Here is a 144,179-nt window from a genome sequence, read left to right as displayed (position 1 = left end):
AGAAACTAGTGCTGTCTTCTGTGGCTTTGTGTTGCCATGGAAAACCAGCAGAATGTCTCTTTAATGCCTTATCATTCAGCAGCTGGTGACAGAACCCATTCGGAGGGGGAGAGAGATCCCTTCAGTGCCTCTGTGTGGCTGGGCTGAGCTAAGATGTGTGTGGGAGTGAGCGTGGGTGAGCTGTGAGTGAGTCTTGTGCTTCCTCCTTCCATATCTCAACCATGCTCTTTTCTCATATGGAGAGAAAAGGCAACAGAAAGAGCACCTCAGCCAATGAAACAACACTGACTATGAATGTAACTTTTTTTTCAACTAAGGGAATATCCAGATACACTTTAAAGAACATCGCTGACACAACCTGTCATTTGTTGCTTTGAGATTGTTATGAAAAGCGCTATTATTATAAATTTGTACTATTATTTGTAAGATGATAAGATATTTGACAGCAGTCTAACAGGTGATGCATCTGTTGAAATGTGAGACCCAATGAGAATGTTTTTCAGAGGAAAATCATTATATGTATTATATTCAAAGCTGCAACATGAATAGAAACTGGGGAAAGATGAGATTCTGTTCAACCAACCAAACAATCAAGCAAGTCTCCTACTTGTCATGTGATGTGAGGTATTCCTGGCGTTCCCCTACAGAGAAAGCTTTTCACGGAAGACCAGTTACCATTTGTTTCAGTTTAGTGGTGGGAAGACTTTCCAATTAACAGCTATGCTTGTGCTGCATTACAGTTCAGTGAAAAAATAACAGGTTGAGTGAAAAAAACAACTGTTCTGTCTTGAGATTGCATTCCCTACACTACTTTTGGAATCCGTTTAACTCTTAAAGGGGAAGTTCAGATTACAATTTTTCCTGGACCATAGACTAGTTTCAGGGTGAGTAACCATCTAACATCAAGTTGTAAAACCCGGAACTTTCCCTTTAAAACTAGGGTTGATGCATTCTATGAAACACCATTCAATATCGGGTGATCACGTTCTGTCATAATTTGTTGTCAGCGTGATCATGTTTGTAATCATGTTGACAGAGCTTGAAGACTCTGCTGTTATTATTGATTCATTCCAGAATCCTAGCTCAATAACCTTGGATACAGTCATTTGCGGGTCAAGTGTTAATGACTGTTTCTACATATAAATGACTCATCTTTTTCAAACACCCATCACCATATCCATGAGTGGGTAAGGGTCAGGGTCAAGACTTGTTTTTGTTATGAATTATATATTACTCATGAAATCTATATGGTGCTCTGTACAGCTTAAATTATGTACTACACAAACATTTGATATGGATTTATTGATTTACAACTGTTATTCCTTTACAATTACTTAATTCAATCTGTTCATGAAGCATGATGATAATCAGGGGTTGGAAGCGGTTCAGGGAACAGAACCGAAAACCAGAAAATAACAAAAAAAATTGAGGAACAGGATCAGAACTGTGAACGAAAGTGATCTATACCGTTCTGGAACAGGACAGTTCATTTAAAAGCATGGTGACCGATTAATAACATTATTTTACATTCCAGGCATTCTTTTCATATTCCAGTGTCTGCCTGCCAGCTGAAAATCTTCACCAGTGTGTCTGCATGTGTAGGCAACCTGCCCCTCTCCCTTCGAAGCTTAGTCTACTGTAGCCTACTGACGTTACAAGCGTGATTCAGAAATTCAGATTTATAATTAGAGAAGAATGAATTAACTTTTTCGATGCTAGTTAGAGATACTATCACGTTTCACAGTGGATTTATTAACTAAAAAAAGGTATGTTTTTTTAAATTCTGGTGCCACTCTGCACACACAAGCTTGTTAGAAAGCTAGCTAGCTAGCTCTGGTCCAACTTTAAGCCAACACTCGGAAGTTCAACGACATTCAAAGTTCCTCCATAGAAACCGCTCCTCTGTAGGAATAATGATGTGGCCCTACTTCAGATAATGCATGTTATAATAATGCCCAGCGCTTCAAGTCAAGCCTCCCCCTCCAGCATTTCTCGCTCTCTCCCCAGCTGCAAAATTTCAGTTGCATCTCATGCCCCTACATGTGACCGTCCATCGTGCATGTTAACAACTGTAGCCCAGTCTAACGGCTGAAACAACCATAGCTTGCCCGCTCCATAGCAAGCTGCTCTAAATGATGGTTCTGTTCAGAACGAAACGATTGGAAAATAATTTTGGTTCCAACCCCTGATAATAATACCACCTGATTTAGGTCAATAGTTTAGCAGAGGATATGACTCTATTTCTCTAAAGATAAAGCTTGACGTGAGTACTACTATCTGCAAATAAACTATAGTACTGCAGGCTTACTGTGTTGGAAGATCTGATTTGGAGAAAATGGTGATGCTGACTAATATGTGAAAGTAATTCCATTATTCATTATTGTGCACAACACTTAAAGTCTACAAATCTAAATAACAATACATTCATTATCAACTTAAATAGTATGCCTTCCAATAACCCATAAGGGTACCTACCACCCTTTTAGCGATATTGTGTACACCAGAAATAATGAAATAGTAATTATACAAGCACCTGAAACAACGCAGAAACAAGCATTCCAGCGGTTGACGTGCATTCATAATGTATAATTGTACACAAACTTTATATTCGACTCAAATCAGCCCTGTTTAGCATGAGAAAAAATTGTTATCAGCCTCGCATATCTTCTTCTAGACTAGCACACTACCAGAAGTTTCACAAGTACATGCAGTGAGAGATGCAAATTTGGGTCAAAGACGCAGGAGTGTTAAAGAGTTCACAAATCAGATGACATCCCAAAATCTGGATAATACACTGCTTTTTTTGTGTTACATAGAAAGTTGCTCCCCTGGAAAAAAAGGTACAGCCACAGCCATGCCTCTTCTTCTTTTTTAAAAATCTTCTTCTTCTTCTCTTCATTGAGGTCAGAGGCTTCACTGTTTCGGCACAGATGTGTCATCTCTCTCTACTCCCTCTGATCCTCCTGATACTAAAACAGACCGAAGAAGAAGCAGAATTTAGCACTGCAGATGGAATGAAGAATTCATTTTGCCATTACTCAGCAAGGCTATAATGACATGAGCAAGATTGAGGTGTCTCACAAAAGGTTGTGATAAGCACAATACTACTAAAAACATATGCCAATGATTCAATTGGTACTACTGATCCTGGTGAAACACTTCCTATGAATACCCTCCTTATAATGCATTATGCATAGCTCACGTGTTATTAATGAGCTTATAATGCATTATAAAGACCGTATTCATCGGATGTGTTACCAATAACCCAAGTGAAAAGCAGAGGCTACTCCAAGAGGGAGCGATTTAGCTGGCCCATGCCTCTACGACAAGGAACATAAATTCTACTGTGTCTCAGAGGTATAAGGCACCTGGTGTTAAAAATAACACTGCTACATAAAGATGCTTGGCAACCAAGAACTGGGTTGGGGGTTGGTGACGCTCAGAGAAGGCTTGAATTGGAAAGTTGTTTGTTGGTCATTTCTCAAGGATGGGGCTAAACCCAATTCAAGTCCTGTAAAGGTGAAACAACTGGACCTGGAATATATTCTAACCGCTGTCCCGTGTTTTCACATACTCAACACAAAAATGAACACCAACAAATAGAACAGACACAAGAAACACTGTAAACGCCACAAAATGTCCTGTCCCATTTCTTTATTGAACAAAGGACGAACCAGTGAAGTGTTGCTGTACGATACAACGAATAAGTCAAATGCATTTTGCATTTGGGATGGGTAACACACTAATATAGTATACTCTGGCCCTGGAATAGGAACATATGAAATAAGCTGAAATGTACACTTTTTGATACCTGGAAGTATTCTCGAGGCTTTAGTCACCCGCCAAAGAACGTACATTTCAGTAGCTGATATGTTTAAACACAAACTGACAAAAAATGTCCTGGAGCTCAACTACGAAAATACTGTGGCAAACCACTTTGTACACTTGTACAGTTTTGCCCTGAATATATTTTCACCACAAAACGTGTTGATTAGATAGGAAGGCATGTCATTCACTTTATAACTGAACACTATCGCAGAACATCTCGATAAGATTTGCCATGGTTCTGGGCACCGACACCCTCTCACACGTCTGAGTTGTGATCGACATTTCTTATTAGAATGCATCCCATCTATTTGACAATATAACTAATGGACTATTCATTAATAATCACCTCATAAAGACGTTCGTTGTAGATTTCAATCATGCACTGCAGCCTTTATGGAGTGTCAAATTACTTACATTGAAATAACTCATTAATGAGCTTTATTTAGACCCCGTTAATTATGCATGGCTTTTAAATTGCTCTCAAGCTGTGTTAAATGGCGGTCCTTCATGTGTCCCTGAATTATGCATACAATGTATGCATTTGATGTTGAAAACGGATCAATAAATGCATTTAATATTGTTACTTTGCTAATAGTGTGCAAATCGGGATGTACAAGATGTAGGGGATGTCAGGGACACAAGCATCAGAACCATCAGAACCATAACCAGTGTCAAAAGTGAAAGTGTACAAGCTGAAATCATTTGTGTATAACTGTTACTGATGACATAGGCCTACACCAGACTAGTCCTGATAGTCCTGAGGGGGATATCAAGGCTAATACCAGTCTAAACCGGTTTGGGTCTACGTGTGTGTGTGTGTGTGTGTCAGGGGACACTAGTGTCACTGACCTGTGTCCCCCTGGTTTCCGTTGAGGGCCTCGCCACTGCTGCTCACTTCCTCATCCTCCCCCTCCCCCTCAGGCTTGTCAGAAGGCTTAATCTTCTTCCTGGTCATGTGACCACGGAAGCCAGCCTGGATCTTGGCAGCTGCCTTGTTGGCCTCGGGGTCATCCAGAGGTATGTCCATGATGTCCTCCTCCTCCTGGGGTTGGCTGCATTCTTCCTATAGGAGGACAAGTATATCTGAGAAGTTAGGTGATTTAGAGGGGGCTTGGTTGGGGTAATGTAGCACGAGTAGGGGCCCCAGATTAACTTCTGCCTAGGAGCCCAAAATGACTAAATCCGCCTGAGGACAACAGTAGTGGAGATCAGCCTGTTTATGGTTGTCAACGATAGTGAAATATCCTCCTCAATTGTATCTTCAGGGTCCTAAATGGTCCAAGGGCTTAAGTCTAGGAGGCCCTTAAATCACACTACTCTACGGACAGAAGCTCTATCTTCTCTGTTGTTTTTCCTCACACCTATTGCCTTAACTTCTGCCTTTGCTAAACTGGAACGGGGTAACTGCTATGTAAACAATGTTCCCAAACTGCTTAACCTGACACTCGAACAGTATGCACAGAACGGAAATACGTTTCTCTGCTTCAAAGTGATCCCCAAGTGTCCATCAAGAGTGAAAGGAACATAAAGGGAATTCAACATTAGATCTCTCAGACTCTCTCTCTCTCACACTCTCATAACACAAAGACAGCCCCATTGTATACCTTGTAGCTTATCATTGGCAGAATACACCAAGCTGGTGAGTGGTGGGTGGGTTGGTGGGTGACATAGAACTGTCCTTATTCACAAGTGGTTACCGAACAGTGACATGGTTGTCAGCAATCATCCACACACGTCCGCTGCACCCCACCAGTTGCTCATCCCCTCATACATTTTTTTTTGGTGCATAGGCAAAACAAAGAAAGCCCACTGCACTGTAAAGAGATGCATTTGAGAGTGTCCTCAGTGAAACCCCTTAGCGTGGGAGTGTGACCACCCACTATTACAGATAGCATTCATTAGTTTCAGGTCTAACGGCTGAGTAGGATGCCAACATTCGCATATCTTACAGCAGCAGAAAGACAGGAGTGTTTTTCGTTCCATCGTGAGGTTTCTCTAACTCTTCAAGGGGTTAATCTACAGTACGCTCTAAATGTGTCGTCTCAATGAGCTCAAATGACAAAGAAACATACTCATACTTTTAACAGCCTATATACTCATTCTGGCTATCAATATCATTCTACCATAGATATTCATAAAGTATTCATTTAAAGCCTTTCAAACAATCCATAAGCAAATAATATAGGACAAATTGGGCAGAAAGTTGCCTTGTGAAGAAAGCTGAAGCAGGTGCAGTGGACACCAGGTAGATCAGAGCTGGAGTTTTCAGGGCTGATGAAACAAGTCAAAAGACCATAACAAGGAAACAAATGATTTTCTGACGGTTCCTAAAATATAAATCTCGTTCAACACATATATAAAATCCATCACCCAATTAGAATGATGTAAAAAAGCTGTAATGCTGTTAAAAAGCTGTAACGAAGGAAGAGTTTTGTATAATTACTTGTTAGATATGGGTTCGGTATATTAAGCAATACAATTCATTTCAAGCATGTACTCACAATGTGGCAGTCCATGATGAGCAATCTGAGAGATGACAGTCTTCGGATGAACTGACCTAAAATGCCTTTTGCCTGTACTTGACCGAGAAAGATGTATCTCGTGCCTCAATAGAGACGTCTCGTTCCCACTAACAGACACTCCCTAGTATTAGCTTGCATAGAGTGTGTGAGAGAGGGTGGGAGAGAGAAAGAGAGAGTGTGAAACAACCCCCTGCAAGCACACAAACCATGTGGTCTATCCTCCCAGTCTCATTAAGGTTGATAACCTGCTCTGCTCCCACAGACCTACTGTACCCCTCACTTCAAAGACTTACCTGACCTCAAAGTACAGTATATGACAAAGTCATCAACGAAGGGTCTCGCACATTGCAAAAATATTTTTAAGTGATAAATGTAAGTTATGTCCACTTTAACACATGGTGTCTGGCCATTTGGCACATGCCACATACTGTACCATTTGGCACATGCCACATACTGTACCATTTGGCACATGCCACATACTGTACCATTTGGCACATGCCACAGACTGTACCATTTGGCACATGCCACATACTGTACCATTTGGCACATGCCACATACTGTACCATTTGGCACATGCCACAGACTGTACCATTTGGCACATGCCACATACTGTACCATTTGGCACATGCCAAGTAAAGTGTAACCGGAAAACCTAAGAGAAACCACGCACACAATGTACAGACATGTACAGTACATGTCGTACTGGTTTTGTTGCTCAGTTGTACACACTTAGAGGGAGAACTAAAAACCCTTTCCATCATTCAGATCCCAGATGCCACCCCCGCCCTCGCTCATTGCCTCTGAGACAGGGAGGAGAGCGGCAAACACATCCATGTGTCCGTGTTCCTCTCTTACATGACTGCCTCCCCCTGTTTCATCCCATTATGTCAATACATTATCTTTCAAAAAAATCCACCTGGTCACGCTTTGCTTCAGCTTTGAGTTAAAAGGTCTGAAACGTACAATCAATATGTTTTCTTACGGTCTGTTCTCCTCACCAGATGTATGTTGGAAATGTACGATTCTGTTTGGTTTGGGTTGTGACATGTGGGTGTGTGTGTGTTTGTGTGATATGCGTGTGTGTGTGTGACATGTGATGTGTATGTGTGAGTCATTAATTGTCACCTTGTTAATCTATCAAAGCCAATTTAAGGATGAGTACAGTACAGTGACTAAACTGCCCTTTGCCTACAGATAGAGATCAGTCATAACGTCCCTGGGAATAAAGAACAGCAAAAAAAAGTGGACAAAGTCACTGGACAAGACATTTGGTATAGGTCAGAGTAGACGGCCTACATTTAAAGGCGAGAAATAGAGAAGGGATGGATATGCTGCAGATACAGGTAAGTTAAGTTGCAAAATACAGTGATCCAATGAATAAAAACTAACCAGTCTCCCTTTTCTCAGTTTATCTTCCACCATCCATATGCACAAATGCTCATTGTCTAGCAAACTATCTACAGGTAGTTCATCATGTGCATCTCCATCTTCCAGACCTGCCGTGATAAGACCAAGAAGGGAAAAGGACGGTGCAAGTTTCCATGGTAACATCCCTCTAAATCCTACTCTCCCTACCTCCCAGCCTAAGACCACCCTTTGGCCCAAATATATCAAATCGGTTATTGGTGACAACCCACTTGGCACACATTGGTGGAATCCACGTTGTTTCCATGTCATTTCAATAAAATTTAATTGAACCAAAGTGGAATAGATGTTGAATTGATGTCTGTGCCAAGTGGGAAGAGTCTAAATCATGCAATTCACATTAGCTCATAAATCTTGTTTTGGGCTCAATGATCATTTAGACTGGAATAACCAAGAACAAACAGAACATGGCACTGAAAATTCAGATCCAATATATTAGGCTATGCACAAACAAACACACGCACTAGGGTTGGACGATGTCAAACCACCGTTGGGCTAGAGACAGAAATCGCATGCTACAACTGGACGAATCATGACAAAAGATGTTGTTGAAAGTCTGGGTTGAGGCTAAGTGCATGCAAATCTTTGCTAATATTCCTTTCTGGTGAAGCTTCAGCAAGGAACAGGTTTTTGTGTGTGTGTCTGTGTGGCGCCCACATGACGGAGCAAAGTGACAGCTGCAACCGATGAGGAACGGGCTGTCTTGCCATTAGGTTATAAATCATGGGCTGCATAGAAGCAAAGTCTACATTCTTCAGAACTGGACGATAATTGTTTTAATTGCCTCATCCTCCTCTCTTAATATTGTTTGTTCAATCTGTCATAAAGCTGTGACTGAGAATAGTCTACGTCTAGGCCTAGAGACTCCGACTTTCACTCCTGTTCTTTCTGAAAGTGGCAACTTCAGGACAACACCTTCTTAGGCTATTATAATATTTGGAAAATAGGCTACTGTTATTCATTTTAACTGTCTTAAAAGCTTTTTTGATAGGCCTAGAGGGATGATATTTTATTGGCAATTTGGTTTTCAACCTTGCATGATGGGATTTATCCACACCGCAAGGATCATTTCTTTCTTAATAAGCTTAAACTTGATTAAACTTGTCAACAATACTTACCACAAAAAAAAATGAAACATGGTAAAGCCCCAAAATTGCCCTCGATGGAGGCCTGTGTTTCAGACATAAGGATGTGGATGGCTGCAAATGTTCTACTTTTAAACTCGGACGAAACAGAGATGCTTGTTCTAGGTCCCAAGAAACAAAGAGATCTTCTGTTGAATCTGACAATTAATCTTGATGGTTGTACAGGATAAAGCACTAAATAAACTTCAGTTAGTGCTAAACACAGCTGCTAGAATCTTGACTAGAATCAAAACTTTTTATCATATTACTCCAGTGCTAGCCTCCCTACACTGGCTTCCTATCAAGGCAAGGGCTGATTTCAAGGTTTTACTGCTAACCTACAAAGCATTACATGGGCTTGCTCCTACCTATCTTTCCGATTTGGTCCTGCCGTACACACCTACACGTACGCTACGGTCACAAGACGCAGGCCTCCTAACTGTCCCTAGAATTTCTAAGCAAACAGCAGGAGGCAGGGCTTTCTCCTAAAGAGCTCCGTTTTTATGGAATGGTTTGCCTACCCATGTGAGAGACACAGACTCGGTCTCAACTTTTAAGTCTTTATTGAAGACTCATCTCTTCAGTAGGTCCTAAGATTGAGTGTAGTCAGGCCCAGGAGTGTGAAGGTGAATGGAAAGGCACAGGAGCAACGAACCGCCCTTGCTGTCTCTGCCTGGCCAGTTCCCCTCTCTCCACTGGGATTCTCTGTCTCTAACCCTATTACAGGGGCTGAGTCACTGGCTTACTGGTGCTCTTCCATGCCGTCCCTAGGAGGGGTGTGTCACTTGAGTGGGTTGAGTCACTAACGTGATCTTCCTGTCTGGGTTGGCGCCCCCCCTTAGGTTGTGCCGTGGCGGAGATCTTTGTGGGCTATACTCAGCCTTGTCTCAGGATGGTAGGTTGGTGGTTGAAGATATCCCTCTAGTGGTGTGGGGGATGTGCTTTGGCAAAGTGGGTGGGGTTATATCCTGCCTGTTTGTCCCTGTCTAGGGGTATCGTCAGATGGGGCCACAGTGTCTCCCGACCCCTCTTGTCTCAGCCTCCAGTATTTATGCTGCAGTAGTTTGTGTTGGGGGGCTAGGGTCAGTCTGTTATATCTGGAGTACTTCTCCTGTCTTATCCGGTGTCCTGTATGCTCTCTCTAATTATTTATTTCTCTCTCTCGGAGGACCTGAGCCCTAGGACCATGCCTCAGGACTACCTGGCCTGATGACTCCTTGCTGTTCCCAGTCCACCTGGCCGTGCTGCTGCTCCAGTTTCAACTGTTCTGCCTGCGGCTATGGAACCCTGACCTGTTCACCGGATGTGCTACCTGTCCCAGACCGGCTGTTTTCGAATCTCTAGAGACAGCAGGAGCGGTAGAGAGACTCTGAATGATCGGCTATGAAAAGCCAACTGACATTTACTCCTGAGGTGCTGACCTGTTGCACCCTCGACAGCCACTGTGATTATTATTATTTGACCCTGCTGGTCATCAATGAACATTTGTGTAACGGTTTTCTTGAGTCGAAGGAGAGGCGGACCAAAATGCAGCGTGGTTTCTATTCATGGTTCTTTAATAAAGACTCTACACATGAACAAACTAACAAAACAAGAACTGTGAAAACCCAAAACGGCCCTATCTGGTGCAAACACAGAGACAGGAACAATTACCCACAAAACCCAACACCAAACAGGCTACCTAAATATGGTTCCCAATCAGAGACAATGACTAACACCTGCCTCTGATTGAGAACCACATCAGGCCAAACATAGAAAGAGACAAACTAGACATGTAACATAGAATGCCCACTCAGACCTGGCCAACCAACCTTTCCCCTAACTGTAACCCTTTTAGAAAACCTTTCCCCTAACCCCTTAACCTACCTCCTAAACTTTTTTTAAATTTTTGTAATTATTTTATTTTTTGAATTTTACCCCTTTTTCTCCCCAATTTCGTGGTATCCAACTGTTGTAGTAGCTACTATCTTGTCTCATCGCTACAACTCCCGTACGGGCTCGGGAGAGACGAAGGTTGAAAGTCATGCGTCCTCCGATACACAACCCAACCAAGCCGCACTGCTTCTTAACACAGCGCACATCCAACCCGGAAGCCAGCCACACCAATGCGCCGGAGGAAACACCGTGCACCTGGCCACCTTGGTTAGCGTACACTGCGCCCAGCCCGCCACAGGAGTCACTGGTGTGCGATGAGACAAGGACACCCCTACCGACCAAGCCCTCCCTAACCCGGGCGACGCTAGGCCAATTGTGCGTCGCCCCACGGACCTCCCGGTCGCGGCCGGTTACGACAGAGCCTGGGCGCGAACCCAGGGACTCTGATGGCACAGCTGGCGCTGCAGTACAGCACCCTTAACCACTGCGCCATCCGGGAGGCCCTCTACCTCCTAAACTTAACATTTAACCCCTAGCCTAGCTAACGTTAGCCATATTGTACGTTTTGCAAATTCGTAACATATAATACGAATTGTAATTCGTAACATATCATAATGGGTGATGGGCATCCTAAATATATAGCAAACGAAATGTAACATATCAAGAGTGTCTCGGATTTATGTACAGAATTAAATGAAATGCTCTGAGACCAGGTTGATGACATAGACTGACCAGGTGAACCCAGGTGATAGCTACTATCACTTGTTAAATCCACTTCAAATCAGTGTAGATGAAGGGGCGGGGGGACAGGATAAAGAAGGATTTTTAAGCCTTGAGACAATTAGGACACGGATTGTGTATGTGTGCAATTCAGGGGGTGAATGGGCAAGACAAAAGATTTAAGTGCCTTTGAACGGGGTATGGTAGTAGGTGCCATGCGCACCGGTTTGAGTATGTCAAGAACTGCAACGCTGCTGGGTTTCTCACACTCAACAGTTTCCTGTGTGTATCAAGAATGGTACACCGCCCAAAGGACATCCAGCCAACTTGACACAACTGTGGGAAGCATTGGAGTCAACATCCGTGTGGAATGCTTTTGACACCTTGTAGAGTCCATGCCCCAACAAATGGAGGTTGTTCTGAGGGCAAAAGGGGGTGCAAAAAAAGACTGCTACTTGAAATGTGTCTGCTTAAGGCGAACGGATGACATTCAAAGTCCCTACATGTCATCATGAGGAAGCGGAACTGTTTTTGGGGCATTTTCAATCACCTCTCACTGGAGACCCCGAGTGGAGAGGTACAGAGCGATGTTGTTGATCAGAGATGTCCTTGAAGGGTTTATTTTTAATACAGCTACTTGGGACAGGAATGGGAGCAGTCTGCAAAGGACATATTTCATTAGAGTTCATTAGAGTGTCTGAACCAGGTGAATAACCTGCATAAGCTGCTACTGCTAGCATACTGCCAATACTGTCTGTTAGGAAAGATGTTTCCATTAAAAGTGTGGTTATACTGCAGACCAAACTTATACGTACACTGTATAACCAAAGTGATATATTTTGCAACAATAAAATGTCTGCTTGCTACATGGATTTTTCCCAATGACAATCGAGCCGTTATGACCAATCCACAATGACCTGTGTCAATATATAAAACCTGCAATGGATAAATGAAATACTGAATGACAGTGAGTAAATGACTTTACTGTGCATAAAAATTCCTCCCAAAAATCAGCAAAACATTTAACTTTAAATGGTCATAAGTCTTGTCCACGCTGTCCTTTATTTGTCCTTCTGGCATGTGCTCTGAGTTGTCATCAGCTTAGTCTGTATCCTATTTGCCAAGTCCTTTTAGTTCAGTTTCCCTGTACTCCACTGCGTCCTCCTGTTGCTCAGTTGTGCCCCCCGTCTCCTTCTCAACGTCCTCTTGCTGGAGCTCTACAGATCTAACCTTGTTCTCCTGACCAGCTTCTCCTTGTATATTTGAAGGATCTTATCAATATGTGTTTAAAATGTATTTTTCATCCATTTCCATGTCATCATCATTGATGTGAGGATCATCATTCTCCTGCTTATTATCTATCTTTGTAGAATCCTGCTGAGATATGTCTTCACAGATTTCCTTCTTATTTAGATCTTTGTTCTCATGATCAGTGTCATCCTCTTGTTTCTGCTTTATTTCAGAGGCCTGCTGATTAGGAGTGCTGATGTTCACCTTACTCAGTTTCTCCTCATCCTCGTTACTTGAATCAGATTTGTAATCTTGTTCCATGTCTATATCAGCAGCCTCCTGCTACATTGCCTTAATCTGAGCTTCAGCCTCAGCAGTGAATGCCTCTGCTTCCTCTTTGATGTCAGTGTTAGATTCAACAGGGTCTTGAGTATCATCTCCAACAAGGCCTCTTCCTCAGCATCCTCAGACACAACATCTGGTCGTTTTGATTCACTTTGTGAAGCCTCGACCGAACCTTCCTCCTCTGACTGTTGGTCATACATTTTGACCTCAAGGGTTTTAGGCAGCTCCTCAGTGCTGATCTGAACAAGACTTTCCTCCTTTTGCTCTTTATCATCACCTAAAACACCTCCATTATCTGACAAGATTCTGGAGGCATCATCAATGGAGGGTGCAACTTCATGCGTTTCCCCAGTATATGTTGTGGAAACAATTAGATTCTCTATTCCTTCCTCTTCTGGAACACCCCCTGAATTGTCAGTTGTTTCCTGTAGGATAGGTTCAGGGGATACAGTTTGGGGTGGTGATAATCGTCCACTGATTTCAACCATGAGCGATATTGAACTCTCCTGAGCATCAGCAAGATCTTTGAAGCCTTCACTGAGGCCATCCTCTGCAGTGCCTTGTTCCTCACACTCTTTTGTCCCTCTCAGTTCTTCAGCACATACAGTGCTTGCTTGCGAAAGTATTCACCGCCCTTGGCATTTTTCCTATTTCGTTGCCTTACAACCTGGAATTAAAATAGATTTTGGGGGGTTTGTATCATTTGATTTACACAAAATGTTGATTTACACAAAATGCCTCCCACTTTAACGATGAAAAATGTTTTTTCTTGTGAAACAAACAAGAAATAAGACAAAAAAACTGCAAACTTCAGCGTGCATAACTATTCACCCCCCTCAAAGTCAATATTTTGTAGAGCCACCTTTTGCAGCAATTACTGCTGCAGGTCTCTTGGGGTATGGCTCTATGAGCTTGGCACATCTAGCCACTAGAATTTTTGGCCATTCTTCAAGGCAAAACTGCTCCTGCTCCTTCAAGATGGATGGGATCCGCTGGCGTACAGCAATCTTTAAGTCATTCCACAGATTCTCATATGATTGAGGTCTGGGCATTGACAAGGACATTCCAAGACATTTAAATGTTTCCCCTTAAACCACTCAAGTGTTGCTTTAGCAGTATGCTTAGGGTCATTGTCCTGCTGGAAGGTGAACCTCCGTCCCAGTCTCAAATCTCTGGAAGACTGAAACAGGTCTCCATCAAGAAGGTCTCCCCCATTCCTTCAATTCTGACCAGTTACCCAGTCCCTGCCGATGAAAAACATCCACAGAGCATGATGCTGCCACCACCATGCTTCACTGTGGGGATGGTGTGCTCGGGGTGATGAGAGGTGTTGGGTTTGCACCAGACATAGCATTTTTTTATGGACAAAATCTCAATTTAGTCTCATCTTACCAGTCTCCCACATACCTTTTGGCGAACACAATGTTTGCACATTTTTCTTTTAAGCAATGGCTTTTTTTCTGGCCACTCTTCCGTAATGCCCAGCTTTGTGGAGTGTACAGCTTAAAGTGGTCCTATGGACAGATACTCCAATCTCCGCTGTGGAGCTTTGCAGCTCCTTCAGGATTATCTTTGGTCTCTTTGTTGCCTCTCTGATTAATGCCCTCCTAGCCTGGTCTGTGAGTTTTGGTGTGTGGCCCTCTCTTGGTTTGTTGTGGTGCCATATTCTGTCAATTTTTTAATAGTGGATTTAATGGTGCTCCGTGGGATGTTCAAAGTTTCTGATATTTTTTTATAACCCAACCTTGATCTGTACTTCTCCACAACTTTGTCCCTGACCTGCTTGGAGAGCTCCTTGGTCTTCATGGTGCCGCTTGCTTGGTGGTGCCCCTTGCTTAGAGGTGTTGCAGACTCTGGGGTCTTTCAGAACAGAGACATCAAGGTTTGAGTTTGTGGGAGATGGAATCCCAACTGGCTCAATATTACCAGTTTCATATTTTGTTTGTGATTCAGTCAGCTCACCATTTTTTTTTTGAGAATTCATAAAAAATTATACAAATTATGGGTACAATAAAATAAGTATTCAAATGTACTGAATGTCAATGTTCTCTCTAATAATCTACATCGCAGATCCATACATCGTGACTCCTTTGACATCTTCTGACTCAGACTGGTCTCTTACTGCGGTTGTGCACATTGTGGCTCCCTTACTCATTTAGTAGAATATCAGGGTGCTTGCCTATTTCATAAAAACCCAGACCTTTTCCAGACTTTTCCCAAAGCTAATGAATGTACCTCAACCTTTCTCATTTGCATCAAATGCTGTGGGGAGGTGACTGATGTAGATTTTGGGAGTGATGATTTAAAGTCAGTCTTTTCCTTTCAGGAATTGAGAGGATTATTTTAGGCCTATAATATTTGTTGTTCCACCAATTTGGTGTACGTTCTGACCTTTATTTCCTTTGTTTTGTATTTATTTAGTATGGTCAGGGCGTGAGTTGGGGTGGGCAGTCTATGTTTGTTTTTCTATGATTTGGGGATTTGTATGTTTCAGCCTAGTATGGTTCTCAATCAGAGGCAGGTGTCATTAGTTGTCTCTGATTGAGAATCATACTTAGGTAGCCTGGGTTTCACTGTTTGTTTGTGGGTGATTGTCTATGTTGATTGCTTGTGTCATCACAGTTCTCATTTAGCTTCACGGACGTTATTTGTTTAAGGTTTTGTATAGTGTGTTTCAGTGTTTTCTTTATTAAATTTCATCATGAACACATACCACGCCGCATTTTGGTCCCCCGATCCTTCTCGTCTCTCCTCTTCAGATGAAGAGGAGGACAACCGTGACATTTGGTGCCTTTTGGAGAAGTGTAATTTGGCCTGTGTGCAACAGGGAGTAGCAATTGAATGCAAGCTTTACAAAAACATTTGACATTTCAAAACATTTCTTGCCTGTCAATCTGTGGGTAATAGGGTTGACGTGTTATGCCCGACCCGCTCAGTTTTCAACCACAAAATGCCCCAAAACAGTAGAACCAGCGCACCTGCTTTTACACTATGATTACACGCATGTTTAATGTTTCTTTAAGAAATATATTTTAGAAGGAATGGTTTCACCATATTAAAACAAGAGTTCAGTTCACATAACAGGGTTGACTTTAAAAGTAGGGACAAATGTAAACGAATCATTAACCACATGAACTAAATAATAATCTTCAGAAATTACTGTCAAAGAAACACTAACAATAACTTGCCATTTACAATGATGGCTAAAACTTCGAGACATTTTGGGATTAAGTGGGTTAAAACTTCCTAGAAGTGACACAGGGTTGACACAGAGTTTTCAAAATGCTGAATTCTGCCTCTTTAGCAAAGAAAAAAAACGGATTTATTGAATTCTCCGCGTGTTAAAGGGAACTTAATGTAATACTGTATAACAGGCGTTTAAAATGAAATATTAGTGCACAATTTCTATTTCTACTTAAAATAGGTACGCAAAAAGCACTATTTTCGTGGACCAACACATTGGTGTCCCGTCAGCCTTTCCTTATCTATATTTTCCACAAGGTTTTTGTATGTCTTTGCTAACCAAAAGCAACATATGTACCTGTTCATTCATCATGAAAAAAAATGTCACTATGGCAAATACCCTTATGGTAAATGGAATAATCATTCATAATCATTCATAATGAGTGTCACGTTCTGACCTTAGTTCTGTTATTATATCTTTGTTTTAGTATGGTCAGGGCGTGAGTTGGGTGGGCAGTCTGTTTGTTTTTCTATGTTGGTTTTTGAGTTCGGCAAAGTATAGTTCTCAATCAGAGGCAGCTGCCAATTTTTGTCCCTGATTGAGAATCATACTTAGGTAGCCTGGGTTTCACTTTTGGGTTGTGGGTGTTTGTCTTCCGTGTCAGTGTTTGTCGCCACACGGGACTGTTTCGTTGATGTACGTTATTTTGTTTTGTTCCAGTGTTCTGTTGTTTTTTATTAAACATTATGGACACTTACCACGCCGCGTTTTGGTCCTCCGATCCTTCTCGTTACTCCTCCTCAGAAGAGGAGGACGAGATCCATTACAATGAGCAATAAAACAACACGGCAATTGAGCCACATTTATTTTCTCCATAAGACTTTTCTTGGTCTCTCTTGTTCTTTTCTTTCAATTAAATATGTGGGAAAAAAGCGGTCTGATGTTGTCCCTCTCCTTGGGTGTAGATAATGTGCTGAGATGAGACTCACTCAGAAATCTTCAGAGATGCATCAGCTGGATTGGTGTTGACTTGATTCGGTGAGTTCTGTCTTGAGCAGAATATAGACAATTTAGCATGATATATTGAAATGGCAAGAAAATATTTAACATTCAAGGCCCGTCAGTATCATATTTCGGTATACTTGCAATGCAAAGAACAACTCTAGATACAGTGCCTTGCGAAAGTATTCGGCCCCCTTGAACTTTGCGACCTTTTGCCACATTTCAGGCTTCAAACATAAAGATATAAAACTGTATTTTTTTGTGAAGAATCAACAACAAGTGGGACACAATCATGAAGTGGAACGACATTTACTGGATATTTCAAACTTTTTTAACAAATCAAAAACTGAAAAATTGGGCGTGCAAAATTATTCAGCCCCCTTAAGTTAATACTTTGTAGCGCCACCTTTTGCTGCGATTACAGCTGTAAGTCGCTTGGGGTATGTCTCCATCAGTTTTGCACATCGAGAGACTGACATTTTTTCCCATTCCTCCTTGCAAAACAGCTCGAGTTCAGTGAGGTTGGATGGAGAGCATTTGTGAACAGCAGTTTTCAGTTCTTTCCACAGATTCTCGATTGGATTCAGGTCTGGACTTTGACTTGGCCATTCTAACACCTGGATATGTTTATTTTTGAACCATTCCATTGTAGATTTTGCTTTATGTTTTGGATCATTGTCTTGTTGGAAGACAAATCTCCGTCCCAGTCTCAAGTCTTTTGCAGACTCCATCAGGTTTTCTTCCAGAATGGTCCTGTATTTGGCTCCATCCATCTTCCCATCAATTTTAACCATCTTCCCTGTCCCTGCTGAAGAAAAGCAGGCCCAAACCATGATGCTGCCACCACCATGTTTGACAGTGGGGATGGTGTGTTCAGCTGTGTTGCTTTTACGCCAAACATAACGTTTTGCATTGTTGCCAAAAAGTTCAATTTTGGTTTCATCTGACCAGAGCACCTTCTTCCACATGTTTGGTGTGTCTCCCAGGTGGCTTGTGGCAAACTTTAAACAACACTTTTTATGGATATCTTTAAGAAATGGCTTTCTTCTTGCCACTCTTCCATAAAAGGCCAGATTTGTGCAATATACGACTGATTGTTGTCCTATGGACAGAGTCTCCCACCTCAGCTGTAGATCTCTGCAGTTCATCCAGAGTGATCATGGGCCTCTTGGCTGCATCTCTGATCAGTCTTCTCCTTGTATGAGCTGAAAGTTTAGAGGGACGGCCAGGTCTTGGTAGATTTGCAGTGGTCTGATACTCCTCCCATTTCAATATTATCGCTTGCACAGTGCTCCTTGGGATGTTTAAAGCTTGGGAAATCTTTTTGTATCCAAATCCGGCTATAAACTTCTTCACAATAGTATCTCGGACCTGCCTGGTGTGTTCCTTGTTCTTCATGATGTTCTTCATGATGCTTTTGACGGACCTCTGAGACTATCACAGTGCAGGTGCATTTATACGGAGACTTGATTACACACAGGTGGATTGTATTTATCATCATTAGTCATTTAGGTCAACATTGGATCATTCAGAGATCCTCACTGAACTTCTGGAGAGAGTTTGCTGCACTGAAAGTAAAGGGGCTGAATAATTTTGCACGCCCAATTTTTAAGTTTTTGATTTGTTAAAAAAGTTTGAAATATCCAATAAATGTCGTTCCACTTCATGATTGTGTCCCACTTGTTGTTGATTCTTCACAAAAAAATACAGTTTTATATCTTTATATTTGAAGCCTGAAATGTGGCAAAAGGTCGCAAAGTTCAAGGGGGCCGAATACTTTCGCAAGGCACTGTATATTACATACTCATATTATTATTTGATTGATTTAGCCTGCTCAAGAGCTTAAACGATTTAAGCTATTAACACAAAACCAACTTCCAAATGTCCAGACTGCCCCAAGTTGGATTGCTTGAGATAATATTTTTGATAGCATTTATACTTTTTGAACTACAACAATATTTAAATGAGCATCCAATGCATTTTAATGGCAAAAAAGTCCCATAGACTTGAATGGTAAAACAATTATAAAAATCTAGACCTGTCTCCTACACCGTTTATGCTCTCAACACCAAACCAATGTTGAGATGTTCAGACTGGCCCAACTTAGATTGCTTGCCAAAGATATTCGACACTATGTAACTTTTGGAACTATAACCTTTAAACTTTGCATAAATTTGAATGAGAACCAGAGGAATACATTGGTTGATATTCACAATGGTTCAGCTCCTATGTTATTTAGTTACAAAACCAACTTTAAAACGTTCAGGCTATCCTAACTTCAAATGATCTAAAATCTTTATTAACTATAAGTACATAAATTGGCATACATTAGCATAAAATGACTCACCAACATAAACTCCTGAACCGTTCAAGCTAGACACCAACCCAACTCTCATGTTCAGGCTATCCTAACCTAAAATTCTTAAAAACATTGATCAACTATGACTATACAAATTAGCATAAGAGCACACCAACAGTAACTCTTGAACCATTCAAGCTAGACACCAACCCAACTCTCATGTTCAGGCTATCCTAACCTAAAATTCTTAAAAACGTTGATCAACTATGACTATACAAATTAGCATAAGAGCACACCAACAGTAACTCTTGAACCATTCAAGCTAGACACCAACCCAACTCTCATGTTCAGGCTATCCTAACCTAAAATTCTTAAAACCGTTGATCAACTATGACTATACAAATTAGCATAAGAGCACACCAACAGTAACTCTTGAACCATTCAAGCTAGACACCAACCCAACTCTCATGTTCAGGCTATCCTAACCTAAAATTCTTAAAACCGTTGATCAACTATGACTATACAAATTAGCATAAGAGCACACCAACAGTAACTCTTGAACCATTCAAGCTAGACACCAACCCAACTCTCATGTTCAGGCTATCCTAACCTAAAATTCTTAAAACCGTTGATCAACTATGACTATACAAATTAGCATAAGAGCACACCAACAGTAACTCTTGAACCATTCAAGCTAGACACCAACCCAACTCTCATGTTCAGGCTATCCTAACCTAAAATTCTTAAAACCGTTGATCAACTATGACTATACAAATTAGCATAAGAGCACACCAACAGTAACTCTTGAACCATTCAAGCTAGACACCAACCCAACTCTCATGTTCAGGCTATCCTAACCTAAAATTCTTAAAAACGTTGATCAACTATGACTATACAAATTAGCATAAGAGCACACCAACAGTAACTCTTGAACCATTCAAGCTAGACACCAACCCAACTCTCATGTTCAGGCTATCCTAACCTAAAATTCTTAAAAACGTTGATCAACTATGACTATACAAATTAGCATAAGAGCACACCAACAGTAACTCTTGAACCATTCAAGCTAGACACCAACCCAACTCTCATGTTCAGGCTATCCTAACCTAAAATTCTTAAAAACGTTGATCAACTATGACTATACAAATTAGCATAAGAGCACACCAACAGTAACTCTTGAACCATTCAAGCTAGACACCAACCCAACTCTCATGTTCAGGCTATCCTAACCTAAAATTCTTAAAACCGTTGATCAACTATGACTATACAAATTAGCATAAGAGCACACCAACAGTAACTCTTGAACCATTCAAGCTAGACACCAACCCAACTCTCATGTTCAGGCTATCCTAACCTAAAATTCTTAAAACCGTTGATCAACTATGACTATACAAATTAGCATAAGAGCACACCAACAGTAACTCTTGAACCATTCAAGCTAGACACCAACCCAACTCTCATGTTCAGGCTATCCTAACCTAAAATTCTTAAAACCGTTGATCAACTATGACTATACAAATTAGCATAAGAGCACACCAACAGTAACTCTTGAACCATTCAAGCTAGACACCAACCCAACTCTCATGTTCAGGCTATCCTAACCTAAAATTCTTAAAACCGTTGATCAACTATGACTATACAAATTAGCATAAGAGCACACCAACAGTAACTCTTGAACCATTCAAGCTAGACACCAACCCAACTCTCATGTTCAGGCTATCCTAACCTAAAATTCTTAAAAACGTTGATCAACTATGACTATACAAATTAGCATAAGAGCACACCAACAGTAACTCTTGAACCATTCAAGCTAGACACCAACCCAACTCTCATGTTCAGGCTATCCTAACCTAAAATTCTTAAAAACGTTGATCAACTATGACTATACAAATTAGCATAAGAGCACACCAACAGTAACTCTTGAACCATTCAAGCTAGACACCAACCCAACTCTCATGTTCAGGCTATCCTAACCTAAAATTCTTAAAAACGTTGATCAACTATGACTATACAAATTAGCATAAGAGCACACCAACAGTAACTCTTGAACCATTCAAGCTAGACACCAACCCAACTCTCATGTTCAGGCTATCCTAACCTAAAATTCTTAAAAACGTTGATCAACTATGACTATACAAATTAGCATAAGAGCACACCAACAGTAACTCTTGAACCATTCAAGCTAGACACCAACCCAACTCTCATGTTCAGGCTATCCTAACCTAAAATTCTTAAAAACATTGATCAACTATGACTATACAAATTAGCATAAGAGCACACCAACAGTAACTCTTGAACCATTCAAGCTAGACACCAACCCAACTCTCATGTTCAGGCTATCCTAACCTAAAATTCTTAAAAACATTGATCAACTATGACTATACAAATTAGCATAAGAGCACACCAACAGTAACTCTTGAACCATTCAAGCTAGACACCAACCCAACTCTCATGTTCAGGCTATCCTAACCTAAAATTCTTAAAAACATTGATCAACTATGACTATACAAATTAGCATAAGAGCACACCAACAGTAACTCTTGAACCATTCAAGCTAGACACCAACCCAACTCTCATGTTCAGGCTATCCTAACCTAAAATTCTTAAAAACATTGATCAACTATGACTATACAAATTAGCATAAGAGCACACCAACAGTAACTCTTGAACCATTCAAGCTAGACACCAACCCAACTCTCATGTTCAGGCTATCCTAACCTAAAATTCTTAAAAACATTGATCAACTATGACTATACAAATTAGCATAAGAGCACACCAACAGTAACTCTTGAACCATTCAAGCTAGACACCAAACCAACTCTCATGTTCAGGCTATCCTAACCTAAAATTCTTAAAAACATTGATCAACTATGACTATACAAATTAGCATAAGAGCACACCAACAGTAACTCTTGAACCATTCAAGCTAGACACCAAACCAACTCTCATGTTCAGGCTATCCTAACCTAAAATTCTTAAAAACATTGATCAACTATGACTATACAAATTAGCATAAGAGCACACCAACAGTAACTCTTGAACCATTCAAGCTAGACACCAAACCAACTCTCATGTTCAGGCTATCCTAACCTAAAATTCTTAAAACCGTTGATCAACTATGACTATACAAATTAGCATAAGAGCACACCAACAGTAACTCTTGAACCATTCAAGCTAGACACCAAACCAACTCTCATGTTCAGGCTATCCTAACCTAAAATTCTTAAAACCGTTGATCAACTATGACTATACAAATTAGCATAAGAGCACACCAACAGTAACTCTTGAACCATTCAAGCTAGACACCAACCCAACTCTCATGTTCAGGCTATCCTAACCTAAAATTCTTAAAAACATTGATCAACTATGACTATACAAATTAGCATAAGAGCACACCAACAGTAACTCTTGAACCATTCAAGCTAGACACCAAACCAACTCTCATGTTCAGGCTATCCTAACCTAAAATTCTTAAAACCGTTGATCAACTATGACTATACAAATTAGCATAAGAGCACACCAACAGTAACTCTTGAACCATTCAAGCTAGACACCAACCCAACTCTCATGTTCAGGCTATCCTAACCTAAAATTCTTAAAACCGTTGATCAACTATGACTATACAAATTAGCATAAGAGCACACCAACAGTAACTCTTGAACCATTCAAGCTAGACACCAACCCAACTCTCATGTTCAGGCTATCCTAACCTAAAATTCTTAAAACCGTTGATCAACTATGACTATACAAATTAGCATAAGAGCACACCAACAGTAACTCTTGAACCATTCAAGCTAGACACCAACCCAACTCTCATGTTCAGGCTATCCTAACCTAAAATTCTTAAAACCGTTGATCAACTATGACTATACAAATTAGCATAAGAGCACACCAACAGTAACTCTTGAACCATTCAAGCTAGAGGTACCAATTCAACTTTTACATGTTTAAGCTATCTTATACAATACATTTATCAATCAGCCAAATAATCTCTTTCTTTTTTTTTACCTAACACTTACTTTTTTCCCCTTCAACTATAAATCAGTCACTGCCACTACTATTACTTATTTCAAAACCACAAATACTTTAAAAAAAGCACAACCACATTTTCTTCAGGAAATGTACTTTTCTAGTTTGATACAGTATGACTATTTATAAAGAAAGTTTACATTGAATGCATGATTGTTGGAGAATCTGTCCTCTAGCCTGGCACACCACTCCAGGCCACTCTCTAAAGAGAAAATGACATAAGTTAACATCAAAGTACAGTTTCATTCTGTCTGTCCATTCATTTTTGGTATAATATATACAAAAATATAGCTACCTTCTCGTTCTTTGAGAAGAGCGGGGAAGTAAAATGCCGCAAACGTGGGGATGACCTCTCGAACCAACCCCTCCAAGATACTGCCAAACCCACGTGGAAGCCGAAGGTGAGTGTTTGAGAAAGGCACACATCTTCCTTGGTCAAACACAGGTCTGCTAACGCGTTACTGGAATTTGGACAGATAAAGAATATCTGCGTTACTTGCTTTGATATTACTTTGAAAATGTATTTATTTGGTCAACTTCATCCCGGTAAATACTAACTAATGTTGTGAGATTAACGTTCGCTAACGTTCTGCAGTGTAAGAATGGATGCAACGCTAGCAGGAGGCTGCTGCATGGAGAAATAAAGATATCTTTGAACGTGAAGTTACCTTTAGCTAATGTTTTTGGCCTCGGAAAATGTTTGTTTTGTATCAGCAATAGTTATTGGGGCGGCAGGGTAGCCTAGTGGTTAGAGCGTTGGACTAGGAACCGGAAGGTTGCATGGCAGTCATTTAAAATAAGAATTTGTTCTTAACTGACTTGCCTGGTTAAATAAAGGTAAAAAAAATATTTAAAAAATGCCAGAGTGTTGATGCTTGTTGCTAGGAAACAAGGCTCTAACTACGGCAACTAAAGAGGTTCAAACTGAGTGAGTGAGATACCAAATGACACATGAAACCACATCATGACACAAAATAAAGACTTTATTGGATGATATTCACAGTTAATTGTTTTCTAAAGTTATAGAAACAACTTGCTACAATTAAAAACATGCAAACAAAACAGCCAAGGATTAATAATACGAGTACAGTGACGGTCATTTCTCACTTGCTCTCTCTTATTCCCTCTTTTACCATCTCCGGCCCCACTGGTTAAGAGTAGGTGATGACAGCGTACTCAGAGTTTGTGCTCATCTTCCTGGAGACCTCTCGGGGCTGGACATGCAGTCTATCAGCTGAGCGGGAGGCCTGCAGGGTGGACCTAGCTTCAGGGCCTGCCTCTTCTCTCCACCTCTGCAGAGGGGGGACATGAAACACACAGGATTCCATTTCAGGTGAGATTCAAATAAAGTCTCAACCTGTGACTGGGGCTGCATTAGCCAATAATAGCCATTACACAACCTCCACTGACATATTATGTTGAATATGGTGAATGTCAGTAATATGGTCACATATGGCGACGTATGGTGGTGTTGATGTAAAATAATGTGGTGTTGTAGAAGTTCTAATAATATTAATAATAATAATAATAATAATAGATGATACATTTTATTTGTAGAGCGCTTTCCATTTCACACAGAACTCACAAAGCAATAGTTTCCAATCCTCACCTCTCTATGGTCCCCCGGTGCCAGGTAGGAGATCTGTGTGAGTTCAGGTGTGCTGGCCCCTCGCATAGTAATCATTATGTCAGCATAAGGAACCTCATGATCACTCTGGCAATCTGGATCAAAACAGGAAATGCAATGTTTTGTACAGTAGATTTTCTTAGTATACACCCAGTTTAGCAACTCAAATGAATGGTACATTCCATTGTCTTACCAGCTGGAGTTATTCTCAGTGCCACCCTCTCACAATTAGTTAAGCATGCACCTATAAGATAAGTAAGTATCTTATATTATATTAAGTCATCTATTAGAATTAGGACATTGTGTGAACTGGTTGTTTCAGAAATTTCGTAATATTAAACAAACATTTACCTGTTGTCGACCTTCCAACACTAGATCCTTCTCTTGATGTTGTGCTGATAAAAGACCAATCAACAAATTCCACATAGGAAGTCCACATAATAATTGCCAATGAAAAGTGTGTTAAAATGCCTTAGCAAACATGCCACATTGCATGAAAAAAAACATACCCTGTACAGATAACAGCAGGTTTTCCTGAAATACACAAGAAATCGCATTAATTAAATATACTGTAATTATTAATTAATAACAACTTTGGAAAATAGGAATCATATTTTACAACATTCAGATTCAGAAACTGGGCGTCCATAATTGAATTTACAACGTGTATACGCACCTTTGCAATATCGATTGCGGCTCATACATAAGTAGACAGCCACAGCTGCCAACACAGCAGCCACAATAACTGTCACTGTTGCCAACACTTTGACAACTGTGAATTCCTCTGTATTGAAGACAGCACAGAGACTAAATTATTATTGAATCTCAGTTTGCAACTCATTCGTCATTGCCTCAAACAGGGGGTCACTTTTGTTGTTTGCAATACATTTAAACATGTTTCACAATGCATTTTTAAGGAGTAGAATAGCAGCATTTTGTATCACCATTATCTATTATTGAGTCTTCGTGGTTACTCAACGCTGTCACCGATACATCTAAAACACAGAAAATAGTAGACATCAGGATCAAGTAAGCTAGTGAAATTGGATGGTTTTATAATATTTTGTGCCTATGTCATTCAACAGCCTCAGAGCAATTAAATTAGACTATTACAGAAAATGAGATTTAGGTTGCGTCTCATTTGGCACCCTATTCCCTATATAGTGAACTTCTTTTGACTTTTGATAAAGTCTCAGTAACAGATTCTCCAGTGAGACTTACCAGTAGTGACCGTTGTGGCCGGGGCACTATGCCGACCTGGCAAAAGAAAAGACAATATAATTTAAAACAATTATCCAGTAATTACCGATGTATAAATGTATTAACGTTTTAACAGGATTAAGATAATTCATTTGAACACAATTTGTTTTTAGAGGTAAAATGCACATGCTGTAAGAACTACAGTGTACAGTAGGTCATTTCAACCAGTTTTTGCCTACCTTGTGCCTGCAGTGATACCAAAACCTCTATCTTGCGTGAGAAATGTTTGCTTTCGTGATCTTCAGAAAAGCAGGTATAGTTGTACCGAAAATCTTCTGTGGACAGATGTGGAAAATACAATGGTAGTCTGCAGAGGTCACCATTCTTTGTGACATTTTTTGTTTCTCTTGGACTAGGACAATGAGGACAGTCTGAGACTTTGACCCAGTGGCCACGCACAAATCCAGATGAGCAGTTGTAGGTGCAGTTCAATACTAGAGGTTCTCCAACTACTGCATAGATGACTTCATGCTGTTTCTCCAGGTCGATACAGGTTACTGAATCTGTAATGAAAAAGGCATAAATTGAGGCAACGATTCTTCAGTCAGTAGGCCTTGGATTTAAATATATAGCTTGAGGACATTTGATTATCATCAAGTAAAAAGTAGAGGAATTTATTTTACCTTGGTTTCCCAAAAGAAGCAGCAATGGCAAATGGGCAAAGATTAGCATTTTGTCCAGATCCCCTATGTTTCAACTATATGATAGGTTAGCGCTCAGAATTTGCTTGATTAAAAAATACACTTATGTCACAGTGGGTTGTGCCATCATATTGCAGTATGCACCAGGTAGAAGGTACAGGAAGTGGTGTTCAACAGGATGCCTGATAAAAGTGTTCTTAACTTTCCATTCAAACATCTGCTTTTGTAGATTTGGGTAATGGAAAGATCCATAGGAAACATGAAACAAGATGACATTTTAATATGCATACTGAAATACAATTGCATTCGTGTAGTGTTTTAGAGTATACCCATGTTTTTTTATTTATTTTAATGGTAATTTGTTGCTAGAGATCTTTTACAACTTTTTCTTTGAGTAAAGTACTTATTAATGTAATGTTAATGTATACATTCCACATTATATCCAATTACAGTTTTGTTTGGATACTTTATGTACTGTATGTAGCTGTCAACACAGATATTTAAATGTAAAGTACATGTACAAAATGGTTAAATATCTAAAGTATTTTTGTGAGCTTTAATACCACCTAAAACATGACAAAACTAGACCATTTAAAAAAATCATTAATGTACCCTTGTAGTACTGTGACTTAACAATGTCTACTTCTTGATACTAACAAACAATAGTAGGCTTTGTGTTAACTCCTGCATTGCACAACTGCAGCTATAGATTTGCACAGCAATTCACCCTCTGCTGAGGAGTGAGAGACAAACAGGAAACATCCTACATTCATTTACCACAAGAAAAAGAAGAATGCTTCATGTAACAAAATGTTGAATAATTATTTTTTGTCAGTCTAACGTTGTTGTCTTCTGACTTAATGTTTGGTACTTTGCACATATTGTAAGTTATACAGGATACTGTAAACCTATGAGTGGTATTTAGGGTTGTTCTGTTGTACGCAAACTCAACTCAAATCACCTATCAAAGGTACACCAGCATTATATCAGAAAGCTCAAACTGAAGCCTACCGTATTTTAACAGTGTTTTATTGAGTGTGTCGGGGACAAAATACAAAAAACTCTAGACACACTACATTTGCTGCAGCATTAGGCTGATAGTAACACTCAAATGTCTATTTAAATTTTCAGCCCACAACTGAATCGATCCTTTCATTTAAGTGGTGCTGTGTAGGTTGTATTTTGGCTGTCTGTTTGTTTGTGCTGTTAGAAAGTAGGGATAGTGAAAACAAGGCTTTTTTTCGAAGTGCCAAAACAAATGACACATTGTGCCCAAGTCGCCCGGCTTGGTGCATCAACTATTGATAAACCTCTTGCAGTTTTGGCACTGCATTTGTTCCAAAGCATGGCGAGGAAGAGGGTGATTGCAAGTCTGAGTCTGACCTGCATTAATAAACAGTCATTCATTACCCACTTTTTCACCTCCCCTTTACACTTAAGCTGTGGTTCATTTTTAGGAACGTCCTGGGCGTGTAGGTTACCGGGGTGTCACGGATGACGTTCCACACTGTGACAGGTGTTGCATAATATCAGAAATAAAACCTGTGCATACAGAACTTAATTTGATTGGTTATTGGCATCAGCTTTCTGGAAACGGCTTTTTAGTTTTCATATACTGTCATCAGGAATCCTTGATTCCCTCCTCAAAGAAGAAACAGTCCAGATCGAAAAAGAGGCCTTGACTGGCATAGCTTTCTAGATGCATTGCATTCACTTTGGACGTGCAAGGTAACAGGAGAGCACATTGAATACCATTAAATGACTGACCAGGAGGCTTCTTGGAATCAGGTTGCATCATGGTTCACATTTCACTTTCAATGACTGAGGTCTCAGTTTCATCCTTTGGTTCAAACGACCTCATTCCGATTGACTACACTGGGCAAACAGAGATACAGGTTAACGGGACAATGTGGAATTTATTTGACATTTTCTAAGAATGTATAAGTGGTACAGTGTTGGGTCTCTTCTGTTGGGTCTCTCAGCATTATGGATCAATCCTCTACTGAAACAACCTGCCCTTGCTTCAGGTATTTTCTCAAATTGTTTTATATATTGTAGTACTTGACATGTAATACTTGTGTTCACTAAAACGCTCCCTCACTTGACATACATTTATCACTATAATAATACAGTAACATAACTTTGTAAAGAGACAAACGTATGAGGGAATTATGTTTGACCTCTTTTTGTCCCTGACATTCATTCATGTAGGTCTCGTGGAAGTGAATCCTGATCTGGCCCTCAGTGTTGAGCAACACCGTAGCCCATGTCCTGAGGGAACCTACTTTTTAGCAGAACTCTGTGTGGAGTGTCCCTCAGGATATTTGTGAGTACCAGACAATATTTATTCTTTCAGTAACTCAATGTGTCAGCTTCCATTGTACTGTTCTGTTCATAAGACATAAGCAGATACTTAATATTTTAGTGTCAAAAAAGTCAATGAGTTAATTAAATCATTAGAAAATGCTATATGATTTTCGTTATAGCTGTCTTGGAAATGTGTCTGCACCAAGGAGATGCCCGGCAGGACAGTACAACCACTACACAGGAAGAGGTAGCATTGAAGACTGCAAGGTATTATATGAATTTATGCTATTCATCCATCCTATGTAATATGCACTGTACATATACTCATACTATATCTATGATATGTCTCTGTCTGCTGTAGCCCTGTTTGCTAGGATTAGTTAGCACAGAGGACAGAGTAGACTGCAGACTTTGTCCTGCCGGGTTCCGTTGTGATCCAGCCATTGGGACGCTAGAACCATGCCCGCCAGGACAGCACTCTCCAGAGGGACTCCTTCAGTGCCTGCCCTGTCCCTTTGGGTCTGTCTGCCCCAATGGATACCCTCAACAGGTATAGGTTGTGGTATTTTGTTTTTCACTGCAATTGAGAATCTAACCATCACTTACAGTATATATGTGTGTGTGTGTTTTCAAAATAGTTTATATATGTTATACATGAAGATATTCATAGGTTGATCAGTGTTATGCAATCTTTAATGCACAAGGATGAGTAGGGTAAAGAGAAATCTGTTTTCTTACCACTTTAGTGTGGACCTGGAGAGGAGCCCAACCCGAGCCAGACGGAATGCACATACTGCCCAGCAGGATTCTTCTCCACTCTGTGCAGTGCCCAGTGTCATCCGTGTCCAGCAGGCAAGTCACCAAGACTGTCCGTTATGGAAAAATAATTCAGTTATAAGTAGAAGCACAGAGTTTTCCCTGGTCAGTTCAGGAAAAACTCCTGGCCCTGTTCAAAAGTGTATACGGGTGCAATCCTCTGCCTTTCCCTCGATGAAACTGTTTTGTCACAACTTCCACCGAAGTCTGCTCCTCTCTGTTTTCAGGTGGCGTTTGGCGGTCGACGTCACCGGCCTTTCTAGCCATCGCCGCTCCATTTTTCATTTTCCATTTGTTTTGTCTTGTTCCCTGCACACCTGGTTTTCATTCCCCAGTCACACTACATGTATTTATTCCTCTGTTCCCCCTCATGTCTATGTGTGTGATTGTTTCGTGTTACGTGTCATTTTTGATGCGCTCTTTCTGGTGTGCGTTTATTCCGTGTTTTATATCACGAGGTATGTTTATTTGTTTGTACTTTACTATTGTGACTGTTTGCGCGTTTTTGCACTTTGGCATATTGGATGGAGGTTTCGACGCAGAAGCGCCCGTCTGTTGGTTTCTCCTGCCTAAATAAAGTGTGCGCCTGTTCACAACTCTCTGCTCTCCTGCACCTGACTCCGCTCCCAGTACGCACACCATTGACAGGTTTCAATACAGACACCAGATTAGAGATCCAGTTATTACCTTCTGGGCTAAGTTTTTCAAAAGATTTAATCCAGATGTGGTCCCTCCTTTCTAAATGAAGGGGGAACAAATTCAGATGGGGTGGAACAGGATTCAGACAACACAGGATCATGTTGATCTGGATTTAAAATAAATAAATAAATGGCCCCATATATTTTAGTGGAAGGATTGTACAAAGCCGGATGGAACATTTTATATGAGATCAACTGAAAGTCGTTTCTCACCACTCCAGGGAGCTACTGCCCACAGAAAAGGACCTCCCAACCTTTGGCCTGTCTCCTTGGACAGTGCTCCATGCCTGGCCAAACACAGTGCAGGAGCTGCAATGGGACCTCTCTATGTGGAGGCACTATGGTACCTCGCTGGAGTAGGACAGGGGCACAGCTAGCTCAGCGGTCAAGACAGCCTCCTTCCAACTGCCCTCCTGGGACACACAGGGACAGTGAGGAGGGAGCAGCCTGCATCGTTTGTCCTTTAGGTGACGTCATTAGATTTCCGTAAAATTCTGTAGTAAAATACATCACAGACTCAACTAATAGTCTTTGATTTTTAAATTTTGATTGACAGCTAGCGGTATAAATGTACATCTATAAATTGTATTCCCACAGGTCATTACTGTGTTGGAGGTGTTGCTTTGCCATGCCCAGCAGGAACCTATGGACCCAAAGAGGGCCTACAGAGGGTGTGGGACTGCCCCCCTTGTCCAGCAGGTAATCAGACCATCCTCAGGTCATCTCCACAGTGGGGATTCACTAAAGTTACGATACCAACATAAATAAATAGTCGTTGTACCAGAGGCCGACTTAAAAAAAAAAAATACAGTTGAAAAATGTATGTTTCCTGCTTCTTGTTTGATCTGCAGATATCTGCAGCGTTTGTGGTTTATGTTATCTTATGTGACGTTATGCCAATGGGATGGTGTGTATAGTGATGTTGTGTGTGCTCTGCTCTGCTATGCTTAGTTATGTCACGTCATCTTATGTTATTTCTATCGGCTGGAATGGATGAGTAATTGTAATAATACTCTTCATCAGGGTTTTACTGTCTGGAAGGCAGCTCACGGAGACCGGGCTCCCTATTCATGTGTCCACAAGGGTATTACTGTGAGGAGGGCACAGAGACACCCCACGGGTCACCTTGCCCTGCTGGCACTGCCGGAGAACAACTGGGCCAGACAAGTAGGACAGCCTGCCGGAGATGTTCAGAGGGACGATTCTGTCCTGCAGGTAAGGCACAGTACAAACACACTGCACTTAGCTACTGGAATGGAACATTAGATACAGCACCAGTCAAAGGTTTGGACACACCTAATCATCCAAGGGAATTGAGTTATTTTGACTATTTTATACATTGTAGAATAACCCTGGTTTGAATCCAGGCTGGATCTCAACCGGCCGTGATTGGGGGTCCCATAGGGCACCGCACAATTGGCCCAGCGTCGTCCAGGTTTGGTCGGTGTAGGCCGTCATTGTAAATAAGAATCTGTTCTTAACTGACTTGCCTGGTTAAATGAATTAATAAAAAAACTATGAAATAACACATATGGAATCAGGTAGTAACCAAAAAAGTGTTAAACAAATCAAATATATTTTCGATTTTTCAAAGTAGCCACCCTTTTCCTTGATGACAGCTTTGTACACTCTTGGCATTCTCTCAACCAGCTTCATGAGGAATGCTTTTCCAACAGTCTTGAAGGAGTTCCCACATATGCTGAGCACTTGTTGGCTGCTTTTCCTTCATCATAGCGTTTTATGGTTTTTGCGACTTAACTTGAAGAAACTTTCTGTTCTTGAAATGTTCTGTATTGACTGACCTTCATGTCTTAAAGTAATGATGGACTGTCGTTTCTCTTCTTGCCATAATATGGACTTTGTATTTTACCAAATAGGGCTATTTTCTGTATACCACCCCTACCTTGTCAAAACACATCTGAGTGGCTCAAACGCATTAAGAAGGAAAGAAATTCCACAAATGAACTTTTAACAAGGCACACCTGTTAATTGAATAGTAAAGAATAGTAAAGCCCCCTTTACTGACTCAAATAGCCGACCAATCGGCCTGTTACCAACCCTTAGTAAACTTCTGGAAAAAATTGTGTTTGACCAGATACAATGCTATTTTACAGTAAGAAATTGACAATAGATTTTCAGCATGCTTATCGGGAAGGACACTCTACAAGCACAGCGCTTACACAAATAACTGATGATAAAATGATTGTGGGGGCTGTGTTGTTAGACTTCAGTGCAGCTTTTGACATAATTGATCGTAGTCTGCTGCTTGAAAAACGTATGTGTTATGGCTTTACACCCCGTGCTATAATGTGGATAAAGAGTTGCTTGTCTAACAGAACACAGGGGTGTGCTTTAATGAAATCCTATCAAATATAATCCAGTTAGAATCAGGAATTCCCCAGGGTAGCTGTTTAGGCCCCTTGCTTTTTTTCAATTTTTACTAACGACATGCCACTGACTTTGAGCAAAGCCAGAGTTTCTATGTATGCGGATGACTCAACACTATACATGTCAGCTACTACGGAGACTGAAATGACTGCAACACTCAACCAAGCACTGCAGTTAGTTTCAGAGTGGGATGCAAGGAATAAGTTAGCCCTAAATACTTCTAAAACTTAGAGCTTTGTATTTGGAACAAAACACTCACTAAACCCTAAACCTCAACTAAATCTTGTAATTAATAATGTGGAAATTGAGCAAATTGAGACGACTAAACTGCTTGGAGTAACACCAGATTCTAAACTGTCATGGTCAAAACATATTGAAACGGCTAATATGGGGAGAAGTCTGTCTTAGTTTTGTCGCACCTTGACTACTGTTCAGTCGTGTGGTCAGGTGCCACAAAAAATGACTTTTTGCAATGGGCTCAGAACAGGGCAGCACAGCTGCCCCTTGGATATACACAGATATATTAATAGTATACATGTCAATATCTCATGGCTGAAAGTGGAGGAGATATTGACTACATCACTACTTTTATTTATGAGAGGTATTGACATTTTGAATGCACTGAGCTGTCTGTCTAAACTACTGGCACACAGCTCAGACACTCATGCATACCCCACAAGACATGCCACGAGAAGTCTCTTCACAGTCCCCAAGTCCAGAACAGACTATGTGAGGCACACAGTACTACATAGAGCCATGACTACATGGAACACTATTCCACATCAAGTAACTGACGCAAGCAGTAAAGTTTTATTTAAAAAATGATTAAAAAAACACCTAATGGAACATCGGGGACTGTGAAGCAACACAAACATTGGCACAGACACATGCGCGCACACACACACACACACACACACACACACACACACACACACACACACACACACGATACATACGCACTATACACACACTTGATTTAATACTGTAGATATTTGGTAGTGGTGGAGTAGCAGCTAATGGAGATCCATAATAAATACAAATACAAATTGAAATGCATTTCAGGTGACTACCTCATGAAGCTGGAAGGCAAAGGGCTTCTTTGAAGAATCTTTGGCTTCTTTGAAGAATCTAAAATATATTTGTTTAACACTTTTTTGTTTACTACATGGTTCCATATGTGTTATTTCATAGTGTTGATGTCTTCAGTATTATTCCACAATGTAGAAAATAGTACAAATAAAGAAAAACCCTGGAATGAGTAGGTATGTCCCAACTTTTGACTGGTACTGTATATTGCAGAAATATATCTGTATCTATCTATCTATTACAAATATGTTTGAGATGTTTGAAAAATTATAAAATGTAGTGCACTGTACCGAAGTGCACCACTGTTTTACTTAAACAGTACATAAAACTATGTTGTCGGCTGTTCTTTAAGGGTTGTTACCATCCTTTTGTTTTTTGTGGCAGGCTCTGCAGGCCATGGCTTGCCCTGTGCCCGTGGGAGGTTCTGCCCAGCTGGCACACTGGAGGAAGTGATATGCCCAAGGGGTACCTTTACTCCTCACCAAGGGGCTCTAAGTAAGACATCACTTGCTTCATCTCTTTTACTATACTGAACGAAAACATTTACGCAAAGTGTTGTTCCCATGTTTCAGAAATGATCCATACGCACAAAAAGCTTATTTCTCTCAAGTTTTGTGTACAAATTAGTTTACATCCCTTTTAGTGAGCATTTCTCCTTTGCCAATATAATCCATCCAACAGAATGATCATTACACAGGTGCACCTTGTGCTGGGGGCAATAGTTGACCACTCTAAAATGTGCAGTTATGTCACACAACACAATGCCACAGATGACTCAAGTTTTGCGGGAGCGTGCAAATGGCATGCTGACTGCAGGAATGTCCACCAGAGCTTTACCAGAGAATAAAATGTTAATTTATCTACCATAAGCCGCCTCCAAAATCGTATTAGAGAATTTGCCAGTACGTCCAACTGGCCTTACAACCGCAGACAACGTGTAACCACGTCAGCCAATTTCTGCGCAAACTGTCAGTAACCGTCTCAGGGAAGCTCATCTGCGTGCTCTTCATCCTCACCAGGGTCTTGACCTGACTGCAGTTTGGCAACCTAATCGATTTTATCGATGGCAATTATGAATGCACAGAGATACAGAGAAGAGATCCTGAGGCCAATTATCATACCATTCATCCACCACCATCATCTCATGTTTCAGCATGATAATGCATGGCCCCATGTCGCAAGGATCTGTACACAATTCCTGGAAGCTGAAAATGTCCCAGTTCTTCCATGGCCATTCGCACAGCCATTGAAGAGGAGTGGGACAACATTCCACAGGCCACAATCAACAGCCTGATCAACTCTATGCGACGGAGATGTGTCGCCCTGCATGAGTCAAATGGTCATCACACCAGAAACTGACAGATTTTTTGATCCACGCCCCTACCTTTTTAAAGGTATCTGTGACCAACAGATGCATATCTGTATTCACAGTCATGTGAAATCCATAGATTAGGGCCAAATTAATTTATTTCAATTGACTGATTTCCATTTGAACTGTAACTCAGTAAAATCTTTGAAATTGTTGCATGTTGTGTTCATATTTTTGTTCAGTATATAACTACAACACAATTATAGATGATAACAGGTATTTATTATGATTCCTCAAAAAATAATGTGATGCCCTACTCATGACAACATGATCAGGAAAAACTCAGTTCCCTAGAACAACAAGTCTTTAACATCTTTAGGTGTGAAGGACTGTTTAAGATGCCCAGCTGGCTTCTACTGCCCAGAGGGTACCCGTGACCCCATGCCTTGTCAACCGGGCACATTTAACCCCCTGGAAGGGCAGGATGAGGCTACTGACTGTAGGGAGTGCTACCCGGGCAAGGCCTGCACACAAGTAGCCCTGAAGGCTCCGGATGTAGACTGCATGCAAGGGTAACGCTTTCTGACAGACTCTTACAGGCTGAAAATATCCAGCAACTGTACTTCTGACAATACTGTACATCTGTTCTTACTTAGGTTCTGTTTCTTATCTTTTTGCAATCCTGGTAGATTTGTTTTGGGAATGTGAATCCATTGAATTGTATAAAATAGTAATATGACCATAATATATTATAATTCTCAACATACTAGCCCAACTTACTTTAATGTCTCTTTTAGATTTGTTTGTCCTCCTGGATCTTCCAGACCCAATGCTCTGACAAATGCCTGTCCACCTGGGACCCTTAGCAACCGCACTGACCTAACTGACCCTGCTCAGTGCCAGCGCTGCCCTGCGCGATATGCCTGTCTACGAGGTGCAACTCTATCTGCTAGTTAGCTAGCTTGTTAGCTTGCATATTTCTTTGCTCCAGCTTCATGTACGTTATGCTAATTACAGTACATTGAGCCGTGGCTACATTTGACAGTACAAAATGTGTCACCAGCAGCATACTTCTGCATTGTCCTACACAGGTACAGGAGGTTCACAGAGGCCTCCTCTCTCTTGCTTTCCCGGGCATTACTGCCCACCTGGAACCATGTTCCCTACACAACACAAGTGCCCAGTGGGCACGTGGAGTGAACGCAGTGGGCTGGAGGCAGAGGGTGAGTGCCGCCCATGTCCACGTGGCTGGTACTGCCTGGCTGGGGTGTGGGGGCCGACTGGGAGGTGCAGCTCTGGACATTACTGCCCTGAAGGTAAGGACTAAAACACACTTTAGTAGAATAGAAACCCCTATTCTGAGTAGATATTTTCAATAGAAATATACAGTGTATGTCAATAATGAGGAAGCCATGTCTTTTATATATACTGTATACATATATACAGTACCAGTCAAAAGTTGACCTACTCTACATTGTAGAATAATAGTGAAGACATCACAACTATGTAATAACACATGGAATAATGTAGTAATCAAAAAAGTGTTAAACAAATCAAAATATGTTTTATATTTGAGATTCTTCAAAGTAGCCACCCTTTGCCTTGATGACAGCTTTGCACACTCTTGGCATTCTCTCAACCAGCTTCAACTGGAATGCTTTTCCAACAGTCTTGAAGGACTTCCCACATATGCTGAGCACTTGTTGGCTTCTTTCCCTTCGCTCTGCGGTCTATCTCATCCCAAACCATCTCAATTGGTTTGAGGTCGGGTGATTGTGGAGGCCAGATTATCTGATGCAGCACTCCATCACTTTCTTGAGTTGGGTGGGCAGTCTATGTTTGTTTTTCTATGATTTGGGTATTTCTATGTTTCGGCCTAGTATGGTTCTCAATCAGAGGCAGGTGTCATTAGTTGTCTCTGATTGAGAATCATACTTAGGTAGCCTGGGTTTCACTGTGTGTTTGTGGGTGATTGTTCCTGTCTTTGTGTTTGCACCAGATAGGGCTGTTTTGAGTTCTCACGTTTCTTGTTTTCGTTAGTTTATTCATGTATAGTGTCTTCATTAAAATACAATGAATAACCACCACGCTGCGTTTTGGTCCGCCTCTACTTCACAACAAGAGAACCGCTACAATAAAGGCCTGATTCACACAGTCTTCCCTGAACAGTTGATGTTGAGATGTGTCTGTTACTTGAACTCTGTGAAACATTTATTTGGGCTTTAATTTCTGAGCCTGGTAACTCTAATGACCTTATCCTCTGCAGCAGAGGTAACTCTGGGTCTTCCATTCCTGTGGCGGTCCTCATGAGAGCCAGTTTCATCATAGTGCTTGATTGTTTTTGCAACTGCACTTGAAGAAACTTTCAGTTCTTGAAATGTTCTGTATTGACTGACCTACATGTCTTAAAGTAATGATGGACTGTCGTTTCTCTTTGCTTATTTATTAGTGGAATTGGTCTTTTACCAAATAGGGCTATATTCTGTATACCACCCCTACCTTGTCATAACACAACTGATTGGCTCAAACCCATTAAGAAGGACATATATTTCACAAATTAACTTTTAAGAAGGCACACCTGCTAATTGAAATTCATTCCAGGTGATTAACTCATGGCGCTGGTTGAGAGAATGCCAAGAGTGTGCAAAGCTGTCATCAAGGCAAAGGGTGGCTATTTGAAGAATTTTAAATATAAAATATATGTTCACTTATTTAACACTTTTTTGGTTACTACATGATTCCATATGTATTATTTCATAGTTTGATGTCTTCACTACAATGTAGGAAATAGTTCAAATAAAGAAAAATCCTATATGTAAATTATTTGATGGTCCGACCGCATTCTGTTCCCTATCAACACTTTTTAAGCTTTTGGTGCCAGCGAGAATTACATAAGAAAGTAGTGAAGAGGACTAGCTTGATTGAGCCTCCTCCATTTATATCTCACTGGGTCAGGATTTTTTACTCTCCATATATCCACTAGTTCCAATATATCCATGGTATTCGTTATTTCCTTAAGTGCATGAGGGTGATTGTTTGTAGTGTGATTTCCTTTACGGGTCATTTAATTATTTAAAACCGTATTATAATCTCCCACCATAATAATGTAGTCTTGTATTGCTTGTAGTCTTGATTAATTATGACATATATTTTCAAAGAAGCGTGGTTCATCATTATTTGGACTGTATAGATTAATGATCCAAATCTGTTTCTGGTCCAATAACATTTTTAAATGAATCCAGCTACCTTGTGGATCTGTTAATTAATATCATTACCCCTTTTAAGTTCCTTTTCCCACACAATTTCATCTTAAATTGTAAAATGAGTTTCCTGTAAACAATAGATATTATATTCCTTCTCTTTTAGCCAGGTAAATATTGATAGTCTTTTCTTATTATCTGGTAAGCCATTGCAATTATACAATGCCCTGCAAGAGTATTCATCCCCCTTGGCGTTTTTCCAATTTTGTTGCATTTTATTTGGATTTCATAGAATGGACATACACAAAATAGTCCAAATTGTTGAAGTGAAATGAAAAAAATGACTTGTTTCAAAAAATTCTAAAGAATGTAAAAATGAAAAAGTGGTGCGTGCATATGTATTCACCCCCTTTTCTATGAAGCCCTTAATTAAGTAAGATCTGGTGCAACCAATTACCTTCAGAAGTCACATAATTAGTTAAATAAAATCTAAGTGTCACATGATCTATCATATGATCTCAGTATATATACACATGTTCTGAAAGACCCCAGAGTCTGCAACACCCCTAAGCAAGGGGCACCACCAGGCAAGGAAGGCATTAATCAGAGAGGCAACAAAGAGACCCAAGATAACCCTGAAGGAGCTGCAAAGCTCCACGGTGGAGATTGGAGTATCTGTCCATAGGACCACTTTTAGCCATACACTCCACAGAGCTGGGCTTTATGGAAGAGTGGCCAGAAAAAAGCCATTGCTTAAATAAAAAATGTGCAAACACGTTTGGTGTTTGCCAAAAAGCATGTGGGAGACTCCCAAAACATATGGAAGAAGCTACTCTGGTCAGATGAGACTAAAATTGAGCTTTTTGGCCATCAAGGAAAACGCCTGGTGCAAACCCAACACTTCTCATCACCCCGAGAATACCATCCCCACAGTGAAGCATGGTGGTTGCAGCATCATGCTGTGGGGATGTTTTTCATCGGCAGGGACTGGGAAACTGGTCAGAATTGAAGGAATGATGGATGGCGCTAAACACAGGAAATTCTTGAGGGAAACCTGTTTCAGTCTTCCAGGGATTTGAGAGATTTGGGACGGAGGTTCACCTTCCAGCAGGACAATGACCCTAAGCATACTGCTAAAGCAACACTCGAGTGGGAAACATGTAAATGTCTTGGAATGGCCTTGTCAATGCCCAGACCTCAATCATATGAGAATCTGTGGTATGACTTAAAGATTGCTGTACACCAGCGGATCCCATCCATCTTGAAGAAGCTGAAGCAGTTTTGCCTTGAAGAACGGGCAAAAATTCTAGTGGCTAGATGTGCCAAGCTTATAGAGACATACCCCAAGAGACTTGCAGCTGTAATTGCTGCCAAAGGTGGCTCTACATTGACTTTGGGGGGTGAAGTGTTCTTTTTATACTTATTTCACTATTTACCATAATGACATACAAGATTCAATTATATTTATCATAATATACTGTATGTTTTGTAAACTAACCATTAAAAAGAACCATAATGAATGAGTGTTCATATAGCTTTACCATGATATTTGCACTTACTAAGTAAGCCTCCAATTGTTCTGCACTATTCCACCCGCTAAAACCTCCCCCCATCCCAAGTTGAGTTGTCGTCTAAGTGACTGGCATGCCACCCCTGTCCACCTGGATCCTAGGGCCTTTGAGAGATTGGGACCCATCCTTGAAGAAGAGCACACAATGCCACCCACAGAACTGAAGCAGATTAACTGCCAAAAGCATTTGCAATGCCATCACCTCAATTGTGTTGTATACATTTATTTAAAAAATATCTATATATTAAAAAATCTGGCATATCTTTATTTATTTTCACAATTAACAAATAATAACAAATAAAAGGATTGTTACCTATAACCAGGATTGTTACCTATAAACAGGATTGTTACCTATAAACAGGATTGTTACCTATAACCAGGATTGTTACCTATAACAGGATTGTTACCTATAAACAGGATTGTAACCTATAACCAGGGATTGTTACCTATAACCAGGATTGCCATTACAAAAATTACATTTTTGGCAAGCAATTATTATTTTGGCAAACAATTATTATGATTCATCCTAGATTGTCCCGAACATCATTACCCCATAGCAACAGATGTGTGATACACACACACACACACACACACACACACACACACACACACACACACACACACACACACACACACACACACATACACACTCCCCACCCTTCCCCCACAAACAACCACAAGCTTGGATGTTCAACAGTTGTTGCATCCCCAAGCCCAACTCAAGAGAGTTATGAATGCATACACAGTTGTAGCTGTTTGAGAAGGCATGCAGAATTGAGCAAGAATGGGGAGATTTGATTAACCAATGTAAAGTCTTAGCTGATGGAGCTCAGATACACCCCTTTCCCCTGAAACACACACACGCTGGTCCCCCTTCGTGACAATTTTCCCAAGCATCTCTGTGCAGTCAGAACTTTTGATTATTTTGTGCCACCAGGGCCACGATAATTTGTTTATCCGAGTGTGATCCCCCCCCCATGGGTTAGAGCAGCTAGTGTTGGAAGCCATGTCTTGCATCTGTTCTCTTGTCACCAGGAACGACGTATGGCACACAGTTTCCCTGCCCCCCTGGCACCTACAGCACCAAGATGGGCAACGGACAAAGAGAGGACTGCCGCTTCTGTCCTGGAGGGTCGTACTGTCCGGAGGGCACCTCCAAGCCTACACCCTGCCCACCGTAAGAGATGATGATGATGATGATGATGAATACATGATGGTGAAGACTAATGATTTGAAGGACAAGAAGGAAGATAATGGGGATGATGCTACAAGTCATTTACTGCTGTTTCCGGTTTCTTCTAGCTCTACATTTCGCAGTCTGAAAGGAGGGCAGAGCCTGGAGGATTGCTCTGTGTGCCCTGCAGGCTATTTTTGTCCCCTCCCAGCCACCGTCAGCCCCAGAGTGTGTGGAGCTGGCAGTTACTCTGTAAGGCCCAGTTCACAACATGACGTCCACTTTGAGTGGTGGACTGACTGCAAGACAAACAGAAATAAACCACTCTGATTGCCCTATTTCAATACAAAGGTCGACATGTTCCTTTTCTAATCACTTGGGCACCAAGTATCTTTTAAAAAAGTATCAGTAAAACAATATATTTTTACCTTTTGGTTCATTCTTAAGGGCAAGCGATATCTGATCTTTCACTTTCATTAAGGTTACTGTGTGAATTCTATGATCCAAGGTTACAAATGTGTATAACCCTAGAGTACTGTACCTGCTGCCACCCAGACTCAACCCTGAATATGCTTAACGTATACATTTCCCCTTTTCTTTTCTCGCTCTCTTTTCTTTCTTTTCTTTTATTCAGGACGAGGGCTCGGTGGAGTGCTTCCCCTGTCTGCAGGGCCACTACTGCAGCAACGAGACGACCAGCGAGGAGGCCATGCTGAGTGTCATGGTCTGCCCTCCAGGCTTCCTGTGTTCCCAGGGCCTGGCCAGAGAGCCCCAGAGATCTGCCATCCTTTGCCCCCGAGGCTACTACTGCCCGGGGGGAGGCATCGTGAGTCGGTCTCTGTCAGATTCAGGTTTAGAAGATCTTTATTGTCACATTAATGGGTAATTTGGTTACAACAGAATAAAAACATGTAACATAATTAAAAACAGCAAACACAGGGAACATAACACATCAATACAGATAAGACTAAAAAAGGTGCAAAAGGGCTTAAGGCAAGTCAAAAGTGTTTTTAAAAAAAAAAAATTATTTCACCTTTATTTAACCAGGTAGGCTAGTTGAGAACAAGTTCTCATTTACAACTGTGTCCTGGCCAAGATAAAGCATAGCAGTGTGAACAGACAACACAGAGTTACACATGGAGTAAACAATTAACAAGTCAATAACACAGTAGAAAAAAAAGAGAGTCTATATACATTGTGTGCAAAAGGCATGAGGAGGTAGGCGAATAATTACAATTTAGCAGATTAACACTGGAGTGATAAATGATCAGATGGTAATGTACAGGTAGAGATACTGGTGTGCAAAAGAGCAGAAAAGTAAATAAATATAAACAGTATGGGGATGAGGTAGGTAAAATTGGGTGGGCTAATTACCGATAGACTGTGTACAGCTGAAGCGATCGATTAGCTGCTCAGATAGCAGATGTTTGAAGTTGGTGAGGGAGATAAAAGTCTCCAACTTCAGCTATTTTTACAATTCGTTCCAGTCACAGGCAGCAGAAAACTGGAACGAAAGGCGGCCAAATGAGGTGTTGGCTTTAGGGATGATCAGTGAGATACACCTGCTGGAGCGCGTGCTACGGTTGGGTGTTGCCATCGTGACCAGTGAACTGAGATAAGGCACAGCTTTACCTAGCATGGACTTGTAGATGACCTGGAGCCAGTGGGTCTGGCGACGAATATGTAGCGAGGGCCAGCCAACTAGAGCATACAGGTCGCAGTGGTGGGTGGTATAAGGTGCTTTAGTAACAAAACGGATGGCACTGTGATAAACTGCATACAGTTTGCTGAGTAGAGTATTGGAAGCTATTTTGTAGATGACATCGCCGAAGTCGAGGATCGGTAGGATAGTCAGTTTTACTAGGGTAAGTTTGGCGGCGTGAGTGAAGAAGGCTTTGTTGAGGAATAGAAAGCCGACTCTAGATTTGATTTTAGATTGGAGATGTTTGATATGAGTCTGGAAGGAGAGTTTACAGTCTAGCCAGGCAGCTAGGTACTTATAGATGTCCACATATTCTAGGTCGGAACCATCCAGGGTGGTGATGCTAGTCGGGCGTGCAGGTGCAGGCAGCGAACGGTTGAAAAGTATGCATTTGGTTTTACTAGCGTTTAAGAGCAGTTGGAGGCCACGGAAGGAGTGTTGTATGGCATTGAAGCTCGTTTGGAGGTTTGATAGCACAGTTTCCAAGGAAGGGCCAGAAGTATACAGAATGATGTCATCTGCTTAGAGGTGGATCAGGGAATCGCCCGCAGCAAGAGCAACATCATTGATATATACAGAGAAAAGAGTCGGCCCGAGAATTGAACCCTGTGGCACCCCCATAGAGACTGCCAGAGGACCGGACAACATGCCCTCCGGCAAGGCAGTCATGAGTCTACCGATAAGAATATGGTGATTGACAGAGTCGAAAGCCTTGGCCAGGTAGATGAAGACGGCTGCACAGTACTGTATTTTATCGATGGCGGTTATGATATCGTTTAGTACCTTGAGCGTGGCTGAGGTGGCTGAGTCAATTAAAGTGTTTTTACAGGTAGAATACAGGGTCATGGTCATTCAACAGTTTGTACAGATTTTGACATTTGCCCTCTGTGTTATTGAAGGACCCAAATCCCATTCCGTGTCCGAACGGAACCTTCAGCAGGGAGCCTGGGCTGCGTGACCTCACAGAGTGCACAGGGTGTCCCGTGGGAAAATTCTGCTACACCCAGCAGCCACAGGAGCAGCCTATAATTGAGCCAGTGAGTTGTTGTTATGTCCATATACAATTCTTCCCTTATTGGCCCTCCCTCCTCACAATGCCCATCTCTTGTTGAGACTTGTACTGTATGTGCCCCAAGGCACCAAAAGGAAAAAGTATAAGTAATTATTCACTTATTTTTCCTGGTCTTTTTTTGCCACCCTTTCATTCAACATGGTTGTGTTTCAGACAGGGAGCTGCCCTAACGGCCATTACTGCCCTCTGGGTACTGGGTATCCATACACGTCCCCCTGCCAGTCTGGCTTCTACAGGAACAACTCTCACGGTCACCATGGGGACGTGTGTGTACCATGTCCAGCCAGGTACTACTGTGCCAGTCAAGGAACATCCACACCCACTGTCTGCCCACAGGTAGGACTATGACTCACTATATTCGTTCATAATTTAATCCAAACACTTTTTAGATTGACAGAACTGCCAACATTGACAGTGACACATATACTTCATTGTAAGCCGTCAGTGTGAATAATAATTCGTTCTTAACTGACTTGCCTAGTTAATTAAATTAAGATAAAAAAATAAATAAAGAAAATGCAAATGTACAATATGTTCTATTTCTACATTTTATATGACAAAATGTCAAATATATATTTTGATATTTTATATTATTATAGGGTTTCTATTGTTCTGAGGGAAGCACTGTTCCAGAGCCTTGTGTAAAGGGCACGTACAGTTCCCGTCCTGCCCTCAGTGATGTGTCAGAGTGCGCTCCCTGTGGCGGGGGTCGGTACTGCAGTGGAGTAGGAATGACTGAGCCCTCAGGAGACTGTGGAGAGGGCTTCTACTGCAGGGAGAGAGCCACGTCAGCCGTACGAAAATGTTTTCTATCGTTAACGTGGCTTCACTGGCCTTACACGTAACTCGTCCTACTGTAAAGACAAGGATCTAAAGATGAAGAAATCCTTGAAAAAATAAGATTCTGAAAATATCCTTTACCAGAAATGATGCATTTAGAAGATGTATGTTAAATGATCTTCTGTGTCTTGCTGTGTTTTCTGTCTTCCGCAGACCCCAACTGATGGGCCAACTGGAGGCTTGTGTCCAGCAGGAAGTTACTGCCCCCCAGGCTCTCCCTACGCCTCCCCCTGCCCCGCAGGCACCTTTAGCAACAGCACAGGCCTCCGCAACTCCCAGCAGTGTGTTGACTGCCCACCTGGGTAGGAACTCATAGTTAGGGCCTGGAGTTTTTCCCAGTCAGGTCACATGGCCAGAAAAACTCCTAGCCCCATCTATTATCGAGATCTGATTCAGCTAAACTTTTTAATGTTGTCATATGAAATGTGTAGAAAAGCACCCACTGTCTATATCATCATTAATGTGTTTATTCGTGTTAGGTCCTATTGTTTAGGTTCAAATAACACCTCTCCAACTGGCCTGTGCTCTGCTGGTTACTACTGTACGGGTGGCTCTGCATCGCCTGCTCAGAATGAGGTTGAGGAGGGTCACTATACCCTGGAGGGGGCAGTGAGACCTGAGCCCTGTCCCCTTGGCACCTTCCAACCGGTACAGTACATATAAAACCATGTATTGCACGATGTAGGGAATGCGTGCTCTTTAGGATGCCACGCAGTCTACTGACAAAGAATTAAATGTACTATTTCGTATGTACAGTATTTCCATTTAATTTCTCCTTCAGGGCAGAGGCTATTCATCATGTTTGGAGTGCCACAGAGGCAGGCTGTGTGACCAGACAGGCATGTCCCAGCCTGGACTCTGTCCCACAGGACACTACTGTCCCCCTGGATCTGCTGTGGCTCACCCCTGTCCTCCAGTGAGTAGCCTAGGACTTGACCTCTGGTGCTGTTATCATGTTGTGTTGCAACCATTCTGTGTTGTCATGTGTTGCTGCCTTGCTTTGTCTTAAGTATCTCTTTATGTAGTGTTTTGTTGTCTCTCTTGTCGTGATGTGTGTTTTGTCCTATATTTATATATACACAGTGCCTTGCGAAAGTATTCGACCCCCTTGAACTTTGCGACCTTTTGCCACATTTCAGGCTTCAAACATAAAGATATAAAACTGTATTTTTTTGTGAAGAATCAACAACAAGTGGGACACTTGGATATTTCAAACTTTTTTAACAAATCAAAAACTGAAAAATTGGGCGTGCAAAACTATTCAGCCCCCTTAAGTTAATACTTTGTAGCGCCACCTTTTGCTGCGATTACAGCTGTAAGTCGCTTGGGGTATGTCTCTATCAGTTTTGCACATCGAGAGACTGACATTTTTTACCATTCCTCCTTGCAAAACAGCTCGAGCTCAGTGAGGTTGGATGGAGAGCATTTGTGAACAGCAGTTTTCAGTTCTTTCCACAGATTCTCGATTGGATTCAGGTCTGGACTTTGACTTGGCCATTCTAACACCTGGATATGTTTATTTTTGAACCATTCCATTGTAGATTTTGCTTTATGTTTTGGATCATTGTCTTGTTGGAAGACAAATCTCCGTCCCAGTCTCAGGTCTTTTGCAGTCTCCATCAGGTTTTCTTCCAGAATGGTCCTGTATTTGGCTCCATCCATCTTCCCATCAATTTGAACCATCTTCCCTGTCCCTGCTGAAGAAAAGCAGGCCCAAACCATGATGCTGCCACCACCATGTTTGACAGTGGGGATGGTGTGTTCAGGGTGATGAGCTGTGTTGCTTTTACGCCAAACATAACGTTTTGCATTGTTGCCAAAAAGTTCAATTTTGGTTTCATCTGACCAGAGCACCTTCTTCCACATGTTTGGTGTGTCTCCCAGGTGGCTTGTGGCAAACTTTAAACAACACTTTTTATGGATATCTTTAAGAAATGGCTTTCTTCTTGCCACTCTTCCATAAAGGCCAGATTTGTGCAATATACGACTGATTGTTGTCCTATGGACAGAGTCTCCCACTTCAGCTGTAGATCTCTGCAGTTCATCCAGAGTGATCATGGGCCTCTTGGCTGCATCTCTGATCAGTCTTCTCCTTGTATGAGCTGAAAGTTTAGAGGGACGGCCAGGTCTTGGTAGACTTGCGGTGGTCTGATACTCCTTCCATTTCAATATTATCGCTTGCACAGTGCTCTTTGGGATGTTTAAAGCTTGGGAAATCTTTTTGTATCCAAATCTGGCTTTAAACTTCTTCACAACAGTATCTCGGACCTGCCTGGTGTGTTCCTTGTTCTTCATGATGCTCTCTGCGCTTTTAACGGACCTCTGAGACTATCACAGTGCAGGTGCATTTATACGGAGACTTGATTACACACAGGTGGATTGTATTTATCATCATTAGTCATTTAGGTCAACATTGGATCATTCAGAGATCCTCACTGAACTTCTGGAGAGAGTTTGCTGCACTGAAAGTAAAGGGGCTGAATAATTTTGCACGCCCAATTTTTCAGTTTTTGCTTTGTTAAAAAAGTTTCAAATATCCAATAAATGTCGTTCCACTTCATGATTGTGTCCCACTTGTTGTTGATTCTTCACTTATTAATCTTTGCCCCCGTCCCCACAGGAGGCCTTTTGATAGGCCATCATTGTAAATAAGAATTTGTTCTTAACTGACTTGCCTAGTTAAATAAAGTTTTAATAAAATACAAAAATTAAATATTAATCAGTTTTAATAGATTTTATTTTGGTTTGTGTGTATTTGCGTGTGTGTGTATACAATCGTCTATGTGTGGTGTGTGTGTGTAGGGCTCCTATGCAGATCAACCAGGAAGAGAGGAGGTGCAGCACTGCAGCCCCTGTGATGCAGGCTGGTTCTGCAGGAGGACTGGTCTCTCTGCCCCTCAGGGTCTCTGTGATCCTGGTTTCTACTGTACCTCAGGGGCCACCACCGCCACCCCGGTAACTAGTATACATATCTAATACACGTCACCCAGTTGGATGTCGTTTGAATGTCGTCAACAGTTCAGTTGGCTTTTCATAGCCAAGCATTCAGGGTTTGAGACAGCAAATGTGGTACAGAGAGAGGGAGATAAGGGGGGGGCACCCCTTTAGGAACAGCATGGCGTGACGCACCCCTCCTAGGAACGGCATGGAAGAGCACTAGTAAGCTAGTGACTCAGACCCCGTAATAAGGTCAGACGCAGAGAATCCCAGTGGAGTGAGGGGAGCCGGCCAGGCAGAGACAGCGAGGGCGGTTCGTCACTCCAGTGCCTTTCCGTTCACCTTCGCACCCATGGGCCAGACTCCACTCAATCATAGGACCTACTGAAGAGATGAGTCTTCATTCAAGACTTACAAGTCGAGACCGAGTCTGCGTCTCTCACATTGATAGGCAGACCATTACATAAAAATTGAGCTCTATAAGAGAAAGCCCTGCCTCGAGCTGTTTGCTTATAATTCCTAGGGACAACAAGGAGGCCTGCGTCTTATCGTACGTGTAGGTATGTATGGTAGGACCAAATTGGAAAGATGGGTAGGAGCAAGTCCATGTAATGCTTTGTAGGTTAGCTGTAAAACCTTGAAATCAGCCCTAGACTTAACAGGAAGCCAGTGTAGAGAGGCTAGCACTGGAGTAATATGATCGAATTGGTTCTAGTCAAGATTGACGCAGCCGTATTTAACACTAACTGAAGTATATTTTGTGCTTTATCCGGGTAGCCAGAGTGTAGAGCATTGCAGTAGTTTAATCTAGAAGTAACAAAGCATGGATGAGATTTTCTGCTTAATTTTTGGACCAAAAGTTTCAGATTTTTGCAATGTTATGAAGATGGAAAAAGCTTCCCTTGAAATATTTGTGATATGTTTAGCAAAAGAGAGATCAGGGTCCAGAGTAAGGCTGAGGACCTTCACAGTTTTATTTTAAACAACTGTATTTTACGACTTCTAGGAGTAGTGGGGGCGGAGTCAGGCGCAGAGAGCAGAGGGTAAAGGACAACTCTATTTACTTAACCACTGCGCCACCCAGGAGGCCCCCAGGACTAAAATACTTGAGTGTCTTCATTGATTCTAGGTCCTGGTAGTTCTGTTCAGACTGAGTTTTGGCGAAATAGGCAGATTCAAAAAGGAGTCTGTAAATTTGCTTTCGAATGATCATGATCTTTTCATCGAAGAAGTTCAAGAATTCATCCCTGCTGAAGTGAAGGCCATCCTCTCTTGGGGAATGCTGCTTTTTAGTTAGCTTTACAACCGTATCATTTTGAAATTATTATTATTATCACAATATCTTTCAATAATGACAGGAATGGAGGAGCTGACTACACTGACTGTGCTATTGGCAGACTCCACTAAGCTGGCAGGCTGACTAACAGCCTGCTGCCCGGCCTACACCCTATCTCATTGTGGAGCTGGAGGAGGTCGAGCCCTGTCTATGTTGATAGATAAGATGAGGGCACCCCTCCAGCTAGGATGGAGTCCGTCACTCCTCAGCAAGCCAGACTTGGTCTTGTTTGTGGGTGAGTTCCAGAAAGAGGGCCAGTTACTGTATCTACAAATTCAGTTTTTTGGGAGGTGCAGAAAACAGTTTTCAACCGGTGCTTGAGTTGTGTGAGTCTGCTGTAGAGCTCATCACTCCCCCTAACTGTGAGGGGGTCAAAAACAATTACTAGACGCCAACACGTCTTTCTAGCTTGGTTACACGCTTAAGTTATGTTGCGCTTGGTGACCTCTGACAGTTTCATCCGAACATCGTTGGTGCCGACGTGGATAACAATATCCCTATACCATCTACACTCACCGGTTTTAGCGTCAACCAGCACCATCTTCAAATTAGCCTTAACGTCCGTAGCCCTGCCCCCTGTTAAACAATGTATGATCGCTGCATGATTCGTTTTAAGTCTAATATTGTGAGTAAATGAGTCACCAATGACTAGGGTTTTCAATCTGTCAGAGCTAATGGTGGGAGGCTTCGGTGGCTCAGACCCCGTAACGGGTGGAGGAGAGACCTGAGAAGGCTCGGGCTCTGACTCCAACTCGTTGCTTAGTAGGGTAAACCGGTTGAAATTTTATATCAGCGAGTGATATAGTGACACCAGTGAGTGACACCAGCTGAGCATGGCAAAAGCATTTCTTTCCAGAAGCCATGAGAAAATTGTCTGGATACGGGGACTGTGCAAGGGGGGTGCATACTATTATCTGTACTTACTGGTAGCACAGATGCTGTTTCATCCTTTCCTACACTAAAATTGCCCTTGCCTAACGATTTCGTCTGAAGCCAAGCTTGCAACTCGGCTATCCTCACCATAAAGCGATAGTTCTCCTGTATATTAAGAGTACAGCGACTACAATGAGAAGGCATAATGTGACGTAGCTTATCGTTTTAGGCCAGAGGAGGTCATGCAGATCTACAGTTGAAGTCAGAAGTTTACATACACTTAGGTTGTAGTCATTAAAACTTGTTTTTTCAACCACTCCACACATTTCTTGATAACAAACTATAGTTTTGGCAAGTCGGTTAGGACCTCTACTTTGTTCATGACACAAGTCATTTTTCCAACAATTGTTTACAGACAGATTATTTCACTGTATCACAATTCCAGTGGGTCAGAAGTTTACATACACTAAGTTGACTGTGCTTTTAAACAGCTTGGAAAATTCCAGATGTTTTTTTTTTCTCACCTTTATTTAACCAGGTAGGCTAGTTGCAACTGCGACCTGGCCAAGATAAAGCATAGCAATTCCACACATACAACAACTCAGAGTTACACATGGAATAAACAAAACATAGTCAATAATACAGTAGAACAAAAGAAAACAAAAAGTCTATATACAGTGAGTGCAAATGAGGTAAGATAAGGGAGTTAAGGCAATAAATAGGCCATGGTGGCAAAGTAATTACAATATAGCAATTAAACACTGGAATGGTAGCTGTGCAGAAGATGAATGTGCGAGTAGAGATACTGGGGTGCAAAGGAGCAAGATAAATAAATAAATACAGTATGGGGATGAGGTAGGTAGATACAGTGCCTTGCGAAAGTATTCGGCCCCCTTGAACTTTGCGACCTTTTGCCACATTTCAGGCTTCAAACATAAAGATATAAAACTGTATTTTTTTGTGAAGAATCAACAACAAGTGGGACACAATCATGAAGTGGAACGACATTTATTGGATATTTCAAAATTTTGTAAAAAAAATCAAAAACTGAAAAATTGGGCGTGCAAAATTATTCAGCCCCCTTAAGTTAATACTTTGTAGCACCACCTTTTGCTGCGATTACAGCTGTAAGTCGCTTGGGGTATGTCTCTATCAGTTTTGGACATCGAGAGACTGAATTTTTTCCCATTCCTCCTTGCAAAACAGCTCGAGCTCAGTGAGGTTGGATGGAGAGCATTTGTGAACAGCAGTTTTCAGTTCTTTCCACAGATTCTCGATTGGATTCAGGTCTGGACTTTGACTTGGCCATTCTAACACCTGGACATGTTTATTTTTGAACCATTCCATTGTAGATTTTGCTTTATGTTTTGGATCATTGTCTTGTTGGAAGACAAATCTCCGTCCCAGTCTCAGGTCTTCTGCAGACTACATCAGGTTTTCTTCCAGAATGGTCCTGTATTTGGCTCCATCCATCTTCCCATCAATTTTAACCATCTTCCCTGTCCCTGCTGAAGAAAAGCAGGCCCAAACCATGATGCTGCCACCACCATGTTTGACAGTGGGCATGGTGTGTTCAGGGTGATGAGCTGTGTTGCTTTTACGCCAAACATAACGTTTTGCATTGTTGCCAAAAAGTTCAATTTTGGTTTCATCTGACCAGAGCACCTTCTTCCACATGTTTGGTGTGTCTCCCAGGTGGCTTGTGGCAAACTTTAAACAACACTTTTTATGGATATCTTTAAGAAATGGCTTTCTTCTTGCCACTCTTCCATAAAGGCCAGATTTGTGCAATATACGACTGATTGTTGTCCTATGGACAGAGTCTCCCACCTCAGCTGTAGATCTCTGCAGTTCATCCAGAGTGATCATGGGCCTCTTGGCTGTATCTCTGATCAGTCTTCTCCTTGTATGAGCTGAAAGTTTAGAGGGCCAGGTCTTGGTAGATTTGCAGTGGTCTGATACTCCTTCCATTTCAATATTATCGCTTGCACAGTGCTCCTTGGGATGTTTAAAGCTTGGGAAATCTTTTTGTATCCAAATCCGGCTTTAAACTTCTTCACAACAGTACCTGCCTGGTGTGTTCCTTGTTCTTCATGATGCTCTCTGCGCTTTTAACGGACCTCTGAGACTATCACAGTGCAGGTGCATTTATACGGAGACTTGATTACACACAGTTCTTGATTCTTCACAAAAAAATACAGTTTTATATCTTTATGTTTGAAGCCTGAAATGTGGCAAAAGGTCGCAAAGTTCAAGGGGGCCGAATACTTTCGCAAGGCACTGTATATCCACAGTAAAACGAATCCTATATCGACATAACCTGAAAGGCCCCTCAGCAAGGAAGAAGCCACTGCTCCAAATCCGCCATAAAAAAAAGCCAGACTACGGTTTGCAACTGCACATGGGGACAAAGATCGTATTTTTTGGAGAAATGTCCTCTGATCTGATTAATCAAAAATAGCCATAATGACCATCGTTATGTTTGGAGGATAAAGGGGGAGGCTTGCAAGCCGAAGATCACCATCCCAACCGTAAAGCACGGGGGTGGCAGCATCATGTTGTGGGGGTGCTTTGCTGCAGGAGGGACTGGTGCACTTCACAAAATAGATTGCATAATGAGAAAGGAAAATTGCGTGGATATATTGAAGCAACAACTCAAGACATCAGTCAGGAAGTTAAAGCTTGGTCGCAAATGGGTCTTCCAAATGGACAATGACCCTAAGCATACTTCTAAAGTTGTGGCAAAATGGCTTAAGGACAACAAAGTCATGGTATTGGAGTGGCATTTACAAAGCCCTGACCTCAATCCTATAGAACATTTGTGGGCAGAACTGAAAAAGTGTGTGCGAGCAAGGAGGCCTACAAACCTGACTCAGTTACACCTGCTCTGTTAGGAGGAATGGGCCAAAATTCACCCAACTTATAGTGGGGAGCTTGTGGAAGGCTACCCGATATGTTTGACCCAAGTTAAACAATTTAAAGGCAATGTTATCAAATACCTATTGAGTGTATGTAAACTTCTGACCCACTGGGAATGTGATGAAAGAAATAAAAGCTGAAATAAATCATTCTCTCTACTATTATTCTGACATTTCACATTCTTACAATAAAGTGGTGATCTTAACTGACCTAACTGATCCTAACTGACCTAAGACATGGAATTTTTACTCGGATTAAATGTCAGGAATTGTGACAAACTGAGTTTAAATGTATTTGGCTAAGGTGTATGTAAACTTCTGACTTCAACTGTATGTCCAGATAAAGTATCCGCGGTGAGAACTTGGTAAACTTGTTAAATACATAGTTTGATTAAATAGGTATTAAGAGTAAAATGGAAAAAGTTTGACAAGTAGCCAAGTCTCTCTCTCTCACACACACACACACACACACACACACACACACACACACACACACACACACACACACACACACACACACACACACACTCATAATTTTAAATCGTAGTCTGACATAATGAACGGTTGTTCTTTGAACAGACTGTGTTAGGTAAACGTGTTATGTAAACGTAAACGTGAATGTGTATTATCGGATCTCTCCAGGTGGGTGTAGACTCTGGTGATGTGTGTCCAGCGGGCTATGTCTGCCCACTAGGCACCAGGTTTCACCATGAACACCCATGTCCTGCTGGGACCTGGAGTAATGCAGTGGGGGCCCGGGACCTGTCCTCCTGCTGGCCCTGTCCTCCAGGTCTCTACTGTAACATCACAGCCCTCACTCAGCCCTCTGGGATTTGTGCTGCAGGTATATATTTTTATGATGGACATTTTCAAGCAATGCCGTGGGACAAGATTTTATCACGTCACCAGAGTACTTTAGAGGTCGGAAATATCGGACAGATGTTTATTTATAGATGAAATGTCCATTTAACCAATGTCTTAACTGCACTGTATTTTGTATGTTTATAGAATACAGAATGTGTTTAGCTCTCAGTATTCCATGACCTATAACACTCTGTGATGTACAGGGTTTTACTGTTCAGGTGCAGCAAAATCCCCAAAGCCGATAGATGGAGCGACAGGGGACACGTGTCCTATTGGATTTTACTGTCCTAAGGGCTCAACATCCCCCTTACACTGCCCTGATGGTTCCTACTCAAACACTACAGGTATAGTATTTTTCACCTTTCATGCCATCCCTTCCATACTGTATACATGCTCTTGACCCCTTTTTTCTGTTTCTGGTTTAATCTGAACAATATCTGTCACCCTACCAAACCTCCCCCCTTGTGATATCAATACAGAAGACCTGTGTATTTTAGGATTTTTTTCCCTTTTGAAGGTGCTACAGAATGTATTGAGTGCCCTCCTGGGAGATACTGCCTAGAGGGGAAAGGTGTTCAGCTCTGCCCCAAGGGTTACTACTGTCTGGGGGGCACGGTGGAGGACGTAGTGCCCTGTCCACCAGGCACATACAGCCAACAACCAGGACAGAGCCAAGTGGAGCAGTGCCTGCTTTGCCCAGCAGGTGAGAGCATTGTCTATTGAATTCAATGAAAACCCTTCTTCAGCTACTGTCACTATTTCTACTGCAGTTACTCCTTCAGCTGTCACTATCCCACTAACGGCTACTATCCCACAAACTATTTATAATACAGTCACTACAGTCACTACACTAGCAGTCACACAATACAGTCACACAATACAGTCACTACACTAGCATCTTAAACACTTCAAAACTTCTTCCACAACCATAAGGCCAATCTCGTGTCATATGCCACTTCTCCCTTTTTATTTGTTTCTCTCCACTACAGGAATGTACTGTGAGGATTGGGGGTTGGCTGAACCAACTGGGCCTTGTCAGGCTGGTTACTTCTGTTTAGCAGGTAACGTACCCTACCACTAGCACTGCTACAGTGCAAGGTACCTCTTTAAGGACAGCATACCGTGTATTGTTTTAATGCGTTTCAATAATACATTTAACGGTGTACTACGTTTCACTCAGTACTCATAAAATAACTTCTCCCCAGGTCTAAACTTCAGGAACCCAGATGGGAACATCAGTACAGGAGTGGGTGGAGCCTGTCCAAAGGGTCGTTACTGTCCAGAGGGCACCAGTCTACCTCTACCCTGCCCTCTGGGCACCTATTCTAACAGGTAAAGTGAACTGTTTATTTATGATATTTGGATAGGGACATATTGGCATATTGAGTAAACAATTGCCAGATGTGTTGTACCGTAATGTTAATTGTTTATGCTAATTTCCAACATGCCTAGTTGGGCTTGAACGCTACGTAAACCATTTGTATAATGAATATTAATGAATAGATAGATGTATGTGCCTAGGGTTTAATCCAGCTCGCGCGTGTGTGTGTGTGTGTGTGTGTGCGTGCGTGCGTGTGTGTCTGCGTGTCTGTGTGTGTGTGTCTGCGTGTGTGTGTGTCTGCGTGTGCGTGTGTGTCTGTGTCTGTGTGTGTCTGTGTCTGTGTCTGCGTGTGTGTATGTGTGTGTGTGTGTGTGTGTGTGTAATTGACTGAAACTAAATGGACTTGACCCCAGCCCTGTAACATGGAGTCCGTTTGGAGCGTACACAGTAACTCCAGCTGTCTACAGTTGATAAGCGTTGCTCAGTAGAGGAGATTTAGAATTCCTCGGTAAATAGTCCATGTGTCTGTGTTTAGTCTCCATGTTACAGAGGTCTCAGGCTGCAGCCCGTGTCCTCCTGGACAGTTCTGTGGCTCTGAGGGGCTAACCCGTCCATCTGGAGCCTGCCAGGAGGGATTCTACTGCCCAGGGGGGGACCGCTTGGCCACGGGTACGTTATAATCAGAGCACATTCATTATCACAGGCCATGTGATACACTAGTGTCCTGTCCAGGGGGTGTACGTAGGCATCAAGCTGCCTCACGCTACAGAATCAAGAGATAGACTCCTGGCCGTGGGCCATTCTGGTTCAGACAAGGCTGACTTGTCCAAGGCTTACTTACTGACCCTCATTATCACGTTCATTATCGTAGTGTTAAGAATTCACTCTAGTCTCTTCCCGCAGACTCTGTAGCTAGACCCGAGAGTTTGGCAAAGCGAGACTACAGTCAACGACCTAGTCAGACCAGTTAGGGTTTTAGATGATAGCCAATGAATATATCGCAATTACACATTCATTTGATCAGTATTAGAAGCTCTAAACACTGTTTCTAATCGATATCGCCTGTGCAGGGTTTGAGGGAAGAGGAGGAAGGGAGGGAGGAGGAAGATGGGGAGGGCTCTGCCCCCCAGCCCATTACTGCTCCCCTGGCAGTGCCATCCCAGTGCCCTGCCCAGCTGGCACGTATGCCAGCCTGACAGGCCAGACACAGTGCCCCCGCTGCCACGCTGGTTACTACTGCCCTGAGAGGACCAGTAACTACACCCAGTTCCCCTGTCCCCCTGGCTTCTACTGTCCTGATGGTAGGAAACCATCCTCCTGTCTTATTAAGGTTTTCCAGCACATGGTTGGTTGAAAAGGTTTGGGTCCTAAGCAATCTGATCAGTGGGTGAGTCCATGTTGTTTGAAGTGATTACCAACCCAGTAACAGTACAGTACTTTCTTTTTGTATGAGGGACTGACAAGCTATACTACATGACCAAAAGTATGTGGACACCTGCTCGTCGAACATCTCATTCCAAAATCATGGGCATTAATATGGAATTGGTCCCCCCTTTACTACTATAATGGCGTCCACTCTTCTGGGAATGCTTTCCACTAGATGTTGGAACATTGCAGTCGGCGTTCCAATTCATCCCAAAGGTGTTCGATGGGGTTGAGGTATTCTTCCACACCAATCTCGACAAACCATTTCTGTGTGGGCTCACTTTGTACATGGGAGCATTGTCATGCTGAAACAGGAAAGGGCCTTCCCCAAACTGTTGCCGCAAAGTTGGAAGCACAGAATTGTTTAGAATGTCATTGTATGCTGTAGCGTTAAGATTTCCCTTCACTGGAACTAAGGGGCCTAGTCCGAACCATTAAAAACAACCCCAGACCGTTATTCATCCTCCACCAAACTTTACAGTTGGTACTATGCATTGGGGCAGGTAGCGTTCTCCTGGCATCCGCCAAACCCAGATTTGCCCGTTGGACTGATAGATGGTGAAGCGTGATTCATCACTCCAGAGAACGTGTTTCACTGCTCCAGAGTCCAATGACGGTGCCATGTTGAAAGTCACTGAGCTCTTAAGGCCATTCTACTGCCAATGATTGTCTATGGAGATTGCATGGCTGTGTGCTTGATTTTATACACCTGTCAGCAACGGGTGTGACTGATAAAATTGGGCAGAAACAAAGAACTTCTGAAACTCGTCAGTCTATTCTTATTCTTAGAAATGAAAAGGCTATTCCATGCGAGAAATTGCCAAGAAACTGAAGATCCCGCAAAACACCAGTCTTAACGTCAACAGTGAAGAGGCGACTCCGGGATGCTGGCCTTCTAGGCCATATCTCAGACTGGGCAATCAAAATAAAAGATTTAAGATGGGCAAAAGAACACAGACACTGGACAAGAGGAAGATTGGAAAAAGTGTTATGGACAGACAAATCCAAGTTTGAGGTGTTCGGATCACCAAGAAGAACATTCGTGAGACGCAGAAACAATTAAAAGATGCTGCAGGAGTACTTGACGCCATCTGTCAAGGATGGTGGTGGTAATGTGATGGTCTGGGGCTGCTTTGGTGGTGGTAAAGTGGGAGATTTGTACAGGGTAAAAGGGATCTTGAAGAAGGAAGGCTATCACTCCATTTTGCAACGCCTGTGATACGGCGCTTAATTGGAGCTAATTTCCTCCTACAACAGGACATGGACCCAAAGCACAGCTCCAAACTATGCAATATCTATTTGGAGAAGAAGCAGTCAGCTGGTATTCTGTCTATAATGGAGTGGCCAGCACAGTCATCGGCTCTCAACCCTATTGAGCTGTTGTGGGAGCAGCTAGACCGTATAGTATGTAAGAAGTGCCCATCAAGCCAATCCAACTTGTGGGAGGTGCTTCAGGAAGCATGGGGCTGAAATCTCTTCAGATTACCTCAACAAATTGTAAACTAGAATGCCAAAGGTCTGCAAGGCTGTAATTGCTGCAAATGGAGGATTGTTTGACGAAAGCGAAGTCTGAAGGGCACAATTCTTATTTCAATTAAAAATCATTATTTCTAACCTTTTCAACGTCTTGACTATATTTCCTATTCATTTTGCAACTCATTTCATGTATGTTTTCATGGAAAACAAGGACATTTCTAAGTGGCCCCAAACTTTTGATCGCTAGTGTGCATCATGTCAGGATTAAGGTTGTGGTGCTTATTTGGGGGATTTCATGAAATAACTGCAGTCTGTCTATTCCACACAGGATGGTCATTATCAGTGGTGTTGTGTGCTACAGTATGTTGTGTGTTTTCCAGGCACGCGGCATGCCACCCAGTTCCCCTGTCCCCGTGGCTACTACAACCCCGAACCCATGACCCAGAGCCTGGACAGCTGTCTGCCCTGTCCCCCTGGACACTACTGTGAGAAGGAGAGACTGACCGCTGTCTCAGGGAAATGCAAAGCCGGTCAGTTGATAGGCCTCTATTATCTGAAAAACTCTTTCTAGGGCCATGAGTTCTCCCATACCATGTGATCTGACCAGGAATAACTCACAGCTGTGTTTGTAAATATAACTAGGGCTAAACCTGCTGGCCTTATGCCCTTCATATGAGCGATTCAGGATACTGTGTGTTGTATGGTCATAAGGAGCATTCTCTCGCGCTTTCTCTCTCTCTCTCTGTCTCTCTCTCTCTCTCTCTCTCTCTCCTGCCCCTTTCTCTCTCTCTCTCTCTCTCTCTCTCGCTCTCTCTCTCTCTCTCTCTCTCTCTCTCTCTCTCTCTCTCTCTCTCTCTCTCTCTCTCTCTCCTGCCCCTTTCTCCATCTCTCCCAGGTTGGTTCTGTGTGTCTGCTGCCTGGAACTCCCAGCCCTTTGACCTGGACAACTACACTAACGCCAACTGTCTGTGTCCTGCCACCTCCACCGGGGGCCGCTGTCAAGAGGGCTTCTACTGCCCCCAAGGAAGCCCTGAGCCTCTGCCCTGCCCTCCCGGGGCCTTCTGCAACCTATCTGGTACTGTGTGTCACACCCTATTGTGTCACCCCAATCAAGACTCCTTTTTCAGCTTGTTACTCATTAGCGTGGAACACCACCCACGGGCCGTATGTTTGACACCCCCTGCGGGTGGTTTGAGTACATTTTATTCTGAGAGAAAAGATCTCAGTCGACATTGACATGACTAAAACCAAATTGAAACTGTGTAGAAATGATAATGGACCTACATTTATAGTCCCTTCACTCTGTACAGCTTGGTAACAGTCATCAAAACGAACGCTGGAGAGTCAGCAAGCAAGCATTTTTTTGCTAATTTTGACAGCAGGAAATATAACAAATAGTTTAACACCGCTGGCGTAGAAATTTAAAATACCGTACTGTAGCAGGGTTGGGGTCAATTTCATTTCAATTGACTGAAAACCATGGGGAGTCAATTTGGAGCTGAAACAATAACGCAGTATTCGATTATTCAGTAAATATTGATGATTTTAATCTGAGGAAGCAGAGCTTTCAATTGCATACACACTCATACAGTTAATTATATCCTCATTTCTAATCATGTTGTCCAATAGGTCTGGCCCTGCCCATGGGACCCTGCTCCCCTGGCTTCTACTGCACAGAGGGAGCCACTCAGGCCAAACCCACTGACGGAGAGACTGGCAACATCTGCCCTCCTGGAACTTTCTGTGGTACTTGATACAGCAGCACTCACCCTGCTTCTTAATTAGTCAAAAACAAATCTGTGTTCTTACTGGACACTTTAAGGTAGTAACCCCACATTTCACATTTTCCAACTACTGAAGTGTGGTGAGCTTGATGTGTGGTGAGCTTTCTGGCACAAAATGTCTGCTACGCGATGGCAATGGAAAGCTTTTGTCTCTCTCCCTACCACTGCAAAGGGCTTCGAACACCTGGAAAAGTCCTTTTACAAATCAAATCTATTATCATTTTTTTCATTGCCTCAGTCCACTCCCACTGTCTCCGTCTTGATGACAACTGTGAATCGCGCTGATAGCTATTATACGTCATTGCTAGCAGTGGAGTAAAGTTGTCTTTTCCTCTCAGATGAAGGTTCTGGGGAGCCAGAGCTGTGTCCCGCTGGTACTTTCTCCCCAGCCTCAGGCCTCTCCAATGTGTCTCAGTGTCAGGCTTGCACTGCAGGGTTTTACTGCGCTGCTGCAGGCCTGAGGGATGCTACTGGGCTATGTAGCGAGGGTGAGTTCATCGTAAATCGCTCCGATTGCTCACTGATAGGCCAGGTGGAAGTTTCGTCATATTGCTTACAAATCAAATCCTCTCGGATCGCCACAAGTGCATGTGGTCTAGGGGTAAATTTGGAATTGGGCCATAAGCTGTACTTGTGGGTTAACTCTGTCCTCCTAGCTAGACGTAATTTCAGGTCTCCCATCAATGTTAGAAATGCTTTCACTCTACTTCCTCTTGTTACGTTATATTTCATTGATCTTTTATACCAGCTTATTCTCATGCCTTATTGCTTACTTATTTATCCATGTGAGTTCATTGAGATGGTTACAGTATCTCTAGCCAAGAGGTAGTGTCACAATGCAAAGGCGATCACTGTAACCAGAGGAACGAGAGACTGTCGGTATTGTAGCTCTGTCTCTATCGCGGTGTTCCAGGTTACTGGTGCCCTCCAGGTCAGAGGGTAGCCACAGCTCTGGCTTGCCCTGTAGCCCACTACTGTCCCGAGGGAAGTGCAGTTCCTGAGCCCTGCCCCTCTGGAACCTTACAGGACAGAGAGAAACAGGCCACCTGCCATATCTGTGAAGCGGGTAGGTACTGTAATTGTATGAGCTCTTTCTTTCTCTCTCTCTCTCTCTCTGTTAACAGTACACTGTTCTGTGTTCTGGATCATTCCACATACTTCGGGTACTGTAATTGTATGAGCTCTCTCTCTCTCTCTCTGTTAACAGTACACTGTGCTGTGTTCTTGATCATTCCACATACTTAGGGCCCAGAGTTTTTCCTTACTATGTGACCTGACCAGGAAAAACTCTGGACCCTAGTTATAACCTATACAACTCTGGACCCTAGTTGTAGCCAATTACAAGGACCCACAGTCAGGCCACATGGTCAGAAATGACGCAGGACAGATATTGGCAAGCTAATTATTGATCAAAGTTGTGTACTAAAATACATAAACAACACACTGTATTTTTCCTTCTAGGTTATTACTGTGACCTAAGGTTGGGCCTGGCGAATGCCTCTGTGCTTCGGCCCTGCCCTAAAGGACATTACTGCCCCCCAGGCACCGCCTTGGCCACCCAGAACCCCTGCCCCCCAGGCTCATTCAACCCCAGAGAGCGAATAGACCGCTTGACAGGCTGCATGCTCTGTCCTCCAGGACGGTTCTGTCCTGCCATGGGTCTCGCTGAACCTGCAGGTGAGATAGATCTGCTTTCTCCTGAAGCGTGCACTCGTTCACTACTTCCCACAAATCTAAAAGCATTGGATTGGTGGAGCCATGGGCTAGTGGGAGGTTTCACTACATTTCTTATACCAGTCATTTCCTGGTATAATCAGTAAAGGGAAGTGGACATGTGCACATTTTGGGAGGGAGGAGAGATAATCGGGATATAGGTTATTGATGTATCACCTGTTTTTGTGACACTTCTCTTTTTCCTCACCCAGTTTCACGTCAACTATACAGTCAGGTCCATAATTATTGTCACCCTCGATAATGATTAGCAAAAAATACTATATAAAATAACTAATAAAAATACTGAGCTATATTGTATGCTAAAAATATAATAAAACATATACGTATATATATTATTTTATGGGAGCTATATATACAGTATATATTATTTTATGGGAGCTATATATACAGTATATATTATTTTATGGGAGCTATATATACAGTATATATTATTTTATGGGAGCTATATATACAGTATATATATATATATATATTGGAAGTTGAGTTAACTCATCGTGACATAACCAGAGCTTGGCTCCTATGCTTGGTAATGCAATGCAGTGTGACAGGTACTGAACAGCAGGAAGAAGCAAACATTGATGATTTGTATGTAGGTTACTGCAACGCTGGCTTCTGGTGCAGGGAGGGGGCGTACTCCCCCAGTCCTGTGGACGGCCTCTCAGGCTTTCCGTGTCCTGCTGGACAATACTGCCCCTCAGGTAGCTCTCTGTTCCTACTCCTACTGCGTAGCTCTCAAATACTTGCTTTTTTTACTTTGAGTAGCCTAGAGATGATGTATAATATCACTCAGTATTAATACTGCATCTGACCAGTTTGATCATTACAGTACTGTTATAAACTGACTGGAGGTTTCGGACCAGTAATCTCGCTGCGTAGTGTATACTGCTAGATCCATCAATAGATTTGTGTATACAGTTTATGATGGGATTTTACAACACACCAGTTGCCAAGACATTGTAGGCATTGAGATTTCTCTGGATCTGCTCTGCAGGTACCCCTGCCCCGGTGCCCTGTCCTTTGGGTACCTGGTCTAACAGTACTGGCCTGGCGAACCAGGAAGAGTGCCGACCCTGCCCTGGAGGACTCTACTGTGACTCTATCAGCCTCACTGCTCCCACTGGGTCTTGCATTGGAGGGTATACACCAAACACTGTCTCACTCATACACAGGCTGAGTTCCAACTCCCTACCCCTTTCCCCTGAAGTGGGAGTTTTCTTACTCCCCCTCGTGGATTCAAAAGGAGAGTTCACCTAAAACATAGTTCTACTTTATACTATATAACTACACCAAGCGTTTGATTGATGTACGAAGGGGAGTCGTATTTCTTACGCCGTCGTTCCATGGGGAGTAAACACGGGCACACTCAGGGAAAAAGGGTAGATAATCTGACAAAAGATACAGTATTTGTTTGTTTTATTCAGTAGTTCAGTTAACATGTGTTCTTCCTTTTCTGTGCAGATATTATTGTCTTGAGAGAGCAGTGACACCCACTCCCGCTGATGGCCCTACAGGCGGACCCTGTCTAGAGGGTCACTATTGTCCCGTAGGAACCACTCAGCCTTTGTCCTGTGATCCAGGGACGTATATGATTGTAACACATGCAACTCAATGTGAGCCCTGTACCCCTGGCTGGTACTGTGTGACAGGCACCCTGCAACTGTGTCCTGCAGGTCAGTAAAGCAATTATTATATTTTCAAACATAAGTTGAAAAACGAATGTAAGATATCATTGATAAAAACCCTCGACACCAGCTATTCTAGGTCTCTCAAACAACAATACGGTGTCCTTCATTACTTAAGCAACCCTTTTAGGGTATCTGTACTTTCATTCACTTTTTTACTCCATACACTTTCCCTGACACCCAAAAGTACTCATTTTGAACTGCTTAGCAGGACATGAAAACTGTCCATTTCACGCACTGATCAAGAGAACATCCCTGGTCATCCCTACAGCCTCTGATCTTGCGGACTCAAGATCAGAGGCTGAGTGTTGGAGTGTGCCCCTGGCTATCTGTAATTTGCAAAAACAAGAACATTGTGTAATCTGGTTTGCTTAAAGATTCACTGTGCAGATATTGCTCTGCCATTTCCTGGTTGCTAAAATAGTTCGCCTAATTTTAGTTTATGTTACAAAACAAGCAAGTATAATGTAGAGAATCATTGTGATCACCATCTAAACCGCTGTGAAATATATTTTCCATGACCAAAACTATTGTATTTTCACCTTTTTGAAGCTGGTGTACAAATCCGAATGTAAAAGAAGCAAAAATGTAACTTAAGAACGGGAAGCATAGAACAGCCCTACCTCTTCTTAGACTTGCTTTTGATGGGAATGACAGCTCTATAACACACATTTCTATGTGAATTTGGTCAGCTTGGCCAAAAAGTTACATATTGCAGCTTTTATTATAAGGAATTTGAAATGATTTATACGTTTACGTTTACTTTTGATACTTAAGTATATTTAACACCAAATACTTTTAGACTTTAACTCTAGTAGTATTTTACTTGATATCTTTCACTTAGGTCATTTAAGGCATCTTTACTTTTACTCAAGGATGACAATTGGGTACTTTTTCCACCACTGCTCATTACGAGACTACATTGATAAGGATAGGAAAATCGGCAACTATCTATACTGTATAACCACAGCACCCCACATTTCGAAAAAGTGGAACTTTTGATTGAGTGGCACATTTGGTTCGTACTCTTGCACCAAGAAAAGTCCAATCTTCTTTTTTTCTTTGCCCTCTAGGTTTTTACTGTCCCGTGGGAACGGGATATGACTTGAGAGCTTGTCCGGAGGGCACATACAGCCCTGAGCTGGGCTTGACATCCATCAGCCAGTGCAGGCAGTGTGACGGTGGCCATTACTGTCCACTTAGGAATGGCACCTCAGTCACAGGACAGTGCCTGGAGGGGTATTACTGCTCCTACGGAAACACCTCTCCACAGCCTTCCTCTCACTCTGCAGGTGATGCACATGCACCATTCATGTTGGACAGTCTCGATCTAATAATGGTTCTGGTCGCACTTTAAATTAACTACAACTTATAAAGAATTCATAGAATGTTCATAATGTCTTCATGAGAACTATATATATGCTTCGTACATATTTTATGAGCAAAGGTCTTCACATTTGGTGATATGCCAAATGTGGCATAACCCTTTTGTCATCCATTATAATGACATTAGCTTGTGAATGGTTTCTAAAGCATCTAAGGCCTTATAAATGGTCTATGAAGGGTACATAAAGATTTTAAAGTTACAGCTCGTTTAAAGTGGGACTGTGGCTCCTTCTATTACAACTCACATGCACATTGGATCTGTTTGATGAGACACTGTACTGTCTTTGCTTCAGGTGGAGGACCATGCCCTGCAGGTCACTACTGCCCTAGAAGCACCATCGATCCTCAACCTTGCCCCATTGGCACGTTCAGCAACCTGACCAAACTAGTCTCCCAGGTATATTAGTTTTTCAAGGCTCAATATTCCTGACATTTCCTCCCAAGACCACAGCACAGTGACTGCAGCCTGAGCTGTTGTTGCTATGCTCTACCTTCTCCCATAGAACGGCTGCCGGCCCTGCTCCCCAGGTTATTACTGTGACGCGTCTGGGCTAACAGCGCCTACAGGGGAATGCTGGGAAGGTTTTTATTGTCGCCGTGGAGCAGTTTTCCCCAACAGCCCTATCAGAGACAGCCGAGGAGGGCCGTGTCCACGAGGTAACTCACCAATCCACACCTCCTCCCCTGGGTTCGCAAATATAAAGGACTCCCCAGAATACTGTCTCTATCTCTCTTCTCTTTTCTCTCTTTCTCTCTCTCTCTCTCTCTCTCTCTCCGTTTTCCTCAATCTTCTTTCTCCCCAAAGTGCTGTCTCTGTCGCCCCTATTGTCTCTGTCTCTCTCTATCTCTGTGTCTTTCTCTACATCTCTCTCGGTTTTTCTCTCTCCACTCATTGTTTCCTATTTCTCACACGCAGGTTATTTTTGCGCTAAGGGTTCGTCAGCTCCGCGAGAGTGTCCCCAGGGAGCCGTCAGTTTAGAGGAGGGTCGATCCAGCTGCAGCCCCTGTCCCCAGGGGTACGGTTACACACACACACACACACTGCTCCCTCAGAGCAACTTCTCTCTAATACTGCTCTAACAAAGGCATACACTCAGTGTGCACACACATGCCCATAGGCTCCATGGGATTAAAGCTGTGAAGATAATATTATTGAATCATGTTGTTTTATCTTTGACTCCCGAGTGGCGCAGCGGTCTAAGGCAGTGCTAGAAGTGTCACGACAGACCCAGTTTCGATCCCGGGCTGTATCCCAAGCGGCTGTGATACGGAGTTCCATAGGGCGGTGCTCAATTGGCCCAGTGTCGTCCAAGTTAGGGGAGGGTTTGGCTTGGGGGGGGATTTACAAGTAGCCGTCATTGTAAATAAGAATTTGTTTGACTTGCCTAGTTAAATAAAGGTTAGAGATCTATTATGTGATATGTAACATCTACAGCTCCGAGCCTGTTCCTCTTTCTAAGATCTGCTTTTATGGGGTACATAATGAAATCTGACAAATTGTATTGCCCACATTTTTGATTCCCGGAGAGAGAGAGAGAGAGAGAGAGAGAGAGAGTGTGTGTGTGTGTGTGTGTCGAGTGCGTTTGTGCGAGTTTTCCCTTTGGTGTGTATTATGATCAATCAGATCCCAGCTTCTTACATACAGTATTTATTTCCTTTTCTCCAGTTATTACTGTCCTGGCAACAGCTCCCTCCATGAAACCAATGAGTGCCCTGCGGGTCATTACTGCCCAAATGGCACCTCCTCTCAGTACCAGTACCCATGCCCTGCTGGGACCAGCAACCCACACACTAGGATGGGCAGTCCACAGGACTGCCTGCCATGCCCCCCAGGTTGTACACATATCTATCTGGTTGTTATTGTCTATTTCATCTTATTTCTAATTATTTTAATAGATCAAACAGTTCAAGATGTCAAAAAGTTACTTTTCAAGATGCCTGTGCTGCGGTAATGCACATCATTAACATCACCCTATCACCCAGGATGAAGCCAAGCGTCAAGTTCATTATCCATCATCTAACAACATTGTACAATAACCATTATAATGAAATACTTTCTTAAATAGGCCCCTGGCAGTGCAGTGACCTCCATTTTGAAACGTAGGTTATTTTTGCTGGACTGTATAAGTTAACCCAACGGTACTTCAACTGTACAGGTATACATATAGTAACTGATAGAACTACACAGGCCTTTTATTGAAACATTTCTTAACATTTAACATGTTTGAGGTGCAAGCGGATGCCACATTCACCCATTGCCGCATTTTATAGCTATTTTAAAAGGTGATCTATCTAGTGATCCTGGTCTGATTGAGTGCTGGTCTAGGATCAGTTTGCCTAGATTATAATGAATAAGCTTACATGGAATGGGAGAACCTGATCCAAGATCAGATGAAAACAGGCCCTGGTCTGATTGGTCCTACCTCCTTTTCTCAGGGTTTTTCTGTGCCTTTCCGGGACTGAGTGCCGTATCGGGCCAATGCATCGCTGGCTATCATTGCCACTCTGGAGCAGTATCCCCGAAACCAGAAGACGGTGTGACCGGTGAGCGGTGTCCCCAAGGTCATTACTGTCCAGAGGGCTTGGCTGCAGCGCCACGTCCCTGTCCTCTAGGATATTATAGCAACACCACCAGGAACACACAACTCTCTGACTGCCTGCCCTGCCCTGCAGGTTGGTGCTGATCAAACACATTTTAGTTTAAGTACAAACCACTATTCTTTATCTCATGAAGAAACATTTTCTGATGGATGTTTGACTGATATACTGCACATGCAGTTTCTTCAGGGAGGACAAGTTATATACATTCAATTTGAATAGCGAATTATATTTGACTGGCATAAAAATGACTTGTTGGGCTCCTTTTAAATTGCGCAACAGTGAAGACTTCTCTCTCAAATGCAGGGTTCATTTGTGCCAGCAGAGGGCTCTCCATCCCTTCTCATCTCTGCCAGGCTGGCTCCTACTGCCCTTACAGACACAACTCCAGCCTCCCTGGCTCTATCACCTGCTCAGCTGGGCACATGTGCCCACTTGGCAGTGCCATCCAGGTTCCCTGTGTGCCAGGGACTTACCAGGATCAATCTGGGCAGGTAGGGCGGAGGACATTCATAGCAGTATCATCTTGACCCCCGGTCTAGTAAAGCTGAACAGTTTGTAGGGCCAGGAGTTTTTCTTGACCATGTAATCTAACCAGGAAAAAAGACTCTACATACACTGAATGCTGCGTGTTAATTAATATATTCTATATCATCCCTTTCACAGGCAGAGTGTTTGACCTGTCCAGCAGGGTTTTACTGTGCAGGCTCAGTACATCCTAACACAGAACAGGAGGTGGGAACACACATGCCAACCCCTTGTCTGAAGGGACACTACTGCCCCCCAGGTAGTGCATATTTGTCCGTATTGTAATAAGTGCCACGCATACCATAGTGGTCGAAGACATTGCTGAGAATGACACTAGACTATATGGCATCTGTGTGTGATTCTTTTTGTTCTCTAGGCACACGGTCTGGTGTGGAGTACCCATGCCCAGCTGGCACGTTTAGTGGGCAGACCAGCACGTCTAATAAGAGTGGGTGTGTGCCCTGCCCTCCAGGGAAGTACTGCAGCTCTGCAGGGTTGGCAGTGCCTACTGGGCAATGCTCTCCTGGGTGGGTGGCAGCGTTATAAAAAAAACAACCATCTTGAATCGTATCTTTGGTTCAGCATGTATGGTCCTTGAGATTTATGTTGCACTGTCTCTATAATTGTGTTCCCGTTTCTTCCTCTATGTTCACTCTCTCCACCTTTCTTTCTTGTTTTTTCTATCTCGTTCTTTCTCTCTTTCTATTTGCTCTCTCTCTTTCCCTCTACCTCTCTCCCTCCTTCCCTCCTCTAGGTACCTTTGTATCCGAGGCTCTGTTACTTCTCAGCCAGCTGGAGATCCTACAGGTGGAAAATGCATCGCTGGGTCCTACTGCCCACTGGGTACCAGTCACATGCTTCTATGCCCGCCTGGCACTTTCAGCTCCTTAGAAGGTGACATTTAAACTGGGGACATTTCAATATGAAGATCTTTAAAAATATATATATATATCCTCTACTGTATGTGTCACATTTATGTAAGCGTGGTTACTGTGTATGGCCCTTATAAATTATAGGTTTGTCATTATCTTTCATATAAAATGAACACATTCATATTGATTACATATGACTGAATGGAAGCCCTGAATTATATGAAAATGATGACCATTAATAAATGTAATGTAGAATAATTATATGGAAATGAACTCCATGTTTTCTGGTGTGTTTGCTGTGCAGGGGCAGTATCTGTGGCTGCGTGCCAGCCCTGTGTGCCTGGGCAGTACTGTGCAGACTTTGGCCTTGCCTCCCCATCTGGTCCCTGCAGCGCTGGGTTCTACTGCCCAATAGGATCCAGAACCCCCATGCCAAATCATAATGCAACAAGACATAATGAAACAAGTAATAATTACAACAAGTACTTTAATCAGGTGTTCTAGTTCAGGGCTCCAACAAAATTGTGAAATGTCTCTGGGTCCCCGAGGAGAGGTTTGAAAACGGCAGATTCATTCAAAATGAGTAGACAGGAGTTTTTCCTGACTATGTGGGACCTAACCAGGAAAAACTCTGGTCTAAAATAATAGACTAGATCTAGCACCCTGGCTATTTCTTTGACAGGTCATGGGGTCAGGTAAAACTCTAGGCCCCACTAATGATAATGACATAACATATGTTGTCCCTGTTACAGGAAATGCAACTTCTGTATATCCTCCTCGTGATGGAGAGGTCTTGGAACAGATCAATGGAGACCTGTGTCCAGGAGGCCACTACTGTCCGATTGGGACTGCTCAGCCAATACCCTGCCCCCCAGGTACACTATATTATAATCAGACAAGTTCCAAGGGCAATAGAACCTAATAGGTGTAACAATAAAGCTGTCATTAAGGCAGCTCATTAGAACATGTAATCTGGCACTGGCACTCGTGATCGATGTGGCAATGTTATGCTATTTCTATTTAGTGTGTGTGTGTGTGTGTGTGTGTGTGCGTGTGTGCGTGTGTGCGTGCGTGCGTGCGTGCGTGCGTGTGTGTGCGTGTGTGTGTGTGTGCGTGTGTGCGTGTGTGTGTGTGTGTGTGTGTGTGCGTGTGTGCGTGCGTGCGTGCGTGCGTGCGTGCGTGGTTTGTGCCACTTTCGATAACACGTGATTTGGTCCTTTAACAAGATTAGACCATGCTAGACCAAAAATAGATCTTCCCTTTGTTTGGCAGCATGATTTATGTGAAGTGTCTACGACTGTTGCTAGATTGAATAAACTGTTCATTTAGTGCTCCAAGGTGTCAGATACAAGACAGACTCTTGGCAGGCTACATAATGTCCCTCGTTGGTAAAAGGATGGTCTTTCTGTGGAACAATAGTCAAACTAGATGCAATTATTAGATATACTAGAGCATTTCCCCCCCCTAAACCCTCGTGGACAGATTACGCAATATTTGACTTCCAAGTTAACCGAGATTACCCCCCCCCCTTCTATTTCCTCTATTCCAGGCACCTTTCTGGGTGGATATGGTGGTCAGTCAGAGGCAGACTGTGAGGCTTGTCCGTCTGGATTCTACTGCCCTGTGTGGGGGCAGACCACCACAGACCTCCACTGTCCCCAGGGTTGGTTCTGTCCAGTAGGCGCTGTATCAGGGCATCAACCAGGTAAACCGGGTACAGACAGGAAGAGAATGGCCTGGTTTCTCCCTAGGTTCCTTCTTTTGTTTTGGTTTATACTGGCCACTGTGCTTTTGCTTTGCCTGCTCTTTGGGGTCTGAGCAGGGTAATTGTAAAGCACTTTGTGTCATCTGCTCATGTAAAAAGGGCTTTATAAAACAAACTTGATTGTCTGCTCCATACTTCTGGTTATTATGTGCGGTCTCATTCTTCTCAGAGTACTCATCAGCCAGGGAGAGAAGGAGAAAGCCAGGGATGGGTGAATTACTGTAGATAAATGGGGATAATGTCCACTCATTGTTTGTATGGCATGACAATTAACAAAAGAAAAGTTGGCTGCTACACATACAGAATGGCGCTGTGCTAGCCAAAAGTGAATTTTTTTTTCCTCCTTTGGTGAGGTGCTGATTAATGGAAAATAAACTATACAAATGAAAAAGAAAGTTGCACGCTCAAGAACAGATGTGTGTGACTTTTTTTTTCATTTGTCTATTTTCTGTGTCAAGTTGAATGGGCATAAACACTCTCGATTTCAATGGATTCATTTCCTCATCAGCAAGGTTCATAAATAGCCTCCATAAATAGTAGGATGCAACTCCTCCATGCTGCCACAGTCATTACACCCACTTCTCCCTGCAGTCCACAGGGTCTCCCAGCAGGGGCTAAATAATCCAATAGCGTTGCCATGACACCTAATTGAATATTTATAACGTTTGCTTCTTTTTCCTGTTTTGTTGCACTGCGTTTAGAATGTCAGTGCCCATCTGGTCATTCGTGCCCGTATGGAAGTGCCAAGCCGGTCATCTGTGCCCCTGGCACCTATCAGTCTTTGATTGGTCAGTCTACATGCAAGACCTGCCCACCAGGTGACTACCATGAATGCCTGTATGATTCAAGGACACTTTTCTAGCATATTTTCAATGCTATTCGGCCTAAATCCTGACCAGGAAATCCACCCTTTTTTAGCTAGCCCAGCTAGCCCGTTCAGATAGCTTGGTTTGTGCTGACTTAGGGTTACTCATCTGGACCTGGCTAGGACTCCACACTACATGACATTTGTCATCCATTTAGCATAGTTTATATGTCTTTGGTAAAAAAATAAATACTTATTGATAATAAAGAACATTCTTTTCCAGACAGCCTCACTCTTTACTTTTCTGTTCCAGGTTTTTATTGTGTGGAGGGAACCTCTGTCCCAGCACCGTGCCCAGTTGGCAGTGTGAGTCAGGCTGAGGGGAGAGCATCTCAGAGGGAGTGTTCTCCATGCCCTCCTGGGCTCTACTGCAACAGCAGTGCTCTCACCTCTCCCTCAGGACCCTGCTCTCCAGGTCAACACAGGATAATGTTTTAATAACCTTTTAATATCATACAATTTCAGACTGCCCATGTTCTCCAGGTTAGACACACTATACAGTAATAACGTATGACTAACATTTTAATAAGATATTATTTCAGGCATTGTCCATGTGTTCCCATTTTTTCCGGCAGAATTTTTTGTGACCCTTGTGACCCTGACTTTGAATACCACTGCCTTAGGTGATGGCAATCTTGGTGTCTGTTTTTATTGACGAGCTGTTCATTGTCTTTCCTCCTGTATGTCTGAAAGGCCACTTCTGTTCCCGTGGAGCTACTGTTCCTGATCCAGTCTCCCAGACCTTTGGGGATGTCTGCCCTCTAGGACACTACTGCCCAGAGGGTAGTGGGTCGCCCAGACCCTGTTCTGTGGGTAGCTACCTTCCAGAGAGGGGCGCTCCATCCCCCTCCCGCTGCTACCCTTGTCCCCCGGGAAGATACTGCCTCAACCCAGGCTCCTCACAATTCACAGGTGTGGAAAAACTCTCAACATTGCCTGGAGTTTTTCCTGGTCAGGTCACCAGGGGGTGTAATCATGACGCAGATTCTGTTGCAAAACGTTTCGTATGTTGCAAAACGTTTTACAACAGAAACCGTTTACTCCAAACTGAATGAGCAAACAAAAGTTTCTATTGAACAAATTTATCTATGTCCCTCCCTGTTCCGTTTGCTCTGTTTGCTTCCGTTTCGTTCTTAAACGGTAAATGGTTTTCGTCAAACCAGGGCCTCCGGCATTTGGTCATGTGACCAGGAAGAGAAATCTGTTGGTACATATCATACAATTAGGCTCATTTTGCACATTTGTAATTCCATGTTTCATATAACGTTTGTACCTTGTTTCATGTTCACGTCAATGCCACACTCCTCTATACTGTAGGTCCTTGCTCCCCTGGTTTCTACTGTAGTGGCGGTGCAGACAGTGCTATACCCCAGGCTAACTCCTCCCAGCTCAGCTGCCTTTGTGGCATGATAAAGGTCCATCCTACTAACCAAGATCTTTGTTCCTGGTTACACAACACTTCCTGCTCACCTAACAGTATAGATACAGGTAAGGCAGTGTATATTTGACCATTAGAAAATAAATGGTGGCAGACGGCCGGTGCGCTAACCCAATGTTAAAGGCCCAGTGCAGGCGTTTTTATGTCAATATCAAATCAGTTTCTGGGTAACAATTAAGTACCTTAGTGTGAACCTTTTTATCAACAAAAGTCTGTGTGTTTAAGCTAGAGACTCTTTTTTTGAGAGATGAGTGAGGATCTTCTGAGTTGTTTCCCTCACAAAAACATCTGGAAAGATCATACGGTTTATTTAACTATTTAACCTAACCCTCATTCACAAACCTGACCTTAACCATTAATTATTTTGACCGCTATGCCTAAATTAAGTTTTTCTTTTGTTGGTCGAATACCCACTTCCGACAGGTCATGGACTCTATAGTCTCTACTAACAGACTGTCGAATAGCTGGCCAGCATGCACGCAAGATTGATGATGGACTGTAGAGCTTGGAGGTGAATGCAAATGAGTTACAGTTGGAGGTTATAGCCTAAACATATGTTTACTGCGTCATGTCCATTTTTAGATGGAGATGGGAGCTGGATGGATGTCGTAGCTAGGCCATGGTCAGGTCAGGCCTTGGCCGACTCTACACCTCATCTCAGGAGCCCACTTTATAAATGTGCTAACTTCAAAGGCGATGTATGTCCCAAAGGTATGCATTGCCCGCTATCTGAACTCTTGTACTCGAACGGTTGCTTCTATTTATGCCAATAGACTTAAAAACGGTGCAACGTATTTAGTAGATAGTCAGGCTTTTTATTTTTTTTAACCGTGTTGTATTAAAGTGTGTTTTCTTGTAGAGCATACTAATAATGGACTGGATTCATCTATTCTTTTTCCCCTTTTTTCAAACGGCTTTACATTGTATGGGTTTAAACTCACCTCATCCACTACCAATGTATGGCATCAACCACAATATGTGTATGACTTTCCTATAGGTTTCTACTGTCCTGTAGGATCGGCTTACCCTCAGCCCTGTGACACTGGCTTCTACTGTGGTCAGACTGGCCTGGAAGCCCCCAGTGGCCTCTGTACCCCAGGCTATTTCTGCTCCAGGGGTTCCACGACCCCTCACGCCTCACTCTGCCCCCCAGGACACTACTGCCCCCAGGGCACACCTCTCCCTCTACCTTGCCCTCCTGGAACCCTGAAGGGTAAGAAACAAAAACACTAGCCTGGTCCGAGATCTGTTTGTGCTGTATAGCCAACAACGACCTTAGGAGTTGGATACAGCAGATCTGGGACTAGGCTACAACAACACTGTTGCTTCACTGTTAATGAATCCCTGGTTAAAATTTTGACTATGATGATCATTGCAGGATATTTTGAGATTTTTGAATATCCTGCAAGGATCCTATAGGTCAGGATACTGTGAAAGATTAGAGGATAGGCCACCGTTTAAAAAAAATAATAAGTTGCAAACGCTATCAGGAAGTATTGTTGAAGAGTCACATAACCCTGTTGTTGCTGTCGATGCTGATGTCCTCACATACCCTGCTATCGAGCGTTTCTTATTGTACAAATTCAGATAGAACTTCCCCATTTCGGAACCATTTTCTTTCCTTTCGTGCCTACTGAACGTGACCCCGACCTAGGGCTGTCATCCTGCTAGCTATTTACTGGTGCTGTGGAATATGAAAACGTAGTTCATTTAAAACCATTCTCCCCATGGCTACTATGACAGAGAGGTTGGTCACAATTTAATCTGTGTTTTGGAATGGGGCAATTCAAATCCTATATAATCAATGTTCTATAACGCTCAGAAAATGTTATGTCAGTCTGATGTGATTTTCTGATGCTGACTCACAGATCTGTGCCACTGTGTGTTGTTAGGTCGATCAGGCGGGTCCACAGTGGATGATTGCCAGCCTTGCCCCCCTGGTCATTACTGCGATCAGATAGGCTTGGCCGAGCCCAGCGGTCAGTGTGCTGCTGGCTACTACTGTCCTGGGGGACAGAGCACTGATAGACCGTCGCAACATGTGTGTGGAGTTGGTCATTTCTGCAAGGAGGTTAGTGCAAATGTGCAAATGTCCTCGGGGCTTGTGCAGTATACAGTATGGCTAATGTACTTTATCCATACTGTACTAGCATACCACCTAGAATGCATGTCCAATTCATTGCTAATATATTATCATACTATGTATTATATGTCATAGTACAAATGTGTGTGTTGCTGGTCTTTCAGGGTAGCGTGATAGAGAGAGCCTGTGCCCCAGGCAGCTACCAGCCTAGTGAGGGTCAGCACCGATGTGAGGTGTGTCCTTCTGGCTTCTACTGTCTTGAAGAAGGTAAGCAAATATATCTTATTAATTTTTCTTTCAATAGGTTTTTTATTGATGCCTTGATAAAATAACAAGACAGACCCATCACATCATAGATAATCACACACACACACAATAAGTGACAAGTAAACATTTATGATTAATGATCAAATGAAATGAATGAGCAATTTACTGTTAAACCCATATGGCTAAAACATGATGACTTCCGATTTTTCTGTGGCACCCACTCCCATCTAAGTTGCCCATCCCTGCCTCAAACCAATCACCAGGACCACAATCTTCTTCCAAACACTAACAGAAACACATCCAGGTCTAGAATGGGCTGGAGCAGGGGCTGGGGGACCGCTAGCACAAGCCATATATTAATGTGTGTAGACCAGGGCTCTCCAACCCTGTTCCTGGAGAACTACCCTCCTGTAGGTTTTTCGCTCCAACCCCAGTTGGAACCAACCTGATTTAGCAAATCAATCAGCTAATTATTAGATTCAGGTGTGCTAGATTAGGGTTAGAGCTAAAACCTACAGGACGGTAGCTCTCCAGGAATAGGGTTGAAGACTATTGGTGTAGACCTTGTTATCTTGCTTTAGAGTTAATCAGAAGAGACTCCTCACAATAAACAAAGAGATGACAATATCAGAACTTAGGATAAGACCCAGATGCAGACAGCTAGAGTCACAGATGTTTATTGACCCAAACAGGGGGCAGGCCAAAGACAGGTCAAAGGCAGACAGAGGTCCGTAATCCAGGGCAGAGTCAATAAGGTACAGAACAGCAGGCAGGCTCGGAGTCAGAACAGGCAGAGATTAGTAAATGGTAGGTACAGAATGGCAGGCTCGGGGTCTGGAAACAAGAGACAAAGGGCTGTGAGAAAACATGAAAACTGGGATGAATGCAGAAGGTACGGGGCAACAGAAGACGAACAGCAGAGGGGCTAATGATCTTGGAGATCAATAAAGTGGGGGGTAAGTTTGCGGGACCTCACCCGGAAGGGGCAGGTCACAAGTGGACAGCCATACCCTCTGCCCGAGACGATCCAGGGGAGCCGAGGTCCGGTGGCAGTCCGCTTGTCGCTGATACCTGGAGGTGGTCTTGAGATGAGCCGACCGGGCTCTCTTCCAGGTACGGCGACAGCGGCGGACAAGCATCTGGGCCGAGGGTATGCCGACCTCTTCCTCTTGCTCTGGGAAGAGCGGGGGCTGATATCCCAGGGAACACTCAAAAGGCGAGAGCGCAGTGGCAGAGCAAGGGAGGGTGTTGCGGGCATATTCAACCCACATGAGTTGCTGGCTCCAGGTGGTAGGGTTGGCAGAGAGAAGGCAGCGAAGAGACATCTCCAGGTCTTGATTGGCTTGCTTCGACTGGCTATTGGACTGCGGGTGGAACCCGGAGGACAGGCTGGCCGACGACCCACTGAGCGTGCAGAATGCCTTCCAGAACCGGGACGAGAGCTGAGGGCTCACAAAGCAGCAATAGAAGTTGGCAAATCCCAAGAAACATTGCAGCTGCATTCTGGGCGTAGGTGTGGGGCCAATCCACCACGGCTCTCACTTTCCCGGGATCCATCTGTACATTCCCAGCAGCGATGATATAACCAAGGAAGGAGATATTGGAGCGATGGAATTCACATTTCTCCGCTTTCACAAAAAGCTGGTTCTCCAGGACGCGCTGGAGGATCTGTCGGTGTTCTTGGGCTGAGTGGGAGAAAAAGAGGATGTCATCGAGGTAGACGAAAACACAGGTGGGATACTGGGGATAATGAGGAATATGGGCGACACCTGGAGGGGGGTGGAGACAAGCACAAAGACTGGTGAAACAGATCAGTGTGTTACAGACAATACATCCGTTTTCAAGCTTCATCAGTTATTTTTATGTGCTGAGTGACAGGAAGTTGTATGCAGAGTGGTAAACGAACAATCAAACCCTCTAACGTCAAAAACTACAGACCGGTATCCCTTCTTTTTTTCTTTCCAAAACACTTGAGCATGCTGTCTGTGCCCTCATTATCTCTCATAATGAGCTTCTAGACCCTAACGAGTCAGGCTTCAAGTGAGTCATGGCTATTTCCTTGCCGTCAAAATTTGCTAAAAAATAGTCCTCTATCCATCGCTATTATAATTTTTTATAGTCTCTGACTGTCTAGCTTTTTTAAAATGAAAGTTAGCAAGCTGAACAGAGTGAAGAGACTGTTAAAAATAAAAATGCTATTACAACCTCTTTGCAATGAGGAATTGAGACCAAAAGCTTAAGAGAAGTTTCAAGTGTAATTTCAAGTTATACCAAGGGTACAGTCAGCTGAGTTAATGCATTTAGAAAGTTCACAACACATTTTATACTCTTCCCTTGTACAGTCGTGGCCAAAAGTTTTGAGAATGACACAAATATAATACTGAAGTATAATTACAAGCATTTCATAAGTATCAAAGGCTTTTATTGACAATTACATGCAGTTGATGCAAAGAGTCAATATTTGCAGTGTTGACCCTTCTTTTTCAAGACCTCTGCAATCCACCCTGGCATGCTGTCAATTAACTTCTGGGCCACATCCTGACTGATGGCAGCCCATTCTTGCATAATCAATGCTTGGAGTTTGTCAGAATCTGTGGGTTATTGTTTGTCCACCCGCCTCTTGAGGATTGACCACAAGTTCTCAATGGGATTAAGGCCTGGGGAGTTTCCTGGCCATGGAACCAAAATATCAATGTTTTGTTCCCCGATCCAGTTAGTTTTGACTTTTGCCTAATGACAAGGTGCTCCATCATGCTGGAAAAGGCATTGTTCGTCACCAAACTGTTCCTGGTTGGTTGGGAGAAGTTGCTCTCAGAGGATATGTTGGTACCATTCTTTATTCATGGCTGTGTTCTTAGGCAAAATTGTGAGTGAGTCCACTACCTTGGCTGAGAAGAAACCCCACACATGAGTGGTCTCAGGATGCTTTACTGTTGGCATGACACAGGACTGATGGTAGCACTCAACTTGTCTTCTCCGGACAAGCTTTTTTTCCAGACGCCCCAAACAATCGGAAAGGGGATTCATCAGAGAAAATGACTTTACCCCAGTCCTCAGCAGTCCAATCCTTTTACCTTTTGCAGAATATCAGTCTGTCCCTGATGTTTTTCCTGGAGATAAGTGGCTTCTTTGCTGCCCTTCTTGACACCAGGCCATCCTCCAAAAGTCTTTGCCTCACTGTGCGTGCCATGATGCACTCACACCTGCCTGCTGCTATTCCTGAGCAATCTCTATACTGTTGGTGCCACGATCCCGCAGCTGAATTAACTTTAGGAGATGGTCCTGGCGCTTGCTGGACTTTTTTGGGCGCCCTGAAGCCTTCTTCACAACAATTGAACCGCTCTCCTTGAAGTTCTTGATGATACAATAAATGGTTGATTTAGGTGCAATCTTACTGGCAGCAATATCCTTGCCTGTGAAGCCCTTTTTGTGCAAAGCAATAATGATGGCACGTGTTTCCTTGCAGGCAACCATGGTTGACAGAAGAAGAACAATGATTCTAAGCACCACCCTCCTTTTGAAGCTTCCAGTCTGTTATTCGAACTCAATCAGCATGACAGAGTGATCTCCAGCCTTGTCCTCGTCAACACTCACACCTGTGTTAACGAGAGAATCACTGACATGATGTCAGCTGGTCCTTTTGTGGCAGGGCTGAAATACAGTGGAAATGTTTTTTGGGATTCAGTTCATTTGCATGGCAAAGAGGGACTTTGCAATTAATTGCAATTCATCTGATCACTCTTCATAACATTCTGGAGTATATGCAAACTGCCATCATACAAACTGAGGCAGCAGACTTTGTGAAAATGTATATTTGTGTCATTCTCAAAACATTTGGTCACCACTCTAGGCGTCACCTCCCCAGCTATACATTTTATGATACCAATGAATTTCCCTCTGGCTCCCCTGTGGAATGTCCATTATCCTATTTGTTTAGCCAGTATCCCACCTCGTCCATCTTCCGTTCTGGGCCTGTCCCTGCTGGTAATTTCTTCTTCTCTGATTAGGTCATGGTTTCTAAATTAGCATACACACAATTTCATGACCTAAACTCCATGAATACTAAACAGTAATCATTCACTACACAGGATACAAACAAACTACAGTTTAACTTGAAACATGTTACATTTTAATATAATCCATCAAGACTATAAATGTAGGTCCATCATCATTTCTACACAGTTTCGATTTGGTTTTTAGTCATTTTATCGACGATTGAGAAACATTTTCCTCCGGTTTTATTCCATGCACTTGTCATCTCCCGTTTGGACTGCTGCAACTCTCTGCTGGCTCACTGCTCGTGCCATCAAACCCCTGAAACTATTCCAGAATGCCTCAGCCCGCCTCGTGTCTCACTTTCCCATGTTCTCCCACATCAGCCTGCAATCTGGCGCCTAGTTGAAACTCACATATATTTCAAGACCATGTCAGGACAGCTGAGTCTCTGCCCATTTTCCTGAAACATCTGAGAACCTTTTTTATTTCACTTGTCTGTTCTCACTAGCGTTGACTTTGCTGATAGTTGCTTTATTGAGGAAAAATGTTGACTTAATATGACTGTGATATGTGGTTGTCTCTAGCTACCGTAAAGCGAATGCACTAACTGTAAGTCTCTCGGCATAAGAGAGCGCTAAATGACCTAAATGTAAAATAAGTAATGAATCATTTTTTTTTATATTGGTAATATACACAGAGTGTACAAACATTTATGCACACCTGCTCTTTCTATGACATGGACTGATCAGGTGAATCCAGGTGAAAGCTATGATCCCGTATTGATGTCACTTGCTAAATCAACTCTAGATCAACTTCAATCAGTGTGGATGAAGGGGAGGAGACAGGTTAAAAAATTATTTTTTAGCCTTGAGACAATTGATAGATGGATTGTGTACAGTGCCTTGCAAAAGTATTCATCCCCCTTTCCAGAACAGCCTCAGGGGTGTTCTGGGGGGGGGGGGGGGTTCAAAGTTTCAAAGTAAATGGGAAAACTAGACCTGACAATCTACTTTCTAAGAAGAACATGTACTCTGTACGTGGTGAATAAACGTTGAATAAATGTTCAACTTGCTCTTTGAAAAAAGAGCTTTATAAAATCAATTTGATTCATTGATTGATTTCATCCACCCTGAATCCAGGAAGGACACACTTGGTTCCATGCGGAAGAGGATTCTATTGTCCACGTGGAACAGCCAATCAGCATCCTTGTCCATCCGGGACCTATGGAAACTTATCAGGATTGGCTGACGAATCGGAATGCTCTTTGTGTGAACCGGGGATGTACTGTAAAGGAACAGGTATATATTAGCCTCATCCCATATGTCCCTAGGCTGCATGCATCCCAAATGGCACCCTATTCCCAATGTAGTGCACTACTTTTGACCAGGGCCCATAGGGAATAGGGTTCCATTAGTGCAGGGTATATCAGGCTATCATTTGGTACCCAAACTGTATGTGCTCTAGCCAACTCTTCTATCGTCCGTTGTCATGCCATACAATATCATAGGAGTTAGGCTAGAGCACATGCAGGGATGATGCTAGATACAGTATATATAACACTAACAGTTCGTTTGAGTTCATAATCATGTTATTTTACATTGTTTTTCTGAATATCTTTTCTTGAAGGGAGAATTTCCCCCAGTGGTCCATGCAGTGCAGGGTTTGTGTGTTTTGGGGCCGCCTCTCAACCCTCCCCCTCAGACAACATCACAGGCGCTCCATGTCCTCCTGGATTCCACTGTCCTGTTGGAAGCTCCGTACCATCGCCCTGCCCTAAAGGCACATTCAGGTACCCACTGTGTGTGACATCTATACAAAATAAAGGCAGCTGTTAAGATATTGTCAGAGTATGTTTCATATTTACATTTTACCCCTTTTTCTCCCCAATTTCGTGGTATCCAATTGTTTAGTAGCTACTCTCTTGTCTCATCGCTACAACTCCCGTACGGGCTCGGGAGAGACGAAGGTTGAAAGTCATGCGTCCTCCGATACACAACCCAACCAAGCCGCACTGCTTCTTAACACAGCGCACATCCAACCTGGAAGCCAGCCGCACCAATGTGTTGGAGGAAACACCGTGCACCTGGCAACCTTGGTTAGCGTGCACTGCGCCCGGCCCGCCACAGGAGTGCGCGATGAGTCAAGGATATCCCTACCGGCCAAGCCCTCCCTAACCCGGACGACGCTGGGCCAATTGTGCGTCGCCCCACGGACCTCCCGGTTCGCGGCCGGTTGCTACAGAGCCTGGGCACGAACCCAGAGTCTCTGGTGGCACAGCTGTCCATGCAGTACAGCGTGTGTGGGACATTTTGATAGATTTCATATTTTCATATCGTTTCCAATATTATTGTCACTGAAACATGTTTTATAATATACATATAGTGTATAACAGTTCTAAGTATTCCGTAACAATGTGTACCCACCTGCCAATGTAGTTAGTGCCATGATGGTAAAACTTGACAGATCTGTAGCCTTGTTATTGTTCAGGGCGTATAATTTCTTGCAGTGAGCAAAGTGGACTAACGGAGCCCTCCCAGTGTCGTAGATGTGTTCCAGGGTTCTACTGTGCAGAGCCAGGCCTTAAAGCAGTCACTGGAGCCTGTCTGCCAGGTGAGAGATTAACACTTATTTAGCATTTAAGTATTACTATTGTAGTGAATTGGGGGACTCAAACCTTGTAACCGTTACACCAAGAGGTCCAAACCTATTGACGAGTTCACTAGGTGTTGGGTTAAGGTCGCTACATTACCCCCTTCCTTCAGAAGAGCGTGTTCCCACGCTTCTCTTTTCCAAGTCCCTCACGGGTACATGCCTCTCTGATGGCCTCATGTGCACCAGTACCACTTCTGACACCAAAGTAGCGTTTTTGAAGGGTTGTACCGGCCGGGACACGAACCTGGGTCCAGCAACTGTCAAGCCAACACCTTAACCATCCACACCAAGATGTCCGAACCCATTGACGAGACCGCTATGTGATGGGTTATAGTCGCTACAGTATTATTTTTCCATTTTCAATCTATTATTCCACTTGAAAGGACTTCATAGTGTTGCTGACTGTATCCAATGCTTGATATTGCAACCGTTATTTTATTATGTTATTTTATTGTGTTACTTTTTATCATTTTTTTACTTTAGTTTATTTGGTAAATATTTTCTTAACTATTCTTGAACTGCACTGTTGGTTATGGGCTTGTAAGTAAGTAAGCATTTCACGGTAAGGTCTACATTTGTTATATTCGGCACCTGTGACAAAAATAAATAGGTATTAGGTAAACGAAAGATATGTAAAGGAATAAATAATGACAGTGAAAATAACAGTAGCGAGGCTATATACAGATGGTACCGATACAGAGTCAATGTGTGGGGGCACAGGTTAGTCGGGCTAACTGAGGTAACATGTGCATGTAGGTATAGTTAAAGTGACTATGCATAGATAATAAACAGAGAGTAGCAGGAGCATAAAATAGGGGGTTGGAGGTGAGGTTGGGGGACACACAATGCAAATAGTCCTGGTGGCCATTTGATTACCTGTTCAGGAGACTTATGGCTTGGGGGTAAAAGCTGTTGAGAAGCCTTTTGGCGCTCCAGTACCACTTGCCATGCGGTTGCAGAGAGAACAGTCTATAATTGGGGAGGCTGGGATCTTTGACAATTTTTATGGCCTTGCTCTGACACCGCCTGGTGTAGAGGTCCTGGGTGGCAGGTTAGCCTCTGTAGTGCCTTGCGGTTGGAGGCCGAGCAGTTGCCGTACCAGGCAGTGATGCAACCAGTTGCTCTCAATGTTGCAGCTGTACCTGCAACAGCACATTTTGAGGATCTGAGGACCCATGCCAAATCTTTTCAGTCTCCTGAGGGGAATAGGTTTTTTCGTGCCCTCTTCACGACTATCTTGGTGTGTTTGGACCATTCTAGTTTGTTGGTGATGTGGACACCAAGGAACTTGAAGCTCTCAACCTGCTCCTCTATGAGAGTGGGGGTGTTCTCGGTCTTCCTTTTCCTGTAGCCCACAATCATCTCCTTAGTCTTGACTACGTTCAGGGATAAGTTGTTATTTTGGTCTCTGACCTCCCTATAGGCTGTCTCGTCGTTGTCGGTGATCAGACCTACCACTGTTGTGTCGTCTGAAAATGTAATGATTGTGTTGGAGTTGTGCCTGGCCATGCAGTAGTGGGTGAACAAGGAGTACAGGAGGGGACTGAGCACGCACCCCTGAAGGGCTCCAGTGTTGAGAATCAGCGTGGCATATGTGTTGCTTCCTACCCTCACCACCTGGAGGTGGCCCGTCAGGAAGTCCAGGATCCAGTTGCAGAGGGAGGTGTTTAGTCCCAGGATCCTTAGCTTAGTGATGAGCTCTGAGGGCACTATGGTGTTGAACGCTGAGCTGTAGTCAATGAATAGCATTCTCACGTAGGTGTTGCTTTTGTCCAGGTAGGAAAGGGCAGTGTGGAGTGCAATAGAGATGGCATCATCTGTGGATCTGTTTGAGCGGTATGCAAATTGGAGTGGGTCTAGGGTTTCTGGGATAAGGGTGTTAATGTGAGCCATTACCAGCCTTCAAAGCACTTCATGGCTACAGACGTGAGTGCAACGGGTCTGTAGTCATTTATGCAGGTTTCCTTAGTGCTCTTGGGCACAGGGACTATGGTTTTCTGCATGTGTTAAGGAAGTTTTCAATTGAAGTGTTACCATATATTTGTAGGTTTCTACTGTTTGGAAGGGTCCCAGAGTGCTGCCCCGATGTCAGGTGTATTTGGAGGTGTTTGCAACCCAGGCCACTACTGTGAGAGTGGGACAAGTGTGCCTGCATCCTGCCCTGCTGGCACTCATCACAATAACACCGGAGGGAAGAAGAGAGATGACTGCAAGCCATGTCCTGATGGTAACTTAATGATCTTCAGAGAGATGTGAGCTGATGACATTTTAAAAATTGTACGGATGCCCCATCACTCTACTACTACAATTAGTTTGTCTTGGCTGTTTAAGAAATCTGTGTCTCCTGGCTCATAGACTACTTTCAGGATAAGGAACCATCTAACATTCAGTTGTAAAATACTGAACTTGTCCTTTTTGATAAGCAAATAATGACATTCGGATGTAAAGATTTCTCTGTGAAACGTCCATACATTGTATCTCATTGTATCTCAAACCAAACTGCATACAGTATTTGATGTTGTTTGTGACATTGTAGGTTGGTTCCAGGACTTGGAGGGCCAAAGGGAGTGTAAGCCCTGTCCCCCTGGCTCTCACTGCCTGACCACCAACACAACTGGCAGCACCAGTGGCCCCATCACCCCTCTGCCCTGCCCAGCTGGCTATGTCTGCCCCAGAGAGAGCTCCTTCAGCCAACCCTACCCCTGCCCCAAAGGCACCTACAGCCCTACTCTGGGTCTCACATCCCTTGGTGAGAAATAATATACTATAGTTAGGGACAGGAGTTTTTCCAGACCAAACAAGGTAGATGGTTTATGTATGGCCAGGAGTTTTTCATCACAGCCAACAGCTGACCAGGAAAGACTCTTAGCCCTAGCTTTATCTCTAACAAGCGCCCAAAGGGCCCAGAGGTTTTCTTGGTCAGGTAATGCAGCAACAAGGACAAAACTCCTGGCCGCACATGTATTATCTACCTTATTTGAAATGGTAATCAGCAATAACCCTTTGTATTAATGGTGTTTTGAATTATAAAAACAAAAATTACAATAAAATTGCATTTTGTTGTGTCAGAGCTAATGCACACGTTTGTTCCACTGCGGTTACAGGGGAGTGCTTGGTTTGTCCGGCGGGCCAGTTCTGTGGATCAGAGGGTCTGGTTGAGCCCACTGGACCCTGTGCTCCTGGGTTCCTCTGTGTTACCAGGGCCACAGTGCCCAACCCCACCGACAACAGGACAGGGTCAACCTGCCCCCCCGGATCATACTGCCAACTAGGATTCAGAGCAGGTACAGTACAGAGGAATTGAGGGCCCATACTCAGACTTGAGGTAAGTAGACTTAACATGGACTTCAGTCAATAAAACATGGACTTACAGTAAGTCAACTAAAATTGGACCTAAGTCCATGGTAAAGTCAACTTATCTCAAGTCTGAGTAGAACCCATAGGGCATTTGTCTTAAGATGTTTGTTACCTGCTATGTGTACATATCTACCGTTCAAAAGTTTGGGGTCACATAGAAATGTACTTGTTTTTGAAAGAAAAGCATTTTTATGTCCATTAAAATAACATTAAATTGATCATAAATACAGTGTAGACATTGTTAATGTTGTAAATGACTATTGTAGCTGGAAACGGCAGATATTTTAATGGAATATCTACGTAGGCCTCAACTGGCATGTTCTTTAAATAGTACCCGCAAAACACCAGTCTTAACGTCAACAGTGAAGAGGCGACTCTGGGATGCTGGCCTTCTAGGCAGTTAAGATGGGCAAAAGAACACAGACACTGGACAGAGATATGGCTTTTTCTTTGCAACTTTGCCTAGAAGGCCAGCATCCCAGAGTCGCCTCTTCCCTGTTGACGTTGAGACTGGTGTTTTGCAGGTACTATTTAATGAAGCTGCCAGTTGAGGACTTGTGAGGCATCTGTTTCTCAAACTAGACACTCTAATGTACTTGTCCTCTTGCTCAGTTGTGCACCAGGGCCTCCCACTTCTCTTTCTATTCTGGTTAGAGCCAATTTGCGCTGTTCTGTGAAGGGAGTAGTACATAGCGTTGTACGATATCTTCAGTTTCTTGACATTTTTCGCATGGAATAGCCTTCATTTCTCAGAACAAGAATAGACTGACGAGTTTCAGAAGAAAGTACTTTGTTTCTGGCCATTTTGAGCCTGTAATCGAACCCACAAATGCTGATGCTCCAGATAGTCAACTAGTCTAAAGAAGGCCAGTTTTATTGCTTCTTTAATCAGGACAACAGTTTTCAGCTGTGCAAACATAATTGCAAAAGGGTTTTCTAAGAATCAATTAGCCTTTTATAAACTTGGATTAGCTAACACAACGTGCCATTGGAACACATGAGTGATGGTTGCTGATAATGGGCCTCTGTACGCCTATGTAGATATTCCATAAAACATCTGCCGTTTCCAGCAACAATAGTCATTTACAACGTTAACAATGTCTACACAGCCTCCTGGGTGGTGCAGTGGTTAAGGGCGCTGTACTGCAGCGCCAGCTGTTAGGGAGGGATATCCTTGTTTCATCGCGCACCAGCGACTCCTGTGGCGGGCCGGGTGCAGTGTGCGCTAACCAAGGTTGCCAGGTGCACGGTGTTTCCTCCGACACATTGGTGCAGCTGGCTTCCAGGTTGGATGCGTGCTGTGTTAAGAAGCAGTGCGGCTTGGTTGGGTTGTGTATCAGAGGACACATGACTTTCAACCTTCGTCTCTCCCGAGCCCGTACGGGAGTTGTAGCGATGAGACAAGATAGTAGCTATTAAAAACAATTGGATACCATGAAATTGGGGAGAAAAAGGGGTAAAAAAAATAATTAATAAAAAAAACAATGTCTACACTGTATTTCTGATCAATTTGATGTTATTTTAATGGACAAAAAATGTGACCCCAAACTTTTGAACGGTGTTAGTTGGCGAGCAGAGGTTCTAATTTTTCTACGATTTAAAATTAAGTCTGTTTGTTTGAATGAATACCAACGAATCAAACTAGTAACTCATAGGTTATCATTGCGCAATGATCAATTTACCAAATAAAAAATAAAAAACGAGTCTTGTCTGTATTGCTTAAACAATGTTCAACCTCGTGTTAATGGTGGGAAACCCTTGTAGGTGCTTGTGCCCCTGGGTTCTTCTGTGACTGGGGCTCCAGTAGTCCTGAGGAGGCCCTCTGTCCAGCAGGCTACTTCTGTCCAGGAGGAACTAGGACCCCCCTGGCCTGTCCTGCAGGGACACACAGCTCAGTGACAGGCAACAGCCACCAGAACAACTGTACAACATGTCCTGATGGCTACTACTGTCAGGGTGGGTGAGATGGTTGGGTTTCAACTTCAAACAGAATTATCAGTGTCATTTTAAAACCTTAAGATCAGTCATTAGTTTAACATTTAATTATATCTGATGATTTATTTCATGTCAGTGAAATTATTTTGACAATAAATATATTCCCTAATTCCTATCAATTGTGGTATTTCCACTAGGTTTGAGGTCATGTAATTCCAGTTGAATTCCTATATCTTGCGTTGGACATAGAATTTTGGTTCAAATTGACGCCAACTCTGTGGTAGAATTCACCAACCCTTCCACTTCATACATTAGCAGGATTCTGTGTAATGTTTCTCATGTCATGTGTGGAGCAGGAGAAGGGGTGGTCTATCCAGTGGTCTGTCCTCTTGGTCACTACTGCCCTCCTGGGTTGGCCGTGGGTGTGAAGTTCCCCTGTCCCCCTGGCACAGTGCAGAGCAAGCCTGGAGCCTCCAGCCTGGACCACTGTCTACCATGCCCTGCAGGTGAACCTTACACAGATCTATACATTACCACAGACTAGGGTTTCAACATTCCGGGTAAAACATATCTTTCACGTTTCAAATGACATCATCCTTTTCCCTATCCAGTGCACTCCTTTTTGACCAGAGCCAAAGTAGTGCGCTATATGGGGGAATAGGGTGTCATTTGAGACGTACTCTCGTATGTCCACAGGGATGTTCTGTGCCCTCCCTGGGCTCTCCCAGACAACGGGGCCTTGCCAGGCAGGATACCACTGTCCCCCAGGTGCCATCACACCCAATGCTACTAAATACGAGGTACCGTTGTAGTATTATTGAATGAGGAGGCACAAACAACAGTGGTCCCGTTTTGATATGTCTGTGCGTGCCATACCCAAGTACCCTACAAGGGACATTTTACCACACTGTGAAGGGGAGTTGATCAAAAATCAAACGGTATACAAGGAATTCATGTTTCTTCGTTGTGTTGTTTTCCAGCAGAATTCTACTAGTAATAATCTGTGCCCCCCTGGCCACTACTGTCCAGCTGGCACTGGCTACCCTCTTCCATGCCCACCGGGCTCTCTCTCCAGCTCCCTGGGACTGAGGGGCGTAGAGGAGTGCCAGCCTTGCCCCCCTGGGCACTTCTGTGACAGGCCTGCGCTGACCGCGGATGCCGCTCCGTGTAGCGCTGGGTAACAGAAAAACATGCTGCTCGTCTCCTAATGAGGAGCCCTCAGCTAATGCCTGAGCATAATGCAACTAAAATGAATACAATTTATGTAGTTAATCTGGCAGTTTATCTCTCTATCTCAACTGACCTGGAAACAGAGGAAAGGAAATGACTCAGAAAATGCAGTTGTTATGCTCACTGAATTTATGTTCCTCTTGTGCTCATTGCTGTTAGAGAAATGAATAAAACAGACTCAAATCAAGAGATACAGATTGAGATAAGCATTTCCTGGCCATCTATTCTATATATCTACACTACAGTTTGTGGTTGACTCTTTATCTCCTTATCTAGGTATGTGTGTCTAGGGGGTAGCTCCAGTGCCCATCCCTCGGATGGTCTCCATGGTTACCTGTGCCCCACAGGGCATCGCTGTCCTGTTGGCACAGCTTCAGCGGTACCCTGTGAGCCTGGCACCTACAGTCCTGCTCCTGGTGCCGCCCACTGCCTCACCTGCCCTAATGGCACCATGTGTCCCTACTCTGCCACCCAAGAGCCCTCTCTCTGCCCTGCTGGTGATTATAACAAATAAAATCATAATATTATAGAATGTAATATCACTATTACTTCTCAAATTAAATGTAGAAATTGCATCTTAATGTGAAGTAATGCATTTCAATACATTTGAATAGAATTCACATCATATACAACACGCTTCATTGCCAGTATGCTGTAAGTGAATGCACTTATTCACAGCAGCCGTTTTCCACTTCTCTCCTTTTCCCACCCAGGTCACTTCTGTCCTGCCCGGTGTGTGTTACCCCTGCCCTGTCCTGTTGGGACCCTCAGTGAACAGACAGGAGCCCCCTCGCCCTCTGCATGCAGGCCCTGCCCCTCTGGGCTCTACTGCAGCTTGCCCGGCTCCTCACTACCACAAGGTCTAGTCAGAGAATAGAAAAGCAAAGAATAGATCTGTAGTAACAGTACTATACTCTTAGAAAAAAAAGATGCTATCTAGAACCTAAAAGGGTTCTTCGGCTTTCTCCATAGGAGAACCCTTTGAATAACTATTTTTGGTTCCAGGTAGAACCCTTTCCACATAGTGTTCTACATGGAACCCAAAAGGGTTCTGGCTGTAACCAAAAAGGATTCTATCTGGAACCAAAAAGGGTTCTCTATGGGGACAGCTGAAGAACCGTTTTGGAACCCTTTTTTGTAAGCGTGTATATACTGCGCAGAGTTGGTGAACCTTTTGGCACTGTAATTCCATACAGATACAGTTGACAATTAATAATGTTGGTAATGTTTTTTTGTTGTTGAATAATTGGGGTCACTACATGACCAAAAGTATGTGGACACCTGCTCGTCGAACATCCATATTAAATATGAATTTCTTGCACTGATGACCATTGACTAGATGTTATGCAAGGAACCAAGCAGGAGAAGCAGATTGGATAGAGTATAGAAGCAAACAGGCTGGTGTGATTCTGTGTTTGGTTGTTGTTAACAGGCCAGTGCCAGCAGGGCTACTTCTGCCAGCGTGGAGCACATAGTCCAGCTCCCCAGAGCTCAGCCACCTTTCCCAGGAACGGGCCCTGTCCTGTGGGCCACTATTGCCTTTCTGGGACCCTCTCCCCACTGCCGTGTCCTGCAGGCAGCATCCGAAACCACACCGGTACTTAGATATACATCAGCGTGATAAGGATTCTTGCTGGGATTCAAGCCAACACAGATTAACGACCTGTCTACTGCGATGGACTTTTAAAGGTGATCTATGCTTGAGCTGACATCCACGGTGACCCAATCTCAGAGAACATCTGGGAATTGCCTTTAAAGGTCTATCACAGTGAGCAGGTTGTTCATTTGCGTTGATTTGAATCCTGGCCTTACTTAGTGCTGTTTTTTTGTTGTATTTTGTACAGTCGACTCCTGATAACTGCATATTGGTTCAGTGTAAACTACAAATTGCCCTTTAAAACCAGATACACCTTTTTTTGTTTTGCTGATATCGGCATGTTGCGCTTTACTGCTAAATGGCATGCATTTATCAGGAGTCAACAGTGATCTGAATACTTACTGGCTCATGGCGGCACATTGCCTTGATTCAAAGATGTGATCTGAATAATGCTAAACGAATGTAAGAGTCTGAATGTCCTTTGTTACTGTTATCCAACAGGTGGGTTATCCTTAGACAGCTGCTCCCCTTGTCCCCATGGACACTACTGTTCCATTGAGGGCCTGGCCTCCCCCAGTGGCCTGTGTGCTGCTGGCTTCTACTGCCCGTTTGACTTCTCCTCCACCACGCCCTATGCTTTCCTCTGCCCTAAGGTGAGCCTTGTCCTGCTTGCCTCACTCCTGTCCATCTGGACTACAGTAGAACCTCAAAGATTTGAACCTCACAATGTGCGGACTGACTGGTCAAAGGAATGGTCAATATCAAACCCGGGACATGTATTAAATATTTTCTATTGTGGTTTGATGTGATTTTTGACATTGCAGTGTTCTGAATGACCACCATTCCCGACGTGTTCGTATCTTTGAGGTCCTGTAGTAATGAATAATAATGGTAATTGAGTACTTATTTATTACTTTTCAAAGGGATCAAATCACTATTTGTATTATTATTATAATTTGTAACTTTTTTTGACAGTTCTAGAAACAGGGGTAGATAGATGAGGAGGAGACAGTAAGAGTGATGTACGCAGGGATCAAACCCCAGTCTCTGGGGTCGATTGTGTTGCCACTCAACCACATCCTCTGCACCAAATCACTTTGACAAACTCAGCTCATCCATGTACAACACCCAGCAGAGAGAGTCCCAAATGGCTCCCTAATTCTCCATTTGGCCTAACCGTTCAATGTTTATGAATCTGTAAGGAACAATATGATGATTCGCTGATTAAAACCCAATCAAAATAAACCGAGTGTGCAAAACATTGGGAACTTCCCCCTTTTGCGCTTAGAACAGCCTCAATTCGTCAGGGCATGGACTCTACAAGTTTTTCGAAAGCACTGCACAGGGATGCTGGCCAATGTTGACTCCAATGCTTCCCACAGTTGTGTCAAGTTGGCTGGATGTCATTTGGGTGGTGGACCATTCTTGACACACACAAGAAACCGATGAGCGCGGAAAAACCCAGCAGCATTGCCGTTCTTGACACACTCATACCGGTGTGCCTGGCACCTACTACCATACCCCATTCAAAGGAACTTAAGTCTTGTGTCTTGCCCATTCACCCTCTGAATGGCACACATCCACAATTAATGTCTCAATTATCACAAGGCTTAAAAATCCTTCTTTAACCTGTCTCCTCCCCTTCATCTACGCTAATTTCACTGGATTTAACAAGTGACATCAATAAGGAATCATAGCTTTCACCTGGATTCACCTGGTCAGTCTATGTCATGGAAAGAGCCAGTGTCCCTAATGTTTTATACACTCAGTATATGTTGACATATGCTGTTTTTTGTGGTGACTTTCAATTTCAATAATTTGCAAGAGGAGCAGCATGACAACAACATGATTTGAAGGTATGACTATGTGAGACTATACCTTTCCAGACACTTCAGATCTGCAAACACTAAAGGGTTAGGGCCAAGAGACTAGCTCTGAGACTACTGAAATGTCTCCCTACCCAGGGTCACTACTGTCCAGAGGGCTCTCCCCTGGCCCTGCCCTGTCCTACAGGAGAGTACCAGCCCAACCCAGGCTCTGACTCCTGTATCCCATGCCGCCCAGGCTTCTACTGTGAGGAGGCCATTGTTGGAGAGCCCTGGCCCTGCCCCCCTCACTCCTTCTGCCCTGCAGGTACACATACATTGGTTAAATGTTGGGCCAGGTGTTTTTCCTGACTATATGACCGTACCAGGAAACACTCTGGGACCTAGATATGAATCCAAGGACTCTTAATTGACTTTGTCAAGGGTTCATTATTACAATGGTTCAGTTTTTCCTGGTCAGGTCACAGGATCAGGAGAGACTCGAAGCATTAGTTATACACACCAATATTAAGTTAATATAGACTCACCTGGCCCATATCTACGAGAATCCAAATACGAAACGTGATTACCATGCAATAAGCATTACTAGGAATTGATCTAGGTGTGTAGGCCTACACAGAACCTCAACATCAACTGCAAAAAATGCAACCTTATCATACTGTTTTTACCTTTGTCTTTACCAGCCACCATGGTTCCCCAGCCGTGCCCCAACGGTACGTTCACCCCTTCTGACCAGGGGGGGTTACAGGAAGAGCGGGAGTGTCTGCCCTGCCTCCCAGGGAGGTTCTGCAGGTATGATAACAGAACACTTTCTTCTCATTAACACTCTACAGTTACTCACTAAACTCTCAGCTACGTACCAAATAAGAAAGGACCTCAAGCATGTGCAGTTCGGTGATTATGGTTCAAGAGAGGGTGTTACTGTAATTTAATTATGCCAATGTGTTTTCATTAATTGAAAACCCTTAATCTATTTTATGAGAATTTGTAAGATTCTTGTTTGCAAGATAGACGGAGACCAGTCTTTTCAATAATAGGTAACAGAATTTATTCTCGGAGCGCGCTGCCACTTCACCACGAGCAACAGTTGATATACAAAACATCACGTAATTTCATTGCTTAACAGAAACCCCTCCTCTCGACAGGGACAAAGTGAGGTGAAAAGTTCATTCTAACTTACTAACACACTCCTAGGTAACTTTTGACCCCTCAACATTATCGATCACCACTTAGCTGACAGTTCTAATTGACAGAAAACCTAGGAATGCACTCACTGTTTTATCTAAAAAACCCAGAGCTCAGTTTCGTTGGTTCAACCCAGTCCACTTCTTTTTTCCTAGTTGGAATGGTGTTCATTAACTTTAATTACCTCTTGTCTGTGTCACACAATCCCATTTTATGAACTCATATTGTTAATCAGATATGATAAAACAGAGTATAAGTTTACTTAGTTACAGTTCTATTTGAAATGGGGATATTGTTTATTCATTTATTCATAATAATTCTAACAGAGGGCCAATTATTAACATCTTTGAAATTGCTTATTTTGTGTACTGTGTGAATGTGGCCATTGCAATGCCGTTATATTGTACTTCTGCCCCACTGGCTATCAGCAGAATACTCATTTTGTGGTGTTTATAAAGGTCTTTTACTATTATAAAAAAAAACAGAGCATTTTCACTAGGTTATGTAGGCTATATGTAAAAAAACATAGCATTTTCACTAGGTTATGTAGGCTATATGTAAAACAACAGAGCATTTTCACTAGGTTATGTAGGCTATATGTAAAAAAACAGAGCATTTTCACTAGGTTATGTAGGCTATATGTAAAAAAACAGAGCATTTTCACTAGGTTATGTAGGCTATATGTAAAAAAACAGAGCATTTTCACTAGGTTATGTAGGCTATATGTAAAAAAACATAGCATTTTCACTAGGTTATGTAGGCTATATGTAAAAAAACATAGCATTTTCACTAGGTTATGTAGGCTATATGTAAAAAAACAGCATTTTCACTAGGTTATGTAGGCTATATGTAAAAAAACATAGCATTTTCACTAGGTTATGTAGGCTATATGTAAAAAAACATAGCATTTTCACTAGGTTATGTAGGCTATATGTAAAAAAACATAGCATTTTCACTAGGTTATGTAGGCTATATGTAAAAAAAACAAAACACCACAGTTCAAGAGTTAAATCAATCACAAAGAAATCCATTATCATTTTGTTTTGGAAGGTCTCAAGAAACATTATGGAAATAAGAAAATGTATTTAAAAATAACTAAATAGCATATTTTAAGTTGTATTATGTTACTAGTCTTTGCTTAGTAGCCTGAGCAATGTTGCCACGAATGCTTACGTGCTGAACGCATGGACAGCGCGGTTGCTCTTGGAAATATGTCTATTTTCACATAGAGCTGAATTTTAAGTTATTTGACTGTGTCTGGGAAAGGGGACCTTCATGTACAAGTAATGAACTTCATGTTTGACGGCAGACGCGAAGCAAATTTTCCCCGGAGGGATGCATTTGGGCTCCCGAGTGGCGCAGCGGTATAAGGCACTGTGTCTCAGTGCTAGAGGTGTTACTACAGACACCCTGGTTCAAATCCAGGCTGTATCACAACCGGCTCTGATTGGGAGTCCCATAGGGCGGCGCACAATTGGCCCAGCGTCATCTGGGTTTGGCTGGTGTAGGCCGTCATTGTAAATAAGAATTGATTCTTCACTGACTGCCTAGTTAAATCTTTTTTTTTTAAATGCACTTGTTTCAAAGTCATAGGTAAGGTTGTGGTAAGATCCTCTGTGCCTGTATACACAAAGCGTAGGAGTGCTGATCTAGGATCAGTTTAGCTTTTTAGATCAAAATGAATATGATTATATGGACAGATCCTAGATCAGAATTGCTACTCTGAGATGTTTTGTGGATACGGGCCCTGGTCATTAATAATGTACTGTAACTATTCTAACTGTAGGGCTGGTAAGATCAAGGGCCATTGTGCAGCAGGGTATCTGTGTATGTCTGGCAGCTCTGAGTTCACGCCACAGGGGCCTCACTCCAACTGGAGCCAGTGTGAATGGGGGATGCAGTGTGCCGGCCCCTGTCCAGCAGGTGGGTCACTTATGAGTTGTTCAAAAACAGGACAACATACAATGATTTATTTCAAAGTCCAAGATTACAAGGGGGTCATTTATTGGCCATCTATTGGATATGAGAGATTTTGGCTTACGATTTTGGAGTTCCTGTGTTTGATGTTTTGTTGTTACAGTACTTGGTCATACAGGTCTGAGTATCGATTTTCATGTGTAATGATCGGGAGTCTTTGTTGTCTCAGGATTCTACTGCCCAGAAGGTTCAGAGAAGCCTGAAGTCTGCCCTGATAACACTATCAGAGTTTTACCTGGAGCAGCCAATATCCATGATTGTCTGTCTTGTCCACCACAGCACTGGTGCAAAAAAGGTAATTATAACACCTAATAATAATGATGCCTTATGATGCTTACTCTTTCTTCCCATTTTAATTAAAACATTGGAGTTCAAAGACATGTTGTACTATGAGACACCAGACCTAGGTTAAAATAATATTTGAGATCTTTCAACTACTTTTGGGACATTTATATTGGTTCCATTGCAACAGACAGCTCAATCTAGCACAGTTAAATCATTTTAAATGACTTCAAATAGCATTTGAAGCCACGTCTGCGAGGCACCCTTAGTGTTTTATCCACGAACCAGACATTTTTAGAATTCCATTGAACTCTTCTACAGGTGACCCTGTCCTGCACCTGTGTCCTGCTGGTCACTACTGTGATGGGGTGGTTGGTAGTCACTACGAGGGAGGGACTGAACCCAGGGAATGTCCGTTATTTACCTACAGATCCGCCCCCGGGGCAGCCAGCAAGGGGGACTGCCACCCCTGTCCTCCTGGATTCTACTGTAACTCTACAGGTCAGACTGAAACACCTTAGACTGCAATATCTTACAATACCATTACTGTAGCATTGGGGCGACAGGAAGCCTAGAGGTTAGAAAAGCGGGCTAGCAACCGAGGGTTGCCGGTTGGACAGGGAAACAATGTCTGACAAGGAAAACATTTCTGTCAGGGGAAAAAATGTGTCAGGGAAAATGTCTGACAGATGATAACATCTGGTCCTACATGCCATCTCCTACCGTTTTGCCCTTGAGCAAGCCACTGAAACCCTAAGCTGCTCAACGGGGCTCCATAGCGTGTCTGCCCTGCTCCAACCTCTCCGACTTCTGCATGTGTCTTTTTGGAGGGGTTGGAGTAAAGTAGACGGCAAGTTTCTGTTAGACACAATAATACACTCTTTTTTTCATTGATTCTAAAGTCCCCCCCCCCCCCCCCCCCCCCGGGAAAGACAACATTCCTTTAAGTCTTGAAATAGGAGAGCAGTGGTGGGTAATGAGCCATAATAAGGGGAATTTAAAACACATTTTCCTGGGGCGACACAAATGAGTACCCTGTGGATTTACACATAACTAAAGTTCATTTACTTTCCTTGACAAACCGCACACCATTAGAACTACAATTATCTTCCAACCCCATTGATTTACATTTGAATAAAGCTGTAGTGTAATCATTAGGCTCAAATCACCAGCGGACTTTTACAGTGTTTGCTCTCCCTGGGTCATTTTTTTCAGGTTTTACAGATTACTCTGGCTACCCCTGTCCCCCGGGCTACTGGTGCAGTGGCACTGGTCTACCTATACTCTGCCCTGCGGGTACCATGAGGCCCCTTCCAGGGGCGGCAGCTGCCAGTCAGTGTGAGCCGTGTGCGGGGGGCACCTACTGCCCAGACCCCATGTCCACAGGGCAGCCCAACATTGCTGGAATCTCCTGTAGAGCCTCGTTCCAGTGTCCCCCTGGTAGGTGATGATTTATGTCTTAGGGCCAGGAGTTTTTCCTGACCATGTGCGACTTGACTTGGGAAAACTCCAGGCCCTAGTTAAGTATTTTTTTTTGCTGACCAACGCCAGGCCCTAGTAAGTATGAGGGCTCAGAGTTTTTCCTGATCTAGTAGTTGTGTGTGTGTGTGCGGGTGTGTGTGCATGCATGTGTGTTGGTTAGGTGCGGTCTCAGAGAGGCTGTGCAAGGCTGGCTCTTACTGTGGGCCCCAGACTGCAGAGCCTGAAATCTGTCCTGAAGGCTACCTCTGTCCAGAGGGATCTCACACCTACAACACACCGAACCAAGTGTGAGTAGGCCGCACTCAAAACCTGATGTAATGCTTACTCCAGTTCCTAGGCACATTCATTATGGTCCTTAACATTTATGCCATGATTTACTTTGAAGATAACATTGAACATCTGATCATTGGTTGTTCTTCCACAGTTGCGCGTTTCCCTACTATTGTCCTGCCAACAGCTCTGCCATGCTGTCCTGTGAGGGGGGCTCCGTGCCCCTCAACACCAGTGGCCCCAGAGCCTCCCAGGACAGCAGCTGTGGGCTGTGTGAGGCAGGGACCTACCGACCTCGGCTGTCCCCCCAGCCTCAGTGCCTCACCTGCCCACCAGGGTACCACTGCCCTCCAGGTGACCTGTTTGTGCTACTTTTCGTTTGGTGTGATTGCTTCAGCAAGATTTAGCTATCCTTTCCACAATCTATCCGTCTTTCCAACCGTCTGTTATCCATTTGTTCATTCTTCCAACCTTCATTCGTTCATCCTTCCAGTTTCCACTGATCCACCCATCTTTCAAAGTTTTATCTATCTACCTATACCTTCTTAGCCTCGTACGAACCATCCCCAGCTACCATGTAGGGAAACAGAATGTAAGCTTGCTTTGTGAGACGAGGGTGGTTCGTACGAGACTAATACCTTCTTGCCTACTTAAATTAATCCAACGAACCATCCTCCATCCATCATACCGTCGTCGTCTTCCTTCCATCCACACACCTATCCATTCTTCAAGCCTTCCTTTTTCCAACATTTAGTCATCTATCTATTCTTCTTTCTTCATCCATTTATCCATCATTCCACCCAACACACTTTTCATCTTTCTTGATTTCAAATGTTTCCTTAAGCGTAAAGCTGTCTTGATTTTTTTTCTGTCCATCAGGGACAGAGCACTACCACAGCAACCCCTGTCCCCTGGGCTATGTGTGTCCGCTGGGCTCATCCAGTCCTGTCCCTTGTCCCCCTGGTTCTTTTGGTAATCTCTCCAACGCTGAACATGTGGAGGACTGCTACCCATGTCCAACTGATACCTTCAACCATCTGGCTGCCCAGAGAGCCTGTTTCCCCTGCGGAAGTTCCTCTACTGCACCCCAAGGTCCGATCAAACAGGTGTACTACACCATAAGGCCCGGGTGTTTTTCCTGATCACATGACCCGACCAGGGACAACTCCTGACCCTTTGTGTGTTTGTGTTTGTGTGTACGTGCGCATTTTCAGGTAACATAATGAGGGCCATGTGTTTTGGACTATCGTGTCACATTACCTTGATGTTTTATAATAATATTTTTTTTGTTTAACCTTTATTATTTAACCAGGTAAGCTAGTTGAGAACAGGTTCTCATTATAATAATAATAATAATAATAATGGTACCACTTTATTTTAAGGTACGCATGTGAACCACTAATTTGTAGTTTATAGGTACAGTGGGGCAAAAAAGTATTTAGTGAGCCACCAATTGTGCCAGTTCTACCACTTAAAAAGATGAGAGAGGCCTGTAATTTTCATCATAGGTACAAACAAAATGAGAAAAAAATATCCAGAAAATCACATTGTAGGATTTTTAATGAATTTATTTGCAAATTATGGTGGAAAATAAGTATTTGGACACCAGAAACAACAGGACACCAGAAACAAAATTGTAGACCTGCACCAGGCTGGGAAGACTGAATCTGCAATAGGTAAGCAGCTTGGTTTGAAGAAACTGTGGGAGCAATTATTAGGAAATGGAAGACATACAAGACCACTGATAATCTCCCTCGATCTAGGGCTCCACGCAAGATCTCACCCCGTGGGATCAAAATGATCACAAGAACGGTGAGCAAAAATCCCAGAACCACACGGGGGGACCTAGTGAATGACCTGCAGAGAGCTGGGACCAAAGTAACAAAGCCTACCATCAGTAACACACTACGCCGCCAGGGACTCAAATCCTGCAGTGCCAGGCGTGTCCCCCTGCTTAAGCCAGTACATGTCCAGGCCCGTCTGAAGTTTGCTAGAGAGCATTTGGATGATCCAGAAGAATATTGGGAGAATGTCATATGGTCAGATGAAACCAAAATATAACTTTTTGGTAAAAACTCAACTCGTCGTGTTTGGAGGACAAAGAATGCTGAGTTGCATCCAAAGAACACCATACCTACTGTGAAGCATGGGGGTGGAAACATCATGCTTTGGGGCTGTTTTTCTGCAAAGGGACCAGGACGACTGATCCGTGTAAAGGAAACAATGAATGGGGCCATGTATCGTGAGATTTTGAGTGAAAACCTCCTTCCATCAGCAAGGGCATTGAAGACGAAACGTGGCTGGGTCTTTCAGCATGACAATGATCCCAAACACATCGCCCGGGCAACAAAGGAGTGGCTTCGTATGAAACATTTCAAGGTCCTGGAGTGGCCTAGCCAGTCTCCAGATCTCAACCCCACAGAAAATCTTTGGAGGGAGTTGAAAGTCCGTGTTGCCCAGCAACAGCCCCAAAACATCACTGCTCTAGAGGAGATCTGCATGTAGGAATGGGCCAAAATACCAGCAACAGTGTGTGAAAACCTTGTGAAGACTTACAGAAAACGTTTGACCTCTGTCATTACCAATGAAGGGCATATAACAAAAGTATTGAGATAAACTTTTGTTATTGACCAAATACTTATTTTCCACCATAATTTGCAAATAAATCCATTAAAAATCCTACAATGTGATTTTCTGGATTTTTTTTCTCATTTTGTCTGTCATAGTTGAAGTGTACCTATGATGAAAATTATAGGCCTCTCTCATCTTTTTAAGTAGGAGAACTTGCACAATTGGTGGCTGACTAAATACTTTTTTGCCCCACTGTATGTATAGCTTATAAGGCCTTATTAGGTCTTATTAGCAATACATTATGCCTTAATTAAGTGATTTGTTACTCAAACATTATAAGTCATGTAATACTTGCCAATCCGTAATACCCACATTTTTAGCTGTAATAAAGGTATATTTATACTTAATAAAGAGTGAGTTAAACAGGAAACTGATTCTTAGTAAGCTGTCTCAATGTGGGACGAACAAGGGTAAAGTACCTCAAAATGTTTTCCCTATTCTGAAGTGTGAGCATATTTTTACATACAGAATGATGTAAACAGCTGAAGTTCCATATATACATATGTAATTCCATATATATTAATGTGGGCTGTAAAATATAATATTGTGAATCACAAAGGGACACACCTCCCCATACCCTTGGGCAAAAGCATATAACGTTTGCCTGAAACTGAGGATTTGTGTAGTTTGATGACATAATAAATGGTTTCTTACTGTATATACAGTGCCAGTCAAAAGTTTGGACACACCTACTCATTCAAGGTTTATTTTTTTTGTTGTACTATTTTCTACAATGTAGAATAATATGAAATAACACATATTGAATCATGTAGTAACCAAAAAAATGTTTTTCAAATTTATATAAAAAAAAAGGAAATTGGAAATATCACATTTACATAAGTATTCAGGCCCTTTACTCAGTACTTTGGTGAAGCACCTTTGGCAGCCATTACAGCATTACATCTTCTTGGGTATGACACTACAAGCTTGGCCCACCTGTATTTAGGGACTTCCTCCCATTCTTCTCTACAGATCCTCTCAAGCTCTGTCAGGTTGGATGGGGAATGTCGCCGCACAGCTATTTTCAGGTTCTCTCCAGAGATGTTTGATTGGGTTCTAGTCCGGGTTCTAGCTGGGCCACTCAAGGACATTCAGAGACTTGTCCCGAAGCCACTCCTGCATTGGCTTGGACGTTTGCTTAGGGTTGTTGTCCTGTTGGAAGGTGAACCTTCGCCCCAGTCTGAGGATCTGAGCGCTCTGGAGCAGGTTTTCATTAATGATCTTTCCCTCGGTCCTGACTAGTCTCTCAGTCCCTTCCGCTGAAAAACATCCCCACAACATGATGCTGCCACCACCATACTTCACCGTAGAGATGATGCCAGGTTTCCTCCAGACTTGGCGCTTGGCATTCAGGCCAAAGAGTTCAATCTCAGTATCATCAGATCAGAGAATCTTGTTTCTCATGGTCTGAGAGTCCTTTAGGTGCCTTTTGGCAAACTCCAAGTGGGCTGTCATGTGTCCTTTACTGAGGAGTAGCTTCCGTCTCACCACTCTATCACAAAGGCCTGATTGGTGGAGTGCTGCATAGATGGTTGACCTTTTGGATGGTTCTCTCATCTCCACAGAGGAACTCTGGAGCTCTGTCAGTGACCATCGGGTTCTTGGTCACCTCCCCTGACTCAGGCCCTTCTACCCCAATTGCTCAGTTTGACCAGGTAGCCAGCTCTAAGAAGAGTCTTGGTGGTTCCAAACTCCTTCCATTTACACACCAAGACAGTCGTGAAGAGGGCACGACAAAGCCTATTCCCCCTCAGGAAACTAAAAAGATTTGGCATGGGTCCTGAGATCCTCAAAAGGTTCTACAGGTGCAACATCGAGAGCATGACTGGTTGCATCACTGCCTGGTATGGCAATTGCTCAGTCTCTGACCGCAAGGCACTACAGAGGGTAGTGCGTACGGCCCAGTACATCACTGGGGCTAAGCTGCCTGCCATCCAGGACCTCTACACCAGGCGGTGTCAGAGGAAGGCCCTAAAAATTGTCAAAGACCCCAGCCACCCCAGTCATAGACTGTTCTCTCTACTGCCGCATGGCAAGCGGTACAGGAGTGCCAAGTCTAGGACAAAAAGGCTTCTCAACAGTTTTTACCCCCAAGCCATAAGACTCCTGAACAGGTAGTCAAATGGCTACCCGGACTATTTGCATTGTGTGCCCCTCCCAACCCTCCTCCCCAACCCCTCTTTTTACGTTGCTACTGCTCTCTGTTTATCATATATGCATAGTCACTTTACTATACATTCATGTACATACTACCTCAATTGGGCCGACCAACCAGTGCTCCCGCATATTGGCTAACTGGGCTTTCTGCATTGTGTCCCGACACCCACCACCCGCCAACCCCTCTTTTACGCTACTGCTACTCTCTGTTCAGCATATATGCATAGTCACTTTAACAATATCTACATGTACTTACTACCTCAATTAGCCTGAATTACCGGTGTCTGCATGTAGCCTCCCTACTTTTATAACCTCACTACTGTATATAGCCTGTCTTTTTACTGTTGCTTTATTTTTTTATTTACCTATTGTTCACCTAACACCTTTTTTGCACTGTCTCGGAGCTCTACAGACAATTACTTTGACCTCATGGCTTGGGCTTTGCTCTGACATGCACTTTCAACTGTGCGTCCTTATATAGACAGGGGCCTTCCTTTCCTTATCATCATCATCGTCCAATCAATTGAATTGACAACAGGTGGACTCCAGTCAAGTTGTAGAAACTTCTGAAGGATTGTATAATATATGACTTACATTTGATGTTGCCTCATATCAGTTTGAAAGTGTGCTTCAATAAGGCTGCATTTACCCAGACAGACCAATTTTGATCTTTCTAACCACTAACTGGCCTTTTCACCAAACAATTACCAATAATTGGGCAAAATAACAGACTTTGGCTGCCTGTATAAATGCAGCCTAAATATCACATCTTGACTTAAATATACCACAGGGGCCTCTTCCTGCACCTGCCTTGGGAAGAACCGTGCTTTCCAGCACTCAGACGGCTCCTGTCTGTGTCGAACCGGCTTCATTTTCTACAACAATCTGGATTTCAAGATCTCCAGCTCTGACAGTGAACTGGACTGCCAGCCTGAGGTTAGATTCAGCAATCAGCGTAGTCGGATGCATCTCTGTTTGGCTGCTCGGATACAGATGTAACCACACATGACACTTGTCAACTGTTCCTTATGAGTCTGTGTTTGTATCCTGCTGCGCTAATGGAGGCAATAAGAGCAGGAACCCTCTCTGTGCTGTAGGTGAACAAGCGCTGCAGTGCAGGACAGGTGCGCCTGGCTGCATCCAGAGAGTGTGTCTCACCCTCTCACCACTCCTGTAACGTCACCTGTGGACCTCAGGGAGGGAGTCTGGATGTGGAGATGGGCATGTGAGTACTCTGTCAACACAACAGTCAATGTAATATACTGTATGCCGTTGAGTAGACACTTTTATCCAAAGTCAGTCATGCATGCATACATGGGTGGTCCATGTACCCACCATTCTGGCATTGCAAGCACCAAGCTCTACCAACTGAGCTGCAGAAGACCACATGTCCAATTTGTATCATGTCCAATATTTGTATTTTACTGTTTGCTTATTCAAAACTATCTCTGGTCTATTGAATTAACTGTAATATTGTTTAATGTTACAGTTGTCCAGTCTCCTTTTATCAACCGTCCTGTGTGGCTCAGTTGGTACGAGTGTGGCGCTCACAACACAAGGTGGTTGGTTCAGTCCCCGCAAGGATCACAAATACTATGTACTGTTCAGAAGTTTGGGGTCACTTAGAAATGTCCTTGTTTTTGAAAGAAAATTTAAAAAATTGTCCATTAAAATAACATCAAATTGATCAGACATACAGTGTAGACATTGTTAATGTTGTAAATGACTATTGAAGCTGGAAACGGCTGATATTTTAATGGAATATCGACAGTCGTGGCCAAAAGTTTTGAGAATGACACAAATATTAATTTCCACAAAGTTTGCTGCATCAGTGTCTTTAGATACTTGAATACTGAAGTATAATTACAAGCATTTCATAAGTGTCAAAGGCTTTTATTGACAATTACATGAAGTTGATGCAAAGTGTCAATATTTGCAGTGTTGATCCTTCAAGACCTCTGCAATCCGCCCTGGCATGCAGTCAATTAACTTCTGGGCCACATCCTGACTGATGGCAGACCATTCTTGCATAACCAATGCTTGGAACTGACCACAAGTTCCCAAAGGGATTAAGGTCTGGGGAGTTTCCTGGTCATGGACCCAAAATATCAATGTTTTGTTCCCCGAGCCACTTAGCCTTATGGCAAGGTGCTCCATCATGCTGGAAAAGGCATTGTTCGTCACCAAACTGTTCCTGGATGGTTGGGAGAAGTTGCTCTCCAAGGATGTGTTAGTACCATTCTTTATTCATGGCTGTGTTCTTGGGCAAAATTGTGAGTGATTCCACTCCCTTAACTGAGAAGCAACCCCACACATTAATGGTCTCAGGATGCTTTACTGTTGGCATGACACACGACTGATGGTAGCGCCCACCTTGTCTGCTCCGGACAAGCTTTTTTACGGATGAGAGAAGTGGCTTCTTTGCTGCCCTTCTTGAGACACCAGGTCATCCTCCAAAAGTCTTCGCCTCACTGTGTGTGCAGATGCACTCACACCTGCTTGCTGCCATTCCTAAGCAAGCTCTGTATTGGTGGTGCCCCGATCCCGCAACAGAATCAACTTTAGGAGACGTCCTGGCACTTGCTGGACTTTCTTGGGTGCCCTGAAGCCTTCTTCACAACAATTGAACCACTCTCCTTGAAGTTCTTGATGATCCGATAAATGGTTGATTTAGGTGCAATCTTACTGGCAGCAATATCCTTGCCTGTGAAGACCTTTTTGTGCGAAGCAGGTAACCATGGTTGACAGAGGAAGAACAATGATTCCTAGCACCACCCTCCTTTTGAAGCTTCCAGTCTGTTATTCGAACTCAATCAGCATGACAGAGTGATCTCCAGCCTTGTCCTCGTCAACACTCACACCTGTGTTAACGAGAGAATCACAGACATGATGTCAGCTGGACTTTTTGTAGCAGGGCTGAAATGCAGTGGAAATGTTTTTTGGGGGGATTCAGTTAATTTGCATGGCAAATAGGGACTTTGCAATGAATTGAAATTCATCTGATCACTCCTCATAACATTCTGGAGTATATGGAAATTGCCATCATACAAACTGAGGCACCAGACTTTGTGAAAATGAATATCTGTGTCATTCTCAAAACTTTTGGCCACGACTGTACATAGGCATACAGAGGCAACTGCAAAACACCAGTCTCAACGTCAACAGTGAAGAGGCGACTTCTGGGACGCTGGCCTTCTAGGCAGAGTTGCAAAGAAAAAGCTATATCCCAGACTGGCCAATAAAAATGAAAGATTAAGATGGGCAAAAGAACACAGACACTGGACAGAGGAACTCTGCCTAAAACACCAGCATCCCGGAGTCGCCTCTTCACTGTTAACGTTGAGACGGGTGTTTTGCAGGTACTATTTAATGAAGCTGCCAGTTGAGGACTTGTGAGGCATCTGTTTCTCAAACTAGACACTCTAATGTACTTGTCCTGTTGATCAGTTGTGCACCGGGGCCTCCTTCTCCCCTTTCTATTCTGGTTAGAGCCAGTTTGCGCTGTTCTGTGACGGGAGCAGTGCACAGCGTTGTATGAGATCTTCTGTTTCTTGGCAATTTCTCGCATGGAATAGACTTCATTTCTCAGAACAAGAATAGACTGACGAGTTTCAGAAGAAAGTTCTTTGTTTCTGGCCATTTTGAGCCTGTAATCAAACCCACAAATGCTGATGCTCCAGATACTCAACTAGTCTAAAGAAGACCAGTTTTATTGCTTCTATAATCAGGACAACAGTTTTCGGCTATGCTAACATAATTGCAAAAGGGTTTTCTGATGACTAATTAGCCTTTTAAAATGATTAACTTGGATTAGCTAACACAACGTGCCATTGGAACACAGGAGTGATGGTTGCTGGTAATGGGCCTCTGTACGCCTATGTAGATATTCCATAAAAAATCAGCCGTTGCCAGCTACAATAATCATTTACATCATTAGCAATGTCTACACTGTATTTCTGATCAATTTGATGTTATTTTAATGGACCAAAAATGTGTTTTTCTTTCAAAAACAAGGACATTTCTAAGTGACCCCAAACTTTAGAACGGTACTTACTGTAAGTCGCTTTAGACAAAAGTGTCTGTTCAGTCATATTTGTTTATAAGCAGATCTATTTTATATTAATCTATTCCATGATGTATAGTAGCCCATATACTGTAAATCCCTCATACTTCCAACTCAGTAGCTTAAAGTCTCTCTGTCCTCATCAGCTGCCACTGTGTGCGCTACGTATCAGCAGAGGAGCTATGCAACACCCCGTGTCTGTCCAAACTGCCCCACATCTCTGCCAGGCTCTCCCCAGATGGACAGCTGCTGCTGGGGATCAAAGAGCCAGATGAAAGCCGAGTGTGGAGTAGAGTGAGCACCACCACCGCATGCTTACTGTACAGCCTTATGGCCCTATCCATTTGGATCTTTCTGAGAGGTCACACACTCTCGGGACCTGACCTCCATCACATGACTGTGCCCAAGATTGCTTCAGTAGCCTCAAAACCATGCTGTATGTGCTATAGCCAACTCTGGTGTCGTTGTGATGGCATGACATGTATGACATATGGTAATGTTTGAAAACTAGAGTTAGCTTCAGCACATACAGTATGGACACAGAGATAGCTGCAGTGTGATCAGGGTTGGGGAGTAACGGATTACATTTAATCTGTTACATGTAAGGGATGACAAAAAAATGGTAACTGTAATCCTTTACATCAACAAACATATTGTAATCAGATTACAGATACTTTAGAAAAATGACATGATTACTTCGAGGATTACTTTTGACACTTCTCTGTTTTCTCAATGACATTCAAATCAGCATTGAAAAAAGGCACATTTCTAAGTGACCCCAGTTTAAGTTTGTCAGAGACCACAACGATGACACACCAAATGTGCTTGATGGATCACAGGAAAGGAGCAGGAATAGGCTTTTGTCGGCTACAGTCCAAGCTATGTCTTCCAATGGTGCGACTGCTGTCGGCATCCGAAGATTATCCAACTTGAATAAACGCTTGGTGGTAAGGATGACAGCAGTGGTGTAGTCTACGGCGATACGGATATCACTTGTTATTGATATCTACAAAGCGCATTGATGTGAATCACACTGCTGCTCTCTCATTTAGCTGTTTGCGGCTTACGGATTGTGGTTGTTGTGGACGGCTGTTCACAAATCTAAATGTGTGTTTGAACACAATATTGGTTGAGTTCAAGAAGTTTAAGCTGCCTATCAATCGTTGATTTTGAAACCAATCGACAGCCACTGAAAAATGTGCTCTCTCTCAATAACTGTGTAGTGCGGATCCCGGCCTATGGAATAAAAGTGGGGCTTTAATTGCTCAATCTAATTCATGCCGATAAAAATATAAATCCATAGGCCTAATGGATACATCCTGAAACTCGCACGCTTTTGATAGACTTAAATGGGCAACCTGTAATAATCTCAAATTTGTACTCATCAGACCAAAGGACAGATTCCACCGGTCTGATGTCCATTGCTCGTGTTTCTTGGCCCAAGGAAGTGCTACATCCATTGTTGGACTGAATTATATATATTTTTAATTTTTTTACCTTTATTTAACTAGGCAAGTTATTATCTTATTTTCAATGACAGCCTAGGAACAGTGGGTTAACTGCCTGTTCAGGGGCAGAACAACAGATTTCTACCTTGTCAGCTTGGGGATTTGAACTTGCAACCTTCCACCGCTCTAACCACTAGGCTACCCTGCCGTCAAAAGTTTGGACACACCTACTCATTCAAGGGTTTTTCTTGATTTTTACTATTTTCTATTGTAGAAACAAAACTATGAAATAACACATATGGAATCATGTAGTAACCAAAAAAGGGTTATACAAATGTTTCAAAGTAGCCACCCTTTGCCTTGAAGACAGCTTTGCACACTCTTGACATTCTCTCAACCAGCTTCATGAGGAATGCTTTTCCAACAGTCTTTTCCAACAGTCTATGCTGAGCACTTGTTGGCTGCTTTCCTTCACTCTGCGGTCCAACTCATCCCAAACCATCTCAATTGGGTTGAGGTCGGGTGATTGTGGAGGCCAGGTCATCTGATGCAGCACTCTATCACTCTCTTTCTTGGTCAAATAGCCCTTACACAGTCTGGAGGTGTGTTGGGTCATTTTCCTGGTGAAAAACAAATGATAGTCCCACTAAGCGCAAACCATATGGGATGGCGTATCGCTGCAGAATGCTGTGGTAGCCATGCTGGTTAAGTGTGCCTTGAATTTGAAAAAAATCCCTGACAGTGTCACCAGCAAAGCACCCCCACACCATCACACCTCCTCCATGCTTCTTGGTCGGAACCACACATGCAGAGATCATCCCTTCACCTACTCTGCGTCTCACAAAGACACGGCGGTTAGAACCAATAATCTCAAATTTGTACTCATCAGACCAAAGGACAGATTCCACCGGTCTGATGTCCATTGCTCGTGTTTCTTGGCCCAAGGAAGTCTCTTCTTCTTATTGGTGTCCTTTAGTAGTGGTTTCTTTGCAGCAATTCGACCATGAAGACCTGATTCACACAGTCTCCTCTGAACAGTTAATGTTGAGATGTGTCTGTTACTTTAACTTTGTGAATCATTTATTAGGGCTGCAATTTCTGAGGCTGGTAACTCTAATAGACTTATCCTCTGCAGCAGAGGTAACTCTGGGTCTTCCTTTCCTGTGGCGGTCCTCATGAGAGTTAGTTTCATCATAGCGCTTGGTGGTTTTTGCGACTGCACTTCAAAGTTTTTGACATTTTTCAGATTGACTGACCTTTATTTCTTAAAGTAATGATGGACTTTTGTTTCTCTTTGCTTATTTGAGCTGTTCTTGCCATAATATGTGCATGGTCTTTTACCAAATAGGGCTATCTTCTTTATACCACCCCTACCTTGTCACAACACAATTGATTGTCTCAAACGCATTAAGGAGGAAGGAAATTCCACAAATTAACTTTTAACAAGGCATACCTGTTAATTGAAATGCATTCCAGGTGACTACCTCATGAAGCTGGTAGAGAGAATGCCAAGAGTTTGCAAAGCTGTCATCAAGGCAAAGTGTGGCTACTTTGAAGAATCTAAAATCTAAAATATATTTTGATTTGTTTAACACTTTTTTGGTTACTACATGATTCCGTATGTGTTATTTCATAGTTTTAATGTCTTCACTATTATTCTACAGTACAATGTAGAAAATAGTAAAAATAAAGAAAAACCCTTGAATGAGTAGGTGTGTCCAAACTTTTGAGTGGTACTGTATATATATCCATTGATTCTTGAAGAATATAACTTATAAATGCCTCATGAACTTAGTTCAACTATCACAGTCCATGAGAACCCAACATATGACCGTGTTTTACTCCAATGTTTGTCAACATTGTAAATGTAAACAAACGTTGTATAGCCTCATAATTTCTCCAGGCCCATCTCTCAGCTTTTTACCAGAACAGAGTTGGGGCAACATTTATTGGAATGACTGTAATTCTGATAGAATACATTTTTTTATGTAAAGATGTAATTTAATCGTATTATTATATGTAGTAGAAAGCGCTGGGTTAGAAGAAGCCTACGTAACCAACCCATAAAGTAAAATGTAACATCCATATATGGCCAGTGATCTAAACGTTAACATTTATCCTGCAATAGATGTTGTTCAATTGGTAACATACATTTTTGTAATCTTCTAATGCCTCTTAAGGGGTAAATCATCTTAAAGTAACTGAATGTAATCATATTACGTTACTGAGTTTAGGTAATCCCAAAAAGTTACATTACTGATTACAATTTTGGACAGGTAACTAGAAACGGATTACATTTAGAAAGTAACCTACCCAACCCTGTGTTTGACGACTTGACTCTTAAAGCTGTTGTATCCATGGGATAGCCTTGTGGTGAAGAAACGTAGTATGGATCAGAGTTGGGGTCAATTCCTTTTCAATTCAGTCACTTCAGGAAGTAGACTGAAATTCCAATTCCTAATGTTTCCTCATAGGAGAGCATTTGGGGAAAATTGGAATGGGAAATTGAATTTCAGTTTAAGTCCTAAATTGACATGGAATTGACCACAATAGTGGTTGAACGCAGGTGTGGATTTATATGTATTATTTACACGGTAATACAGCAGACAAATACAATCATTTATTATTATCCATTTACTCCAATTATCATTAGATCCTTAATGACATGTATCCTTTCTTTCCTGTAGAAAATGATGGATGTTTTGGGACCAGACGTCCACGTGAAGAACATTGGAAACATCCACTTTGTTCAATTTGATTCTGAAGGTGTATTTGGTTGGATTCTGATGGACCGAAATGTTATTGAAATGACCCTGACAGGTAATTGGGTTTGATTGAATAAAGTCAGTTTCTGTTATATGTATCTAAGCCATTTCTTAAAGGAAAGCTGTATATTTTCAATAGTTCATTATTTGCCTGCAGCAGAGCCAATCGAATTTATTGACATGCGATCAAGGAAGAGGAGGGATCTAGAATCCAAGGCAGAACTTCTACACTCCGATGTCCTCCCTCGTATCCCCAACCCCATAGCCTGCCTCTCCTCCAATGACATGCTCATCTTCCAGCTCACCATCAACTACAATGGTATGTCATTTCTTTCAACCTGTATTTCAAACATTCCCTTGGACTCTAACTTAAAGTTCACTTGTTTGAAGTTCTTGCTTATTTCTTTAGTAGTCCAATCTGTTTTTGTGTTTGTTTGCTGGGTGTTTAGCGAAGTCCATAATCTCCTGGCTAGCATGTAAGAATGCTAGTGGAAACGGATTGTATCATCTTGAGGTAAACTTCATAAAGTTAACTATCCCTTTAACTATTCTGTTTGGCGACATTCCTATTTTATTACAATTCATTTTCAAACCAGACCGTCACCTCAGCCACTTCCCAGTGTACCAGAAAGACCATCTATTCAATAGCAACCCTAGCTGGGACTTTGGGGCCTTCCGGCGGCTAGAGCGACTCATGAAGCAGACTCAGTTCAACTCTACCAGGTATGAAGGTACCTAACGGCCTTTAGTCTTCAGTTAGGTCATATTAGATTCACATTAGCAATGTAAAGCATTTGTTCTCTAATTGTGGCCGTGCCCAAAATGGCACCCTATTCCCTATATAGCCCAAAGTAGTGGACTGTATAGGGAATCAGATTTTCTTACTGACTCTTCTTTTACCATATGTATGACCACATGTTCTCTGAGACAGGGAAGTATGTGAATGGGCTCTGGGCAAAAGTAGTGCACTATATACAATCTTAGGGAAGAAAGTGCTATCTAGAACCTTGAAATGTTCTTTGGCTGTCCTCATAGGAGAGCCATTTGAAGAACCCATTTTGGTTCCAGATAGAACCCCTTTGTTTCCATGTAGAACAATTTTGGGTTCAATGTAGAACCCTTTCCACAGAGGGTTCTACCTGGAACCAAAATGGGTTCTTCAATGGCGTGCTTTTCAGATTCGTCTCCTCTTTTCCCATTAGATTTGCACACGTGTTCTCAGAGACGGGGAAGTATGTGTTCCTGGACAACGCCATTCCAGAGTGGAGTCTAGTGGTGGTGGTCAGTGAGAGAGGGACAGAGTGTGACCCCACTGCAGCCGTTTTCCAGCCCATGACCCCCGCCCAACTGGTCAAGCACGGGGTCATCAAACAACACCGGCTCAACCTGCTGCCTGACTGGGGCGCCATCGTAGGTGAGGTACACTCTGTGTGCATTTCAAATGCCACTCTAATTCCCTATTTATGGTGCATTTCCTCCATGTTAAACATCTTCTCACAAAGCAACTGTTTGGATTATTCAGAGGTTGTAGACACGTCTCTTTTCAAGTCCCAATAATCACCCTGCTTGATGAAAACACAATTCTCAAAATATCACTAGTGCTTAAAACCCAAAAGGCTGGAGTGACATCTATGTAAAAACACCGTTAGTGCACTGCTTTTGATCAGGGCCCACAGGGCTCTGGTCAAAAGTAGTGCTCTCAATAGGGTATATGGTGCCATTTGGGATTCAGCCACTGACCGTTCACATCTGAAGTGATATGTAATCAATAGCAACACATAAAGAGAGAAGAGAAATCAAGGCACAGCCCCATAGTAAAGAATCATAGACTGATTCCTTGGTGGGGATCGATTTTTAACGTGCATTATCACCCTCCTGTTTTTCTTTGAATTGATTGGTTAACAATTTATTTTCCCCACTGTGTTTAAATTCTGTGTTCCGCTTCACCATGCCATTGATAACCAGTTCATACGCAGTTTGTCATGCAGCAAGAGAGAGCTAGTGTAGGTACTGCTGAGCAGAAAAAAAGAGAGGGAGTACAGGCTGCTTTGATTCTGTGGAAAAATACCAACGGTATCAAAAAGATGGTCAATGGTTGAAAGGGTCTGAATAGACTTAAGAACAAGTTAATTGGAGCCTTGTCTCTTCCATCCAGTAAACCTGAACGACAGTAACAAAAAAAGTACTATAGAGCAGGGTTTCCCAAACTCGGTCCCGGGGGCCCCTCTTGGGTGCACGGTTTGGTTTTGGCCCCCCAGAACTACACAGCTGATTCAAATAACCAACTCATCATCAATCGTTAATTATTTGAATCAGCTGTGTAGTGGTGGGTCAAAAAACAAAACGTGCACCCATGGGGGGGGTTACCATTCTCTGGTTACCATTCTCTGTCATATGGCATGACACACTTTACACTACATATTGTAGCCATGTGTATGCCAGTTCCTCCACAGGAAAATAGGGTTAATTGAATATGAATTTAGGGTCTTTTTACCTCAAACAAGACCCCCCAAAAAAAAAAAAATTTGTTGCCGACCATCTCAGATTGTTCCAATTTGGGTGCAATCAAGTAGCTTAATTTTCTAAAAATTGTTGCAGGAATGTTTATATTGTCTTTTTTTTTAACTACAGAAACCTTTAGAACAACCTGATATAGTGGGTGTCATGGCTTGCTGAATTGACGTGGAATGAATGACTCATGAATCTCCTCACTGTAGGTGTCCTGAGTCTCCTGCTTGTGCTGATCCTGGTGCTCACCACCACAGCTCTGGTTCTGAAGTCCAGTCGGGCCAAGCTGGTGTGCCAAGGCAAACTGAGGCCTAAGTGGCGGAGCCTGGGAGAGCCAATCCCTCCAGTGGAATACGTCTACAGTGGAGAAAGGTCAGCCAGACGCAACCAAACGATCAATACTGGTTTATTCTATTAGCTTTTATTAGCTTGGCTAATAGCTTTCAGGGAGTGGGCCAGCCATTTATCTGATATCTGATCTTACCACAGTTATGATTGAGAGTTGGTAGATAGCAGGGAATGGCTCTACTAATAGCTCTCTGGTCAGAATTCAATCATGGCAGATAATAGGTTCTCTGAATTGTATTTTCAGAGGTGTATTTGATTTGCACTGCAGCATGCCCCTTACAAATCAGCAGTCCTGTGGCATGACCCATTCAATTCTGATGGTGAGCATGGCTGAGAAGTCTTTAGGTGCATCATGCAACAGGACTGTTGTTTTTACAAATCAGGTCAACTCCATCCATCTGACCGGGGACACCTTGCTGTGCAAGTGAAACTCTGCTCTGAAAACCTCCTTCCGAAAAAACATCTAGAATGATTGACTTCTCTCTTTTGTTTGTGTCTCAGCCTGAATGGCCAGGGGGTGCTGGGCTGCAGGGGAGTCGGAGAGGGGGCTGAGGCTGAGGAGCCTGCAGTCTGCCGTGGAGGAGGTGACTAACTCAGATTACTCACTGCATTAATGATGATAGGTTCATAGTCATGATGGGTTAATGCCCATCTGCGCCGCAATTTCAAAACCACCCATGGTACATATACGGTCACGTACAAGGTTATTTACCCCCACTAGATGAATAGTTGAAGTTTTTGATTGTACTCATAGTCACTGAAATACCATTGGGTAAAGGGGTGGGAGAGAACCTAGTGGTTAGAGCATTGGGTTGCTGGATCAAATCCCTGAGCTGACAAGGTAGAAATCTGTCGTTCTGCCCCTGAGCAAGGCAATTAACCCGCTGTTCCCCGGGTGCCAAAGACGTGGATGTCGATTAAGGCAGCCCCCCCGAACCTCTCTGATTCAGAGGTGTTGGGTTAAATGCGGAAGACACTTTTGAGTTGTACAACTGACTAGGTATCCCCCTTTTCCTAATGGTTTCAGGAGTATTTTGCTCTGCCATTTCCATTTTGGATCGATTATCCATTTTATACCCAAAATCCAACTCAAGGATGACAACAGTGCTAAACCACGATAATGTACTAGCGAGGCTATTTCCCTCTAGATCAATGAAATGTTCAGTAGTCTCGCGTTGGAATTTCAAGTTATTTTTAATTCTCCACAAATGCTACCCAAGGATACATGACTGGGAAGTTTGATCTGGAGGAATTCAACGTGAAAACTCTCTACGACAAGCTGGAGGATCAGAACCTGCATTTGGCGTCCCAGCTGGCCAGGCACCGCAAGGACACCCAGGAGTTCTACCGGAATATCTGTCAACAAACAGATGCCCTGAGGGTAGGACAAATATGGCACAATAGAACAGGGGAACGTAGCAGACCTGAGTTCAACCACTATTTGAAATCTTTCAAATACTCTAGCCTGCCTGAAGGGCCAGGTTGGGCAAGGTTAGCACTTTTGGGACTTCTCTGTTGGTTCCATTGCAACAGCCATGGTCGATTAAACACAGATGAAGTGTTTGAAATCATTTCAAGTAGTATTTCAACCCAGGTCTAGAAATAGTCCCCCGAGAATCTGTAAAGTGACGGAACATAAACATACATTAGACCTATCGGTCCTTTGAACGGCGTGACTAGTGGTTTTTATGTTGTACTAGGATGTTCTGGAGAACATGGAACCCAAAAAGTTGAGTCTGTTGAAAGAACTATTGGAACGCGATGCCTTGCAGAATGAATCATACACCAACACGGATGCAGACGGGGATGGACATATCCAATCAACAAAAGGTAAGGCTTAATGGTGTCAATCAGTGGCAAATAACACATTTACTGTAAAATCATCTGCCTACAGAGATAACGTCTCAGAGATAATGTAAAGTATTGCTTTGCTATACTATGACCAGCATTTGATCCAACACAGATTTGAGACCAGCTCACAGCGATGGGCCTTTCAAGGCAAATTTCCCTTGACGTTTGCAGAAATCCCTTTCTACTGTAAACTTTGTGGATGTCGGCTCAAGGCAACTGCAGTGCACAGGTCTTTTTTCTGCGTCTATCTGAATCCCAACCTTTGACCTGTCATCAGATGCGTCAGTGGTGCTGATGGGAGCTGTAGTCAGAGCTTTGGAGGCAGTCCTGTACAGACTTAGTGGAGAGAGCTGGCAGCAGCATGACATGACCGCAGCACACTGCCACACAGACACCAGGGAGTGTGAACTGCACACAGGCTACACACAGGTAAATGGCTATCACATCCAAAGGTTATATATATATATACACTCGGTCGCCAGTTTATTAGGTACACCACCCAGTTCATGTGGCCATGGCTTTCTATATAAAGTAGGTAGGCAGGCATTCAGACATTCAGTTACTGTTCGATTGAATGCTAGAATGGTCAAAACGAGTGACCTAAGCAACTTGTGTGTGGTATGATCGTCGGTGCCAGGTGCGCCGGTCCCAGTATCTCAGAAATTCCGGCCTCCTGGGTTTTTCACTCATGGGTGTCTAGGGTTTACAGAGAATGGTGAGACAAACAAAAAACATTCAGTCAGCGTCAGTCCTGTGGGCTAAAACAGTTTGTTGATGAGAGGTCGAAGGGGAATGGCAGGAATCGTGCAAGCTATTAGGCGGGCAACAAACAGGCAAACAACGGTACAACAGTGGTGTGAAGAACGGCATCTCGGAATGCATAACTCGTGGGTCCTTGTCACGGATGGGTTATTGCAGCAGAAGACCACACCGGGTTCCACTCCTATCAGCTAAAAACAAGAAGAAGCGTCTCCAGTGGGCACAGTAAGGTCCCTTGACACCAGTTGAGCAATGTTTACATGCCCAAAGAATTCAGGGTGTTCTGGAGGAAAAGGGGGTCTGACCCAGTACTAATTGGGGGTACCTAATAAACTGGCCACTGAGTGTAGCTTGTAAGGCTTAGTATCAGACAAGCACCCCATTGTAATGTAATAATGACAAATGCCATTTAGCAGACACTTTTATCCAAAGCGTGGATGTGTTTTTAGCGTATGGGTGGTTCAGGGAATCGAACCACGTATCCTGTCAATGCAGGCGCCATGCTTTACCACCTGAGCTACAGAGGACCACCACCATTCACCAGCATACCTGTGTTTACATTCAAAGGTTGTCTTTGACAATCTAAAGGAATATGGGATATGGATATTGTGAATACTAGACCTAGATTATTTCTAACTCTTCGACTAATAACTCATCATATTATTTCGGTTTTTAGTTTTCCTCAGCCAACATGACCAAACCTGCATCAGGCCATGAGACAGGACCACCACCTCATGATCTAGGTAGGATATAGACACGGTTCAAATCGTTCCCCTCATGTACACCTGTCGTCTTATTCACCAGCTGTCAGTATATTTCCACACAACTTCCTACATGAATGATTAGAAGAGCCAGGCATATTGCGAGAATATGTTACCTCAGTCCACTGTAAATTCAGTAGAGGGTGTTAAGTTATGAAGTGAGGAGACAAGGGCACCGTAGTCAGGTCACATCTAGGAACAGTGGTTTTGTTTATTCAACCTGAATGACTTTAATGCTTTTCAACACAGTATTTTTTTAAACTCGGTCAACTTGCAGTGATGAAGTGGGACGTGCGACTACTCCCACACATACAGGACTTTGCAGTGTTGTGTATTAACTTCCAACTTATCTTCTGCTCTTCTGTACTAGTACACCTACAGAGCACAGCCCCCTGTCTGAGTGAGCAGGACCTGTCCAAACTAGTGGCCATGACTCCTCTGTCCAGGACCCTGCAGGAGATACAGGAGTCCCTCCAGAACCTATCTGGTGTAGACAGAGGTTAGGGACAGCTTGAACCGCTCTAATGCTCCATGTTTCTCTTCTCCCGAGAGAAGAGATAATCCTCTGTAACTGTTGACTGAAATGTTGGAGATAACAACTGGGACTCGAGACGGATTAGAGTCCAAGGCAATATTGACTAGAGTGCCCATCATGGGCTATGGTCAATTGTACTGTAGATCAATAAATGCCGCATGTTGCTTTTATTCACAGTATACAGTACAAGTCAAAGGTTTGGACACACCTACTCATTCAAGAGTTTTTCTTTATTTTTTTTCTATTTTCTATATTGTAGAATATCAGTGAAAACATCAAAACAATGAAGTAACACATATGGAATCATGTAGTAACCAAAAAAGTGTTAAACAAATCAAGATTCTTCATAGTAGCCACCTTTTGCCTTGATGACAGCTTTGCACACTCTCTCAACCAGCTTCATGAGGTAGTCACCTGGAATGCATATCAATTAACAGGTAGGCCTTGTTAAAAGTTAATTTGTGAATGTCTTTGGTCCAATTTGGTCCAATCAGTTGTGTTGTGACAAGGTAGGGTTGGTATACAGAACATAGCCTTATTTGGTAAAAGACCAAGTCCATATTATGGCATGAACAGCTCAAATAAGCAAAGAGAAACAACAGTCCATCACTTTAAGACATGAAGGTCAGTCAATCTGGAAAACTTAAAGAACTTTGAAAGTTTCTTCAAGTGCAGTTGCAAAAGCCATCAAGCGCTATGATGAAACTGACTCTCATGAGGTCTGCCACAGGAAAGGAAGACCCAGAGTTACCTCTGCTGCAGGATAAGGATAAGTTCATTAGAGTTACCAGCCTCGGAAATTGCAGCCCAAATAAATGCTTCACAGAGCACAAGTAACAGACACATCTCAACATGAACTGTTCAGAGGAGACTGTGTGAATCAGGCTTTCGTCGCTGAATTGCTGCAAAGAAGCCACTACTAAAGGACAACAATAATAAGAAGAGACTTGCTTGGGCCAAAAAACACGAGCAATTGATATTAGAGAGGTGGAAATCTACCCTTTGGTCTGATGAGTCAAAATGGTCAAAATTGTGATTTATGGTTTCAACCGCAGTGTCAACTGGTACTGTATATCTGCTTAGCTGACTAGTACAGTACACTAATGATGTCCTCTGACGTTACAGTTTGTATTCCAGCCAGGACTGACAAGACCACAGAGGACCCAGCAGTGCACCTGATTCCCGTTGCCCTGGACAACCTCTCCCCACAGCACTTTGCCATCTTCCTGTTCGGCTGTCATGTTGTGAAACTGCTTTGCAACACCCAAATCTTCCCCCCTGTTTTGCTGCTTCTGTCCAAAACGGTTCCTGTCTCAGCTTACGAGGGCCTGGTGTCACACTGCAGTGGGGACTTTTATTTTGACACAACCAACCAGATTCTGTATCTCTGTGAGGCAAAGCTTGAGAGTGTGGGACAGTTTATTGCCACTCTCCTACAGTCTATGGCCTATATTGCTTCAGGTAAATAGATAATAATGTTGTGAAGTATGGTCACATTTTAAGCGTATGAATTTTTACTTTGGATTTTTGTTGTACTATTTTGTTGTTGATGTTCTCCCACAGTAGGTTTATCATGTCCGTTTAATGCCTTTTATTAGGTTCCAAGCCTGAAAGCTTCATGCAAGTCCTCCATCATGCCATCTCTGCTTTGAGCCTTCAGTTGTTCAACGCCTCTTTCAGATATGATGCAAACAAGGTAAGAGGCCTTGGAAGTTTCTGGAACCCATTGATTCACAGGTAAATACACTGTACTGTTGAGTGCAGCAAGCAGACTTGTGTCTTACTTTTACAGGCCAAGAGGGACACCTCACTGACCTCAGACCAGTCTCCTGGGAAGTTAGTAGAGGACTTTCTCAATGTCCGTGTCCCCACTGAAAGCCAGTTCACAAGGCACCTCTTGTCAGACAGGTTTGTGTTGCACTTTTGACAATGACTTTCATGAAAACATTTACAAACTGTTTACAATCCTTTACCATTTTATTTTAGACTCCAACGATATAAGTATTTCAATGTGGAGCAAATCATGCGGGATCTTAAACAGTTTCCAGCAGAGGACACTGAAAAGGGTAACCTGTTTTGATCATATTTAGGTCTATATCATATGCATGTACTGTGAAAACAGTAAGAATGTGTTGATCTGTATTGAACTATATTGAAATATGTATTACAAAAATATATTTAGGCACGTATTGTATATTGTCCTCAATCTATTTTTCAGGACCTCCACAACAATGTTTAAGAACACCCGTCCAAGTAAGTTTTGCTGACCGTTCCACCATATTTTCCTGCAGTGAACTTCCACATTGAGCCATTGTACTGTACATATTGCTTAATTTACTTCACAATCCCCTCAGGAGGATTATTGAGTTGATGGTTGTTTGACCCTTCTCTCTGTTGAAGGCTCACTGTTTGGAGAAGGAGATGGACCATCTGAATGAGGTTTTCCTGCAGCTCAGCGTTCAACTCCAGAAGAGAACCCAGGTGAAGACGTGGCTGAAGCAGAGACGGCAGAGCTTTGACCAAACCTTCAAATGTTTCTGGTTTGCATCATAGGCCTTTAGTTAATTGAACATTTGGAATTCTAATGCTGTGGTGACTCTCTCTCTCTCTCTCTATCTCTCCCTCCGTCCCTTCCAGGGCGCAACAGCCGAGAAGGCCCTGAGTCGTAATGGAACAATGATGTTAGAGCTGAAGAGACGGTATGTATCCCAGAGGCTCGACGAGCTGCAAATCATATTAAATGGGATGAGCCGGCGCCAGCTAGACGGCCACAGTCCAGAGGAAGAGGAGCAGACCCGAGATCACCCACACCCAGAGCCAGACAACTATAGATCAGACGGTCAGGAGGAACACGATCATTCTCCAGACCAGGAGGACCTAGACAGCAGGGTACCAAAGAACCATAAACTAGAAAATAACCAGAGCCCGTACAATCAGGAAGTAGAAAGCCAGGGACCAAGCAGTCAGATGACAAGCATGGGTAAAACAGGCTTCGAAGAACTAGATGTATGGGAATAAGCCAGTTAGAAGCATGTGAAAATGGGATACTACTGAAGTGTGTGGTTTTGGTGTGATTTGTCTCATGATTTTGTAGATTACGTGTACAGTTTAGTGTATGGTGTGAATAATAGATGTATAATAGGTTCAGCACATGTGATTTAATCAAACTGATCATTTTCTTTGGAGTGATATTTATTAAAGATATGAATTATGCTTGTGCATCGCTTTTATCACAATGTCACCAGGTAGAAACACTTTCCAGGTCATCACGCTCCATGTCTTTCAGGCTTCAGCCACCATTGTCAAATCAAAACATCACCGTTTCATTGGATGACCACTCGGCTCTGGTGCCTGCTTCTCTTTGTTTCAACCCAACATCTTTGTACGAAGTGACCCAGAACCTTTCGGGAGTATTTATGAATATTTTATGACACAATATTCTTTCTTCCGTTTGTGGTCATTTCCCTCTCTCTCTCCGAGCAGCGGTAAATGTATCATCATCACTCCAACCCCTGGACTCGTTCCGAGCTGAGTAATCTAGACAATATAAGAGCTGCATGATAGTTCATCCACAGGGCACTCTGCTAATAGAAAGGGTTTAGACTGTGAGCAGATTGAGAAGGTCAGCTGGACCAATCGTCAAAGGCTGTCAGTATCAGTTCCCACGACTTGGTGCCAAGTCCCGGGTTTAAAGTGTGGTGATTCCCCATCGAAAGTGCCATTGCCTGACAGCCCCTATCGCGGAGATTAGAAACAATGTCTCACTGAATATCACATCTCACACCACCCGCTATCTGACTACTTGTCATACCTCTCTCAGCTGGCACTGGCACTGTGCTCTTAGAAAAAGGGTTGCCAAAGGGTTCTTTGTGGAGGGGTAAGCCGAAGAAGGCTTTATGGTTGTAGGTAGCACCTTTTCCTCTAATCGTGTAAACCAGCATACGTCTTTCTCGTGTAAGGACTTGCAATGTTTCAATAGTATTTCTGCTCCAGTTGCTTAAACAACGGCTACAATGTTATTTATAGAAAGTGTGTTTTTGTCCTCGGGTTGACATAATGTCACCTTTTGCCAGCTGCTAGTGGAGCCCACAACTGTTCCTGGTCCCATCACTGTCTGTCGATAACACATGGATAGATGCAAACACAAAACACTTGTTACCAAATGCTTTTTGAACGTGTTTGGTCTTTAGTGTTTTGTTTGGAGCAGCACACATTTTTGGAGGAAACGCGTTTGATATGGAAGATTGTTTTCAGGATCCCATGGATACAGACTCAATGTGAGTGTTGCTATTTGATTTATTTGGGGGGCGGGGAATAATGCCGTGTTACATACAATTAAAAAGGTTTGATTTGTTGCAGTTCTAATTGTGGCACATCAATATTGAAATTGATGAGTGTATATCAGTAATGCCACCAACAACAAAAAAATGCTCCATAACATAGATCCGACCCCTCAAAATCGAGCCTCAAATAGGATTGTGTAACCCCCATAAGCATGTTTGTGTTGAACATCTGCACTACACTACTGGGGATAAATATATTGTCTACTTTTCATTAATTCAGCACTGAGTTTCATTAATTAAAACGTTTCTATAGTTTCTGGACAGACTTCACGGTTAAGTTCCAACATTTCCCATCAGTGTCCACATGCTGTAATCATGTTGTAATCTTGAAATCCCTCCAAATCCCTGGGAATCTGTTGTCCCGGACGCCATGCAGTAGTAAACACAGGCCGATAGTTACATTTTTTTAAACGTTTGAACAAAGTGTTTTAATGTTTTAAATGTTTGACTAAATCTTTTTTTTGTTTGTTGTTAATTTAACATTTGAGGCAAAACATTTGTATTTTTAAACATTTGCAACAGATTTTTTTTTTTTTACAGTGTTTCTTATTGGACAATTTCCTACAGTACAGTACTGTTCCTGTCTCACTCTGTTTCAAAAAAAAAATTATCCTTCTCCGAACACCACTCGCTAGTTTTCCATTTTTGGTCATCCCAATTCAGGTTCACAATCTCATCTTTCTGCTGAGCCTAAGTGTCAGCTTACCGGTGCATCCATTTACCGGTTGGGTGTCTATATCTAATCAGTCTACTTTACTGTAAATAGGCCACCAGTGATTTGCTTGGAGTGCATTACCACCACCCTCAAAGATTAGCGCTGTGTGTACCTTTATTAGGAAATGGATACGTTCGTTCACTGTCTATTCCACGTTAGTTTAATGTCATTTCATTGAAATGACACACGTGGGTAGGATGTGGGTAGGAACACATCTATTTGTTTTGTTCTTGGAGATGAGCATGATAAACAAACCCGTTTGGTTTCTCTTTCTCGGAGCTGAGATCCTCCTGTGTTGTTCCCATCATCCGGTACTTCTGCATCACTGTTACCATGGTTCCCTTATCTGTGGGATGTGGCGGTGGCAGCCACCAGGCCTGCCATATTCAGTCTGTCTGAGACTCACCCAGCTTGCTGGCAACATCACACTGCCTCTGTTCCACTGCCATTTTCATTGTTATTTAATGTGTTTTCATTCGAAATAATATGCCGTGGAATTAGTCACTCAAATTATGATTGCTGCCTACTTGCTTGATGGCATGAATATATGATTTGGGTTAATCAGCCATGTGCTCCGATATATAAACATTGAAAAATGTGTCACATACAACATCCATATATATGAAATGACAACATACTCCTAATTTAAATTTGCAATCCCTGGTAGGAAGCCTAAATCCTTCAACCTACAGTGTACTTTGAGGTAAGCCTTTCTAATTCCTCCATACAGATACTGTACATTGGCCACTAGACTAAACACAGTGATCTCCCTTGTTAGATTACACTGAATCTCCAAATCGGAGCACTACATGTACAATGTATCTGCTTTATGAAGCTGAATGGAGCTTCACGAAGCCTTCACTGGATAAAACTTTGGATTATTTCCAGATTAGGAACATTGAAGAACATTCTCGAGAGTTTGAGGTTGAAGTACCACAGAGAAATACAAGTAAGAATATTTTGGAATGCGTATCAATGTCACAATATATTTTGCTTTAGATGCTGGTTTAGAATGTACTGTATTTCTGCAATGTATGGAACACACACCGTACCATCCATTACAGTAATCAGTCATCATTATAGAAATCTGATCATATTCCACATGGCAATGCCTCACAATTCATTAAACAGCTTAGTCTTTCCTGAATACATGTACTTGGAAAGCTCACATAATTCATACTCAATGTGTCTCATAATGGGTATATTTGATATCGCGCCAATCCTTGATCAGTACTTTAGGTCTGCGTCAGAAAAGGTGCCTCTATAGGGTGACATTTGTGACGCAGCCAGGGCTTCTTTCACACTGGTGAGTGGTTGATGGGGTGGATAATGACTGCTCTCAAAGGTAATATCAGAGAGAAAGCCGTGAAACACAATGGAATTAAATGGCATCGGAACACTTTATGGCTTTGTGTCAGATGCAGATGATGTGTTATGTAGATGAAAGATCATTGCGTCAAACTGCTATAAGCACCAAATATTAGAGAGAGTCGTGGGGATTTGAAGGTTGCATTAGAAGCTCTGTGGGCTTATGGCTTTTCTTGTTGTGCTCAGAATGACGTGTTTTTTTCAATGCCCTGCACATGCCCTAGTTTAATGCCCCACACAGTACCCTCAACACATACTGTACACAACGAGGTCAGAGTATGCAGTGCATTCGGAAAGTATTCAGACTCCATGACTTTTTCCACATTTTACTACATGACAGCCTTCCTCTAAAATGGATACTCATCAATCTACACACAATACCCAACCCTGAGGGGTTGAAGAAACAAATATGGGCTTCACTGATCTGTATTAAATGAGTGGCTATGAGTAAGCGCTCTCCTTGCAGATGCTAAACAGCCTTATATAACATGTGTGTGGTTGTGGTGGTACATTGGGTGTCTGTTGTCAATGACCCTGTCCATTTTTGTTCACAAATGTCTTACATTCTTTGTAATGCACTTGCATCTCATATCATTGACATTGAATCGCTCTTTATAGAAATTCCCATCATGTAAATTTTTTCGGGTGGTTAAAAAAAAAGTTATAATTGGATGTGTTTATAAGCCACACGATACTGACATTGGTCGTTTTGATGATGTCACTGCATCAGCCGTAGATTTGATTAATAATTCAGATCAAATGTATTTTCTATTGGGTGACTACAACATGAATTTATTTAAAAGTGAGAACCACTTACTGACATCTGACTTTTTGAATACTTTATACTCGAGCTATCTACTGTATATCCCCACATCGACAAGCCCACAAAAGTTCATCAGTCATCCTTATTGATCATATTTTTTACTGATTTATTGAATAATGGGTCAAAAATAGGTACACTTTATACTGCCATTTATGAACATATTCCACTTTTCTTTGTCAGCTGGAAAAGAACAGGTGGGAATTGAAAGTAGCAATACATGTAGAATATTTAACAACAGTAATACCGAGCACAAATATTTATAACCATGCCGATGTGAAGTCTGCTTACCAGACTTTTCTCACATCTTTCAATTCTGTATTTCACCACTGCTTTCCCGTAGTTAAGACCTCTTAAAGAGAGCAGAAAATGGCTACGGAAACCATGGGTTACAGCTGGTCTCTAAATAATCCTCAGTACATTTTTTCTCTCAAAAATCACTCCCCCCTTGAATTCTGACAATTACAAATATACTGAACAAAAATATAAAAGCCACATGTAAAGTGTTGGCCCCATGTTTAATGAGCTGCGGGATTGTCTAAGACCAGACACTTTTTATTTTGTTCAGTATAGTATAAAAACACATTTACCCATCTACTTCGGATATCCCAAAAAATATACTTTACTAGCATTACAAGAATCTTCAAACAATATAAAGTCAACAATCATCTGTTGAGCAAGAAAAAGACTTCTACAGCTCTTCCATCTCAATTCCGTGTTGGAAGTAAGACCTATAGTGAACCTTTTTTTTCATGGGAATTTAATCACTTTTTTGTGAGATGCACAGTAGTCTCCTCCATGTAGCCTAACTCTCACCATTTCATGCACACACACAAACAAACTCGTTTTTTTGCACACTGAATCTATCGTGTTCAATTGTTATTAGTATACTTTGTATAATTGATTGAACAAACTGTATTGTACACACACACACGTACATACATCCATACACACACAACAACATACTGTATATCATTTTTATTTTAATGTAGTTTTCATATAAACCCTCTTGGGTTTAAAAACGAATCTGCATCCTTTTTTTACCTTGTTTTTATCTGCACTGTTTTGCTTTTCACTTGTCTTCCTTTGTGTGAATAAATATAACTAAAACAAACTTTAAAGAAATGTAAGAAGATTGAGGAACAATCTGCACTGAAAATGTCTTTGTATTAAATGAAAAACAGTCCTCCGTCTTTGTTAGATGGCGTGTCTTTTTTTGTAGCCCAGTTCTGTGTGAACTAAAGAGCAGTGATATTAGTATTGTATTCGTTCAAATGCCATTACTTAGGCTAACAAGGTATTGGATTACTTGTTGGAATACTTTAAAATATAAAAACATTACAGTACCAGTCAAAAGTTCAGACACAGCTACTCATTCCAGAGTTTTTCTTTGTTTTTACTATTTACTACATTGTAGAAATAACACATATGGAATCATGTAGTAACCAAAAAAGTGTTAAAGAAATCAAAACAGATTTTAGATTTTAGATTTTTCAAAGTAGCCACCCTTTGCCTTGATGACAGCTTTGCGTACTCGTGGTATTCTCTCACCCAGTTTCATGAGGTAGTCACCTGGAATGCATTTCAATTAACAGGTGTGCTTTGTTAAAAGTGAATTTGTGGAATTTCTTTCCTTCTTAATATGTTTGAGCCAATCAGTTGTGTTGTGACAAGGTAGAGGTGGTATACAGAAGATAGCCCTATTTGGTAAAAGACCAAGTCCATATTATGGCAAGAACAGCTCAAATAAGCAAAAAGAAACGAAAGTCCATCATTACTTTAAGACATTAAGTTCAGTCAATGCGGAAAGAACTTTGAACGTTTCTTCACGTGCAGTCACAAAATCATCAAGCGTTATGATGAAACTGGCTCTCATGAGGACCACCACAGGAAAGGAGTTACCTCTAGGTTCATTAGAGTTACCAGCCTCAGATTGCAGCCCAAATACATGCTTCATAGAGTTCAAGTAACTGACACATTTCAACATGAACTGTTCAGAAGAGACTGTGTGAATCAGGCCTTCATGGTCGAATTGCTGCAAAGGAACCACTACTAAAGGACACTAATAAAAATAAAAAGAAGAGACTTGCTTGGGCCAAGAAACAATGGACATTAGAATGGGGGAAATCTGTCCTTTTGTCTTACGAGTCAAAATTTGAGATGTTTGGTTCCAACTGCCGTGTCTTTGTGAGACACAGAGTAGGTGAATGAATGGATGATCTCCGCATGTGTGGTTCCCACCGTAAAGCATGGAGGAGGAGGTGTGATGGTGTGGGGGTGCTTTGCTGGTGACACTGTCAGTGATTTATTTAGAATTGAAGGCATACTTAACCATCATGGCTACCACAGCATTCTGCAGCTATACATCATCCCATCTGGTTTGTGCATAGTGGGACTATCATCTGTTAATCAGCAGGACAATCACCCAAAACATACCTCCAGGCTGTGTAAGGGCTATTTGACCAAGGAGAGTGATGGAGTGCTGCATTCGATGACTTGGCCTCCACAATCACCCAACCTCAACCCAATTGAGATGGTTTGGGACGAGTTGAACCACATAGTGAATAAAAAGCAGGCAACAAGTGCTCAGCATATGTGGAAACTCCTTCAAGAATGTTGTAAGCTGGTTGAGAGAATGCCAAGAATGTGCAAAGCTGTCATCAAGGCAAAGGGTGGCTACTTTGAAGAATATATATATTTTTTTGTTTAACACGTTTTTGGTTACTAAATGATTTCATATATGTTATTTCATAGTTTTATTCTACAATATAGAACATACTAAAAATAAAGAAAAACCCTTCAATAAGTAGGTGTCCACACTTTTGACTGTTACTGTATATACATTTGAATATATTTGTAATAGCCCGCAAGTATACTTGATTGGAGTGCACAGTTTAAGGGTACTAATGTTTCACGTAAATAGCCATTTTGAAATGTGTTATTTATTTAGAGTGAAAGGTCAAATGGTTAAAAATAGGAAAGCATGGTAAGATGGTAGGAGTTCAGGCAGGCCTTTGCACTTCAGCAAGCAAAGGAAAGGAGGGGTGCTCAACAACCATTAAATAAAATCACGAGAATGGCTTACCATGAAAAACTTCCAAAATGACTAATTTGCGGTAAAAAGGAATTGGAGCACTAGTCCTTTTGTATTTTTTTTCCGATTCTACTTGTTGTTGTCTATGTGCTTGTGAACAAGAAGAGCCTACTGTAAATGGGGAGTGACTTTTACGCATGCGCATCAAGGACAATATTATCGGAGCGCTAAGTGGTCGCTTATTGTGAAAAACAAAGGCAGTGGGCAGCGGAAGAAGAAACGTCATTTTCGGATTGCTCCTCCTTTTATGAAGATTCTGACAAAGGAGTAGCCTTTTTTTTCCATCAAACCTATTTATTATTCGCTTTTCATATTAAACTTTTTACAATCCATTGTCATTGTATGATTGAGGATTTCTAGACGCTCACCCAGATCCCACAATAGAAAGTGGCCTAACCGGAGTGTGGAATCTACAGGTCTCTTCTGAGGTTTTATTCATGCCGGAACTGCGAGGAATATCGAGTGAATGACTGAGTGTGTGAGTTATTTTATTTTCTCACCACAAAGTTACTACTACTGGAATAATGTGGGAGTAGTTTACAAAAAGATAAATTATGAATCTTAGGCAACATGCTAGTCAATTATACTATTTAATTCATCTTCAGTGTCTTCAACACTGGCAAATAACCGTTGCCTTTTGTGTAACCTGTTCGACATTACAACTTTACGTATAATTGATAGACCAGCATATAAAGCGATATTTTTCTCACACTTTGTGAAATCTCTACAAAGAATATGTTATAATTATCGACGACTGATCTCCTGGGTACCAGTGCGCTGTCCATTGTCCTGAAAATACGCTCCTCAAATAGCCTAATCAAACTAGGGCAATCTGCCACCACGCCATAGAAATACTGTAGATGAAATATGAGATTATTCGAAGTTTAAAGTGTGTTTTCTTTCTTTGAATGTGAACAGGGAGAGAGTGCCCAAGACAGCTATACCAGAGAACACCGAATATGAGAACTCGAATCAGGGTTATATTGTATTCTCTATTACTTTTGGTTTTAGTAGGTAAGTGTTTGCACTTACATTATGCATTTGTTTCTAATGGTTGAAAATCACACTTATCTTATACTTGCGATGCGACGGTTATTAACATAAATTGGCACATCACGACCAAACACTTAGCTAAGCATTTATGTTCTGTCATCATTTACGTGACTTTTTTTTTTGGGGGGGGGGGGGGGGGATTCAACTGACCACTTTGAAAGGTCTGACAAAGGCTAGTGTGGCATGATTTGACTGGGTCAAGTGACATACGAAGCATATAGTAAAATGTAAACATATTATCGTCACATGTAGAAGCTTACAGACAGGACGTGATTTTGGTAATCACTCTCTGAAGTAAAATAAAATACAATTTAGCACCATTTTTATATAAAATATTCTAAATATATTACATGACCAAAGTATGTGGACACCTGCTTGTCGAACATCTCATTCCACAATTATGGGCATTAAAATGGAGTTGGTCCCCCCCCTTTGCTGCAATAACAGCCAACACTCTTCTGGGAAGACATTCCACTATGTGGGAACATTTCTGCGGGGACTTGCTTCCATTCAGCCACAAGAGCATTAGTGAGGTTGGGCACTGATGCTGGGCGATTAGGCCTGGCTCGCAGTCGGCGTTCCAATTCATTCCATAGGTGTTTGAGGAGGTTGAGGTCAAGGCTCTGTGTAGGCCAGTCAAGTTTTTCCACAATGATCTCAACAAAACATTTATGTATGGACTTCCCTTTGTGGACGGGAGCATTATCATGCTGAAACAGGAAAGGGCCATCCCCAAACTGTTACCACAAAGTTGGAAGCACAGAATCTTCTAGAATGTCAATGAATGCTGTAGGTTTAAGATTTTCCTTCAGTGGAACTAAGATGCCAAACCATGAAAAACAGCCCCAGACCATTATTCCTCATCCACCAAACTTTACAGTTGGCACTATGCATTGGGGCAGGTAGCGTTTTCCTGGCATCTGCTAAACCCAGAAAAGCTTCCGATGAACAGTTTTTGTGCTGACGTTGTTTTCAGAGGCAGTTTGAAACTCGGTAATGAGTGTTGCAACCAAGGAAAGACAAGTTTTATGTGCTTCAGCACTCTGCGGTCCCGTTCTGTGAGCTTGTGTTGTCTACCACTTTGCGGCTGAGCTGTTGTTGCTCCTAGATGTTTCCATTTCACATTAACGGCACTTACAGTTGACCGGGGCAACTCTAGCAGGGCAGAAATTTGACGAACTGACTTGTTGGAAAGGTGGCATTCTATGTAAATAAGGCCATTCTAGTGCCAATGTTTGTCTATGGAGATTGCATGGCGATGTGCTCGATTTTATACACCTGTCAGCAACGGGTATGGCTGAATAGCCAAATCCACTAAGGGTTCCACTTTTGTATATATACAGTAGTGTATTATTCCAACATTTAAAAACATGAACAAACTAATAGAGGGACATAAATAGAGATCATACAGTAGATCCTCTTCTCACTTCTCAGTGAGTTAAAGCCTCAGATGAGGTCTGTCTGTGTTGCCCTTCAGAAATAAGAAATAAATGAATTCATAGATAACATTAGGCTACAGACACATTTTGTATCATTTAGAGTAGGTTTCTACTTGGACCTCTTTCCCAGTACGTTTCTGTGTCACTTTCACAACTGTGACTGTCCCGGTTTCCATGTGCCTGCATGTATGACAATTCAAAATGAGCTGGAGATGTGATCGATGTTGACAGAAAGCCTGGGGCTCTGGGTTACATAATACTAACCCTGTGTTTCATCAGTCAGTCACACAAAGACTCCATGCAGGAAACCACATATTTTCATCCCTCAATCAATATAGCAGCCTGGCTGGGTTTGACTGGGTTTGCCTGTGTCCCAAATGGCATCCTATTCCCTATATAGTGCACTACTTTTGACCTGGGCCCTGCTGTTTGGGATTCAGACCTTGTGTAGTGGGGTGGGTGATGTTACGCTCACTGCACGTGTCCACAGTTGTCAGTCTAGTGTGACATTTATTTTGGTCCAGGGTGTGAGGGTGTATTATGTGGTGAGTGAGTTGAGATTTGAGAACAGTGGTATTTATGGTACTGCATTATGCCAGTCTGACTGGCACAACAGGGAGCTCATCCAAGGTTGGAACAAAATGAGTTGACAGGGTTATCAGATAGAACACCACGTTCAGACAACAGACTGTGGGGGGGATGGGTGGAGGGTGTGATTTAATTTAATGATCCTTTTGTGTTTTTGTTGTCTTTTATTCCCGCCAGCTCTCACACGTAGGTTGACATTTGAGTCTTGTCTTGGAGGTAGAACTGAACGATTTCCCCTTAGGCCAGCTGCAAAGCTAAAAGGGGCTATATTGTAAAAAATCATAAAAAATGTTTTGCTTACTTTAAGGTTAGGGTTAAGTGTTAAGTTTAGCAGTGTTGTTAAGGTCGGTGTTAAGGTTAGGGTTGGGTTTAAACATCGGATTGTATGACTTTGTGGCTGTGCCAACTAGTGACCACTCTGCAGAGATGCCCCCAGAACAATATTCATGACACAAAACACTGCCTCTCTCACACAAAAACACACACACACACACACACACACACACACACACACACAATTACAGTGCCTTGCGAAAGTATTCGGCCCCCTTGAACTTTGCGACCTTTTGCCACATTTCAGGCTTCAAACATAAAGATATAAAACTGTATTTTTTTGTGAAGAATCAACAACAAGTGGGACACAATCATGAAGTGGAACGACATTTATTGGATATTTCTAACTTTTTTAACAAATCAAAAACTGACAAATTGGGCGTGCAAAATTATTCAGCCCCTTTACTTTCAGTGCAGCAAACTCTCTCCAGAAGTTCAGTGAGGATCTCTGAATGATCCAATGTTGACCTAAATGACTAATGATGATAAATACAATCCACCTGTCTGTAATCAAGTCTCCGTATAAATGCACTATCGACGACTGATCTCCTGGGTACCAGTGCGCTGTCCATTGTCCTGAAAATACACTAAATGCACTAAGTGCTCTGGTCAGATGAAACCAAAATTGAACTTTTTGGCAACAATGCAAAATGTTATGTTTGGCGTAAAAGCAACACAGCTGAACACACCATCCCCACTGTCAAACATGGTGGTGGCAGCATCATGGTTTGGGCCTGCTTTTCTTCAGCAGGGACAGGGAAGATGGTTAAAATTGATGGGAAGATGGATGGAGCCAAATACAGGACCATTCTGGAAGAAAACCTGATGGAGTCTGCAAAAGACCTGAGACTGGGACGGAGATTTGTCTTCCAACAAGACAATGATCTAAAACATAAAGCAAAATCTACAATGGAATGGTTCAAAAATAAACATATCCAGGTGTTAGAATGGCCAAGTCAAATTCCAGACCTGAATCCAATCGAGAATCTGTGGAAAGAACTGAAAACTGCTGTTCACAAATGCTCTCCATCCAACCTCACTGAGCTCGAGCTGTTTTGCAAGGAGGAATCTGAAAAAATGTCAGTCTCTCGATGTGCAAAACTGATAGAGACATACCCCAAGCGACTTACAGCTGTAATCGCAGCAAAAGGTGGCACTACAAAGTATTAACTTAAGGGGGCTGAATAATTTTGCACGCCCAATTTTTCAGTTTTTGATTTGTTAAAAAAGTTTGAAATATCCAATAAATGTCGTTCCACTTCATGATTGTGTCCCACTTGTTGTTGATTCTTCACAAAAAAATACAGTTTTATATCTTTATGTTTGAAGCCTGAAATGTGGCAAAAGGTCGCAAAGTTCAAGGGGGCCGAATACTTTCGCAAGGCACTGTATGTATCTCTGGGTGATGTGTACTGTCCATGCTACCGTGTGGTGCTCGTGTGATGCCGCTCTGTGTGTTACGATCTCCAGTGCAGGTGAGCAGGCCAGTATGTGTGGATGTGCCCTCGGAAACCGAGGCAGTCGTTGGGAACCCAATGAAACTGACCTGCATCTCCTGTATGAAGAGAGAGGAGGTCAGTGCAGAGACACGCGTTGACTGGTACTACATCTCACCTGACGACGAACCCATCCCTGTAGGTCTCCTCCATCTAACATCCATTCGCACAAACACCAACTTCTTCAATTTCATTACAATTATTTCACCTGATGATAGGACCAGCCATTTTTCCTGACCATGTGACCTGACCGGGAATGATTGCCCATAACTAGGGCATGGAGGTTTTTCCTGGTCAGGCTCTATGGTCTACAAGTATTTTGAACTATGAGGCAAAGTTAGCTATCAACGATTACTGTGTGTGTTTGTGTGTGTGTGCGTGTGTGTGTGTGTGTGTGTGTGTGTGTGTGTGTGTGTGTGTGTGTGTGTGTGTGTGTGTGTGTGTATGTGTGTGTGTGTGTGTGTGTGTGTGTGCGTGTGTGTGTGCCTGCTATATTGCCCTCAGATCTACCTGTTTGATGGGCACCCCAGGGACCTGGAGGGACCTTGGCGGGGTCGCCTGGTGTGGAATGGAAGTAAAGACCTGCAGGAACTCTCCATCAGTATCCTCAACGTCACAATGAACGACACGGGCACCTACAATTGTGTGGTGTTCCGACAGTTTGAGTTTGACTCCTACTCGCACTCGGTTACCAAAACCCTGGTAATCAACCTGGTGGTCCGAGAGGAAGGTAAGAGTGCTTCCTGTTTCTTCCTATTTTGTAATTGTACTTCCTGTGCTTTCAAGCTCCTTGCTGGAGGCTTAACTATCTGTGGTTGGCGATGTGTGCTTTGCGTATTTACATGTGCTTCTCCTTGGTTGCTGCCATGTGTTTTGACAAAACTTAAAAGTAAAATGTATTATTTTTCTTAGGCGCTATTAGGTATGTTAATTGTATTTACAATTTGCATAAAACAACGTTCATCATTTTATTGTATTGAGTAATTGTGTGTTTTTGTTCTGTTTTTATTATTATCAAAGCTCAATTGAAGCCCTCTTATAGTAAGCGAGATTTGTTTCTAACCAACTACTTTACTATCTATTATAAGGGGTAGTGTACATCATTTGGTTTCTATTTACCGGATGCTTCCGGGATGTTCACCTTACTCAAATATACTATTTAATAGATATAGTTGTATATAACTATTCCTACATTCACTTTACAATACCTCTCCCTGCCTACTTATTGTGAACTGCTGGGGTTCATACAGACAGACTTAGTTGCGTCTTAAGTGGCTGGTTCATATCTGCATACATCTACATTTGGTAATAGTCATTAGCAACTATATTTTAGTTTGCCCTTGTGTACATTACATCAAACACATAACTTTTCTTTTGCATCTCCTACCATAGTGGTGTCCGTTTGAAAAAAAGCTGTGGATCAGCGAGCAATTTTTCATTCCAATACAAGAAGGGATTAAGATAATTCGATCTTTCTGCAGTGATTTGGAAGTTTCACACAGGAAGTGCTTTGCCTCAAGCTTCTTGGAGTTTGGCACCAATTCATTGACACAGTGGTTCTCAACAGATCCAACTCTCACATGTAGAGAGGAAGAATGCCTTATTTAAATATAAGGAACATATTTCCGCTTATAAACTGTTTTTAAAAAAAAGTATAAATCTAATCTGCTCTATTTATTTGATGATATTGTAATAATATCTTGTAGTATATTGGACTTCCTTGTTGGCACAGTCATTTTTTTTCTTCAGTAACAACATCTAACACTGACAAAGACACAAAAAGAACATTGAGAACTGCGATTATCATTCATGTTTTGGATGATTTATTCCTCTATGTATTGTAGCAAGAAGGTTTGATGGTTTACACTTTGATGTTACAAATGTGAAGCCTAAATGCTCCAGTTTAATGCTGGTAGGAGTACTGGGATGACAATGGGCCAATTGCATGCATAGTTAATTCAAGACCGTGTGTATGTAAGTAAACAAGGGGAAGAGATAGCATGATCGTTGGGTTTGTAGTGAGTTTGCAGTGTTGCAAGACAGTATTTTTAACTGTGGGGGAACTTGACCAATCAATATGTGCTACATACAATGTCTAGGACTTGTTGGTTATTCCCAATAAGGTTACGTTAAACACTATACTGTATACTTTACACATTTGATTATACTAGCAATAATTGGATCGTACCCTTTTTATCATTGGACCATTATCTAATGAAATTTGTATTCTCAATTATGTACCAAAAAAAAACTCTCACATGTACAGACAAAGCATGCTTAACTGCCTCCTATACGGGATGAGATTGACTTCACCTGGCTAACAGAGCAAGCTGTAATGCCCACATATAGGACTGTTTTGTAGTTTTGATTATGAGTGAATGGATGAATCAGAAATAGATTGCTACATACTGGAGTCATTTCAATTAGAATTGTCATTTCATTGCTAGTGGCGACAAGGCAGTTATTTATTATGGCTGATATGCTGGGTCTGTTCACTGGTCCATTCAAACAAATTGGCCTACCCAGTTATATTATTAACAAATAGTTATCTTTACTACTCTATGCCTTAATTCACAAATGACACTTGTAGAACAGTCTGTGCAAGATTGACAGTAGGTCCCTATCAAACCAATGCAGTTGAAATACATTGTCTATTTTTGTTGTCTTGCAGTGTTCTATCCAATCAGATGCGGTGTGGGTTGTGTCATAGAGATGGAAAGAGAGCATACCTATCTTTGCGAATCATCACTTCTGTGACAGCATGGGCAGAACCATTGAGGGCTATATCAATTTCAAAGTAGTCAGTGTCTCCTTCTTCTACTTCTATGAGTTTATTGGTGGTTTGTAATCAAACTTAAAAGGTGTATACTTCCACCTACTGTGTTAGAGTGTGTATAGTCTGAACGGGAATAAAGCTAAAGTTTATGATTTAACTGCCACCTGTGGTGCTTGAATCTTTGCTCAGGAGTATTTGGCTGATCCCTTCTGCTGACTTGGATGGAATTCTGTTATCCTTCCTTAACCCATAGTTAGTCCCACCCAGCTGACCACTTTAAAATGGTGAAAGCCTTTGATGGCGCTGCCAATGCTAATGCAGACTTTGTAGCAGGTGTGCCCTATATCTATCTCTATGGGTTGTGTGTGTCTGTCTGGCAGCCAGTGACGACACCACTGCCCTGTACTCAGAGATCATGATGTACGTCCTGCTGGTCTTCCTCACCTGCTGGCTCCTGGTGGAGATGGTTTACTGCTACAGGAAGATCTCCAAGTCAGACGAGCAGGCCCAGGACACCGCGTGAGTAGCTCTTAGCCATGTATCTTTCTAGCTTTTTATCGCATAGGCTTGTCTTGTACCTTGTAAGCGTTGTATCTCTTAGCATTAGATCTCATAGCCTCGTATCTTGTAATCGGGTCTTGTAACTCGTAGCCCCGTATCTTGTAGCCTTGTGTCTCGTGGCCTCGTATATCGTAGCCTCGTGTCCATATTGTATGTACTAAGGCCAACTCTAGTCTTCTATCGTTGCTTTGAACCATGTATCTAGATGTTTGGTGAAGGGCAATGATAGACGACTAGAGTTGGCATCAGCACATACAGTTTGGATACGATGCTAAGTACTATATGTGGAGTTTGGGCGTTACCCACTGGCCTTACCCACTGGCCTTACCCACTGGCCTTACCCACTGGCCTTACCCACTGTAAGCATTACTGACAATGTGGCGTAACATTACCCCTACTGATTTCATGAGCCCTTGAATAAATTGGGGTGAGTGAATAGTTTACATTTACTCTTAAGGCCTTGCAGTATCCAATGTATAGGTTGTGCGGTCTGTGAAAGAGTGTAATGGAGGTGTAACGGTCTGAGGGCTCCTGCAGTCAGTAGTCGGTCAATAGTAGTCGGTCAGCTGTTTCAATGCTGTAAGTCGTCTTTCTGCTGAGGTCCCTGGATAGTTTGTAGCGCTCTGCTGACTCCGTTTCTGCCATTTTCAAACAGACAATTTAGTGCTCTGAGGATTTGCAGCCGGATCTGAAATTGACTTGTTCTGTGGCCAAGGCTTAAATATATTCCTGTGGTGTCAGCTCCCAATGATTGGTGACGGTGCTGGGCGGTAGATGGAAGTCGATACAGTGGATTGTGGCCATCACATTTCGACCTTACAATACGATATTGGGTAATATACAGTGCATGTTGGAATCCAATTACACTATCTCCTGTACCTTACACTACAAGTACCAATAGTGCAAGATAGATGTACACAGAACTTGGGAAATTGAGAGAATGCCCGAAGGAATCGATTGAGAAATGGGTTAAAATAATGTACCTCTGAACAGATGAAGAGTATACTGTACGCCGCTATATTACATGGGTCGTGACAGTTGTTTCACAAATAGACAACACTCTGCACTTTGCACTCAGTGTAGAGGCAACGCCTAATGACCCAATGCCCAGGAATATCACATTAAGTTTAACCACCAGTGGTGTGTTGCGAGGTGTGACCTCCATCCGTTCTAGTGCCAACAGGACTTAGGGCTGATAGGGCTCTGGTCCAAAAATAGTGCACTATATAGGGAAGGGGATAGGGTGCCATTTGGGACGCAACCATTGGTATTGAGCTGTTTGAGCAGCTAAACTACATTAGAGGCACGCTGATGGCAGCCGGCCATAATATGTGACTGGCTGTTCATCAGTACAGGATAATGCAGCCATTTCAAAAGGATCTGTAGTATACATTAGTGAACCTAAATCACATCAATCATGGACTGTTGGCTAGGAGACAGGATTTCCTACTGTTTCCCCACTTTCATTTGACCTGGTCCTCTTACTTGGATACATTTTCCGTATAGAATAATGGCTAAGAAGTAGGCTAACTCATGGGTTGTGGGAATCCTAAAGTTGAAGGAAATCGCCGTCATAGTTTCTAAGTCAGTATCCAGGCTTATGTTCGATGTTGCTGTTGGCACATTGTCATGAATAAACTGGAACACTCCCAACGCTAATGTATCCCAATTGTCTCAATTGTCATGCATTGACAGAGTTCAATAAGAAAGGCCCAATGAAATGTACACAGTATGGTGCTCCATGGATGCACCACAGGGTCTCAGATGTGCCTCTCTTTCCACCCATCTCCAGGACAAACTACCTAGCCATTCCCTCCGAAAATAAAGACAACCTGGGTGTTCCAGTTACAGAATAAAAGTGATTGTCTCAACACCAGTACGGTATTTTGAATGTGCCTCTCAATCTGATCTCGGATCAGAAAATCACTCTCCCCTTCAACTCGTTGTATGTAACTAACCCGAGTCGTCTCTTTCTGCTGCACCCACATCTGCCATTTTCTTCCGCAAGACATGACTCACTCACCTCATAGTAATAACGTTCCCTTCATCAGCCACTCATCTCTCTCTGCTTTGTCTTAATTTGCCATCAGCTCTTTCTCACTCATAGTACTACTACTAATATTAAACATGTGAATATATTAGTGAAATGAACGAGGTGAAAGCAATAGTTTTATATACGAAATCTACACGCCGCATGGGATTCTGTGGCACCTGATTTAAGTGTCGTTTTCAAAGGGAGAGTGGCCCGATCGCAACAGCCAAAGAAATGAGGCCTTGAGGAACATGAGGAACACACCACCTGCTGAGTTCTCAGAAAAGTGGACAAAGACACTTTTTCTTAGTATTGCTATGGGGCTGTGTGAGGCTCAGTACGTGTCTTTAGAGTGCTACTCTCTGTTTTTTAAATGGAAGGAAGTTTGTCGCAAGTCATTGTTTTACATTTCTGAATCTGCGTTTTAGAATAGGTTTTGTTGTTGCACCTAATCGGTATAGCTGGAAATGTGTGCATTTTTTTAAACACAATCAAGCAACTTGGTCTGTCCTCTGTTTCAGGTACTGACCAACTGTGCACCAAGCAGTTCATGGTCACCTGACGATACAGACTGACGTCCTCGAAGGGAACATTCAGTGAAGATGTCACAACACCTCTCAGCAACTTTGTCTTGGTCTTGCGGTGTGAGCTAGCTCAAATGCTCAAGTACACTTTCCTTTCTTATTTCACTCTGTACCACTCTGTGCCAGACAGCAGTGATTTGATGAGTAATACGTTGTTTATGCTATTTGAATGTCACCCACAGAAAGAAAACAGAACCTACTGTTGCGGAGGACCAAGGAATTACTTCAAAGTAAATTACTCACACTTTTAAATGCGTGAAATGCTGTTCAATTGCTAATAATTATGCTGCACTGCACATAATTGGGTGTCCATAAAAACTTCTGGTACATTCTTTTTACATCATTTTTACTCTACTGGTAGAATATGACGAGATTATGGGTCAAGGTTTTTCTCTTATACGACCGGTGTCTCGTTGTTATCTTTTTACAGAAATTGGAGTGCATAGCTTTTCAAGTTCACTTCACTTAAGTTGTTTTGGTGAAAGAAAACATTTAATGCACAGTATGACTTTGGTCCCAGAGTTTCCCTCCATCTTTTACTCACACCATCAATATGGCATTTTATTTCCTCAGCTTTTTGTAAGGTATAAAGTTTACTCAATGGCATCTTAAGACGTTCAAAACAACGATGCTGCAGAATACAACTACTGTACGCCCCCAATAGCCAAAAACTTGATCACGCTAAACCATATGCTGGTTGTTGAGGTTGTTTTTTCATATTCAGTAGCACTGCTGTTGAGTCTCAAATGTGTGCCTACTTCTATAGTTACAATTAGTGTATACACTGTTTTGTGTACTATCGTACTATATATATGTTGCTGTATATCTTATACACTGTATCTCTGTATTGAGCTATTAAAGGACAATGCATTCCAAATGTATCCTAACCCTTCTCTATACTTATCTAATTTGTAAAGTCTTTCTACATTGATCTTGAAAATCAATATAATTACACAGTTAACGCAGAGACGAGACAAGCAGATTCATTGAAATGCTCAAAAGAAATCAACACTCGATGAGATTTGTGCAGAGCTGTTTGTCAGCCTCCTCACTGATTGTCTGACGAATAACAGAGGAAGGCATTTGCAGCGGTTTTTAAATATCTAAAAAAAGATAACAGATAACTATTTTGTTATTGCCTGAATAGTGAATACCACAGAGAAATTGAGCATCATCCCATTTGCAATAAATGCATTGTGACTAGTCCACCCACGAGGTTTTGATGACATGTCTTGACTGGGAACTGGGGGTGGTGACAGTCTGGGGGTGGTTGCACCAAGCTGATTGAGACTGAGGAGGTAGAGTGTGAATGAATTAGGCCAAGTCTAGGTAGGTTTAGCCATCCATCTGTACTATCCATCCATCCACCTCCACAGTGCTCAGCTGGTGTAAATCACCTTCGGATGGGGGGCAGTCCTCGGAGAGCAATCTCACCGCCTCCATGTTCTTGTTCTGTGGCTGCCGGGTGACAGATATAGCATCTGTCGTTATAGCAACCCATGCAAGCCCCGAGCAGGGAGCAGATTGGTTGGCTTCGACGTAACCATGCCATGATGCAACATTTGTGCGGGTCATGCACTAGCGAGATGTGAAGATAATGACTACACAGTACAGGGCATAAGGGTTATCACAACCCTAGCTAGTAATGCACCCTAAAGCATAGGCCTACAACATTGACATGAAAGTTAAACATTTCATTATCTGTGTGCTGCTACTGATTCAGTCAGTAATGCATTTTCCTGCTCTTCTGTATTACCAGCGTATCTACGGAGGACACTGTACCGCACTATCTCCCAAAGGGTACAACCCACTATTGTGACCCACATTCAGTACTTTATAATTAAACCAGGCTGTTACTGCTCTGAAATAAGTTCATTTATCACAGAAATTAATTCAACAATGCTTGATGTTCTATTGGAGCTGAAATATTGCCAATCCCTCACAGCAATTCATTAACATTTTACACAACAACACATTCAATCTCTCCCTATCCCAGTATGTTGTCCCCACTTGTTTCAAGATGTCCGCCATTGTTCCTATTGCCCAAGAAAGTGAAGATATCTGAACAAAATGACTATTGCCCCGTGGCACTCACTTCTGTCATCATGAAGTGTTTTGAGAGTCTAGTTAAAGGATCATAACATCTCCACCTTACCCGGCACCCAAGACCCACTATAATTTGCATACCGCTCTTTCCCACCTGGACAAAAGGAACACTTACGTGAGAATGCTGTTTAATGACTAGAGCTCAGTGTTCAACACCATAGTGCCTGCCAAGCTCATCACTAAGAACCCTGAGACTGAACACCTCACTCTACAACTGTATGCTAGACTTCCTGATGGGCCGCATGCACCCCTGCTTGTATACAACAACACATCCGCCATGCTATCCCTCAACACAGGGGCCCTCAGGGGTGCATGCTTAGTCCCCTCCTGTACTTCCTGTTCACCCACTATCTCGCACAACTACAACACCTTTATTAAGTTTGCTGACAACAAGACGGTGGTAGGCCTGATTACCGACAATGATGAGACAGCCTATAGGGAGGAGGTGAGAGACCTGGAAGTGTGGTGCCAGGACAACAACATCTCCCTCAATCTGATCAAGACATCAGCTGTCAGAGCAGCTTACCGATTGCTGTAAATAGCCCATCCAACCAACAACCTGCCTCATCCCCATATTTGTTTTTTTTCTGCTCTTTTGCACACCAGTATTTCTACTGGCACATCCTCATCTGTACATCTATCACTCCAGTGTTAATTACTAAATTGTAATTACTTCGCCACTATGGCCTATTTATTGCCATACCTCCTTACTTCATTTGCATACACTGTATACAGATGTTTCTATTGTGTTATTGACTGTACATTTGTTGATGCCATGTGTAACTCTGTGTTGTTTTTTTTGTCGCACTGCTTTGCTTTATCTTGGCCAGGTCGCAGTTGTAAATGAGAACTTGTTCTCAACTGGCTTACCTGGTTAAATAAAGGTGAAAAATTGGAGCTGATTGTGAACTACAGGAAACGGATGGCCGAGCATGCCCCATGCACATCAACGGGGCTGTAGTCGAGCGGATCGAGAGCTTCAAGTTCCTTGATGTCCACATCACTAAGGACCTATTATGGTCCAAACACACGTAAAGAGGGCACGACAATGCCTCTTTTTGAGGCGGAAAAGGTTTGTCATGGGCCGTTAGATCCTCAAAAAGTTCTACACCTGCACCATTGAGAGCATCTTGACTGACTGTATCTCCACTTGGTACGGCAACTGCTCATCGTCCGACCGCTAGGCACTACAGAGGGTAGTGCATACGGCTCAGTACATCACCTGGGCTGAGCTCCCAGCCATCCAGGACCTCTATACCAGGTGGTGTCAGAGGAAGGCCCTAAATATTGTCAAAGACTCCAGCCACCCTAGGCATAGACTGTTCTCTCTGCTAGCGCACGGCGACAGAGCCTGGACTCAAACCAGAATCTCTAGTGGCACAGCTAGCACTGCGATGCAGTGCCATGGACCACTGCACCTGCCTCCCCCAAAACATTTTGGGGGGGGGATTTGAAGGTGGAGAAAGTACAGGTACGTCAAAGGGACCGAGACACTGAACAGCTTCGATCTCCAGGCCATCAGATTGTTAAATAGTCACCACTAATCGGCCTAATACCCTGCCCTGAACTTTAGAGACCGCTGCCCTATGTACTGTACATAGTCATTGAACACTGCTCACTTTAATAATGTTTCATACTGTTTTACCCACTTTATATGTATATACTGTATTCCAGTCGGGGCTCATCCTATATAAGTACTGGTGTACACACCTTTTCTATTCATATACTGTCCATAATGTCTATACACACCATCATAAACATATATATATATTTATATTCCGGCCTCTGATATTGCTCGTTCTAATATTTTTACATTTCTTAATTCCTTTATTTGAATGTTTTGGGATTTGCGTGTATTGTTTTATATTGTTAGGTATTACTGTACTGTTGGAGCTAGAATCATAAGTATTTCACTACAACCACAATAATGTTAGCCAAATATGTGTAAGTGACCAAAACAGTTTGTATTATGTCATGTTTCATGTGGACCCCAGGAAGAGTAGCTGATGTTTTTGCAGCAGCGTATGGGGATCCTAATAGATACAAAATACCACATTTTATTTGATAACAACAAAAATACTTCATCATGTGCTCTGCCAATCATACTTCCTATCACTTTTACTCTCAATTTACTATCACTTTACTCTCAATTTTGTTACAGAATGGGACATGACAACATTTAAGAAAACAAGATGAGGTAATGTCAATTATAACATCTACAAAGGCTCTTTGTCTCCCTCTAGTGTAATATAAATATATGTAATAAAACACCAAGTTATTCAACCTGATATGTAGTTGGGGGGCCTTATAAAATACAATGTATGGACAATCAAAAAATTAAACAGGGTAAGTAGAGCTGTTGTTATAGTTTGTCTTATCACTGTTGTAGTGGCCTACTTGAATAAAACGATTTATTTATTTAGTTGTTAAGTCCCTTAAATGAGCCAAACTTCACACAACTGCTATCTGACCCAGATCAGAGACTGTAGGGACAATCGCTGTTTCCCCCAAAATGCAATTATTGATCTATATTCAAAAGCACCTCCATGGCTCTGAAAGATCCCTTTTGGAGAAAAAAAGTATTGATGGATCATCGACCAAAACCCAGAAGACAGAATAATATATTTTGCCCCTCCATTCAGGTGTATAATATTTGAGTGCATTAGTTCTGTCTGAGTTGATGTTAGTTATTGGATGCGACAGTGCAATATGGTTCTAGGGCCATAAGAGGGCAGTGTACCTGTTTAATGCAGGAGCTGTGATTTTGTATGGGTGGCAGGGTGAGAGAAGATAATACGATAGAGTAAGGTTTAAACCAGTTATCTCTTTATCGTGTTTGCTAATTTGATGTTATTGATTGGAGTGCACACCCCACCCAGTGTTTGTGTGTGTGTGTGTGTGTGTGTGTGTGTGTGTGTGTGTGTGTGTGTGTGTGTGTGTGTGTGTGTGTGTGTGTGTGTGTGTGTGTGTGTGTGTGTGTGTGTGTGTGTGTGTGTCCATATACAACCCACACACTGTACCTCTATCTAAGCCAAAGTGTGATAATGGCTAAACAATGATACTCTGCTTAAACCTTTTGGAAATATACAGTACCGGTAAAAGTTTGGTGTCCACACCAACTCATTGAAGGGTTTTTCTTTATTTTCTTTATATGTATATATATATTTTTTAACCCGTTTTCTCCCCAATTTTGTGGTATCCAATTGGTAGTTACATTCTTGTCCCATCGCTGCAACTCCCGTACGGACTCGGGAGAGGCAAAGGTCGAGAGCCGTGCGTCTTCCAAAACACAACCAAACCAAGCCGCACTGCTTCCTTGACACAATGGCCACTTAACCCGGGAAGCCAGCCGCACCAATGTGTCAAAGGAAACACCATGCACCTGGCCACCGTGTCAGCGTACACTGTGCCCGGCCCGCCACAGGAGTCGCTAGTGCGCGATGGGACAGGGACATCCCTGCCGGCCAAACCCTTCACTAACCCGGATGACGCTGGGCCAATTGTGCGCCTGGACTCGAAGACAGAGCCTGGACTCTAAGGGTTTTTCTTTATTTTGACTATTTTCTACATTGTAGAATAATAGTGAAGACATCAAAACTATGAAATAACACATATGGAATCATGTAGTAACCAAAAAAAAGTGTTAAACAAATCAAAATAGATTTGAGATTTGAGATTCTTCAAAGTAGCCACCCTTTGCCATGATGACAGCTTTGCACACGCTTGGCATTCTCTCAACCAGCTGCATGAGGAACACTTTTCCAACAGTCTCGAAGGAGTTTCCACATATGCTGAGCACTTGTTGGCTGCTTTTCCTTCACTCTGCGGTCC

At 42.6% G+C, this 144,179-nt stretch overlaps 4 protein-coding genes and 1 pseudogene across 37 annotated transcripts; 2 read left to right on the top strand and 3 right to left on the bottom strand.

The window, feature by feature from the left end:
• Nucleotides 1–1,283: 1,283 nt before the first annotated feature.
• On the bottom strand, nt 1,284–6,566 carry nrgnb (neurogranin (protein kinase C substrate, RC3) b). Its single transcript, XM_021587321.3, has 3 exons — nt 6,330–6,566; nt 4,678–4,891; nt 1,284–2,969 (listed from the first exon to the last, which is right to left on the bottom strand). The coding sequence occupies exons 1-3, from the start codon at nt 6,342–6,344 to the stop codon at nt 2,914–2,916; spliced, it is 285 nt and encodes a 94-aa protein (XP_021442996.1). The 5' UTR covers nt 6,345–6,566; the 3' UTR covers nt 1,284–2,913.
• Nucleotides 6,567–12,697: 6,131 nt separating this feature from the next.
• On the bottom strand, nt 12,698–13,692 carry LOC149971205 (uncharacterized; annotated as a pseudogene).
• A 10,854-nt stretch (nt 13,693–24,546) lies between these two features.
• On the bottom strand, nt 24,547–27,311 carry LOC110507258 (uncharacterized). Its single transcript, XM_021587147.3, has 10 exons — nt 27,094–27,311; nt 26,650–26,973; nt 26,432–26,467; nt 26,155–26,205; nt 25,887–25,994; nt 25,720–25,744; nt 25,562–25,605; nt 25,404–25,454; nt 25,193–25,305; nt 24,547–24,875 (listed from the first exon to the last, which is right to left on the bottom strand). Exons 1-10 carry the CDS (start codon nt 27,140–27,142, stop codon nt 24,735–24,737), a joined length of 942 nt encoding a protein of 313 aa, XP_021442822.3. The 5' UTR covers nt 27,143–27,311; the 3' UTR covers nt 24,547–24,734.
• A 2,566-nt stretch (nt 27,312–29,877) lies between these two features.
• On the top strand, nt 29,878–120,252 carry LOC110507371 (uncharacterized). The gene is made up of 100 exons (XM_090223446.1): nt 29,878–29,937; nt 30,165–30,274; nt 31,158–31,399; nt 31,530–31,631; nt 31,956–32,147; nt 34,791–34,901; nt 36,095–36,287; nt 36,513–36,649; nt 36,807–37,031; nt 41,521–41,662; nt 41,788–41,911; nt 42,294–42,485; nt 44,261–44,398; nt 44,587–44,769; nt 45,033–45,227; nt 45,427–45,575; nt 45,753–45,921; nt 46,055–46,189; nt 48,076–48,228; nt 53,980–54,181; nt 54,405–54,545; nt 54,719–54,904; nt 55,191–55,262; nt 55,407–55,533; nt 56,058–56,191; nt 56,626–56,823; nt 58,804–58,953; nt 59,319–59,498; nt 60,053–60,169; nt 60,546–60,695; nt 61,121–61,273; nt 61,669–61,884; nt 62,535–62,639; nt 62,933–63,077; nt 63,400–63,611; nt 64,697–64,915; nt 65,303–65,406; nt 65,513–65,666; nt 65,926–66,025; nt 66,676–66,842; nt 67,446–67,682; nt 67,914–68,101; nt 68,274–68,394; nt 68,512–68,662; nt 68,890–69,029; nt 69,312–69,473; nt 69,760–69,882; nt 70,557–70,712; nt 71,474–71,590; nt 71,891–72,052; nt 72,331–72,549; nt 72,955–73,125; nt 73,658–73,786; nt 74,073–74,288; nt 74,968–75,146; nt 75,323–75,425; nt 80,561–80,719; nt 81,048–81,210; nt 81,928–82,031; nt 84,121–84,300; nt 84,610–84,822; nt 85,178–85,357; nt 87,195–87,386; nt 87,722–87,871; nt 88,062–88,165; nt 88,346–88,542; nt 88,872–89,092; nt 89,309–89,455; nt 90,028–90,192; nt 90,694–90,845; nt 92,157–92,325; nt 92,702–92,810; nt 94,990–95,126; nt 95,350–95,475; nt 95,784–95,963; nt 96,678–96,902; nt 97,105–97,231; nt 97,369–97,568; nt 98,094–98,306; nt 102,793–102,938; nt 103,100–103,227; nt 106,212–106,359; nt 110,201–110,333; nt 110,436–110,597; nt 110,875–111,001; nt 111,481–111,692; nt 112,996–113,158; nt 113,636–113,718; nt 114,355–114,515; nt 114,835–114,964; nt 115,263–115,414; nt 116,421–116,487; nt 116,741–117,004; nt 118,166–118,501; nt 118,639–118,736; nt 118,833–118,948; nt 119,027–119,106; nt 119,259–119,293; nt 119,441–119,521; nt 119,678–120,252. Exons 1-100 carry the CDS (start codon nt 29,878–29,880, stop codon nt 120,056–120,058), a joined length of 15,774 nt encoding a protein of 5,257 aa, XP_090079572.1. The 3' UTR covers nt 120,059–120,252.
• Nucleotides 120,253–120,892: 640 nt separating this feature from the next.
• Nucleotides 120,893–139,119, top strand: scn3b (sodium channel, voltage-gated, type III, beta). 34 transcript variants are annotated; one of them, XM_090224249.1, is made up of 7 exons: nt 120,896–121,317; nt 128,299–128,394; nt 132,264–132,367; nt 132,794–133,019; nt 135,446–135,584; nt 137,419–137,484; nt 138,180–139,119. In XM_090224249.1, the coding sequence occupies exons 1-6, from the start codon at nt 121,176–121,178 to the stop codon at nt 137,480–137,482; spliced, it is 771 nt and encodes a 256-aa protein (XP_090080375.1). In that variant the 5' UTR covers nt 120,896–121,175; the 3' UTR covers nt 137,483–137,484; nt 138,180–139,119. The 34 variants fall into 34 exon arrangements, with proteins under 34 accessions (XP_090080388.1, XP_090080379.1, XP_090080384.1 ...); XM_036965007.2 differs by having other exon boundaries at nt 137,419–137,502; XM_090224250.1 differs by having other exon boundaries at nt 137,419–137,507.
• The last annotated feature ends 5,060 nt before the right edge of the window (nt 139,120–144,179 follow it).

The sequence above is a fragment of the Oncorhynchus mykiss genome, chromosome 27 (genome assembly GCF_057628025.1).
Source record: "Oncorhynchus mykiss isolate SJ-2025 chromosome 27, ASM5762802v1, whole genome shotgun sequence".
NCBI classification, from domain to species: Eukaryota; Metazoa; Chordata; class Actinopteri; order Salmoniformes; family Salmonidae; genus Oncorhynchus; species Oncorhynchus mykiss.
This window is presented reverse-complemented; position numbering and strand designations above follow the sequence as displayed.

What these genes read in the sequence shown, in the direction of transcription:
- scn3b (XM_036965003.2), top strand. Translation starts at nt 121,176, where the DNA reads ATGCAAACACAAAACACTTGTTACCAAATGCTTTTTGAACGTGTTTGG. An exon ending in CTGACGACGAACCCATCCCT is followed by an intron (nt 132,428 to 132,793) that starts GTAGGTCTCCTC and finishes TATTGCCCTCAG; the next exon opens with ATCTACCTGTTTGATGGGCA. An exon ending in GAGCAGGCCCAGGACACCGC is followed by an intron (nt 135,585 to 137,418) that starts GTGAGTAGCTCT and finishes ACCCATCTCCAG; the next exon opens with GACAAACTACCTAGCCATTC.
- nrgnb (XM_021587321.3), bottom strand. An exon ending in CGGAAACCAGGGGGACACAG is followed by an intron (nt 2,970 to 4,677) that starts GTCAGTGACACT and finishes GGTCTGTTTTAG; the next exon opens with TATCAGGAGGATCAGAGGGA.
- LOC110507258 (XM_021587147.3), bottom strand. Translation starts at nt 27,142, where the DNA reads ATGCTAATCTTTGCCCATTTGCCATTGCTGCTTCTTTTGGGAAACCAA. An exon ending in GCTTCTTTTGGGAAACCAAG is followed by an intron (nt 26,974 to 27,093) that starts GTAAAATAAATT and finishes TTTTCATTACAG; the next exon opens with ATTCAGTAACCTGTATCGAC. An exon ending in ACTGAGAATAACTCCAGCTG is followed by an intron (nt 25,306 to 25,403) that starts GTAAGACAATGG and finishes GTTTTGATCCAG; the next exon opens with ATTGCCAGAGTGATCATGAG.
- LOC110507371 (XM_090223446.1), top strand. Translation starts at nt 29,878, where the DNA reads ATGCCCGCCAGGACAGCACTCTCCAGAGGGACTCCTTCAGTGCCTGCC. An exon ending in CTGGGCACCTATTCTAACAG is followed by an intron (nt 55,534 to 56,057) that starts GTAAAGTGAACT and finishes GTCTGTGTTTAG; the next exon opens with TCTCCATGTTACAGAGGTCT. An exon ending in GCCTTCCTCTCACTCTGCAG is followed by an intron (nt 64,916 to 65,302) that starts GTGATGCACATG and finishes TCTTTGCTTCAG; the next exon opens with GTGGAGGACCATGCCCTGCA.